The sequence below is a fragment of the Jatropha curcas genome, chromosome 5 (genome assembly GCF_041381405.1).
Source record: "Jatropha curcas cultivar XTBG-Jc1 chromosome 5, XTBG_Jcur_1.0, whole genome shotgun sequence".
NCBI classification, from domain to species: Eukaryota; Viridiplantae; Streptophyta; class Magnoliopsida; order Malpighiales; family Euphorbiaceae; genus Jatropha; species Jatropha curcas.
This window is the reverse complement of record NC_143155.1, coordinates 21,173,113-21,296,420: the sequence shown is the minus strand read 5'-3', so window position 1 is coordinate 21,296,420 and position 123,308 is coordinate 21,173,113. Positions and strand designations below refer to the sequence as shown.

At 31.7% G+C, this 123,308-nt stretch overlaps 13 protein-coding genes and 4 long non-coding RNA genes across 21 annotated transcripts; 6 read left to right on the top strand and 11 right to left on the bottom strand.

Annotated features, from left to right (window-relative positions):
• Nucleotides 1-7,436: 7,436 nt before the first annotated feature.
• On the bottom strand, nucleotides 7,437-10,961 carry LOC149496381 (uncharacterized). Its single transcript, XR_016320778.1, has 4 exons — nucleotides 10,854-10,961; nucleotides 8,001-8,043; nucleotides 7,761-7,887; nucleotides 7,437-7,665 (listed from the first exon to the last, which is right to left on the bottom strand). It is a non-coding gene; the product is annotated as an uncharacterized LOC149496381 (long non-coding RNA).
• Nucleotides 10,962-14,726: 3,765 nt separating this feature from the next.
• On the top strand, nucleotides 14,727-15,600 carry LOC105636700 (major pollen allergen Aln g 1). The gene is made up of 2 exons (XM_012220036.4): nucleotides 14,727-14,966; nucleotides 15,052-15,600. Exons 1-2 carry the CDS (start codon nucleotides 14,783-14,785, stop codon nucleotides 15,348-15,350), a joined length of 483 nt encoding a protein of 160 aa, XP_012075426.1. The 5' UTR covers nucleotides 14,727-14,782; the 3' UTR covers nucleotides 15,351-15,600.
• Nucleotides 15,601-23,379: 7,779 nt separating this feature from the next.
• Nucleotides 23,380-24,215, bottom strand: LOC105636699 (major allergen Mal d 1). Its single transcript, XM_012220035.4, has 2 exons — nucleotides 23,956-24,215; nucleotides 23,380-23,866 (listed from the first exon to the last, which is right to left on the bottom strand). The coding sequence occupies exons 1-2, from the start codon at nucleotides 24,137-24,139 to the stop codon at nucleotides 23,571-23,573; spliced, it is 480 nt and encodes a 159-aa protein (XP_012075425.1). The 5' UTR covers nucleotides 24,140-24,215; the 3' UTR covers nucleotides 23,380-23,570.
• A 3,621-nt stretch (nucleotides 24,216-27,836) lies between these two features.
• Nucleotides 27,837-39,906, top strand: LOC149496380 (uncharacterized). The gene is made up of 2 exons (XR_016320999.1): nucleotides 27,837-28,211; nucleotides 39,594-39,906. It is a non-coding gene; the product is annotated as an uncharacterized LOC149496380 (long non-coding RNA).
• A 919-nt stretch (nucleotides 39,907-40,825) lies between these two features.
• On the bottom strand, nucleotides 40,826-41,822 carry LOC149496379 (major pollen allergen Aln g 1-like). The gene is made up of 2 exons (XM_089722054.1): nucleotides 41,570-41,822; nucleotides 40,826-41,330 (listed from the first exon to the last, which is right to left on the bottom strand). Exons 1-2 carry the CDS (start codon nucleotides 41,751-41,753, stop codon nucleotides 41,017-41,019), a joined length of 498 nt encoding a protein of 165 aa, XP_089578180.1. The 5' UTR covers nucleotides 41,754-41,822; the 3' UTR covers nucleotides 40,826-41,016.
• Nucleotides 41,823-46,342: 4,520 nt separating this feature from the next.
• On the bottom strand, nucleotides 46,343-47,226 carry LOC149496378 (major strawberry allergen Fra a 1.06-like). The gene is made up of 2 exons (XM_089722055.1): nucleotides 46,965-47,226; nucleotides 46,343-46,879 (listed from the first exon to the last, which is right to left on the bottom strand). The coding sequence occupies exons 1-2, from the start codon at nucleotides 47,146-47,148 to the stop codon at nucleotides 46,581-46,583; spliced, it is 483 nt and encodes a 160-aa protein (XP_089578181.1). The 5' UTR covers nucleotides 47,149-47,226; the 3' UTR covers nucleotides 46,343-46,580.
• A 9,311-nt stretch (nucleotides 47,227-56,537) lies between these two features.
• LOC110009798 (uncharacterized) lies at nucleotides 56,538-57,325 on the top strand. The gene is made up of 2 exons (XR_002284674.3): nucleotides 56,538-56,674; nucleotides 56,759-57,325. It is a non-coding gene; the product is annotated as an uncharacterized LOC110009798 (long non-coding RNA).
• A 9,991-nt stretch (nucleotides 57,326-67,316) lies between these two features.
• LOC110009797 (uncharacterized) lies at nucleotides 67,317-69,181 on the top strand. The gene is made up of 2 exons (XR_016320809.1): nucleotides 67,317-68,671; nucleotides 68,963-69,181. It is a non-coding gene; the product is annotated as an uncharacterized LOC110009797 (long non-coding RNA).
• A 3,697-nt stretch (nucleotides 69,182-72,878) lies between these two features.
• On the bottom strand, nucleotides 72,879-75,737 carry LOC105636697 (transmembrane protein, putative (Protein of unknown function, DUF599)). The gene is made up of 2 exons (XM_089721430.1): nucleotides 75,345-75,737; nucleotides 72,879-73,713 (listed from the first exon to the last, which is right to left on the bottom strand). The coding sequence occupies exons 1-2, from the start codon at nucleotides 75,504-75,506 to the stop codon at nucleotides 73,159-73,161; spliced, it is 717 nt and encodes a 238-aa protein (XP_089577556.1). The 5' UTR covers nucleotides 75,507-75,737; the 3' UTR covers nucleotides 72,879-73,158.
• A 746-nt stretch (nucleotides 75,738-76,483) lies between these two features.
• On the bottom strand, nucleotides 76,484-83,591 carry LOC105636696 (nuclear poly(A) polymerase 1). Of its 3 annotated transcripts, none has more exons than XR_016320888.1 (13): nucleotides 83,432-83,591; nucleotides 82,624-83,344; nucleotides 82,441-82,518; nucleotides 82,184-82,291; nucleotides 81,003-81,065; nucleotides 80,753-80,914; nucleotides 79,849-79,962; nucleotides 79,652-79,714; nucleotides 79,232-79,561; nucleotides 78,545-78,709; nucleotides 77,500-78,417; nucleotides 76,955-77,142; nucleotides 76,484-76,857 (listed from the first exon to the last, which is right to left on the bottom strand). XR_016320888.1 is itself a non-coding variant. In XM_089721428.1 (13 exons), the coding sequence occupies exons 2-13, from the start codon at nucleotides 82,747-82,749 to the stop codon at nucleotides 76,812-76,814; spliced, it is 2,250 nt and encodes a 749-aa protein (XP_089577554.1). In that variant the 5' UTR covers nucleotides 82,750-83,344; nucleotides 83,432-83,591; the 3' UTR covers nucleotides 76,484-76,811. The 3 variants fall into 3 exon arrangements, 2 of the variants coding, with proteins under 2 accessions (XP_089577554.1, XP_089577555.1); XM_089721428.1 differs by having other exon boundaries at nucleotides 77,066-77,142; XM_089721429.1 differs by lacking the exon at nucleotides 83,432-83,591 and having other exon boundaries at nucleotides 77,066-77,142; nucleotides 82,184-82,309; nucleotides 82,624-82,684.
• A 1,159-nt stretch (nucleotides 83,592-84,750) lies between these two features.
• On the bottom strand, nucleotides 84,751-96,396 carry LOC105636695 (2-oxoglutarate and iron-dependent oxygenase domain-containing protein CP2). 2 transcript variants are annotated; one of them, XM_089721473.1, is made up of 9 exons: nucleotides 95,811-96,396; nucleotides 91,378-91,425; nucleotides 90,083-90,259; nucleotides 89,798-89,948; nucleotides 89,314-89,400; nucleotides 87,046-87,170; nucleotides 86,103-86,221; nucleotides 85,367-85,478; nucleotides 84,751-85,113 (listed from the first exon to the last, which is right to left on the bottom strand). In XM_089721473.1, exons 1-9 carry the CDS (start codon nucleotides 96,123-96,125, stop codon nucleotides 85,051-85,053), a joined length of 1,197 nt encoding a protein of 398 aa, XP_089577599.1. In that variant the 5' UTR covers nucleotides 96,126-96,396; the 3' UTR covers nucleotides 84,751-85,050. The 2 variants fall into 2 exon arrangements, with proteins under 2 accessions (XP_089577599.1, XP_089577600.1); XM_089721474.1 differs by having other exon boundaries at nucleotides 84,751-85,099; nucleotides 95,811-96,385.
• Nucleotides 96,397-99,672: 3,276 nt separating this feature from the next.
• On the top strand, nucleotides 99,673-101,089 carry LOC105636694 (putative enoyl-CoA hydratase 1, peroxisomal). Of its 2 annotated transcripts, XM_089721472.1 has the most exons (4): nucleotides 99,677-99,806; nucleotides 99,885-100,373; nucleotides 100,449-100,731; nucleotides 100,832-101,089. In XM_089721472.1, the coding sequence occupies exons 2-4, from the start codon at nucleotides 99,964-99,966 to the stop codon at nucleotides 100,934-100,936; spliced, it is 798 nt and encodes a 265-aa protein (XP_089577598.1). In that variant the 5' UTR covers nucleotides 99,677-99,806; nucleotides 99,885-99,963; the 3' UTR covers nucleotides 100,937-101,089. The 2 variants fall into 2 exon arrangements, with proteins under 2 accessions (XP_012075418.1, XP_089577598.1); XM_012220028.4 differs by having other exon boundaries at nucleotides 99,673-100,373.
• Nucleotides 101,090-101,377: 288 nt separating this feature from the next.
• On the bottom strand, nucleotides 101,378-102,923 carry LOC105636691 (Calcineurin-like metallo-phosphoesterase superfamily protein). Its single transcript, XM_012220026.4, has one exon. The coding sequence runs from the start codon at nucleotides 102,807-102,809 to the stop codon at nucleotides 101,613-101,615; it is 1,197 nt and encodes a 398-aa protein (XP_012075416.1). The 5' UTR covers nucleotides 102,810-102,923; the 3' UTR covers nucleotides 101,378-101,612.
• Nucleotides 102,893-107,070, top strand: LOC105636693 (uncharacterized). Its single transcript, XM_037637899.2, has 4 exons — nucleotides 102,893-103,002; nucleotides 103,118-103,266; nucleotides 105,036-105,173; nucleotides 106,605-107,070. Exons 2-4 carry the CDS (start codon nucleotides 103,138-103,140, stop codon nucleotides 106,785-106,787), a joined length of 450 nt encoding a protein of 149 aa, XP_037493827.1. The 5' UTR covers nucleotides 102,893-103,002; nucleotides 103,118-103,137; the 3' UTR covers nucleotides 106,788-107,070.
• A 343-nt stretch (nucleotides 107,071-107,413) lies between these two features.
• LOC105636690 (cytochrome oxidase assembly protein) lies at nucleotides 107,414-109,208 on the bottom strand. The gene is made up of 2 exons (XM_020680314.3): nucleotides 109,050-109,208; nucleotides 107,414-107,779 (listed from the first exon to the last, which is right to left on the bottom strand). The coding sequence occupies exon 2, from the start codon at nucleotides 107,760-107,762 to the stop codon at nucleotides 107,580-107,582; it is 183 nt and encodes a 60-aa protein (XP_020535973.1). The 5' UTR covers nucleotides 107,763-107,779; nucleotides 109,050-109,208; the 3' UTR covers nucleotides 107,414-107,579.
• Nucleotides 109,209-110,925: 1,717 nt separating this feature from the next.
• Nucleotides 110,926-115,652, bottom strand: LOC105636689 (tyrosine--tRNA ligase 1, cytoplasmic). The gene is made up of 10 exons (XM_089722118.1): nucleotides 115,493-115,652; nucleotides 115,250-115,397; nucleotides 114,816-115,105; nucleotides 114,627-114,723; nucleotides 113,834-113,939; nucleotides 113,654-113,736; nucleotides 113,367-113,512; nucleotides 112,952-113,057; nucleotides 111,774-111,833; nucleotides 110,926-111,177 (listed from the first exon to the last, which is right to left on the bottom strand). Exons 1-10 carry the CDS (start codon nucleotides 115,591-115,593, stop codon nucleotides 111,157-111,159), a joined length of 1,158 nt encoding a protein of 385 aa, XP_089578244.1. The 5' UTR covers nucleotides 115,594-115,652; the 3' UTR covers nucleotides 110,926-111,156.
• A 2,484-nt stretch (nucleotides 115,653-118,136) lies between these two features.
• Nucleotides 118,137-121,533, bottom strand: LOC105636688 (NAD(P)-binding Rossmann-fold superfamily protein). Its single transcript, XM_012220023.4, has 4 exons — nucleotides 121,249-121,533; nucleotides 120,473-120,743; nucleotides 118,879-119,061; nucleotides 118,137-118,584 (listed from the first exon to the last, which is right to left on the bottom strand). The coding sequence occupies exons 1-4, from the start codon at nucleotides 121,305-121,307 to the stop codon at nucleotides 118,189-118,191; spliced, it is 909 nt and encodes a 302-aa protein (XP_012075413.1). The 5' UTR covers nucleotides 121,308-121,533; the 3' UTR covers nucleotides 118,137-118,188.
• Between the last annotated feature and the right edge of the window lie 1,775 nt (nucleotides 121,534-123,308).

Here is a 123,308-nt window from a genome sequence, read left to right as displayed (position 1 = left end):
TCAAAACATGTGCTGTCCAATTAACAGCTTCTGGCCAAAAATAATTTGGAACTTTCTTCTCTGAAAGCATACTGCGAACCATATTCATAATGGTTCGATTTTTGCGTTCAGCAACGCCGTTTTGCTGAGTCGTATAAGCAGCTGTCAATTGTCTTTTTATGCCATTATTAGCACAAAAATCATTGAATTCCTGTGATGTAAACTCTCCACCTCTGTTAGTGCGTAAAATTTTAACAAAAAAATCTGTCTCATTCTCAACATTTGCCTTGAATTTTTTAAGAACAGCAAAAGCTTCAGACTTTTCAGTTAGAAAATAGACCCTTAATTTTCTGCTGTAGTCATCAATAAAGGTGAGCAAATACCTTTTGTTGCTATTAGAAACAGGCTTGATAGGTCTGCAAATGTCGGCATGAACTAATTGCAGAACTTGTGAAGCTCTCCAAGTACTCTTTTTAGGAAATGGATCACGTTGTTGTTTCCCTACCAAGCAGTCTTTGCACAATTTCAGTGGAGCCTTCATTTGTGGCAACTCATGCACCATTGTTTTTTGTTGGAGAAGTTGCAGACCACTGAAGCTTAGGTGTCCATAACGACAATGCCAAAGCTGTACATTATCTTCTGTAATTGTGCTAAAACAGGCTGATGCTATAGGTTGAGATATAGCATTTAGAGCAAACATTCGATTTGAAGCCATTACCATGTCCATAATCAACCCCTTTTCAGGATGGTACACTTTGCAGTTATTACGCTGAAACTAGATAGAGAGACCCTTTTCTTGAAGTTGCCCAATACTGAGCAAATTATTCTTCAAATCTGGTACATAAAATACGCCTGTGATGGTCTGTGTTATCTCATGCATTAGCAGCCTGGTATTGCCTTTGCCTCTGACATTCAAGCTAGAATTGTTGCCTAGCTTCATAAAATCTTTAAATCTTTCATCAAGATCAAAGAAATACTCCTTCTTCCCGCACATGTGATTGCTGCAACCTGAGTCGAGAAACCAAGTATCTTCTTTATTGGCAATATTTGTTTCCAAATATGCCATCAACAACATCTCTTCTTGCGCCTCAACAAAATGCACCTCCTTTTCTTTTTGTGAACACTCCCATTGAAAGAGCCCAAGGTTGTGACAACGGTAGCACTCAATTGTTGATTTGTCAAAACTCTGTCTGCCTCTGCCTTGTCCACGGCCCCGACTATTACCGCGACCTCTTCCTCCAGAATGATCTCCATGTGAAACTTTCAAAGCATGCTCTTCTTCATTCTGAGAATTCATGCGTTGTTCATGCACAAGCAGACTACTTTGAAGCTCATCAATAGTTAGCATGCTTGTGTCCTTTGATTCTTCAATAGAACAAACAACATAATTAAATTTGGGAGTCATGGATCTTAGAATTTTTTCAACCACAACAGCATCTCCCTTGTCCTCACCATTTGCTTTCATTTTATTAGCAATGGTAAGAGTTCGGGCAATAAACTCATTCATAGTTTCTCCAGTCTTCATGTGAAGAATTTCAAAGTCTTTTCGAAGAGCTTGCAGCTGTGCATGCTTAACACGAGTTGTTTCGTGATATTTCTGCTTCAGAGAGTCCCATATGTCTTTTGCTGTATCCTTTTTGAGGATTTTCTCCAGGACTTACCGATCCATTGCTTGAAATAGAAAATTCTTCGCTTTCAAGTCTTTCAATTTCTGATCTTCAAAGCTTTTATTTTGTGCGTCTGTCAAAGATACTCCTTCTGCTGCTGCAGGAACTCTATCTTCTACCAAGTGCCAATACTCTTTTGAGCGTAAGAAATTTTCCATGAGCATCGCCCAATGATCATAATGCCATCAAATTTGGGTATTGCTGGTTGAACAAAAGAAGATTGAGTTGTCATATTTGAATCACAGAAAAGAAGAAAGACACTTATAGAAGACTGCTACTTCTAACCCCCTAAGGGATCTGATACCAAATGTTAAATTAAAGAAGATTAAGAAAGAAAGAGGAAAGAATTATGAGAAGAATCTGATGATGTTATTAACTTGACACAGAATAGCTATTTATATAGCTTTACAGAACTGAAATGCAGAAAATTAGTTAACAGAAACACCAAAAATCTGGAAGATGTTAACAAACAAAACAAATCAAGTATCCCAAACAAATATGGATTTATTTGACTGAAAAAAAGACTAACAAAAACTTGGACAACCAATCAGCACCAGTTATTAGCTTCCCAAAAAATACGAGGGAAACCTGGGACCCAAATTGCACCACAAGATTTTTGATATGGAAAACCAATGATCCGAAAACAACCAGAGGGCTAAGAAAACTATTCACCAACTGCATCACCATTAAATTATCACATTGAATAATAAGGTTAGAGTGCTTTGAACTCAAAGCAAGTTGCAAACCGGTGAAGAGAGCCCAAAGCTCAGCTCCCAAAACTGTAGTACATCCAATATTAATTGTAAAACCAGCAATCCAAGCTCCATAACTTTCACGGATTAGGCCTCCACCAAAAGCATTTCCATTAACGATAGGTAAGGAACCATCCGTTTTATTAGTTATAAAATTTAGGGATTGGTAAAAAAACTTATATATGGATTTGCTTTCTTTTCATATAACCACTCTATTTGTGAAGCAAATCCCAAAATATACTATTCCAGATGATTTTCTAGTTGGTCAAAGTAAGTGGGGATTTTCACATGGTTAAATATAGTGTAATGTGATAGTGAAACGGTGGTTCACATGGTTAAAGATAACGTTCAAGCTGCTGGAGGAAACAAACAACTTGTAACTACCATTAATTAATTGCATTCTAGAATTATATTAGATTTGTTCTATCACCCATATTCATAGAGAAGCAAATTTCGATGCAGATTTCTTCACAAAGGTGGCAAGTTCCTATCCTTTGGGTACCCATACTATTCAAGTTCCTCCTCCTCAGATTAATTTCTAGTTGGTTAATTCACGATATGAGTGGTGTTTCCTACTCTAAACCTACTCTAAAGCTTGTTTATTAGCTTTTAGCGTGAGTTGTATAGACACGAACACAGTACATGACACGACACAGACAACAGATATAGCAATTTTAAAAAAAAGTTGGACATGACACGCTTAGCATACACATTACACAAAATAACTATAATTTATAAATAATTTAAATAAAGAAATAATCATTTATACTAAATTATAAATATAAAATAAAAAATAATTAATTTATTATCTCAATATAATTAATTAAATTCTCAAAATTAATATCACCATTGAAAACCATAACATTTTTATCTTTTTTAGAGATAAATTGATAATTTAAAAATTTTCAACTTTTTTAAAAGAAATCAAATTATTCCCCTACGATATTCCACATTTTAATTTTCAAATGTGTCTTTATAATATCTTTAGAAGTATCCTTAAATATCTAAAATTAATAAAATAAAATGAATAATAGGATATTATTTTTAAAGTGTCTAAAATTTAAAGAGAAAAAAAATTGAAATGAAAATATGAGTAAAATTTATTATTTTATTTTATAATTAATAGAAAATATTATTAAAATCCATAAATTAAATAATTTATTTATATCATTAAAAATTATAATATATGAAATATGATAAAGTTTGGAATCATGTTACAATTATCTTGGGTGTAGACTTAGGTTTGGTCTGATCCTATATATAAATTCTGATATTTGGAAAATTTCAACTTTTTTAAAAGAAATCAAATTATTCCCCAATCATATTCCACATTTTAATTTTTAAATATCTTTACAGTATATCCAAAAGTATCCTTAAATGTCCAAATTTAATAAAATAAAATAGTAGGATTTTATTTTTTTTTAAGTGTTTAACACATGTCCGAAAATGTTTGAAAAGTGTCTATGTTCGACACGGGTATAAGAAGAGATATATTAAATATTTTAAGATGTCTATGTATCTTAGCTTTTAGCTTCTCCTTTTATATCAAAAAAAAAAAAAAAAAAAAACATTAATTTTTTTTTTGAAATTTTGTAAATGTTATCACTATTTTGAAACTAAGTTTTTTTTATTTATTTATTTTTATAAAAGGTAATGATTTAGTAGGATTTTATTTTTTTTTAAGTGTTTAACACATGTCCAAAAATGTTTGAAAAGTGTCTATATTCGACACGGGTATAAGAAGAGATATATTAAATATTTTAAGATGTCTATGTATCTTAGCTTTTAGCTTCTCCTCTTATACAAAAAAAAAAATAATAATAATATTTTTTTTTTTGAAATTTTGTAAATGTTATCACTATTTTGAAACTAAGTTTTTTTTTTTTATTATTTATTTTTATAAAAGGTAATGATTTAGTGAATGATTACAAAATAAAATATATTTTATTAAGATTCCGTAAAAGACACTAATTTTTTTTGTGAAACAGTTCAGATTTGACTTCAATATTTTTTTTTTTTTTTTTGATAGGGAAAATTAACAAGTTTTATTAATAGAAACAGGAGATTTGACTTCAAATTATTAGACATGCTCGGCAATTCTTGGTAAAGTGGCAGCAAGCAAATATGGTCTCTCACAGTCCGGACAGCCTCAAAACCTCTATGGTATGTGTAAAATGGTCTTCTCCTCCATTTACCTTCTTTAAATGTAATGATGATATTTCATTGAATAGCACTCAATATCTTTGGGATGGGTGTTATTTTAAGAGACCATATGGATCATTATGTGGCGGATTTTTCAAGTTTGAAACCGACTATCAATGTCCCAAATTAGGAGAAACTTTTATGAACAAGTCATGATTTGGTCGGTCTTTCACTTATATAAAAGATGGAAAATCTCGAATTTGAGTTATTTTTTCATAAAAATTTTCACTAATTTAGTGAGTTAAGCGGACAGCTCTTTTACTGTGTAGCACACAATCTATACACAATATTATTTTAACCCGTTGAACCTTCCAATGAATCAAAAATATAAACCCATATCCTAATCTCCCGTTCATTAATTATTGAGCTTTGTTATGTTGTATAAGCAAGGATTAAGGTTGTCTTACTTCAAACTTCAATTTTCCTTTCACTCTTTATCCATGTATTTTCTTTTTGCTTCTTTTTTTTTTTCTTTATCCACATATTTTCAGCATAGCACATCAGTTTCATATACATTCTCTTTTCGAAGATCACAATGATTTCATAGTTAGCTTGTCATTTCATATACATCCTATATATACATGCATTTCTTGCAATGTTAGCGAGGAATGTCGACTGACATAGAAACTGCTTTCATGGCTTCTGATGGCTGAGAACAAATAAAGTCCTCCGTAATTAAGTTAAAGCAAGAAAAATAGATCATTTAATTAATTAATGGAGTTAAGTTTTATAAATGTAGAAGATTGTACACCCGTTCTTTTATTGCAAGTAATTTTACTGCGGTCAAATTCTTTGCAAGTTATTTTGTATCAATGCAGAAATTATTTTGTACCTTCAGATTTCAATTATAATTATTTAATAAGAACCATCTGATTACATTATAAACAGTAATTTGTCACCGGTTAAACATGTTAATAAAAAAATTAACTTTTCAAAACTTTAGTCACAGGACAATTTGGGTGTGGATCTTTTGTCGAAATAGAATGCCCCTCACTTTTTCTTCTTTCTTTTTTTCTATTCTTTTTTTTTCATAAATGGTTTACTCTTTCCGTATAGTATGTCCAGCCCGGATCTTTTTTTGTTTTACGCCCCCTAACTCTTCCTCAACCAGGCTTGGGCACAATAGCAAAGCAAGTAAAAATATTAGTCGCATAGTAAAACTGAGCCAGAGAAAGAATTACTATTTGCTTAACTTAACTCTTATACTTACGGGACACTATATTATCCCCTTTCCTTACAGGTAGACGATTTGCATGAGATAAAGTAATCATAAAACCTTGGCCGATGTACCTTGCAACTTGCATGATTCGTTGCCCATAATTCCCAGTTACCAGGGACAGGATGGCATCGGAAGGACTAGTTCTATTCAAAGCATCTCGAAAGGATAGGAGTCAAGAATGGTTATATAGTACTGCCGGTTTTTTTTTATCCCTTCATTAACTCTTCAAAACTATAGTCACACGACAACTATATTCACACAAAAAATCTACGATAAATTCTTGGTTAGAATGTAACGGTACATGATAATTAAGTATGAATATAATCAAGAAATCACAACTCAAGACTAAAAGTCCACATGAAAAAATTATATAACGGGCCTTATTAGCCATGAACAAAGAAAAATTTCTTAGCAAAACCAAAAACCATATTTGAAAATAAAAAACCTCATTTTACAGACCGTAAAAAATTATAATTTGATAAGAATTACTAAGTGGATAGTCATTTCTATTCACCATAAATTAAAAACTAAATTCAAAACAAAAAACAATATATCATGGCACCATCTGAAATTGATAAATAAGTCTCTATCAGTCGAGAAGAGGACCAAGAAAAGGATTCAATTTACTTCATTTTTTAGTGCTTTGTTATTGGATTGATGTTTATCTGTCTCCTTTTGAAATTGCGAAAGCTATGCAAATTAGAGAAGGAACGAAGACGAAACAGGGAACGAAAACAATAGAAGACGACAACATATACAGCTCTATGGAAAAAATAAAAATAAAACTAATAAATTAAATTAAATAATTAACCGGTTAAAGAAACCTATTGCAATAGGTTTCCTTAACATGTGTAAAATGATTATAACTTCTCTATTGATACAGAAATCACGAATTCTATATAGTAGTAAAAGTCTTGAAAATCTAACTTTTGTAGAATATACGGCGTTACAATGTGCTTTTTAGGCCTTGATTTAATTTGAAGTTATTTATTTAGGCATGATTTTATTTATCAATCTTTTTAAGTTTTTAGTCTTGCAATTAATTGTATTTTAATAAAAAAGACCAAAAAATAAGATAATTATGTTACATAAAATAAATTTAATTAGTTTCAATTCTTATAAAGCCCTTAATTATGAAAGCACTACAAAAAAAACGCTATTTTGCGACCGACAAATCGGTCGCAAAATGGCAAAAATCGGTCGCTAATTTACTGTAGCGACCGATTTGCGACCGATAAGTGTCGGTCGCAAAATCACTGGTCGCAAACCAAGTTTGCGACCGATTGTGTCGTCGGTCGCAAATTAGAGACCGATAAAATCGGTCGCAAACGTGAATAAGCGGTCGCAATTTTTGGTCGCGGTTTAATTGGAAAATCAGTCGCAAATTTGGTCGCAGAAAGTCGGTCGCAATGTTTTGAAATCGGTCGCAAATTGGTCGCAAATTGTAAATTCAAAATGTTTACTTTTGGTAGCAAATCGGTCGCAAATCGGTCGCAAAAATGAAAAAAAAAATAAAAAAAAATTAAATATTGTTTTGAAACCAAAATTTTTCTGCACCTGTGAAAATTCACATAAATGCATATATATCACACACGCAATTCAAGAACAGTATAAAAATGTAATTTTTATTGTTCTGAACAAATTAAAATATGAAAATACAAATGAAAAACTAAAAAGGTCCAAAATCAAATCTATATATGCTGCTGCTCATCTGCAGGATCCGATGTCGGATCGCCGGGAGGAGTACCTGCTGGATGTGATGTAGCGCCAGGAGGGGTGACCAAGGTATCGTCTGCAGCACCGGGATCAGGATAGCCGTAATGGCCTCGTCCCATATAAAATGTTTCTGCAAAAAAAAAATGAAATATAGCGTTTAAACATTGTCGATTTGTATCTTGAATTGTAACATTGAATGATGATATAACTTAAACCAAAGAATACCTGGAACTCCTCCCAATAAAAGTCTCTTGCCTCTTGTGGTACGGCATCCCATGTGTATCCTTCTTTATGCAGCTGTAGCTTGATTATCTTCAAAATTTGTCTCGCTGCTCGAGAAGATGGATATATGCTAAAAAAAAAAAAACAGAAGTAAAATATAATTACACGAAAGCATCACAGTTATGAGTAAGTACAAAATATATATACAAAATATGCCTGCAGAAAATTTGAATAAGTACTTACTGTCCCGCTACCAAACTGAGGGTGATACGTGGATCTGATGAAACTGCAAAAGAAATACAAAGATTATAAATTTCTAGATAATTAATATATAATTAAAATGACAGTTATGACATCTGTACCTCTAGCCATCTGTACTGCAGATATCAGAACCTAGATAAAATGAATTTATACAATTATATGAATTGTAGAACATGTGGTAAATACGAGTAAACAAAGTGAATACCATTAAAATTCTTCATTAATAATATTAATTACATATACATTTATCAATTTGTAACAGTAAAATTGCTCTAAGTTTTAAGTGTCTTCAATTTCATCTGCTTCCTCCTCCTCTTCATCAGCTTCCTCTTCTTCATATTCGTAATAATTTTCAGATGGAGTGGCCTGACCCACTGGCAACTCGCGCTTCACCATGATGTATCCATTCGTAATAATTTTCCACGAACCCATTTTTGCACAAATGAAGTTTCACTGTATCAATGTCTAAGAAGGCTCGATTTCGACACTTCTTGTGATTACATGGACACCTCAACTTATTCCCATCCATAAAACTGGGATTACCAACTGCAAACTGTATAAACGCCTCCAATCCGTTCAGGAACTCTTGTCTTAATATCCCATTGACCTCGAACCTCTAGTACATCCAATCGCGATTATTTCGCATTTTCTTTACCTAATTAACAATGTGTTTATCAAGGGTAAATTATATGTAATTGCATTAGTCTGATCTAGCCTTAAAACATGCTACTAATGTAATGTTCAATTTACACTTATAACTAAGGTTATTTCTATAATAAGGGGAACTATATATAAATGTAAAAAAACTAAGTTCATTTATTCAATACAAAGGTTATATACCTACTATAATAAAGGTAAGTGTACTATTCTACATATTGAATTTATTGAAAAAAATTCGGCAGCATTTCGGCACAATACAATCAAATCTCAAATACAAAGACACTTCAATAAACACTTCTATAACATATCAACATTCTCCAAAGGCAAAATGGCCACTACTAGGCCTCCAATCCAAACTCAACATTCATTTAATAAAAACATATTTAAGAATAATAACGACAATAATATCTATAATAAAGAAAAAAATATTAATTTGGTTTGGATAAATTTTAAACTGTATCAAACCTAACCTAACTTCACCAAGAATAACCCTACATCTAGTAACTTAGGTATGACAAAATAAAATGTATACCATAGTAGTGAAAGTTTAGTTATAGCTTAAATGCGAAATTCGGTCATCGAAACAATGAAAATAGAAAATTTTATTAAAATAAAGGTATCTTTTACTACATGAGAAAAAATTCAAATTGTTATTAGTTTGGTTTATACTACTTTTAGTTGGTTAATTATACTACTTTTAGTTGGTTAATTACAATGGAAAACCTGAATTAATGGCATAGAGCCAATCATAGTAAGTGGGGTTGACAAAGAAACCAAGTTATTGGGAAACAATAGTTATTTTCCAATTGGGCTTCCATTTCTAAAAGGGTTGCAGAATTTATCATCAAACTTTGTGCATTGTTAGTGGCTTTTAAAAAATATTGGAATCCTTTTTTATAATAATAAAAGAAGGGTGAAGAAGCTCTGAAAATGGTTGGTTGACACAACCATATCTATATATATATAATATAAAAAGACTTTGGAATGTGCATATTTTGTTAATAAAATTTACTAGTTCAAGTTTGAGGCATCTGATGCATTGTTTTTCCCTTTTTATTCTCTTAATTCACATTGGGTATAAGGAGAATGTTTGTGTGCATATATATATATATATATATATATATATATATATATACATCAAAAATTATTAGCTATCAAAAAAAAAAAAAAAAAGTTTTCAATGCTTATAATCAAACATTCTTTAGATGACCTTGTAATTTACGGAGCCTCAATTAATATCCCAGTAGAAAGATGGTGGCTTTGCGATAATAAACTAAATAAAATATTGGTGGTGGTGGTAGTTATAAACTTGTAAACACGTTTTTCCCTTATTTATTTATTGTATGGAGGTTGATTTGGAACTGATCAGGGAAGAAAAATCAGAAAACAAGTTGATGAATTTTTGGATTAATCTGGCTGCCTGCTTATAATTTAGGACCTTCAAAAATAGCAAATAAGTCAAGATTCTAAATTTCCAACTAAAATTTGAAAAATTCAAGATTTCCCAACAAATCTTTCCTAATTTTCCTTCTTCTCAATTTCCATATTGTTTAGGTTTCAGCTTCCAAACTGTGCACACCTGATAATTGAGGAACTGTAAAATATTAATCATATTGGTTTTACATGATGAAACCTCTACATGTTCTATATATTTATCTATTTTTAAAGATAGTGGCTGAAGATTCATACAGAAAGATATTTTGCAGCAGAAAAATTGGCACTGACCTGATAGTTTGCAGAATTCAATTTAGATGGAGCATAAGAATTCTTGCAATCTAATTACTATAGCTAAAAGTCTGAATTTTTTGCTAGATTATTAAAATAGTTTTATCAGTTAAGTTTCTTCTTTCCTAAATTGATCTATTGAACTCATTTAATTAATTGAATATTATCAAGTTTGAAAATCAAACCCATAAAATAATCAGCTCTTAATAATTCATAAATAAATAAAAGGAAACCAAAAGCTCACATTATCAATTTCATTTACAGTAAAACAAAAAAAACTAAACTAGTATAACTATATTAATAATAATAATAATAATAACAACAACACTAACAACAACATTAACAATATTAATAATAATAACAATAATAATAAATTGAAAAATACACAAAAATCGCAAAAAAAAAAAAAAAAAAAACATTTCGAAAAAAATAAAATGCAAACCGGCTTACCTCAAATGGTGTCCAGACGATGGCGAACGGCGTAGAGGAGTGACCGGAGCGTCGGTGGCGGCGTCACAGGGGCTGGAGCGTTCTCAGGAGGGGCTGGAGCGGCGCTGCGGACGGAGGAGAGGAGAGGAGAAGGAGAAGAGAGAAAGAAGAAGAAAAGAAAAGAAGAGGGCGCGTTTAAAGCCCTAAAATTTGCGACCGACATATCGGTCGCAAACGTAATTTAAATCGGTCGCAATTTTTTAATTGTCCGACGTCGTTTTACTACGCGAGCATTTTGCGACCGATTGGCGACTAAAATAGTCGGTCGCACTTTTATCTCATTTCGGTCCCAGAATTTATCCATTTTTTTACGCGCGCATTTTTGCGACAGAAACACAGTTAGTCGCAAAGCGGTCGCCAAATCGGTCGCAAAGGAGTAGTAATTCAGTCGCAAACGGAGAGGCAAACTCGCGCGAATTTTCCGCGCTAAATTTTGCGACTGATTGGCAAACAGTCGCAAATCGGTCGCAATATTGCGACCGATTTTGGTCGGTCGCAAAAAGCGGTCGCAATTTGGCGTTTTTTTTGTAGTGCAAACGAACCCTTATAAATGATCTTTAATTGCGAATATAAATTCTCTTGAAATTATGTAATCAACATAAATTCTCTTGATTACTTTTGATTCCAATAATATTAGCCGAGTAAGCTTCTTCTTTAAATATAAGTTGTTTTAAATATTTTAAGTAGTAATGAATGGTATTTTTCCATGCCACCTTTATTTAAATTAAATATAATAACTATTTTCACAAGTTATCTTTGGTTTTGAGATAATGATCTGTTTAGCGAAATTAAATATTTTAGCTGTTTTAGTAGAATTCAACTGTTTTAGTAACTTTTCATAAAATGTTAAAAGTTAAATTTTACAGGGTTAACATTTTATAAAACGCTACCGTAACCTTTAAAAACTAATTCAAACATTATATTATTAAATATTATAAAAGAATACCATCTAATATTTTGACTAGTCAAAACGCTAAAAGGTACTTAAAATACTGTTGTCAAACATATCTAAAATATAATTTAGTCAAATTATCCTTTGTTTTTTATAATTTGAATAGAAAATTAAATACTTTCTTAACCCACATAAAATCGTCAAAAGATTTATACTTTAATTATAAAATTTTACGGTGTGCGTGAATCGATGTGACTTGCGCAAAAGAAAACAAAACAAAGAAGTTGCTATTTTTCTATAAAATGTGTTTGCCTTTTTTTAGGGGAAAACATTCAAAATACGTAGCCCAATATAAGCATGAACACGGTTCCTCCACCAGTTTTGATTTCAAAAAATATGAAATCAAAAAAAGAATTACTTTTAGACGTTTTAAAAATATCAATTTTAGTTCGTTGTCGATTTGAAATCGAATTTAGATAATCTTTTTTAACCTTTTTAGTTTTTTAGCTAAATAAGAAAATTAATAACAAATAATAGTATTAAATTAAAAAAAGATTAAAAGATTAAAAGATTAAATTAATAGTTTTCAAATTTATGCAAAAATTATAACCACACCGAAACATAAATTTAAAATTCTCCTCTCGTATTTAATTTCTATAAATTTAAATTGAAAGACAGGTAAAAAAATGATTTGTCCTTATTTTATAATAGGAGAAAAGAAATGATATGAGAAATTCAATGGAGTTTAGAGAAAAAGAATTGATATTGTGATAAAAAAGGAAGATTATTAAAGTATTTATAGTTAACATATAAATTTTTATTTATAAAAATACCCTTCAAATTTTTCGTTTCTACTGTTATAAAGGATAAAAATGTCTTTTAATTTTATTTAACAATTAACAAAAAATACCATAATATGATATTTTTGTTCCAAAATATGCACTTAAAGTAGCATTTTTTTTACCAGTTATAAAGGGGCAAGACGTCTTCTATTTAAATTAAGAATTAAAAAAAATTACAACATAAGTTTTTATTACAAAAAATACCTTTCAAATTGCCTTTTTTTTTTACTGTTATAAGGAAGAAATTTATTTTTATTTTATTTAAGAGTCAAAGATAAATTTTAAATAAATATTATTTAATTTATATGTAAAAAATATATATTATAAAGGGTAAAAGATTTAAATTAAAAATATTTAAATGAGGGGCAATTTTTTTCTCTTTTTCAACTTATAATTTATAAGTTATATTTATATTAATAAATTTTGAGATGATAGTAAAGTTGCTGCATTTAGCGATGAAAAATAAAATTAATTTAACAATTAAAAATTACATGTGAAATGTGATATTTTCTTTTCTTTTAACAGTTTTAAACCAAAACCGCCGGTTTTAAACTAAAATCACTAGGTTTAATTTTCAAATATAAAGAACCGCAACCGAATCTTAAACTATCAGTTTCGATTACGGTTTGAAACCTTGAACTACAGTTTGATTCCAGTTTTGATTGATTTGATTCCGATTCGAAATCGAACCGTGGTCATGCCTAGCCCACTAGTCGTGGCCAGATTAATATTTGTTTATTCTGAATAGATCACGAAAAGATAAATCACTTCCTATTAAATTTTGAAACGCTTCATACTTACTACTCGAACTCGAGGAGAATGTTTATTATCTCATCTCACCCTTTAATCGTAAAACTGTTTTTGTCTTATTTTTTTCGTATTATCTCCGTTTTATAATACTTGTCATATTTGAGAAAATAGCTTGTTTCGAAATACTTATTACATTTGTGCTTTTTAATAAATATATATTTTTTTATATTTATCCTTTATATGTAACCAATAACCATTACTTCGATTTAATAGTTTTCTTAAAAAATTAATATTAGATTAATGGTAATATAGTTAAATTACTCAATAATTTATTATAATTTAAATAAATTTAATAATTTTTTTAAAAGATGTGAAATTTTAAATGTAATTAATATCATAGAATACAAATAGTATATAAAAGTACCGGGGAAGATATTTCTTTTTGGGAAATAAAATTTGAGAAGTTGGCAACACCCGGTAAAGAAAAGAACAAAAGAAAAAATGAAGTTAAAATTTTTGGTCCTCTTCTTTCCTATCTTTGGAATTGAGATGCACGTCGACGCGTCACTTATTAGTGTTTCTATTAGCAGAATAAAATAAAAATATGTCACTTTAATTATTCTCAACTACACATGTATATATCTACTTTAGAAACGGGTTATTTCTTTTTTTTTTTTAAAGGATAATTGTCTGGGTAAAAACAAATTCATGAAAGATTTTTTAAAAGAAAAATGACTATTTTGGAATTGATTGGCCGAAAAAAAAAGGAATAAAGAAAAACAGTTTGTTCTATCCATACATGCAATATAGGCAACTAAAGTTATAAATAATTCGAATCAAATTCGAATTTGTCAGTTTTGAAATTCGATTCGATAGAATTTAACTTGCTTAAAAATTAATAAGCCTGAAAGTTTAGATTTCAGCAAGATGAAAACTAGACTTAAGATTTGAGTTTAACTCGATAAATTTTAAATTCGAGTTGTACTCGAAATTCTACTATTTTAAAAAAATATTATATATATATATTCAATAAAACTTGACGAGATTTCAGACTAACCATTATTAAATTTGAGCTGAGCTTGTTTGCTAAATGAACAGCCCGAATTTGAGTTTTTTTGAACTCTTTTTCAGCTGATACCGGCCTGTTTACGTGCCCAACTGAACAAGTCTAATAATTTTATTATTTTAGGATTATCTCTTTTTTTTTAAATATATTATTTTTTTAGTGAGCGGTCGTATATGCATCTAGTATCTAGATGTTTGTAAAATAATATTATTCTAACACGTCTAACAAATAGCAGAGTACCGTAGCTCAGCCTATAAATAGCAGCTTCAGCATTGAGCTTCGACATCTCATTACACACAACAAATTTCTTTCTTTTAGTTTCCAAACACCAAACATTAAGATGGCCGTTACTGTCTTTGAACGCAAGATTGCTTCTGCAATCCCTGCAGCCAAGATGTTTAAGGGTCTCGTTGTCGATGACGACAATCTTGTTGCTAAAGTCTTTCCAGGGGTCGTTAAGAGCATGGAGACTGTTCAAGGAAATGGAGGGATTGGAACTATTAAGAAGACTACACTCCACGAAGGTAATCATTTTATTAAGGAATTAGGTGTTAATTTATTAGTTCTTGAGTTGTAATTAACCAGAGTTCTTTGTTTTAATGCATGCAGGTAGCGAATTGAAGTGGTACAAACATAAAGTAGACAAATATGATCCACAGAACTATGTATACGAATACAGTATATACGAAGGAGAACCATGGATTGATGGAGTAGAGAAAATCACATTAGGAATAGAAATAGAGGGTTCAGGTGATGGAGGATCTGTTGTCCATGTTAGTTTCAAAACCTATCCAAAGGGTAATTATGCTGCGCTCCTTCAAGGACGCATTGACTCTGACAAACAAAAGATCGCAGGAATGGTTCAGGCTGTTGAACAGTACCTGTTGGCAAATGCTAATGCCTACTAATTCCATGTAATTTCCAAATTTGAAGCATGTGGGCTATGGTTTATATCTTATGCTTTTTCTGTTTCCTTTTTTTTTTTTTTTTTTTTTTCAATTTCCTGTTCAGACCAAATATAGATTATCTAGTTTTGGTCTGATAATAAAAGCTTGGATGTCGTTTTAAATGGGTGCTAGAATTGCACCATACTATTGTAATCAGATTTCAATCATATTCCTTTGAGAATTAATTATGGAAGCTTTTCGTTCTTTTCCACTGTTTCAGATTTTCCAAATTCAAAGAATTAAAGGGTTTTTTTTTTTTTTTTTTTGGGTACAAATACAGAGACTAAAAAGAAACTATCTAGAATAAAACCTAAATAAGATGCATCGGCTAAATCATGATCAAGGCCAAAAAGAAAGGAGGAGACTCATAGATCCCAATTCCCAAAGGCAAAAAGGCCGCAAAAACTTGGACAACCAATCAGCACCAGTTATTAGCTTCCCGAAAAATACAAGAGGGAAACTTGGGACCCAAATTGCACCATAAGATTTTTTATATGGAAAACCAATGATCCGAAACCAACCAGAGGGCTAAGAAAACTATTCACCAACTGCATCACCATTAAATTATCACATTGAACAATAAGGTTAGAGTGGTTTGAACTCAAAGCAATTTGCAAACCGGTGAAGAGAGCCCGAAGCTCAGCTCCCAAAACTGTAGTACATCCAATATTAATTGTAAAACCAGCAATCCAAGCTCCATAACTTTCACGGATTAGGCCTCCACCAAAAGCATTTCCATTAACGATGGGTAAGAAACCATCCGTATTATAAGTTATGAAATTTGAGGATTGGTCAAAAAACTTCTATATGGATTTGCTTTCTTTTCATATAACCACTCTATTTGTGAAGCAAATCCCAGAATATACAATTCCAGATGATTTTCTAGTTGGTCAAAGTAAGTGGGGATTTTCACATGGTTAAATATAGTGAAATGTGATAGTGAAACGGTTGTTCACATGGTTAAAGATAACGTTCAAGCTGCTAGAGGAAACAAACAACTTGTTGTCAGCAAGAAAGGATAAGAGGAAAATATGGAATTAGATTTCCCATCATTTTCCCAAATCAGTACACGTAATTAGGGAATAACTATAGGAGGAAAATAATCATCTTTTATTTCTTACCTTCTATAAACATGTACCCTAGCTATATTAACGGTGTAAAGCAACAGAATAATCAATCAATATATGATTCATTCAAAATATGCCTCAAATTATATTATTTAACATGGTATCAGAGCAGGTTCAGTGATCCTAGGATCAAACAATTTCAATTGCTCATCATCTACCAACTTACCTACAGAAATCCAGTCACCATGTCTGATGACGGCAACTCCTCGTCAGCCACCAGTGTGCCGACCCAGAAGACTCGGGCCACCATGTCCGAAGACGGCAACTTGGAGAAACAGTCTAGCATCAACAACGACGACCTGACAATTCAATTAGCAAACCTTATCAGAAATGGCCTCAGCAACCAAAACCAAAAACAAACCCTTTCAGATAATTTAATCATCAGTGTTAAATTGAATAGCCAGAATTATGCGTTATGGGCATGCATGATTAAAGTTGCAATTGGAGGAAAGTCCAAGGCCTTGTTAAGCCACCTTACTAGAATTCCAGTGCCACCGTAGATCGGCGACGAGAAATACGAAAAATGGGAACAAGATGACCTCATTGTGTTCTCATGCCTAATCCAGAATATTGAACCCCGATTAGCAAACAATCTTACCGAGTTTCCCACTGCAAGAGCACTATGGAATGCCCTTGTTACAACATATAGCAGTGGCAGGGACAAGTTACAAACCTTTGATCTTCATTCAAAGGCAAACGGGATAAAACAGAATGGAGCTCCTTTAGAAGATTTCTGGATTACCATGCAAGGAGTATAGGGCGAGATTGACAGGCGGGAGCCAAATCCAATGACGTCAGAAGCAGATATCGCCACATGTAACATCATACGCTAAGAACAAAAATTGTTGAAGTTCCTGAATGCAATTAATCATGAATATAATCAAATAAAAAGGGAAATTTTAAGACAGGAACCGTTACCCTCACCGAAAGCTGCCTACGCCACTGTTCGGAAAGAGGCAACCCATCTCAACATTCTAGGACCAGCCTCTAGCGTCTCGTCACAACAGGGCATAGGAAACGGCTTGGTCGCAACAGGGACTGAAGCCTAGGAATGGCAGCATGGGGACAGCGACGGTCAGGCTCCATCAGCAAGCCAGGCGGTTCATCATTCCGCTCAGACAAGGCGAAACTCAAGTGTACCTACTGTGGGATGAGCAAACACACAAAAGAAAATTGCTTCGAATTGTGGGATATCTCGATTGGTGGAATGATGGACATAAAAGGGACGGTCAAGCCACAAGAGGAAGAGCCGCCATCGCCGTGAGCAACCCTGAGGCTACCAGCAGCGACGGTGGTGGCCAAGCAAGCGTCGGTGAAGGAGGCAGCGTGGGAAAGGCTATAGCGGCTAGGGTTGAAGAAAGTGGTAATATGGGTTATAAGGATGAAGGAGTTGGAAATTTTCTCCTAAGTCCTTTTAATTTGGCCCAATTAATTTCTGTCCTAAAATTATTACAAATTGATCCAAAAACTATGTCTATTGCAAATATGGTCCGGAATTGTGATAAAAGTAAGAATGCATCATGGATTTTTTATTGTGCAGCCACTGACACCATGACATTCGATGCCAACGATATTAAAAAACAATCCAAACCCATGAAAACACATGTCGGAGCAGCTAATGGGGAAATAGTTCCTGTAGAGGGGGCTGGGTCTATTGACATATCACCCACACTAAAGAACTTAATTGTACCATGCTAATGACACCCACTTTCTGTATACTGTAGGACATCAGGACAGGAACGATTATTGGACGTGGCACTAAGCACCAAGGACTGTACTACATGGATGAAGTTGCCCAACACGGTACTGTGATGCTAGCATATGGAACTGTGGATCGGGAAGCTTGGCTTTGGCACCAGAGATTAGGACATCCATCCACGGGTTATTCACATCTTTTATTTCCTAAACTCTTTAAATCTAATAAAATTTTGCAGTGTGAGACTTGTGTTTTGGCAAAGAGCCATAGACAAACTTTCAGGCCAAATAATACTAGGGTAGATTTACCTTTTTCATTAGCCCATTTTGATGTGTGGGGTCCAGCACCTGTCATGGGAGGAAAAGGTTTTCGTTATTTCTTGATATTTGTGGATGATTGTACTCGCATGACGTGGGTATATTTTCTGAAAAACAAGTCAGAGGTTGTTGATAAATTTATCTTATTTTATACCATGATCCAAACCCAATTTACTAAGACAATTCAAATTTTAAGATCTGACAACGGGGGGAATTTGTCAACACTGCCATGAAACATTTTTTCCAACAAAAAGGATTAGTACATCAAACTACTTGTCCTCATACTCCTGAACAAAATGGTGTTGCCGAACGAAAAAATCGGACTCTCCTTGAAATGACTCGAGCTCTTCTGATTGAGTCTTGGGTCCCTAAAAGTTTTTGGCCTGAAGCTGTAGCTACTGCCACCTATATTCTAAACAGACTCCCAACCAAAATCCTTGACCTTCAAATTCCACTTCAAACCTTGGCCCAATTTACCAAAGTTCCTCCGACCTTAACCCTTCAACCACGCATTTTTGGTTGTTCTGTCTTTGTTCACATTCCAAAAAGTGAACGTTCTAAATTTGACCCATGTACCGAAAAATGTGTATTTGTTGGGTACAGGGTTAATCAAAAAGGGTACCGATGCTATAATCCTAAAACCAGCCGTATGTTCACCATAATGAATTGTGATTTCCTTGAAACCGAATATTTTTATATCACCCAGCTCAGTGGTCAGGGGGAGAAGGAATACATGGACACACTGAGCTGGCTTCCAGAATCAGTAGCCTCACAGGTAGATTTGGATCCACAGGAAGAGAACCCACAAGTTACAGAACAGGAAGAAAATAGAGAACAGGAAAGAAACAGTATCGTTAGGCCAACTTCAGATACTTCCATATAGTCTACGGAGCCTAGTGTCTTAGAAAATACTATTCTTAACTTGATGTCTGAGGTAAGAGAACCCGAAACCTCCGAGTCTCCTGTTGTTTCTACTAATTCCAGTGACTGTGAGACTGTAGCAGAACAAGAAGAACAATATGTAGTACCACCCAGAAGCAATAGGGTAGTTCCACCTAACAGATACTCTCCAGAAAAAGAATCTCGGAGGTCTAGATACCCAGTAGCAAATATAGCCAGGGGGAGTTTATCCAGAGAAGCCAAGGCATTTTATCTCCGCTCTGTGTGAAGAAAAAGTCCCGACCACAGTAGAACATGCCTTGACATCAGAAAAATGGACCAATGCAATGAAAGAAGAAATGAATGCTTTGATCCAGAACCACACATGGGAAAAATGTGCTTTACCGACAGGAACGAAACCAGTTAGGTGTCGATGGGTCTTCATAATAAAGCATAAGCCAGATGGTCCTATTAAAAGGTACAAGGCGCGGTTAGTAGCAAAAGGATATACTCAGACTTATGGCATTGATTACTCAGAGGCTTTTTCACCAGTAGCAAAAATTGACACTATCAGGGTGTTGTTCTCAATAGCAGCAAACAAGGGATGGCCACTTCATCAGTTTGATATGAAGAATGCTTTTTTGCATGGGGACATGAAAGAAGAGGTTTATATGGAAGCTCCACCAGGTTTCACAGAGGAATTCCAGAAAGGGGAGGTGTGTCAGTTGAAAAAATCATTGTATGGGTTAAAGCAGTCACCTAGAGCCTGGTTTGGTAGATTTACACAGGCAATGAAGGGATATGGGTTCAAACAGAGCAATTCTGATCACACTTTGTTCCTAAAGCGGAGAGGTAAACTTGTAACCTGCTTGATCATTTATGTTGACGACATGATCATTATAGGAGATGATATGGAAGAAATGACCAAGTTAAGGGAAAACTTATTCACAGAATTTGAAATGAAAGACCTCGGAAGACTAAAGTATTTTCTTGGAATTGAGGTTTTGAGATCAAAAAGGGGGATTTTTATATGTCATAAGAAATACATTCTAGATCTGTTGGCAGAAACGGGAATGATCGATTGTAAACCGGCTGACACACCAATGGTGGTAAATCATGGGCTGAAGATAGTAGAAGGAGCAGAGCTAGCAAATAAGGAGAAGTATCAAAGGTTGGTGGGGAAATTGATATATCTCTCACATACTCGTCCAGATATAGCTTATGCAGTCGGAGTGGTAAGCCAGTTTATGCATCAACCTCAGACAGACCATATGGATGTTATATGGAGGATTGTAAGGTATCTAAAAGGGACATCTGGACATGGTGTTCGATTCAAAGCGCATGGACACCTAGAAATACAGGGGTATACTGACGCTGATTGGGCAGGCAATCCAGTGGACCGAAGGTTCACATCAGGATATTTTACTTTTATGGGAGGTAACTTAGTCACATGGAGGAGCAAAAAGCAAAAAGTTGTAGTTCTATCCAGTGTAGAGGCTGAATTTCAAGGAGTGGCACGAGGCTTGACTGAAATATTATGGTTGCGAAAATTGTTAACTGAAATTGGGATCCCACCTTCTGAGGCTTGCAAGATAATATGTGATAACCAGGCAGCGATCAGTATTTCAGAAAATCTGGTATAGCATGATCGGACAAAACACGTGGAGGTTGACAGGCACTTCATAAAAGAGAAGTTAGATGCAGGTAGTGTAGAGCTAACCTTCGTAAGCTCTAAAGATCAACTGGCAGATATATTAACAAAGGCAGTGAACGGAAGAATCTTTGGTGAAGTTTTGGGCAAGTTGAGCATTGGCAATCCCACTACTCAACTTGAGGGGGAGTGTCAGCAAGAAAGGAAATAAGAGGAAAATATGGGATTAGATTTCCCATCATTTTCTCAAATCAGTACACATAATTAGGGAATAACTATAGGAGGAAAATAATCATCTTTTATTTCTTATCTTCTATAAACATATACCCTAGCTATATTAACAGTGTAAAGCAACAGAATAATCAATCAATATACGATTCATTCAAAATATGCCTCAAATTATATTGTTTAACACTTGTAACTTCCATTAATTAATTGCATTCTAGAATTATATTAGATTTGTTCTATCACCCATATTCATAGAGAAGCAAATTTCGATGCAGATTTCTTCACAAAGGTGGCAAGTTCCTATCCTTTGGGTACCCATACTAATCAAGTTCCTCCTCCTAAGATTAATTTCTAGTTGGTTAATTCATGATATGAGTGGTGTTTCCTACTCTAAAGCTTGTACGTGTTTGTATATAAAGTTGAGATTATTCCAGCTCAATAGCAATAATATCTCTGATTCTTATTTCCTCAATAAAAGTAAACTGATTATAAAGCATGCAAGAAGAGGAGGTTGAGACAATAGATCAAGGGCCAAGGTGACTTCTTGAAGGATGTGATGGCCGAAAATCTCTTTGAGGTAGCAGGGATCCACGATTCCATTATGTCACCAAATATAATGAAAATAAATTGAACAAAGTATCAAATATCAAATATTTTTAATACAATCTATAAATTATATTATATTTTTTACCGTTATTTAATATATTTATTTGTCAATAAATATAATAGCAAAACTATCATATATATTATCATTAATTAAATCTTGATATTAACAAAATTAACATATCAGCCTGTAAAACTCTATTTAATCAAATATTTAATTAATTTTAATAACAATTTAATATAAATCATTTAATTTTTATGAATATTTTAATAAGAGTAGATTAAAATATCTTAATTTATATGCCAATTAAATCAGGACATAAATTATGGAATGGATAAAATATACATTTTCTTCTGCTACTCATTCTTGTTTATATTGTGGAGATAAAAATATGCAATGGTTTGCGTTTTAATAATATTTTTTTATTAATTGTAGTTCATTGAATATCAATATTTATTTTACGTACGGGTTATAACTCAGTTGTCAATGCAGACTAGACACGTGAGAAGAACTCTTGGATTCAATCCTTGCTAAACATACCTATAAGGAGGAGCGACGATCCTTAACTATGACTAAGCCTTGAGCCGAATTAAGCCGTTCCTGGTAATGAAGTCGCGATACCGGAGGTTTACACAAAAGAAAATATCAATATTTATTTTTTCAAAAGTAATATGTTTTATGTTAATATTTACTTACCTACTTTTTATTTTATTTTTAATTATTTTTTATTTTTTCTTATGTTAAAAAAATTCAAGCTTTAAATGATTGAAATTTATTTTTGAAATTAAAATCAAAATATTAATTTTTAATATATGATTTTATATATTTCTTAACATGTCATTTTTTTAATTTTATTTCTTAGCATCTACATATATCATTTTAATCATAATCTTAATTTTTCCAGTTTAAATTCAGGAAATGATTTTATAATATTTATTTTTATTTTAATAATTTTCATAGAATACTACTCTAATATGATTAAATTTTATACATATTTATTTTTATAAGCTAAACTTTTTTTCCTAACATACTTTTACCATTTTTTCTAATTTGTTCCCTCTTTTCTTATTGTTCTCTTATTGAAGTTTTTATTTTGTCACAATTTTAAATAAATTTGCATACTTTAACTATACTTTAGTCTTTAATATTTAATTAAAAATCTAATCGCTATCATGAATAACAATGTCTAAGATATCATAATCGAGAATTGAATAGTATAGTATAGAAAGATTGTTTACCTATGCCAAATTCAAAAATGAATTCTTGATTAAATTTAGTTTATTTTATTATCAGTTATAAAAATTCTTGTTTTCTTTACACCACCATGTGACAAAATATTATATAACCGCCTTTACACACCCTTATAGTTAGATGAATATTATAAAATATCAAGTCCCTGATATAAGCTACAGCTATGGATGATGCAAAAGATAATAATTTTTCAACAAGAGTTTGATGACTATATATTTGCTCACTTACTCCTTAAAATTAATTTAATAAAACAAGTCATTTATTGCTTAGTCATATCAAGCCCTTTATTATACACAACAGTATAAGTATGGTGCAATTCAAGCACCTATCCAACATTCATACCATCGATCCAAGCTTTTTTCCGCCATGTATATATGTATGTATATATGGTCTAAAGCCGGATGTAATAGCTACTGGAAATTATGGAGTTAATAGGCATTAGGATTCGCCAACAGGGATTGCTCCAAAGTCTTGAACATTCCTATGATCTTGTCTACCTCAGCCTTAATGTGAGCATCAGAGATAGTAGCACTTCCCTTTGGATAGAATTTCATAACACCGTTGAAAACAGATCCTCCATCACCTGAAGGCTCTATTTTCACTTCCAGAGAAACTTTTTCTATTGTGTCAATCCATGGTTCTCCTTCCAGTGTCGTTATTTGGTATACATAGTTTTGATGGTCAATCGCGTCGATTCTGTTCTTCGCATAGTTAAGTCCACTGCCTGCATAGATTAAGAAAAATTATTAGTTAATTATAAATCAAGAACCTGATAGTTATAAACTTAATTAGTCTTTTTTAAGTAATGATAACCTTGTGCATATGTAATCTTTTTAACAGTTCCAGGCCCCCCGCTTCCTTGAACAGTCTCAATATTCTGAAAGACATTTGGAACAGTTGTAGGAAGAACAGCTTGGCCATCGGTAACAATCGCCTTGAACAACTTGGCTGCGGGAATTGGGGTAGAAAGCTTGCGTTCAACCACAGAAACACCCATCTTCTTGTTAGTGGTAATTTGGAAACGAAAAGGTTTAAGAAAGAAATTTGTTGTGTGAAATGAGATGTGGAAGCTCAAGGCTGAAGCTGCTATTTATAGGCTCAGCTCTGTGACAGTGCTACTAGTTTATGTGTCAAAGTAATAGTAGGGAAACTAACATAATGAGTCCCCAAGCTATACTCAAATTAACAATAAGAACCTTTATTTTTTAAAAATTAACTATGAAAACCTCTAGCTCATTATTTTAATATTAAAGAAAATAATATTATTTTTTTAAAAATAATACATAAAGATTTTTATTTTCAAAAAGTATTAATGAGGTATAATATTATAATTTTATTAACACTTTGATTCTTCCGTCGAACGGAACAATAAAAATATTAACGTTGATTATAAAAAATAATAAAAAAATGTGAAGAATAATTGTAAATTAGAATCTTATTATTGGTTAGGCTATATTTTAGAAATTAATTTTTTAATTAGTCACCAGATAAAGAGGATATTTTGGATAAAAAATCAGAAATAGAATCACAAGTTAAAAAATACATATTTAATTTCTGAAAATAAAACTTTTTATGGGTGGATTTGATTATATTTGAATAATTTTATTATTTTTTTATAATATTATAATATACACATATCTAGATACAAAATAGGTGGCATAGAAGAATGTGCCATCTCCCTTCCGAAGATAAGAAAGGAAGGGATGAAAAATTTTCCGTCGGCCTTTTTTTTATTCTATTTTATTTCCCGGTGAAGATGCTCAGCTGGTCTGTTCGCAACTTCTCGAATCTCTGTTACTTTCTTTAATTTTTTTTCTCTTTTCTTTTCAATTAAAATTTATTCTGACAAGTACCTATTGTCTTTTATAAATGTCAATTCCTATAAGGAAATTTAAGTTTGATATTTTATATTATGTGGACATTTCAATTTAAATACAGTCAAAAAATCTATTAGTCTTTGAGATTCCACATCAGCTGTTATGCAAACTAAAACGCATTTATAAAATTATTATAATTTTACAAAAAAAAGTTATATCACTAAAACGCATTTATTATTTAACCAATAAAAAAGGTAAGATACTTATATTCTTTCATTTTCTTATTATTATTTAGTATTATTTCTCAAAAAATATATATTCTTTTAAAAAAATCGGCCTAATTGGACAATTAGGCTTGCAAATCGTCTGATTGTAAGTAACATGGAAGGAAAAAAGTGCATGGGACGGTACATGCATGCAAAATTAAGAGTAAAATATATTTTAATTTCTAAATTATATCATAATTTTTTTCTCTCTTTTTGACAAATTACCATTTTATGCCGTTTTTTATTTTGCTTAAATTTACTGTCCGGCTAGTATGTTTAAGTGTCGGCGCTTTAACTTTTGATGAAATATAATTTTCCACAAAATATTTATTTTTTGCACGAGAAATTTTTGTAACGAGTTTAAATAATGCTTTCTCCATTCCATTTTATTTGCATAGTTTAGTAAAATACATATATTAATAATTTAGTCGATAAAAATTATTTTGTCCTTTTTTATCCTTAACTTATTAAAATATTAATAAAAAGTATTTATTTAATGAATAATAGTAAAAGTTATCATAGAAAAATAATTATTTATATTTCTAAATTTAGAAACCTTACAAACATATTAAGACATCCAAAAAAATAAATAATAATCGAATAAAGTGGGATGAAAGAAGAATTAGAGAAGATATAGTAATTTCTCGAAATAAAGGGAGGAAAATATAATTAAAAAAATATTTAGAGATAAAGAGTATTTTGTTTTATTTATTTATTTATTTTTTAATACAGAGGAGGAATCGATCCCTTATAAATGACCCTAGACGAAATGACTCCAACACAATCAGCATCCAAAAACTCCTTAGCTCTTGACGAAGGCTCCAAATCCGAAGGCATGGATAACGCTCCTTTAGCTAAGGAATCACATGCACATTGACATACAGTTCTTAGGGTACCATGTGACTTTATTTGTCTAGAGCATCTGCATGAAGTTACAGGCAGATGAGCCTTTATTTGTGTTTGCAAAGGCCAAACTTTATAACTTTTCCTTAAATGATAGTGACACTTGACTAATTTCTTTTTATTCCATCTTAACATCCTTTATTATACAAAGCTAAATTCATCTTTTCATAATTAATTAATAGTTAAAAAACATTAATATTTATTTTAAATGAAAGGATTAATCTTGCTTGTAAGTCATGATACATTAAATCAATACAAATTTGAGTTGTGTAACATGATAAATTCAATTAAAATCAATCAATCATAAAATTGTACAATTTTGATTTTTATTCTGATCTGAGATTTATCTCTAAATCGCGAACCAAATCACTCAAAATCAACTTTTTGTTTTCTATCATTTTTTATTGCTTTAGATAATTACAATTGTAGTCAGAATTGTTATAATTATTGTTGGGGTGATTGTTATTCATTGAGATGATCTTTGACAATTGTGGTTATTATTACCGGAAAAGATGTGGTGAACCTAAAATCTCCGCAAGGAGCTAAAGTTGATAATTCCCTAACTATTGGTGATTTGAATATTGATTTGATTTATATTTTGTTTTTGCTTTATTATTGCTTTTGAGAGACATGTGAATATTCTAGAATTCTTATCAAAACGCTAGATAATGCTCCTTCTTTTCATTTGATTTTATTTATTACTTTTATGGATAGATATTGTTGATCTTACTTATAATATTTGTTCATACATTTTACATGCTCATACATAATATATAATTGTTATATAAAACTGTTTTCATATAAAATTTTATTTTGTTTTTTACCCAATTGATTTATTGCTTCAAACCGAATATCTAATTCCCACGACCTTTTTGGTTTCAAGCTCTAGTGCACTTTTTATATTGGATAACTATTTTTAAAGTCAAATTGAGATTCTTTTTTAGCTTAAGTTTTTCCTCGATAATTAAACAAAAAAATGACGAATTGTTTCTAAAAGTAAAATCAAATTTAAATAGTCATCTCCAGTGTAATTTAATCCAAATAAACATTTCAATTTCTTTAAATTAAAATGATGCTAGAACATAATATATTTTTGAAGTGGAAAAATTCATATAACTCATGGTATGTTATATGTATTTTTGAGTATTGAAGAAAGGGATTTAAACTTGAATCTATTGTCAGATGGTAATACACCTACCACTAGGATATATTTTAGTATATCGATTACGTTATACGTATTCACAAATTCACTCGTATAAATGAATTTGATATTTAAACTGAATTTCCTGTTGATATCTTACCATCAAAATAAGGGTAGCAATTCTCCTCCTATACGCCTACATTCCTCTATTATTTTGAATAGGGTAGAACTATAGCACAGATTTAAAAATTTCTATACTGATATAAAATTATTATTCACCATTAAATTTAAAATAATTAAACATAAACCATTAAATTTAAAATTGACTGAATGACTTGTTACCTATAGGATAGTGAAACGACCCGAAAATTTAATTTCGTAGAATTTTCATTTAAAAACTAAATTTTTTTATTTCAACCAATGAAATTATACCAGCTAGTGTTTTATTATTGCTAAACTGGACCCGTAAACCAATTCAATTTTTCTAAAACCAAGCGAAAAACTAGAAAACCAAGCAAATTGAGCCAAATCATAGAATTAGACCAAATCGGTTCGAATCGAACCGGAATGGTCTAGAAGCTTTAGAATTCTCCTTTCTTTTCTTTTCTTTTTTTTTTTTCTTTTCTTTTCTTCTTCTTCCAGCAGCGTCAACCCTCCCTCCCCTTCTCCTCCTCTCGTTTTTCCGACCGCCTGAGACCAGCGCCTCCTCGCCGTCGCCTCCTCGCCGCAGCAGTTCCGGCATTCCTTTCTCTCCCTCATTTTGTTTCTGGCGAACGCAGTTATCACAGGAGACTCGATCGGGAAGTAGCGTCGCATCTCACTCGACCGGCGACTCCAGTCTCTCTCTGTCGACGAAGAAGCTTCGATCTCTCTTCTTCACTCTCTCCTTCCCGTTCTGGCTGGCGCAGCGAACCGAGAAGCTGCGATCACAGCTCGTAGTAGGTAAAGTCGCATCCAAAACCTTGGTGAGCTCTATATGATCCCTTTTCCTTCAATTATTTAACTTATTCAATAGTTTATTTGAGGAAAGGGTTGGTAGAATCATGAATGAGAAATGCTAGGTTCCTGAAACACTATTCACACGACTAAAAGTTGGGAAAATCTGATTTTTGACTATTAATTGACACTATAACTGCATTTTTCAAGGAAATGTGTAAGTTAGGGTGTTTATTGTAGATCCTATGAAAGAAATTAGAATGATTGTGATATGGTAGCAGCCAACCTAGCTGTTTGCTCAAAATTTCTGCTTTGATATGAGGCAATTGACATGATAAATTAAGTTTTTGTTGGTAAATGAGTCAACTAGTGTTTATAATATGGATTTTGATCGAGAAACCTTGATTTTCTTAGGTTGGCAGCAGCCATTTTAGTTTAATTCTTGAACTAAATCTGTGATATGAAGCAAATGAAGTTGTAAATTGAGTTCTTGATTGGAAATGGGTTAACCATCGTATAATGTGTAAGTTTAACCAAACACTTAAGGTTTCTTTGATAAAGTGGCAGCCCTTAACTAGCGGAAATCACGGATTTTTGCTTGAACCATGTTTATGTTGATGGAACGAATGTGCCCTTCATAATTTGTTATAAGTGTAAAGGTACTAATGACAAAGTTTAATGAGTACTGAGAAATTTCTGGTAAAAAGCAGCAACTATCTTCACTTATTTCTATTGATTTTTGTTTGACATGCTACAATTAAGGTTGTAAATCAAATTCTTGGGTGGAATTAGTTAGTTGGTGTGATCCATGATTTTAAGATAGAAAAACTCTAATTCTTTTTGCGAATTGACAGTAATTACCTTGAATTTTTTTTGTATTGTCTTAGAAGGATAAATATATGTAAATGAGCATACTTTCAAGATTCCATGATGATTTGATGTATAAATGCTTATTTATGATTTGAGAGACGAATAAAATGGGTTCGTTACCTGAAATTTTGCTTGGCGAGAATGATGATTCACATATTATTAAGTTGTATTCGGGATCTTAGTTATATAATGATACGGAAAAGAAAAGAAAGTGTGAATTATAGTTGGCGTATGGTTACTACAAGTATATATATATGGATTGTAACATCCTAGTGCGTTGAGTTGAGTCATTTCATAGAGGAAGGGTGAGTGGGTTTAACCAAACCCGGTTGGGGTAGCATGAGATGATAAGTGGACTTATTTGCATGGAAAGTTTAGGACTTGTTTGCCTCCAAACATATAGCTTGGGTAGTAAGTTGTAGCCTTTGTATACTTGAGGTACCAATTAGAGAGTTTACACAGCCAAATCACTTCTTCTAGAGTCAACCCGTTCTTATCAGCTCACTTTCCCATTTTCATATTCTCTTCTTACTTTCCCTCCCGTTTCCTTTCAAGTTTCATGCACGTTAAGCACTAAGTCCACTCCAAGTAAGTAGAATTCCTTGAAGCTATATGTTATCCACTCTTTAATTGAGTTATATTGGAGATGAGTTATGAGAATTCTTGTGTATAGGAGAAGAAAGTTCAAAGGTAGCAGAAAAGAGAAGTTAAAACAGAGCCCCAGCTTTGTGGCAAGACAGGTTTGATATCTCTTGTTATTTCCCATGTTCTTTGCATGAAAAAATTGTGTGGAGTGTTGCTCATGAGATGATATGTTGCTTGTTGTTGGGTGGAAGTACTGGAAATGATGTGAAAACAGGGGATGAATATATGAAACGGAAACAGAGTTTGCTGGAAATGTTACCAGCAACTTCATCTTGATTTTGAACCCATATAATGATGGAATTAGGAATTGTCATAGAAGAGTTATTTGTTCCTTTCTGTGTTAGCTTTACATGGGCTTTTGAATCATTCAATTTGAAGTTGTATATTGAGAGTTATGGCCAAAAGAACACAGACTGCACAGAATCACGTCGCGCGCTCGCGCATACTGGGAAGCAAGTCGCGCTCGCGATTTCCTATTGCGCGCTCGCGACTTGAGTCAGGTAGCTCTCTGACTCTCAAATGGCACAACTCGCGCTCGCGACTTTCACATGCGCGGTCGCGACTTTGGCCAGAAGCTCTCTGACTCTCAGAGTGCGCATCTCGCGCTCGCGAATCACACAAGCGCGCTCGCGACTTCATCTCGCGCTCGCGACTTGTGCTGCGCGGTCGCGACTTCAGCCAGAAACACACTGACTCTTAGGGTGCACAAGTCGCGCTCACGACTTTCACATACGCGGTCGCGACTTGTGCTGTGACCCTCTTTTGCCTTTCAATTGCTATGTAATCACATTTCTTTGCTCAACATGCATGCATCCAATCATTTTACAACAAAAATACAACATAAGAACATGAATTCAAACAACATGTAAGCATTTATATGGTGTGAAATCAAATCAATAGGATGAACTATGAAGTTGCAAAACCATTTATGTGCTATTGTGTTACATTGTTGATATGCTAATATGAAGCTCCATTGAGGTTGGGTAGAAACCATGTAGATAAGGCTATGTCGCGACATAGAATAGCAGATCTGCGCCCCATACAGTTTGGAACTCCGGCTACAGGCCGTTGAGTGGATATGATTAAACCGTGCGGTGCGAATCCGGTTAGGGGCACCAAAACGGACAATATTGGCATAGGCGAATCCGGTTAGGGGCCTATAGCATACAGTTTTACCCAGTTTCATACAATTTATCTTATCACTTCGGTTTCACTATAACCTTATGGAGCCATTCAGATATCTTGACATAACATTTCATGAATTATACAGGATTATAAACAGTACAAAAGATAATCAAGATATCATGAAAGTATCATAATGTGTGAGCTTATATGTGCCATATATGTTTCCATGGTTCTTTCTATATATGTATGTGTTTAAATTGTTTCTTTATTTGTTGAGATATCCACTGAGCATTATTTGCTCAGCGAGTTACCTGTTTAACTCGCAGGTTTTGAGACTGGTCCATAGAGAGTCCGCGTACAACTGCTGCAGTTCATCTGTAGAAGACTCGGTCTTCAGGGTAGAAACTCATTTTGTTTTTCTTTTTATGGCATGTACAGGGCACACAGTTGGGCCCATTTCATTTTGTAAACTTGTATCATGTTTTGTAAATTACATTATTTTTTGGAAACAGTACCAGCATGTTATTATATTCAATATACAGTATGTTTTCAGCATGTCAGACCATACAGTCATCCAGTTTGTAGCATCTCGACTCGGTTCATTCGGGTTTACGGGTGGACCGGGAAGGGGTGTTACAAATTTTGGTATCAGAGCCCTAGGTTTAATTTCCCCGGGCTTGCATGCATAAGTCAGTATATGTACATGCCATGACTACCCTGATGAAGTAAGCAGTTGTTATTATTTTAGGAGGATGTCTCAGGAAGGTAAAAGTGAGTCACACGCCTCCAGAGCAGTGGAGGGTGAGGCTCCAGCAGCACCAGGTCAAGCTAGAACAGTGGAGGGTGAGGCTTCAAGAGCACTAGGTCAAGAGGTGCTGTTAAAGCAACTTGCAGATACTTTTAGACAAATTGCAGGAGTGATGCCTCAAGCACCCGTAATAGTAGAAAGAGAGAGAAAGCCCCCACTGGAGAAGCTTAGAAAATATGGTGCAAAGGAATTCAAAGCTAGTAAAGATGATAGCCCAGAGCTTGCTGAGTATTGGTTAGATGGGACATCGAGAGTCCTAGAACAATTGCAGTGTACAGCAGAAGACAAGTTGGTTTGTGCCACTTCATTGCTGATAGAGGAGGCATATACATGGTGGACCACTGTGCAACAGAGAGTAACAGCAGATCAGCGTGCTTGGCAATTCTTCTTGGATGAATTCAAGAAGAAGTTCATTACCGAGGCTTACCTAGATGCGAGAAGAAAGGAATTCTTATACCTGCGACAGAACAGAATGTCCGTAGCCGAATACGAAAGAGAATTCACTAGACTTAGCAGGTATGGTAAGCAGATAGTGTCTACAGAGGCCGAGAGGTGTAAGAAATTTCAAGAAGGCTTGAATGATGAGATTCAGATGGGAGTGGTAGCTTCCAGATTCAGAGAATTCTCAGCCTTGGTAGAGGCAGCTCAAGAGATAGAGCGAATACAGGCCAATCAGCGTTCTAGACGCCAGCGGTCTCAGCAGAGGAGAGACCAGACTCAGAGTGCACCCAGTATATCCCAGTCAGAAAGCAAGAGATTCAGAGGTGCTAGTAGTTCAGCTGGTTCTAGACCTTCTTTTAGCCAAGGCATAGCTAGGGGTGTTCATGCACCAGCAGCATCAGTTGTGGCTAGTTCTGCCGGTGGTATTCGAGGTTCAGGCAGAGGAACTGGTAGAGGCACCGGTAGAGGTGCAGAGTCAGCCGGTTATCCGTATCCACCTTGTGAGCATTGTGGTAGACGACATGGTGGAGATTGTTGGTTGGTGACCGGTAAATGTTGGACATGCGGAGCATCAGACCATCAGAAGAAAGACTGTCCGAAGAAGGCAAGAGTTCCTACCCAGTTCATAGCAGGTAGAGGTAGAGGTGAGCCCTTTGGAGTGCAGAGACAGCAGTCAGAGACTGTGGACAGGCCTGAGACTAGGGGTCCAGCCAGGGTTTATGCTATGCGAGCCAGAGAAGAGGAGGAAGCTCCAGATGTTATAGTTGGTGAGTTTTCTTTATTTGAGCATGTAGTTTATGCTTTGATTGATCCTGGCTCATCTCATTCATACATTAGTGTGCCTACACCCTGGGTTAAAGGGTTAGCGGTTGCACATGTGGGTCAGGGTATGTTGGTTACCAATCCATTAGGAGATGTAGTAACAACTCATACAGTGATCAAAGACTGTCCAATTGTTATTCATGGAAAGGAATTTCCAGGAGATCTTATGGAGTTGCCATTTAGAGAATTTGATGTTATTTTGGGTATGGATTGGCTATCTAGACATAATGCTCTAGTTGATTGTGCAAAGAAAAGGGTGACGTTATCTACACCAGCAGGGGAAGAGATTACAGTAGTCGGGAAGCGGCGAGAGTTTTTGAGTAATGTGATATCAGCCATGGCAGCAAAGAGATTAATTCAGAAGGGTTGTGAAGCATACTTGGTATGTGCGTTACAAATAGAGAAAGAAAGGTTGAAAGTGGAAGATATACCAACAGTATGTGATTATCCAGATGTGTTTCCAGATGAGTTACTAGGGTTACCACCAAGAAGGGAAGTAGAGTTTACCATCGATGTCTATCCTGGAGCAGCACCAATATCTATTGCACCTTACAGAATGGCACCAGCAGAGTTAAAAGAGTTAAAGATTCAGCTGCAGGAGTTATTGGATAAAGGCTTTATCAGACCCAGTGTATCACCTTGGGGAGCACCGGTATTATTTGTAAAGAAGAAAGATGGATCATTCAGATTGTGCATTGACTACAGACAGTTGAATAAGCTGACAATTAAGAATAAGTATCCATTGCCTCGAATCGACGATTTGTTTGATCAGTTAAAAGGTGCAGGTATATTTTCTAAGATCGACCTCCGATCAGGATACCACCAGTTGCGGATAAAGGAAGAAGATATCTCCAAGACTGCATTCAGGACCCGATATGGTCACTTTGAATTTTTAGTAATGCCATTCGGTCTCACAAATGCACCAGCGGTTTTCATGGATCTTATGAACCGCGTGTTTCATTCATACCTGGATCAGTTTGTGGTGGTGTTTATAGATGACATTTTGGTCTACTCCAGAGACAGGGCAGAACATGATAAGCATTTACGGATTGTACTTCAGACTTTGAGAGATAAACAGCTGTATGCTAAGCTCAGTAAGTGTGAGTTTTGGCTAGAAGAAGTTTCTTTCTTAGGACATGTGGTGTCATCAGAGGGTATCAGAGTGGATCCTAAGAAGATTGAGGCTATTGTTGATTGGAGACCACCCAGAAATGTCACAGAAGTTCGAAGTTTTCTGGGTTTAGCCGGTTATTACAGACGGTTTGTAAAAGGATTCTCCATCATTGCATCACCTTTAACAAGATTATTGAAGAAAGAGGTTGTATTCCATTGGGATAATAGATGTCAGCAGAGTTTTGACACTTTGAAGAGAACGTTGACTGAAGCACCAGTGTTAACTCAGCCAGTGTCAGGTAAAGACTTTGAGATTTACAGTGATGCCTCTCATACTGGGTTAGGATGTGTGCTCATGCAAGATAAGAAAGTGGTCGCCTATGTCTCCAGACAATTGAAACCACATGAGTTGAATTATCCAACCCATGATTTAGAACTAGCAGCCATTGTTCTAGCATTCAAAGTATGGCGGCATTATCTGTATGGTGAAAAGTGCTACATTTACACAGATCATCAGAGTTTAAAGTACTTACCAACACAGAAGGACTTGAATTCAAGACAACGGAAGTGGATGCAGATTCTGGCTAATTATGATTATGTCATTAATTATCATCCGGGCAAGGCTAATGTGGTAGCGGATGCCCTTAGCCGGAAATCCTTGTATGCTTTGAGCTTAATGAGAATCAGCATGGAGTTGCAACAGCAGGGAGTTATTCTAGCACAAATGCAAGTCCAACCATCTTGGCTTCAGGAAGTTGCAGAAGCACAGAAGAAAGATGCACAAATAGCCCTATGGGTTAAACAAGTCCAGGCAGATCATGGTGGGAAATTTAGATTGGATAGCAATGGAGTTTTGTTTTATGCAGATAGAATTGTTATACCACAGACAGGGGAGGTCAGACAAAAGATTCTGCATGAAGCTCATAACAGTCCATATACAATGCATCCAGGTAGTACCAAGATGTATCAAGACTTGAAGACAGGCTATTGGTGGCCGGGCATGAAGAGAGACATCGGAGATGTTGTAACAAGATGTTTAACATGTCAACAAGTAAAAGCAGAACATCAACTGCCATCCGGGTTACTTCATCCAATAACAGTGCCAACATGGAAATGGGATCAGATCACGATGGACTTTGTTACTGGCTTACCTCAGACACAGCGGAAGCATGATGCAGTATGGGTAATTGTGGACAGATTAACCAAGTCAGCTCACTTTCTACCAGTCAAGACGGACTATTCTCTGGACAAGTTAGCAGAAATTTATGTTAGTGAGATAGTTCGACTACATGGAGTTCCATCATCCATTATCTCTGATCGTGATCCAAGGTTTACATCGAAGTTCTGGGGTAAACTTCAAGAGGCATTAGGAACGAAACTGCATTTCAGCACTGCATTTCATCCGCAGACAGATGGGCAATCAGAGAGAGTGATTCAAATCCTGGAAGACATGTTGAGATCATGTGTTATTGAATTTGAAGGCAGTTGGGACAAATATGTATCTCTCATGGAGTTTGCCTACAACAACAGCTATCAAGCGAGCATCAAGATGGCACCCTATGAAGCATTGTATGGTAGAAGATGCAGAACACCTGTATGTTGGACAGAACTTAGTGAGAAGAAGATTTTGGATCCAGATTTGGTGAGAGACACAGAAGAGAAAGTAGAAATCATCAGAAGACGGCTGAAGGAAGCAAGTGATCGACAGAAATCCTATGCGGATTTAAAGAGAAAAGACATTGAGTATTCAGTTGGGGATAAAGTATTTTTGAAGGTTTCACCATGGAAGAAGATCTTAAGGTTTGGACAAAAGGGTAAGCTTAGCCCTAGGTTCATTGGTCCATACGAGATTGTTGAATGCGTAGGACCATTAGCCTATCGCCTAGCATTACCTCCAACCTTAGATCGAATCCATAATGTATTTCATGTATCCATGTTGAGAAGATACAGATCAGACCCCTCACATGTGTTATCAGCGGAAGAGATTGATATTCAGCCGGATCTCACTTATGAAGAAGAACCAGTTCAGATCCTAGCCAGAGAAACTAAAGAATTGCGGAACAAGAAAATAGCATTGGTGAAAGTTCTTTGGAGGAATCATAAGACAGAAGAAGCAACTTGGGAATCAGAAGACACCATGTGACAACAATATCCGCATTTGTTTACAACAGGTAAACTTCGGGACGAAGTTTTTATTTAGAAGGGGAGAATTGTAACATCCTAGTGCGTTGAGTTGAGTCATTTCATAGAGGAAGGGTGAGTTGGGTTGAACCAAACCCGGTTGGGGTAGCATGAGATGATAAGTGGACTTATTTGCATGGAAAGTTTAGGACTTGTTTGCCTCCAAACATATAGCTTGGGTAGTAAGTTGTAGCCTTTGTATACTTGAGGTACCAATTAGAGAGTTTACACAGCCAAATCACTTCTTCTAGAGTCAACCCGTTCTTATCAGCTCACTTTCCCATTTTCATATTCTCTTCTTACTTTCCCTCCCGTTTCCTTTCAAGTTTCATGCACGTTAAGCACTAAGTCCACTCCAAGTAAGTAGAATTCCTTGAAGCTATATGTTATCCACTCTTTAATTGAGTTATATTGGAGATGAGTTATGAGAATTCTTGTGTATAGGAGAAGAAAGTTCAAAGGTAGCAGAAAAGAGAAGTTAAAACAGAGCCCCAGCTTTGTGGCAAGACAGGTTTGATATCTCTTGTTATTTCCCATGTTCTTTGCATGAAAAATTGTGTGGAGTGTTGCTCATGAGATGATATGTTGCTTGTTGTTGGGTGGAAGTACTGGAAATGATGTGAAAACAGGGGATGAATATATGAAACGGAAACAGAGTTTGCTGGAAATGTTACCAGCAACTTCATCTTGATTTTGAACCCATATAATGATGGAATTAGGAATTGTCATAGAAGAGTTATTTGTTCCTTTCTGTGTTAGCTTTACATGGGCTTTTGAATCATTCAATTTGAAGTTGTATATTGAGAGTTATGGCCAAAAGAACACAGACTGCACAGAATCACGTCGCGCGCTCGCGCATACTGGGAAGCAAGTCGCGCTCGCGATTTCCTATTGCGCGCTCGCGACTTGAGTCAGGTAGCTCTCTGAATCTCAAATGGCACAACTCGCGCTCGCGACTTTCACATGCGCGGTCGCGACTTTGGCCAGAAGCTCTCTGACTCTCAGAGTGCGCATCTCGCGCTCGCGAATCACACAAGCGCGCTCGCGACTTCATCTCGCACTCGCGACTTGTGCTGCGCGATCGCGACTTCAGCCAGAAACACACTGACTCTTAGGGTGCACAAGTCACGCTCGCGACTTTCACATACGCGGTCGCGACTTGTGCTGTGACCCTCTTTTGCCTTTCAATTGCTATGTAATCACATTTCTTTGCTCAACATGCATGCATCCAATCATTTTACAACAAAAATACAACATAAGAACATGGATTCAAACAACATGTAAGCATTTATATGGTGTGAAATCAAATCAATAGGATGAACTATGAAGTTGCAAAACCATTTATGTGCTATTGTGTTACATTGTTGATATGCTAATATGAAGCTCCATTGAGGTTGGGTAGAAACCATGTAGATAAGGCTATGTCGCGACATAGAATAGCAGATCTGCGCCCCATACAGTTTGGAACTCCGGCTACAGGCCGTTGAGTGGATATGATTAAACCGTGCGGTGCGAATCCGGTTAGGGGCACCAAAACGGACAATATTGGCATAGGCGAATCCGGTTAGGGGCCTATAGCATACAGTTTTACCCAGTTTCATACAGTTTATCTTATCACTTCGGTTTCACTATAACCTTATGGAGCCATTCAGATATCTTGACATAACATTTCATGAATTATACAGGATTATAAACAGTACAAAAGATAATCAAGATATCATGAAAGTATCATAATGTGTGAGCTTATATGTGCCATATATGTTTCCATGGTTCTTTCTATATATGTATGTGTTTAAATTGTTTCTTTATTTGTTGAGATATCCACTGAGCATTATTTGCTCAGCGAGTTACCTGTTTAACTCGCAGGTTTTGAGACTGGTCCATAGAGAGTCCGCGTACAACTGCTGCAGTTCATCTGTAGAAGACTCGGTCTTCAGGGTAGAAACTCATTTTGTTTTTCTTTTTATGGCATGTACAGGGCACACAGTTGGGCCCATTTCATTTTGTAAACTTGTATCATGTTTTGTAAATTACATTATTTTTTGGAAACAGTACCAGCATGTTATTATATTCAATATACAGTATGTTTTCAGCATGTCAGACCATACAGTCATCCATTTTGTAGCATCTCGACTCGGTTCATTCGGGTTTACGGGTGGACCGGGAAGGGGTGTTACATGGATACTTTAAACCAGTGGAATGTGGTGGTTAAGTAAATGTTTATTTTCATTTATTTGTTATTTTATGTATGGGCTTAACCTTAGATAGCAAATCTTGGATTGTTAATAGCTAAAGTTTTGTATTGTGATTAAATATTTATACTATTACTAGATATGGAGGAAGGGAAATTAATTTATTTGATTGCCCGATGGATGGGTTGTGTGTGTAATGGTTGATGGATATAATATTGTGATATTTGAGCAGGTAAATAGTCCAATTTTTAGGGGAGGTGCTGCCGAAATTTCGGTAGAACTTAAACTAATTTTAATTGATAACATAACAAATAAGCTTATTTAGATAATTTTTACAATTCGATACATAATAAATAAAGTGCTTTAACTACCATATCATTATCATTGTTTATTATTATTATTATTATTATTATTTATTTTATCGTTGTTGTTATTGTTAATATTATTTATTTAATTATTTAATTGCATTTGAGAATGGATGTCTAATTGTGCATTGCATTACGATGTTCAACTGATCAATATGTTTGCATCTAATTGCAATGTTTGATTAATTGTGTTGTGATAATGCTATGCTTTGTTTGTGTGGAGTTGGGATGAAGTGGGTCACCATGGGTTTGTGAGGACGGTTGGACCGTCGGCCGGGTAAATGGGAGATCGGCACCCCCGTGTGTACCTACCGTTGTGATTTGTATGATATGGAAAACCATAGGTTGGCTTCTTTATTGGGCGCACCTGATAATCTAGATTTGATCGCAGCCCGCAGGGTGGCCTTCTGTTGTGAGCGCCTGATGATCTAGATTTGATGGAGACGACCGAGTTGCCTCCTGTTGGTATGGAAAAGAAAAGAGAGAATGGAAAAACAATGAGAGGGCTGGTCAAGTGAGGATTAGACCGGTCGGCCAGTATGGGGGATCGGCTCCCTGGTGCACACGTTATAAGAGGATGGGCCATGTGGGAGGACGGCTCATCGGGGGTTTCGGTGACGCCACAGACCAATTTCCACGTGATGTGATTATATGAAGATGTTAATGATTGTGAGTGCTGGTGATTTGCCACTTGTGTGACTGGCTGCGTGAGCATATAACTAGTCGGATGACTAGATTGATATGTTTACACATTTATGTGACTGCATGTATTGTGCAATAATTATTACTCCTTAGAAAACTCACATGTTTTGTTTGATGTTTTCAGGAAGTAAGTTTTTCTTAAATCCGATTTAGGCTACGTTCCTTCGGCGCAGGGCAATAGAGACAATAGAGGAATTTTTCCTAGTTCCACAATTATTTTACTATGTAATTATGGGTATACATATATATACCCAAGAGTTAGTGACTCCGCAGCTGTAGGATTTACATATATTTAGTCGTGTATTAACATAGACAAAATAATTCTGTAAGCCTATATTAGAATGTGATATATTGTTAATTGGGCCCGAACTATGGAATACTGTAGAAGATAAACTTGGGCCGAGAAATAATAAAATATTGAAGTTTATTTTTCATAATCATATGGACTGAATGTTGAAATTTATACCGAGATAATAGATTCTAGTGTTTCAGACTTACTACGGGCCTCGGGGGCCTTAAGTTTTACCTGTGCCCTAGTGCCGGTCCGACCCACGGAATTGGGTCGTGACAGATAGGTTATCAAACAAAGATGATTTAGTTTTCTATCATTAAAATAAAAAAAAATAACTATTTAATTATGTAAATTAAAAAATACTATTTTCAACAACTAAATTTTAAAAAAGATACTATTTTCAACACCACTATAATTATATAAAACATAAAATTCAAAAATAAATAATTGTCTAATACTTCAAATTCATCTACTCAAAATAAATTATTTAAATTTTTAATAAATAATTGTAAATTTTTAGTTTCTTATTTTTTAAAATATTTATAGTGTATCATGTAATTTAAATCATATTATATATTTTTTAATATAATATTATTTAATTAAAAATTAAATTATATAACTCCAATGCTTGGCTTATAAATCAAATTACACCTCCATATATAAAAAAATATTTTAAATTAATTAATCTAATATTATTCTGTATATTAAATAATTTATTTTATATAATATAATTTAAATTTATATCAAATTACAAGTCCATGTATTGTCTATGTATTAGATAATTATTTTTATATTAAAATACTATAAAAGTTAGGAAATATCTAGATAAAAAATAGATAACAGATTGAGTAACCTATTGCAATAGATTTTTATAGACATATGTCAAATAATGAGCATTCTGTATCAATACAAAATAATTAATAATTACTATCTTTACAGTAGTAAAAACCTCTTGAATAACTACTAAAAACCAAAATTGAAGTAACTAATAAATAAATAAACCTTAAAATATTTTAATGTTGTGAACATTTTATGCCATTATTGCCCCCACTTGCACCGTAAAATATTTTAATGAAACAAGTCGTTTATTGCATAAATATACATACAAGTCGTTTGTTTAAGTCGTTTATTATAGACAATAGTATGGTGCAAGTCAAGTACCCGTTGACATACACATACATCCAAGCTTATAATATAAGACCAAACTACATATAATTGGTCACTAGATATAATAGTAAACTTCTAACTGCATGAATCAGTTTTGAACATTGAGTTCACAGGCTTCAGGATTTGCCAATATGGATTGCTCCATAGCCTTTATAATTCCTAGGGTCTTTCCTTCCTCAGCCTTAATGGTTTCATCCGGTATCTTGGCATTACCCTTCGAATATAATTTCATAACACCGCTGTAAACAGATCCTCCATCAGGCGAAGCCTCTATTTTCAGTTCATAACAAACTTTATCTAATGTCTCAGGCCATGGTTCTCCTCCCAGTGTAGTCATGTGGTATACAAAGTTCTGAGGGTCAATTTTGTCAATCCTGTCTCTTACATACTTAAGTCCGCTGCCTAAATACAACAAAAATGATTAAACTTCAGTACCAGACTAGCTGGAGTCAGTTGTATGAATTATTTATTTTCAGTATTCATTCTTATTAAATTAATATCAATGAAAAGCAAAATATAAGTTGGAAAATTTTTTAAATATTTTTAGAAAGAGAGAAAATTTGAAAGGTACTTCTGAAATCATTTGATACATGTTGAAAATTTTTCATTAGTAATTAAACCAATAATAATAAAATGGTTACCTTCTGCATATGTAATCTTCCTAATAGTTCCAGGCCCTCCATTTCCTTCAAGAATCTCAAAATTCTTAAAGACCTGTGGAAGAGTTTTAGGAAGAACAGAGTGGCCATCGGTAACGATCGCCTTAAACAACTTGGCTGCAGGGATTGGAGTAGCAAGCTTGTGTTCAAGGACTGAAACAGTCATGTTTGGTGTTTGGAAACGAAAAGCTTTAAGAAAGAATTTTTTTTGTGTAGTGAGATGTTGAAACTCAAGGCTGAAGCTGCTATTTAATAGGCTCAGCTGTTGGACTGTACTACAGGTTTTTATATGTTAAAATAATATTTTATTATGTACAAATATCTAAATACAAATATCTAGATAAAAAATTGGGTAACATGTATATTTTTTGTATTTTAAATATATTATTTCAAAAAAAAAAGATTCATATAGCCAAGAATATGACATCTGCAATCAGAAGATAAGAAAGGCAAGGACCAAAAATTTGCGCTTTTTTTTTTTGAAGGGAAAAATTTTGCTCATTTGGTCTGTTGCCAATATATCTATTACTCTTTTAATTTTGTTTTTCTTTTTTTTCAATTAAAATTTATTATGATGAGTAGCTGCCTTATTTTTTTTATAAATGTCATTTGTTATAAGCGAATTCATAATGTGACTTTTATAATGATTAGTCTTTTTTATGACATGGCTTGCACGTTAACTATATTCGTTATATATTTATATTCTTTTAATTTATTATATATATATATATATATATATATATAATAATAATAATAATAATAATAATAATAAAGCATAACAAATATAATTGCTTAATTTATTTGGTTTTTGTCGTACTTGCTACTTATAATTTTACTTTTTATGTACTTAAAACTATGTACAAGCTACTTGTTGTACATACTTATACAAGCTACTTGTATATTTATTCTATTCTCCCCAAAGAAACGTTTTAGGATATATTTTAATTAGTTTGATTCATAGGCGGGGTGATGTAGAAGGGTAAATAATTCATTCTCAAGATTTACCTAATGTTGATAGTATTAGACTCTATAGAGACTACAAGTCCATCCATAAAGCAAACCAATCAACATGGACCTTTTTGAAAAAATTGTTACAATTTTAATTTTTTTTTCCTGCTCAATTGGTGTCCTTCTAAATGGAAAGGATAACAAATACATATTTTATGGTGAAATTACCAAAACACTATTCTTGGAACAATTTAGTATATTATAAAAATTTTAGAAAAAAAAAAACCTAAATTTGCATCATTAAGTAATTGGAAATATACAGTCCAATCTAGGGGTAAAAAATATATATATTTAATCCAGAGTCATTTTATCTATAACAATGATTAATGAAGCAATTTTTAGTATATATGCAATAGAATAATTGTAATCTAAAAAAATTGAAATTCTATAATTGCAGTCTACTAACTGAATTTCTTGTTGTCACGGCTGCCGTCATATGCGGTTGCAAAAAAAAATTAAAACCTCGCCAAATTTAACAGATCCACGGTCAAGGTTGACAGTGCTTTCGCAAGTGTGCGAAATCGCTACAAGTAATACATGATGAGTAGAATATCGATCCCACGAGAATTGTATACTAAGTACCAAAATTATATTAATCTATTATTTTTTAAATGACAATTGAGGAATTTGTTTCTAGAATTTAAACTCAACAAGTAAAAATAAGAAAAAGTCAAGCAAGCAATTATTGATTAAAATAAATCAAGGAATTAAGACTACTAGGGATTTTGATTCTACTTAATTTTATCCAATTTACTTTATTAGTTAATTAATCAATTTTAATTGTTCAAATATGAGAAACAACTCTAGAATCACTAACAAGCTATCTCGATGTATTGTTAGCTATTTTAATTCCATTTAACTACCTATCTTCCAATAGCACAATTAAACATGAATTAAATCATTTAGTTTTGTAGTTTGTTTATGAATTCATAAATTAAAGTTGTTAATTCATTAAAACCCCCCATAAGTCAAACCATATAGCTTCCGCATCAAGTTGTTATTCTCATGTGATTCATTAACTTTTTCATATCAAAAATTCTTCTTCCGATAGTGATTAATGAAATAAATCAATTCAGGGGAGGAACTCTGCCTGGAAGCATTAATTTTATCAATAAATCATAACTTGAACAAGGAAAAACAAATCTAATATTGTAAATTGGAAAAGAAATTAAGTTACATCAAATCGCGCAGTATGAGAGTTTAGTTAGACATAATACTTAAATAAAACTCAATAATACTTGATAAATATTTCATACTCAATAAAAATAATGAAAGAAATAAACAAGATTAAGAATTTAGAAATAAGAACTAGTTAACAATTAGCTTTGAATGACTTCATTGAATCTTTGCACAACTCTTGAATACTTAAACTCTTGAACAAATAAAACTATATACAAGGCTAAAAGGATGAGATGGGATGATATGGGATATGAGATGGAATGCCTCTTACAATGAACTCTTCTTCCCTTTATATATACTCCTTGGGAGAGAAATCCACATAGTTTAGGGAATAAAGTCCACCTTTGTTAGGAGATAAAGTTCTCAATCAAGCCTTAAATTTCTCTCAATCATGACTTCCCGTATGCATAGATTAAAGCTTGATTTGCATTTTGAAGAAAGTATCCAAGGTGAGCTCATGAAAATGGTGGGAATTGGTTAGCAATTTTGACTTAGTTCAGCTTTTGAAGTTTAGCACGGGCGTGCTAGATCTTGGCTTTATGGAAGGATCAGCACGGGCCGTGCCCAAGGGCACGCTTGAGTGAGCTCATGTGGCACGGGCATGCTCAATGGCACGGGTAGGACGTGCTAGGCTCTAGAAGTCCACGGTGTTTGTAGCACGGGCGTGTTGTCTAGCACGGCTAGGGCGTGCTAGAGTCTGACTCTTCATTTGCTTTTTCTTATTCCTAGCACGGGCGTGCTGATGTGCACGGCCTAGGTGTGCTAAAGGCTGACTATTCTTGCTTTATTTTGTCCTTTTCTCTGCCAAAACCCTGCAAATTTTCTTAAGATCAAGCGAGTTGTGTTTCAAGAAAACTTTTGAATAAAGACATAACAAAATTAAACAAAAATTAATTTAAATAAATTAAAAATGCTAAAAATCTTAATAAAAATTTCATAAAAATTACTATAAAAATAACACTATCAAAGGTGCTTCAAATTTACCGGGAAAGATCAATTTAAAGTCAATTTTTGTGAATTACAACTAATTATAATAAATCTATAAAATTCTCATTTTATAAACTCAACTTCAAGTCACATAATCTTTTTACTCAAATCCTAAAATTGAAGCAAGATCAGATATGACCCCAAAATAACTTGTATCCTAGCTTGAGTACCATGATGAACTCCTTTCAAATCCTTTTTTTCGTTTGAACTACCTTCAAATCCAAATCAACTGTTGTTCTGAATAAAAAAGTAATCAAAAAACAAAATACATTGTAAAAGAATGTCGTCCGCTAGTGTTTCCCTCAGTCCAGCTCAAAATGTCTTTTACTGGTGTCTTGTTTTCGCCGAACAGCGGCAGGAGCACAGGCGAGGGAGAGAGGCAGTAACCTCTTCGTGCGATGCAAAGAGAGGAGAGGAGAAGAATGTTTGATTTTCTCTCTCCTCACTTATCTATTTATAGTCCAATTCCGCCTGGCTTGGCTTTGATTCAACTTGATTCTCTAGTTTACTTGACCTAGCTATGTCGTTTTATCAAGGGTATTTTGTCTTTTATTTTTTATGTCTCACTTTTGATTTTGCTTTATTTACATGACTAACAGTAATACGGGCATTTTTTGTACAGATAAACTATTTTGTTTGATGGAGTGAAAATCCAGAAATAGTAAATTAATTCTCCAAAATAGAAGAAGAAAGTAGTTAATTAGGTTAAACGTCAGTACCTCAAAATATTTTCCCTGAACAAACCACCAAAATGACATTAATTCATCTAAATAGTCTTAAAAATATATCAAATTGAATAAACGAAAGCCATAAATCTTACAAGTAGCTAGCTAGCAAGGTTTACTAATATTATTACAATACATAATCACATAATATTTTAATATTATGTATCATAATCATGAATGCGTCATCATTATCTTCAGAAAAATAATTGTTACAAAATTTAATTAATTGATAATGGTATCTTTTCAATTGACTTAATGGATAGAAACCAATTTCTTATATTTGCCGACAAATTACAAACTAACTATGAACTGATGTGATCTTCAAAAAGAGGATGTATATGAAACTAATATACCACGCTGAAAAATCATGGATAAAGGAAAAACAAAATAATATATGAAATGTTCAGCTTCTAGTGATATATTTCATTAGGTTTTTTCACTTAAATCACTTAATTTCTATTATCTAAGGTTTAGCTTTCGGTTATCTTAAATTTTTTCTAGACTATATTAATAAAATTAAATTTTATTTGCTGATAACAAGTGAAAGGAAAGTTGAATTTTGGAGTAAGACAAGCTTAGTTAGCTACATAAATATATTAATTATTTGTGGTGGTTATGGGAAATTTTCATGACGAAGATATACAATAATATATATTAACAGGGAGATTAGGATAGATTTGTATTGTTATGTGTTTGACTTTCCTTTATTAATTAACACAGAAAAATGGTAATCATATGAAAGATGGAGAATAAGCATTGACGAGGTAATTAGTACAGATGCCATTCAACAAGGACAAATTTGATGAAAGAATACACTTTCTAACCAACTATAAATTAAATGATCTGAGGTCGTAAATTTTGATAAAACAAGTCGTTTATTGTCTACATATAACAAGTATTTTACAACAACGTACAGTATGGTGCAATTCAAGCACCCATTTAAAACGACATCCAAGCTTTTATTATCAGACCAAAACTAGATAATCTATATTTGGTCTGAACAGGAAATTAAAAAAAAAAAGAAAAAAAAGAAACAGAAAAAGCATAAGATATAACCATAGCCCACATGCTTCAACTTTGGAAATTACATGGAATTAGTAGGCATTAGGATTTGCCAACAGGTACTGTTCAACAGCCTGAACCATTCCTGCGATCTTTTGTTTGTCAGAGTCAACGCGTCCCTGAAGGAGCGCAGCATTATTACCCTTTGGATAGGTTTTGCAACTAACATGGACAACAGATCCTCCATCACCTGAACCCTCTATTTCTATTCCAACTGTGACTTTCTCTATTCCATCAATCCATGGTTCTCCTTCGTATATACTGTATTCATATACAAAGTTCTGTGGGTCATATTTGTCTACTTTATGTTTGTACGACTTCAATTCGTTACCTGCATGCATTAAAACAAAGAACTCTGGTTAATTACAACTCAAGAACTAAAAAATAAACACCTAATTCCTTAATAAAATGATTACCTTCGTGGAGTGTAGTCTTCTTAATAGTTCCAATCCCTCCATTTCCTTGAACAGTCTCAACGCTCTTAACGACCCCTGGAAGGATTTTAGGAACAAGATTGTCGGCATCGGTAACGAGACCCTTAAACGCCTTGGCTGCAGGGATTGGAGAAGCAATCTTGCGTTCAAAGACAGTAACAGCCATCTTAATGTTTGGTGTTTGGAAACTAAAAGATCGAAGAAAGAAATTTGCTGTGTGTAATGAGATGTCGAAGCCCAATGCTGAAGCTGCTATTTATAGCCTGAGCTACGGGACTCTGCTACTCGTGTAGATGTGTTAGAATAATATTATTTTACAAATATCTAGATACTATATGCGTATACGATCACTTACTAAAAAAATAATATATTTACCAAACAAAGAGAGATAATCCTAAAATATTACAGATATTAAAACTGTTTAATTAGGAGTGCAAATGAGCCGAGCTCGGCTTGAAAAGAATTCAAAAAAGCTCGAACTCGAGCCTATTCATTTAGTAAACGAGCTCAAGTTTAATAATATTCAGTTCGAAAACTTATCAAGTCTTATCGAATTTATATATATATATATTATATTTTTTTTCAATGATGGTTACTTCAATTCGCTACCCGTGCATCAACACAAAATTATAGGCTGAAGCTACTATTTATAGGCTCAGCTCCGTGATAGTTATTTGAGAAAGGAAAAATTACAGTATGATCGCTGTGGTTTACAAAATACAACTCACTACAAGAAATTCAGTAATTATCGATAGAAAATTTCGTCGGTAAAATATAAAAATCCGTTGGTAATTGGGTTTACAGACGAAATACTGATGGAAAATATTCCGTCAGTAAAACCCTTGTCGGTAAAATATTACCGATCAAAAATTTATTCCATCGGTAGTTTAGTAGTAGGATATATGTATAATTCGGTTGGTAATTGATTTGTAAAATATATGGTCAGTATTCCATCGGTAAATGATCGCCAAGCCGTTGGTATTTTAAAAAGATTTTAAGAAATAAAAGTTTTTAAATTATATAATTTTGGAATTTTTTTCATTGTTTCATAAATAATAATCAAATCAATTAAATTAATTACAGTCTTTATAATTACACAATTAAATTTGATTAATAATTAAGGTAGTTTAAAAAATTAATTATAAACACAAAAATAAAGGAAGAAGAAAAAGATGAAGAAAAAAAAGAAAACAAGTAGAGAAGAGGAGAAGAAAAAAGAAGATGAAAGAGACGAAAAATAAAAATAGAGAAGGAAAAAAAAATGAAGATGAAGGGAAAAGAAAAAGAAAGTGAAGGAGGAGAAGAAAGAGAGAAAAATATAACTAGAAAAAGAAGAAGAGGAACAAAAGTATAAAAATAAGAACAACAAGGAGAAGGGAAAAAAAAAAAAAGCAAAAGGAGTAGAAGAAGAATAAAAAGGAAAAAAAAAAGAAAAGTGAACAAGAAGAAGAAGAAGAAGAAGAAGAAGAAGGAAAGAAAGAAAGAAAGAAAGACGAAGAAAAAGAAGAAGGAAAAAAAGAAGAAATAGAAATAAAATGATAGGAAAAGATGAAGCAGGGAGAAAAGGATATCAATTTATATTGTAGATTCGGCAATTAACAATGAAAATTTTGTTGCTAAATTGAAAATTTTTGTTGCTAATTTATTTATTTTGCCGCCAATTTATGGTGCAAAAAAAATCAAAATTTGTCAACGGAATTTTCGTCACTAAATTCTAAAATTCATCAATAAATTTGGCAATTTACCACCCATTTATACTACCTAAATTTTTAACTTTTTTTTCGAATTTTATCGATAATTGATTAGTAATCTTGGTAAATAGCTATGGATTAGCAACGGAATGTGTTTTGTCGCTAATTTGTGGGTAATTGGTTGGTGATCCATCGGTAAATCATTAAAGATAGGCGCGAATATTTGGCTATTTTTTTACCTATGAAATTGAAAATCTATCAGTAATTCCGCCATTAATTGGTCGCTAATCTATCGGTATAAATAAAATATTAGCACAAATATTTGGCGCTTTTAATTATCAATAGAATTTAAATCTGTCGGTAATTCATCACTAATTACCCACGAAATATGTTCCGTCGGTAATTGCCGAATTTCTTGTAGTGACTAGTTCTTCCTTGTCTTTTGTAAAATATATTAATTTATCCTTGTATTTTGCTTATGTTACACTATTAGGTCTTTTCGTCAAAATTTTACGTCTTTTCCATTAAGTCAACAAGAAACAACAGATATCAAAGTAGATATCTAAAATATTATACTAGAAAAATGATAATATTGTCCCTGTGATTTGAAAAATACAACTACTCTATCCCTATATTTTTTTTTTTTAAAAAAAAAAGGGATATTGTCGCCATTTCATAAGATACTTAATATAAAAGATGCAAAAATTGGACGAAATAAGTTTATAGTCTAATGAAGTGAATTATAAGGATATTTTAGTCTATTTCTTAAAAATAGGGACAGACTACTTGTATTTCACAAATCACTGGGATCGTAATGCAATCTTCCGTTTGAGAATTATTTGGATAGTAAATGTGTGTTCACTAGTAGAAAACTAAAGTAGTTTTTTAAAAAAGGTTTCCAAGAAAATTGTAAAACAAAATTTTGTGTTCAAATTAGTTAGTTTTCTTGAAAAACTAGAAAAAACTAGAAAAAAGTTTTTCAAAATTTAACTAATATTTAGAAAACAGTCTTAAGTTGTTATTCAAAGTTTTCCTTTATGACAAAAGACATATTTTCCAACTTTTTTTTTTTAATTCTCACTTTATTGTTAATAATAGCTAAGGTATTAATTTTAACTTTTGATTTTATTTTTTATTTTGGACTACTATCACAAAAAAATTTTGAATTTCATTACCATAATTTATATATGTATTTATTTTTATTTATGGCGAGATCTTGGATCAAATGATTATTTATTTTCAACTTTGTAATTATTTCATTTGTCAAAAACTCTATCATAAAAAAATATTAAAATTTTTCATCAAATAATTATAACTATGTGTGACAATGGTTTACACATATTTTTATACATATAATATTTATAACTAAAATATTAAATTTTTATATTGTCTTTATAAAAATTAATAAAAAATATATAAATTAATAAATTATAAATAATTATTTTAACGGATACGGTAAATAAGTAACAACAGAAAAATTAAAAATTAAAACTGTAAATAATTAAAACTGTAACAATGTACACTAAAAAAAAATAAAACTGTAACAACAGAAAAAAATGATAAAATAATAATAATTTTTAAAAATATTTCATAGATTGACCTACCGGATTTAGACAACCATGAATCGTCTATTTTTTAGAAATATCCAGATGCTAAATGTATGACGTGTGCGGTTGAGAAATTAAGTGATTAAGTGGGTGACTTATATTTTAATTTTAATTTTATCTCTTTTCAAAAAAAAAAATTATTTTATCAAAAGTGTCGATATGCGACTCGTGGATTTCTAGAATGTGACATCTCCAATCCGAAGACAAGAAAGGAAAGGACCAAAGATTTTTTCGCTTGTCTTTTCTCTGTTCTGTTTCTTTACCGGGTGAAGGTGCCCACATTGTCTGTTGCCGACTTCGCAATTCCTCAGTCTTGTTGCAACCTGTTTGGACCGACTCGTCGGATCGATTAAACTGAAAAGCAACAGACTGTTGGATTCGATTTTTAAAAAATCGAGTTTTTTCAAAAAAAAAAAACCAGGTTGAATTTTTGATAAAAACTGGAAAAAAAACCGGGTTTTTTTTTTACAAAACCCGAATTTTGATAATATGTTGTTATCCATTTTAAAAAAAAAAAAAAAAAGTGTTTGATAATTTAATAGGCATTTAGCATGGTTTGTTTGTTTAAGGAACTAAATTTAGTTTTTCGACTTGAATTGAACCATGTGATTTGAAATTAAATTTAAATTTAAATTTATGAATGTTAAATTATTGTTTCATTTTAAGTTAGAGTATTTATATATATTCTTTGTTATATAGGATGAATATTTGATGAGAATGATATATTATATATGTTAACTATTGTGAAAATAAATTTTGTTGCCCTTAAAATAAGTGTGAGTGTGAGTATATAAATGGTGACGGAGTCAGGATCTTTTCATAGGAGTGAAAATATATTTATCATTCTATACGATAAATAAAAAATAAATTTGGTTTAAAAGAGAATCTTAAAATAGTGTAATTACATGAGCAAATATATTACAAGTGGTCAAAATGAAAATAGTATAAATAACAACAAATCAATAGAGATTTTTTAGTATACATAATGACTATAGGAAAGAAATAATCTTCTAAAATTTACATATTAAAAATTACAATTAAAATAATTATTAGTATTTAAAATTTTAAATATATTATTGTAAGTTTAAAAGTCAATCAATTCAATTTCATATTATTTTCCAAAAACTATCAAAATTGAATCATTAATTATAATATCTCTTTGAATAAACTAAATATCACATGTGTTTATTCAATAAATTTAAAATTTTAAAGTTTTTTAAGTTGTTAAATTTTAATTAAATAACTAATGATAAACAATTGAAATATAAATTTATAATACTATTGTACATTTAAAATTTATGTGAATTTTATTTATTCATAGATAGAAATCAATATCAAAACTAAAATTTAAAAAAAGAATATAAAATTAAAATTAACTATATAAGTCATTCAATGGTGCGAAAAAATAATTTATAAAGATGTGAGATCTTTTATATATATATATATATATATATATATATAATAACTAAATCTATGCAAAAACTAACTAATATTGTTTTACTAGCTAAAATTATATAATAAAACTAAACTAAAAAACAAAAAATTGCATACAGTAAAATCATGTAATAAAAGTTCCGCTTGTTTCTATAAAATAGCTAGCATAAAAATATTTTTTGCAATTTTGGAGTGTTCAAGAAAATAAGTCAACAGAAAATATTTTTCTAGTCAAAGAAAAATTAAGTCATTTTTTAAGGAAAATAAATTTTCATTTTTAAGAGAGTAAAATATTTTCCGGATATTGATAAATCTTATAAATTCATATTTTTTTAATTTATTAACCATTGTAGTTATTACCACCGGTCACTATTTACTACTGCCACCACCATCGGCTACCACCACCGGCCACCGGTGGCTTTTATAATTTACATTTTGTTTTTTGCCTTCTTTTCATATTTAATAATAAAATTTTTAGATTATAAAATTTCTATTATTATTAATATTTTTTATGGTCTTATGACAAAGACTTAATACTTTTAACCAATTTTCAATATCAGAACCAAATAACGAAAAATAAATCATTTGAAAAATATTTTTCAACAAATTATTTTTCTACAAATTATTTTACGAAAATAAACAGAGCATAAATTAAAAAATGAAAAATTCGATGCAGTGAGATTAAACCCGGTCTGGTAACTTGAGTAATAAGGACCCCAAGCCCTCTGACTCCGTCAGTATATATATATATATCAAGAAATTAAAAAAATAGAAAATTTGATGCACACATTCGACCTTGATCCAGTCACGGTGCTGTTTCGATTGGTGGTTGGATTCTAACAACATCTATTCCTGTTTTATTTTTTTTGTTTTTTTCAATTAAAATTCATTATGATAAGTACCTATTTTATTTTTTTATATGAAAAAAACTACACCCAGATCCTTAACTTATATTCTAACTAATACTTTTATCCCTCTATTTTAAAAAATTACTATATATGATGTCCCTCACTTTTGCTCAAACTCACTGTCAGATCATTTCATCCAAAAAAAACTAATACTTTCGGTTCAAAAAGGAAATATATTCTATTCAAAAAGTGTGTTTAACTAACAGTAAATTGTTTACTTTTTAGATGAAATGACTTGATAGTTAATTTAAGTAAATGTTAAGGATTTTATAGTAATTTTATGAAAATTAAAGGACGAAAGTATTAATTAAAATATAAGTTAGGGATCTAGGTATAATTTTTTCCTCTTTTATTTATAAATTTCATTTATTATAATAAATAAATTCAGATTTCAGACTTTTATATGATGTGTGAGTGTTTCATTCACAGATAGTCATAAAAAAATCGGTTAATCCTTGGAGATTATACATCGGCTATGAAAAGTGTTTGTGAGTTAAGTTTTTTTTTTTTTTTTATTTTTTTTTTGAATCCATAAAAGGCGTAATAAACCGAAATAATGCTGTGAATTAACTTGCTCCATTCAAGTCTTAATGGACACATAAGGCATCCGATGATTCTCCTAGTCTCAATCGACTCCATCTATTAAATGGGGAACCGAATATTCTTACGACTGCTTAGCAGGCTTTGGACCATGGAAAAAGAAAATCATTTTGTGAAGAAAATACATGGAAAAAGGAATCTTAATTATATCCACTGATGAGAAAAGAATAAGAATCAATGAAAGCAGAAAAAGGGTGATAGATATTTATTCTGGTGGTGTTTCTTAATCAATTAAAAAGATAGAGACGAATCCATTTTTTCATATTCAAATTTATCTCAATTACAAAGAAATGCTCTACTTAAATGTCTAGAGTATACTCTTTGATGCTTTATGTTTTCTGCCACTTTTTGTTGATGTTCTGTTCATTTAAAACATTTTGAATCTAAGTCATAAATTGGTTACCATGCAAAGTGTTACTGTTATGTTAATAAGGAATCTAAAAAATTAAAAATTACTTACTTATATCGGATCTATAGCCACGCTTTTGAATCAAATTAATCACAATAAAAATTCTTTAAAAGGTATTTCGACTTTATAAGACAATAAAATTAAACTACGGTGAGAAAAAAGAGTGGCGTGCACATATATATTAATTGTTAAAAAATAAATTTAACAATATAAAATTTATTTGCACTATATAAAAAATTGGTGTGGAGCATTACGTGCCGTTAAATTAAGAATTTTAAGGAAAAAGAGTAGCTAATTTTAATTAGTACAAAAATATTCTTTTGATTTTGATTTAGATTAAAATTATAGTCCACTATATAAGGCTTAGTAAAAAAGGTTGTCCACAATTTGACATGAATTTTGCTTCACATGATAAATAATTGGGATGAAACTTTTTTTTTGGTTTATTCAATTCCTTTGTGAAATTAAATACTACCTCAATTTCATAATATTTGTCACATTTGAAAAAAATAATTTGTTTTAAAATATTTATTAAATTTGTAGTTCCAAAAAGTAATAAATCTTTTTTTTTTATGTTTATCCTTCCAATAATTATTACTTTAATTTAACAGTTTTCATAAAGAATTAGAATTAAATTAAGGGTAATATAGTTACTTTATTCAATAATTTATTATAACTTAGCAAACTTAATAGTTTTTTTAAGAGATGTGAAATTCCAAATTTGATAAATATTATGGAACAGAGATAATAATAAAATTTTGCTTGTGAAAAATGAATGCACAATTAATAAATAATTTACTATCTAGTGCTCTTACAAATAATCTCCATATTAGAATAATTTTGTTTATCTCTCTATTATAATAACATTTTTCTTTAAAAACTTCCCTTCTAAAAAAGAATTGTTCACACCCATAGGGCGTAATGGTTTATGTAATTAGAAACTAAAGATTATTGGAAAATTTTAACAAATGAATCTCTCAGCCAATTTATTAATTAAAATCATTATATATGAGCAAGGTGTAATTAGAAAGTTCTCAATAATTTAGTATTCAACATTTGTAACTGAAATGCAAATATTTGGATTTTTATTATTTTTATTCTACATATAATACTTTTAAAGATATATATATTGTGTTATCAATTTTATACATATAATTAATATTTTTACGAGTTATGGAATAAAAGAAATGTATCATATTTGCCTCAACTCGATTTATCAGTGGACTCAAATTAATGAAAATAAGTAATTTTTTAAATATTATTTTTCATTTTATTTTTTACCAATAAATACGCACAAATGCCCCTGTTTTAATAGCAAAAATTTTTTTAATAGTTTGATTTATAGATAGATCCATATACCGAGTCTAGATAAATCAATCCAAAAAGAAATACTCTATATGTTCCAAAATATAAATTGTTTAAAATTTTTACATAAAGAGTAAAAAATTAATTAATTCTCATAAATTATAACAAAATTAAGAGTAGTTTGATCAAATTATCTATTATTTCAAAAATATAAATATAATTATTACATTTAATATAAATAAAGTTAACATTAAAAAAATGTCATTTATTTTTAAAATATATTTTAAATTATTTATATTTTGAGATAAAACAATGATTCTTAAATCACTTATATTTTGGCCGGGTCCCGTGTCACGCTTCACTTGCTTGAATTCAATGAAGTAACGTCCTCTTTGGACCTCTTTCTCACACATGGTGCGATGGTCTCTTTCTCCTTTAAACTGCGATTACAAGAGCCAATTTCTTGTTAGGGCCTTTAAGTTATGCTACGAATTTCAGCCCATGGACCGTTCATCAACCCCCTTTTCTCTTTTCTTAGCCGAACCCCCTTGGCTAAACTAATAGCTACCCATACATTCCACCCCTAAATAGGTAAATATGTGAAGCTGCTCTCATTTCCGGAATTTTTTTTTTTTCAAAATATAAAAAAGAGACTTGTCTACACCCGTTTATGAGCTCACCTTCATCGAGCTAATTAAAAAAAAGAAAATTTTTAAAACTTATTTGCACTTTATTTTTTCTTCCTCATAAATAGTCAAAAAATACATTCATCAAAAAATACATTTATTTTAATAATAATATTTTTTTATTGATTTGATTAATAAATGTGCGATAACCGCGTTGGTTGGTGGTTAGTGGAAAGCTATTCAAAGTTCTAAATAACTGCTTAAGAATAAAGGATAGACTTATCTAAGCGTGGACTATAGCACATTTTAGGGGTCAATATTTGGTTCAATTAATTTGGTTCGATGAATAAATATTCAATTAAATAAAATTAAATTTTTGGTTGTCGGTTAAAGGTTCGGTTAGAAGTTAATTTAACCAAATTAATCAATTTAATCGATTCAAAACTACCTCATTTTACTTAAGTAGATAATAAAATTAAAAATTAAAAATATTTCAATTTCTATTTTGATTAAGTAGTGATTAATAATTTCAGTTAATTTTCATTTTGTTTAAAGTCGGGTAATCATAAACGTCATTAAATTGGATCGGTTAATTAAGTTTTCATTTTCTTTAACTTCAGTTTGGTTAATGGTCAAAATTAATTCGCCAAAATAATTTGATTAAATTCAGTTAAAAAATTATTTCGGTTAAGTGAAAAGAAATTTAGATTAATTTATTTGATTAAAAATATTACACAAATTAATCAAATTGGCCGGATCTTCACCCTTAGCACATTTATTAATCAAATCAATAAAAAATATATATTAATTGTTTGCTCTCAAATGTGAGTTTAAGTGGCTCCAATTGGATCGCACGGTTGTTAATTAATGGTAGCTACAAATTAATTAAAGTTGGTGGGAAATATTGTTTGCTCTGAAATCTGACTTTAAGTGGCTCCAATTTATTGCCAACATCTATCATCCACTTCTTTTCCTTTTAACCTATACTTTCCATTAACATTAATTACTTCATACACTTTCCATTTGCTTGTCCAACGTTTTTCCTTCAGCTGTATAAAGTTCTTCTATACCATCTCCATCTCCTTCTTCTTCTTCCATGTTAGGTCATGTGTGTAAGTGTACCAGTTATTAATTTTATTTTTATTTTTTGGTAATGTAAGTCTCTTCAATTTCTTTCCCTTAATATATACATATAGATGGAGATGCTTGGTAGTGCATTTTGGACAAGAATAAAGAGGAGAAGGAGCAGAAGACAATATCAGAGGCTGAAGCATAATACAAAAAAATGGAAGATTAGAGTGCAAAAGCTGAAATTAAGACCAAAAATCAGTTCCTCCATGAAGATTTTGAGAAGATTTAGAGATGGTTATGTTCAAATGATGATTAAATTAGCTGAACATTTACCTCAGTTGAACAATGGTAATAATGTCAGCTTCTCTTTTAAGAGAATTATTCAAAAATCATCTCCTTTCTCATATTCAGAAATGTCTAGTTTCTAACTATGTAATTTTTTTTTTTTTTTTTTTCTAAAAATGCATCATCTTATCAACGACCATGTATTTTGTTATCTTGTATAACTGGTTGTGATTGTGAAGGCCACATGGGCTTTGCAGGGGAGGAAATGGGCATGGGATATTCTGAATATGATAATATATGTTTAGACATCGATATGTACCTGCTCTGCTGGAGCTGGTGCTTTCTCCAAATTGTAGCCATATTGTGGACCTGCTGGAAATAAATTATCCTCCTGGCTATATTCGAAATGGGAAATGGAGACAATTTAGAAAAAATAAGCTAGGTATGGGAATCGGCTCCCTACTGAGGATGGATAATGACCCAATTGATCATATCTCCTTCTTGTTTGATTTATTTGTACTATGAGGTGCGGTTAAAATCGTTGTAGATAATTTCATCCATTGGTTCAAGCACACTAGATCTCATTTTGTCGATTGTAAAGTTGAAACAATGAGTCAGCATCTCGAGAATACCTTTTAACATAATCGCTCTCCATAAAAAAAAAGATTAGTTTCTCGTTTAACTGTTAAACGAAAGGTAGGAGGACATCATTGGTAGCAACAAAAAATAATAATAGTAATAATAACTTATCAACATTTATTGTTATTAGTTTTTTTTATAACGTGCGTTGCAAAATTGACAATGCTTATTATATTTTCATATTTTATACTCTTTTAATTTTTTATCTATATAATATTAAAGTATAAATTTTTGTTTAGATTAAAATAAATACAATTGGTTAACTTGTATTAGTTGTATTAGACTTTGTCATATAAGCTATTTGCAGTGTTATTTCTTATGCACTTGATGCTATTTTTATATAATGAAGTGGTCTCAAAATAAAGTTCAATCCAATCTCTATACCTAATTTTTTAGTATCTACTAATTTATAAATATAGATTCTTAAAACCCTGATAGGTGCTCAAAAAAAAAAAAATCAAGTTATCACTCAATCCCGAACCATTGCCCCCAATCCCAAATCAAAATCTATATATAGCTATAATAAAAAATAATCATAAAATTTTTTTTAACTGATAAGTAAAAAGAAAGAAATGAAAAGATGATCTGAACTAATAATGGTAATCATTTTTATTATAGTGATAATATTACTTACCTAATGCATTAGAGAAAGGAATATATGAACATACACACAAATTCTTAAAATCCAAAAAATGTCTCAAAATATAAATATATAGTTCTATTTTTTTTTTAAATTTCATAAATACTATTTCCTTTCAAATCAAACATATTTAGGATATAAAAGAAAAAATATCAAGAAAATTAAAAATGCTTAATTAGGAGGCCATTTATTTATTGCAAAGAAGATATAAATCTCTTACTAAATTAAAGTGACAGTGGGTATACATTAATTCAATACAAATACGAAAATAAAAAATAGCAAATTTTTATTAAGAATAAAACTCTTCTAGGAACTCAACATATAATAAGTATTAAAAAAATTACCAATTTGAATTTTAAAAATAACCTTGGAAATGCTATAATTTAATTAAATTTAATTTTGATGGAGAAAAAAAATAAAGTCAATAAATGAAAATTACAAAGCAAATCATATTAGGATCCAATATTGATCAGTTAATAAGATTATTTAAATATTTTATTTCTCTAAGTTGTAAATTTAAAATAAATAAATAAGTTAATTAAGCAATAAAAAAAATATTATATAAAAGAAACGTTATATCATCTCCAAATAAACTCAAAATTTTTCCTACAACCATATAAAAAAAGATTCTATTTTTTTCTTTTTTATTATATATATTTATTTATTTAAAAAATAATTTTTAGAATTTATATCCAATCAAATAATAAAATGTATTTTTTTTCATCTTAACTAAATGTATCCTGAGTCCACTGGTGCGGCCCAAAAAGGGATAAAGTGCTCCCAACGAGTATTTACTCTATCCATGAAAATTAAACCTTAGACCTCACTTAAGAAAGAAGAGTGTCGAACCATTCATTTAAAAGACTCATGGGTATAAAATGTAATTTTTAAATTGACTATAACTAAGAATATTTTAGAATATTCTAAATTTCATCGAGAGTGATATCAAAAATCTCATTATTCTTTTTTATATCTCCACGTGTATAAACAGCGTATAAATATAGATACGTAGACAGTAAAATAAAGTTTTTTTTTTTTTATCAAGTTCAGCAGCGTAGGTTTCTTGCCAAGTGGGGTATCACACTCCATTCATCATTGGTTGGGTAGCAACCATCACCGTAGTAGTGCAGATTTTATCTGATCCATTTAATAAATGACTGGGGGCGGATATTAAAAATGTGTATTTGGGTCGGTAATGGATAGTACATAACTCATCCTGAATAATCCAATTATATATAAATAAAAAATTTAACATAATCTAATAATGTAGTAGTTTAAATATCATCAAAGTTAAAACATTGTAGCAAATCAAATCAATCATCAGTCTAAATTATCTTTTATATTTCTTTTAATTTTTATACTTTTCTATTTATTTGATTCTTCATTCAATGTCTACATTTCTTATTTTGCTATTTCGTTTACTATTGATATTCTCCTTATGCTTATTATGCATATTTAATTATAGAATTTTGTTTTCATTTTATTGATTTCCACTATATATTTTTTTTATTAAAATCAATATATAATATCGAATAACATATATTATAAATACAGATACAAATATGTTAATGTAAATTAAATGGATGCAATAATAAAAACTTGAAAAATAAAATTTAGATTTTTTAAATGGATTTATCCGATCTAATCCATTACCCACCCTACCCGATCCATAACGGGCGGATAGGAGGGTGGATAATATACATTGCTTCATAGGGCGGGAAAGCCGAAAAGGGTAATAAAAAACTGGATTCATACCCAATCCATCGCTTCCTTATCTGAGTCCTAGATATTATAATTATTAATAGATATGGACCCAGGCTGATTTGAGTTATACTGGAATTGGGCCTGAATGGATCCCAGAGCGCACTTTGATGTGTGATGGTTTGGACTTGGTTTGTGTCATACACCTATATATAATAAGATTAAGTTTACTGCGAGCTTCAAAAGCCTTAATGATGTCAAACTCCATTTAAAACCAAATAACAAGAATACTATCAAGATCAGAGCCCCTCTGTATTTTAATTTATTAATATTACAAAGAAATTTATTTTATCAACAAGCAGTAGCGGACCCAACAAAATAATTAGGGGGCAAGATATATTTTTATTTAATTATAAAGAGCAAAGTTAAGATATATTTTTTTTAAAAAAATTTTGCATTGAAAATTTTTAATCCGGGAGAGCCACAGCTCCCCTTAAAACTCTTTGTGTCTATCTTGTCAATAAGGTATTAGTTAAAATGATACAGGACCTTAATTTCATAAAGATCAGAATACAAGTTCAAACTCTAAAATTGCATTGGATAAAAAGCGAAGTCCAAAAATTTGTATGCTTCTTTAAAAAAAAAAATTATTCCCCCCTTCCTCTTACAACACTACCTTTATACTAAGCATATTCCTATAGTTTAATGCCTCTGTAAGATTATTATTTATCATATTCAACATTTTTTTAATTTCTTCATATTTACTAAACTTCATTTGTTTTAATTGGCATGAAATAGGGTAACGTTATTTTGTAATTTTGTTAAAATTGAATCAATTCAATATATTTACAAATTCTACAGTTTGTGTACGATAAGTTTCTCATTAATGGTTGAGGTGTCACACAGCTGATCTATAAAAATTCAATTAGAAAAAAAAAATAAGACAAGAAGGCTTAAAAATTAATTTTACATTTGCCATTTTTTTGTAATTATTATTCCAAGAAGGGATAAGGTTGAGCGTAAAAAGAAAAGAGAAAATGACAAAAAAAGGAAAATAAAAAGTCACACTATCTTTTTTTTTTTTTTTTTGCACATCAATCTGACAGACAAAACATATAATAATATTGAAGATTTTTTTTTTTTTTTTTACTTTCTATTTTTTAAATGTGACAATTAGAGTAATTTATGTTAGCATTGGGATGCTATCAGAGAATCATTCAATTATAACGGCCGAGTTGTTTTATAGGGTTGCTATTGAAGTTACATGTTAAGATGTCATTTTATTTTATTTTATTCTTTTTACAAAAAGACAAATGGATAGCAAAAACTAGCCATTACACGTCAGATTAGGAATATCAAGACCAATGTTTAACAGTAGCTGAATTGGACAACAGTTGTATTAAAAATGTTAAAATTAAGGATTTTTTATCATTTGTCCAAAAATAATCAACTAAGTTTGTGAAATATAAATGAATTGTCGTGCAAAATCATAAAAAAAAAATGTCATAAAATTCTGAATTATTCTAAAATAAAAATAAAAGATCTAGTGTCAAAGCTAAGCTGGAGCTCACCAAATAAAAATATATTCAAGCTGAAAAATTCAAGCTCGGCTCGACAACTGTAGTTCGATCTTAAAATTTATCAAACTAAAATGACATTATCTTAACACAAATATAATTGATTATGGCTGATTGAGATAGCTTATGAGCTTGACTTAATAATCATAAACAAACCAAGGCAAGGTTGAGCTCAAGCTTAAAATATTTCAAATAAAAATAACATCGTTTTAATATAAAATCACTTAATTTTCACTTGTTGAGTTAGCTTGTAAACTCGAGTCAATAAGGTTGACTCACGAGTTAATGAGCTGGATTTAAATTCGACTCGTTTATTAAATTAAATGAGCTTATCTCAATAAATTTATCAGATGAGTTCAAGCAAATTTTTATTAAACCGAGCTTTCATTAGCGGTCTTTGTCCCAGCGTGATTTAAACGCTTGTTTTTATCAGATGGTATGGATTCCTGTTACTGTTAAGAACCATATCTGATCTCCCAATCCAAAAAGAGGAAATGCACAAATTTCTAAATATCCCAAAAATGGCTCTCAGAGGATCTCGTTTTTAAAATTCTTTTTTTCCTTTTAGAAGTGAAAATGAACAATAATATAATAATATTAATGGTAAAATTTGTATCTTTAAAATGTTTATATTTTATTGCTTGACATCATGGCTTACATACTCTCCCAACTAAGGATAAGAATGATTTAATTTAGATATGAGTAATGAGAAAGACGGGCATTCAATTGAAGTGAAGTGCAAATATATGGGACCAATTGGAAATTAGATTTTTTCTTCGAAAGAAGACCAATGACAATGAGAAGAGGGAGAGATGAATATGGGGTGAAGACACGTGTTGCTAGGTATCGAGACATAGAAGATGAGATAGCAACCCACCGCCCCATTTTACAGTGAATTGTTGTTGTCGACAAGTGATGGATGCTGGAATTGGGCAAGAGGAGAAAGATAAGATATGTGTTTTGAATCTTTAACTTTCTTTTCTTTCTTTCTTTCTTTCCCTGCTTCTTCGCAACTTGCATTGTATCAATTATTATATGATGTTAATCCACACCATCAATATCTCATCTCATCTCTATTCCCTCAGACTTGTGGCAAGGGAACATGTTTGATGGTCCATCTTTCTTTCCTTTTCTTTTCTTGGAAAAAGTTGGAAAATTCTATAATTCCATACTTGTACAATTTGGGTCTATGAAATTTAAAAAGAGATCTCCTTTTTTTTGTTTCCTTAACAACTGAGATGGTATTCGACAAAAAATTTTTAAATAATTTTTAGTATTTTCATTTGTTAAAATACTAAACATTATTTTTTGTAATATTCGGTAACATATGGTTTGAATTAACTTTTAAAAGTTAAAGTAACATTTTATAAAAAATTAATTCATTTAACATTTAGCTTATAGCGTTTTATGAAAAACTAACAGATAAATACTATTAAAACAGCTGACAGCTATCAAAACAGTTAGTTTCGTTAAACAGACCCTAAAAGAATTAATGTAGCTGTCATTTTAATGTTATTGTGTGACAATTAAAAATTTGAAATGCAAGTGCCATATTAATATGGACTAATGCTATAAGGAACTAAATCCTTAATAGTAAATGGAATTGATATTAGCAAGGAATAGAATAGATGAACTAGCGTCCAAATAAAAGGATCGAATCCTACCAAAATCGAACCATATGACATTACAATTACAGCTAGTATAAAGGAGTTGGTATATTCTTATCCCCTATCATGTACTTATATTTAATTCTGAGTAGATGTCAAATGCAACCCGATTAGGATAACATCATATCATAAAAAATGAAAAAACTAAAAAGGAAAAAATAATTCTTTCTACCTTGTTTTTCTAAAATCATCTAATCTTCAATTTAGTTTGAAACTGACATTGCCAACGGAATTCTCTAACTTATATTCTTTTATTCGTTTTTAATAAACTCAAATATATTTTTTTTATAATAAATTTGTTTTTCTATATTTGTTCATTATTGTTTATTTTATTTTCATATTTGGTGTTTATTTTTTATCTTCCATTTGTTTTTCATAACCAATATGTTTTTGTTTGTTTATTTTGTCACCATATTTAGTATTCTTTATCTTTCTTTTGTAAGAGTATGTCCCTTCAGATTATCCCTAAACAAAAGCATGTGATAGACTTTATTTAGTTAGAGAATTTAAATCGTGATTCATAGGTATAGATATGCTATCAATAGACAGAGCTTGTAGGACTATTCATGGATCGGCTTTCTTTAGTTTGAACATAGTAATTGAATCATACCTAAAGTGACGGTTTGAAAAAATTAAAACCAAACTATTAGTGGCGCTTTGGTTTAATTTGGTTCAGTTTGGTGGTTTAGACGGTTTGAATGGATAGAAATAATTAAACTTTCTTATTCATTTAGTTAACAAGAAAAAAAAGATTAACATGATATTAAATATGGACAATAAATTAATATAAAATATTTCATAGAATACACATGATTTGAAGCAATTATTGAAAGTTTTTAAGTTAATTTTTGTATGTTTATTTTGAATATGGTATAAAAAATATTATAAGATTCAACAAGACATTAATGGAGCCATTTAAGAACATAGAATTTAATTTTTGATTTCTTTTTACACTTATTACTAAATAATTATAAAAACTATATTATATGCAATAGCTAGATATAAAAATTATGGAAAAACTATTTTATTGTTCAAATCAAATATTGTTATTATTATATGATTATTATTATGAAGATCGAGATAATTCTTCCCCTGACTCACCAAATTGGTGAAAGCTCTTGTATTTTACTTTATTTAATTTGTGCTTTTGTATTTTAATCTTTATAGATAAATAAATTAAATATTATATAAATAAATAACTAATTTAATTATGTTAAATCAACAATCTGCTCTTTGAATTGGAATAATAGATTCAAATGGGAAATTTGAAATTATGACCAATTTTCCGGTTCCAGGGTTGAAGAAGGACCACCAATAATGTATTTTGTATTTTCTTTATTTAAGTTACATATATATAATATCACAAACATCATTTAATGTGAATTGATGGACCACTGTGGTCCAACCTCTATATAAATTGAGAGCTATGATTACTTTATATATAAATTGAAACTAATCTCGGTTCTGTAATTATAAGTGTTGCTAATAGGCATGCATGACTGTGGATCTAGAACTGTCAACTTCAGTTTTAAAATTCTCGGTTCTGTAGTTATCGATTTCAATTTTGTTTCAGTTTAAAATCTAAATTTAGATAATTTTATTTTAAACTTTTTAAAATTTTATTTTTAGATTTGTAGTTTGAACAAATGATAATAATAATAATAATAAATATTATTATTGAAAAATTATTATAAAATAAAATATCAGTTTTGACCGATTTGGATTCAATTGAATTTCAAAATCAATTTAAACCGAATTGTGACCTTGTCTGGATGCTAAAAGAGAAAAGCAGAGTTTAGAATATTACAAACATAGTTTGAGTAGAAGTGTATGGGTTAATATCAGATTTAAAATATATAAGAAGAATAAACAGCATGTAATAAGGAAGGTAAACCAACTCGTTAATTGTAAACCTAATTCATTATAAGTCTAAATTAATAAATAAAATGTTTAGGTTCAAATTTAACAGTTTGAGATATAAACCAGGTATTCTGGATTTTTTTTTTTCTTACGAGTTAGTATCTGATTTATATTTATATTATATTTGAACTTTATTAATTTAATAAAAATAATTACTAATTTGAACTTTTTAATTTAATATTTTATTTTATCCTTTCGTTTATAATTATTTAAAATTAATAAATTTCTATTAAAATTATTTTAAAAATTTTAATTAATATTTTTCATTTATATAACACATTAAAATAAAATTTACATGTTCACATTAAAAGTTTAAAAAATAGACATTATACAATATTAATATATAAAATAACTATAGCTTTAATGGACATTTTATAAAATATTAATGGACATTTTCCTTTAAGAGTTTGTTTAATGGACATTTTATACTTTAACAAGCAAACATCAACATCCATAACTAACAACTAAGTAATAGCTATCTGCTACTGGATGATATGAATAAACAAACTCTTGATAGTGAAAAATACTAAGAGGAAATTACATAGAAGATAGATATCCAGAACCAGAAAGGTCGCACTAGCTAGGTCAGTTATAAACGACATTAATATATAAAACAAGTACATTTTTAATGACCATTTTACGATTTAACACCAACTGCTATATATCAAAATGTACATAGTCACTAATTGGTCCTTGAAATATAGTCAAAGTAATATATGAAGATTTTATTTCCAAAAATTAATTAATGAGGTTCTTAAATTATAATTTATTAACACTTTGGTCCTCCCATTCAAAATAAAGAGACCAAATATTAACCGAAATAATAAAGAAATGACCAAAGTGTTAACAAAAATTATAAATTAGAGATCTCATAAGTAATTTGACTATAATTTAGAAACCAATTTCTCAGTCAATTGATCGGAATTACCAATGTGTTAACGGAATAATAAGTTAAGGACCTCATAGTTAGTTTTTAAAAATACATACAGGTCCTCATGTGTTAATTTAACATAATTCTGCAACCAATTTATTTTTTTCCCTAGTATTATTTTCCACATGTATTATTATGTTTGAGTTATCCAGATAAGTCCACTCTGAGAATATATAAATATATATATATATATATATAAGATATGAATCTTAACTGATTGGCAGAATGATCAAGATTGTTACCGTAAAATGATTCTTTTAAAGATTATAGAAATCATATTGCACATGGCTTATCCAATCAAAGCTGATATGATTTTATACTCTTAGGAGGTAGATATCAAAGTACATTTCCTGAAATTTTCAACGCTTCTACTAACTTTTGAGAATGGCACACAATTATTTTGATTATATTCTTCCATTTGAAATTAGACTGTTTTTTTATTTTTGTTCCATATATGGAAGAAAAAAAAAATAAAGAGGCAAAAACTTGTCTTTTGTTGCTTCAACTTAATTCCAATACATACTTAGAGTGTGTTGGGCAAACCTAATTATTTTGGTAGCTGTTAGCGGTTCTAATAACATTTAACTGTTAGCTGTTTTAATAACTTTTTATAAAACGCTAAAAGCTAATATTACATGCATTAATGTTTTATAAAACGGTATTTTAATATCTAAAAGTGAGTTTAAACATTATTTTACTAAACACTAAAAAAAAAATAGGGTTAGCATTCCTACTAAGCGGTTGCCGAACATAACCTCAATCTAAACTATAAGAATCGGTTACTCTTTTGGGGAAAATTAATTTTGCCAGAATAAATTAATCCTGTTTTTATATTTTCTAAGTATATAATTGTTTTTCCTATATTTTGCATCTATTACACAACTACATTCTTCTTTCATCACTTTTTTTTTTTTTTTTTACTTTTTCCATTAAAAGCAAGGACAAATTGGTCAATTTTTATAAAATACAAGGACAAAATAATAATTTTTGCAATAAAAATTTGTTTATATTGATTTAAGTAAAATGCATTTTCGTCTTTTCACATAACACTAAATGAAAAAAATATAAAAATTGACGGAAATACTTAGAAGTTCAATGGAATCAAACATTAAGAAAAAATGTATTTTTAAACATGTAGAGATAGATTAATATATATTTTGCTAAATTTCAGAGATAAAATAATAATTTTAGGGTTTTAGTGAACAGAAAAAGGGAAGTAGTTTTTAGGGTTGTTAGGAGGTGGAAAGGGGTACACTGTCCTATTAAAGTTTCATTCATCTCGTGAGAAGCGGTTACAAAAAATTAAAAAAGGAAAGTGTACTGAGTACATAATAAGGACAGGCAGTATTGTAATATATAGTACCCCTAAAAACCAGTATCTACCATCTCCCACCGTCGTTTATTTAGGGCAGAGGGTCCTTTTATTGCTATAAATAGACCTCTACTGGTAGTCTTTTATAGGTCATCCCCTCAATTCTCCCCCTATCCCTCTCTAAATTATTATCTTTCCTTTTAAGGAAGCTTCTTAGACTTTCTCTATTTATGTTTATGATATAAATATATAGGTAGTAACCATGGCTACTATAGGGTGAGAGAGTAGGCAATGGTTTGGTGATTTTGTTGACAGAAGATAGAGAGCACTGATGATGATATGCAAAATTAATCAATTAATGGGCTCTCTCTCTTTCTCTGCATTTCACTCTTCTGTGCTCTCTATGCTTCTGTCATCACCTTCAACTCTCTCTCTCATCCTTTCTTCTTCTTTCTTTCTTTCTTTCTTTCTTTCTTTCTTTCTTGCTTTTATACCTGCCTTCAATTTGCTACTGTGATTATTATTTCTTGTTATTTTCATCATGTATTTATTTGTTTATTTGGTTAGGTTTCCAACTAACAATTTCAGGGTTTTGCAGATAGCTGGTTTTGTTCTGCAAGCTTCTATTTAATTATTGTATTTATCTTTATTTGTTCAGCAAGATAATGTTTCAGCTTGTGGGAGTGATTCTTGATGATGATGATGATAAAATAAAAAGCCAAGCAAAGTATTGTGATTAGCTGGTAGATCATATTATCTTATCTTTTTTATTTTTCTTTTTATTTAATGTGTAGGAATATATATAATTCATTTGTTTTTTAATATTTCTTTATCAAATTACATTCGATCTTGGTATAAAATATAGCTCTCCAAAATAAAATCAAAGTATTTTAATTTGATTCAATTTAATTTTTCAAAGATTGTCTTATAAATAGAACTAGAACATATATACGTATTTATTTATTTATTTGTTTTGTATTTATCCTACATATATGCAACTATCCAAGCTATAAATCTTGCTTGATTAATTGGATTAATATGTATAATTTCTTTTCTTTTTTTTTTTTTTTCTCTTTTCTTCCCCAAGATGTTGAATCTGACAACATTCTGATGCTACATGCTAAGATATTAGGATTAAAGTGATTCTTAAAAGCAATAGGTACCACATGCTTTGTGGGAGAGAAGGGCCATGTCTAAATTATTGCTTTTATTTATTTATTTATTTATTTTTTTCATTAAAGCAATTTGTGTAAATAAAGCTGGACAAAAGCATAAAAACAAATCATGCTTCTCTAAATTCCTTATGATGCTGATTATATGGATCCGGAAATAGCTGCATCTTATAAGGTAGATTCAAGAAATTAAGGTGATATGTTCATTCTAACTATTAATTAATCTCTATAATGAGTTATTGTGTTGTTTAGTATATATTATTTAAAAAAAAATTTATTTTGATGTTCTTATCTTGCTATTGTCAGTTAGTCTTGAAATTCATTTATAATATTCTTATCAATTTTGGTAGAACCTGATTCATGTGTAATCAATTGCATTTATAGAATAAGAAATGTAGAATTTGGATTTTGACATATTTTTCTTTTCACTTAACTAAATTTCTTCAGAAAAAAAAGAAGTAAATATATGTGTTTATGTATATTAGATTTTCTTTGAAGGAAAGCTTCATGAAGATGGAGACATGGCAACTTCAGATGCTGCATGTGATTCCACACATCATCAAAGTCATTTAATGGATAAAAAGAAGCAACAATGAGGATGCAAGTTGAACATTTTATGATGGAGATGTACATTTTTTGTTTTCCCCTTTGAAATGTTTCAAACTAAGTTCTTTTGTTTATAAAAATGAGGATCAAGTTTAACATTTTATGCCTTCATGAAATTATTTTAGTCCATTTAATTAATTTTTTTTATTTAAAAAAATAAATGGAAGCATATTACTTACAATCTCATAATAATGACTAATGCTCCCTTTCATTAATTACAATGCTTTTGTTTTTTTTTTTTTTTATTTTGTGTTTTTAAAGTAGATAAAAGAGATAAGAGCAAGAATATTTAAAGCTATTTAAATAATTTTTTATGTTATAATTTTTAAGTGAAATAAAGAATTTATAAAAAAATATATTGATTAAGAAGTACAAAGCAGAATTTATATATAGAAAAAATTAGAATTCTAATTAAGGTTCTTGGACAAGTAGCAATAAAATGAAAAGAAGTATAATCAAAATATTTCTCATATAAAAATTTCACGAGAAATGCATTTTATTTACATGCACTACATTCCTTTATGGCTTAACAAATGAAGCGTTAAAAATATATTTTCATCAAATTAGATTGTGTTCCTAGAAATTAAAGACTATATTTTTAAAAAAATATATATATTATACTAGAACTAAAAAGCTTTACTTAATTACAAGGGCAAAATAAAAATTTTTAAAAATTTAGAGGGGCCAAATAAATAAAAATAACTTTTCAATGGAAAAATTTTTAAAAAAATCCATGGAAAAAATTGGCTTTCTCTTCCATTGCATATTATGGAAGAAAAACAATACAGAATTTGCAAAATATGTTAATAATAGGAAAAAAAATTGTTTTTGAGTCAATAATGGTGTGAGTAAATTATTATAAGAATATATATTTATTAGCCGATCAAATGTAGCTTGATTAATCTTTTCATATTTTATAAAGAATATAAGAAGCGAGAAGTCTTGAGTCTGAGTAATATTTAAAGGAGGTGAATATCCTTTAAGTAGCCCATGATATTTTTTAGGATATAAACCTTAAAATTGTATTTCGTTAATCACTCTTCTTTTTTCTGATATTTTTACATCTCATTAAGCAAATTGTATATAACTAGTCTAAATTTTAAATAAATTAATACAATATGTAGTAAGGAAACATTAACATTAATTTCTCTTTTCTTGCATTTAATTAAATATTAGTGCATATATTCAAATAGGTAGATTCAAAATAAAAGAAAGATGTTATTAGTCTATTTTTTTCAAACTTTAATTCTACATATAAAGTTCACTTGAAAGTGCAGTTTACTATTATTGATTCAATTACCGGTCAATATATTAACTGATGTTGTTTTAAATAATATAAAATTGTAGAGCAAGTGAGATTATACTCTTTTGATTTTCTATTTGTCAAGCTTGTTCCAAATGGGATAATTAAAAAATTAGAAAAAGATCAAGTCCTTATCTCTTTTATGTAAGAAAAGACATGAGAGTACATACCAAAGGGGAAAGGTTGGAGTTGGAGAGCAGAATTCCATTTCAATGGTTATTGCCTTATTGGTTCATGAATGAATGTGAAAGAATTCAAACTTTCCAAATTCTGAAGCTTAATCCAACGGTGGAAAAGCCGAATGATATAAAGGTGGGATCATCATTCACCATTCATCACGCTTCACTCTTCTTATGTGAAAATGAAATAACGAATGAAAGTGAAGTTCCTGTAGCTTGCTAGGGCCTACTGCCTAGGGCAAATTTCATTCATCAAATATCTGCTACTGTTTTATTTGGCTTTGTCTGAATTTGTTTTTAGCACTAGGAGATCCGAATCTCAATATATTATCAGGGCATGCATTATAGATTAAATTTTTATGTGATTCACTGAAATGTTGGTGGATTCATAATTTTATATTGAGCTTTTTAATAAAAAAAATTACATTCAAATTGGATTCAAGGCTGTAATTTTTGTTTTGACTATAAATTTTAAACAAGTTGAAACCACTAACCAACACTGATAATGTTGTTTTTCTAAGCTCAATAATTTATTTATTTTTCCTAATATCACATTAGCACTTTAAAAATATTTTTTCAAAAAAAAAATTATTCTTTTGTCGCAATTAGCACATTATTGTTTACTGCTTCAAAATTAGCTAATTTAACTTTGCATTCGCAGACGTGTATATATATAACTTAAATGTAAGTGCACGTAAGAGTTGAATATAAATATATATATATAAAAGTTGATTATAGGTCCAAAGTGCTATAAGTTATAACTATTGAGTGGTGATCTTAAAAAGGAAAAAGTATAAAAGGATTTTTCTGGATTGCGAAATACAATTAGTCTGTTCTTGTCTTTTTTTAAAATAGATTAAAACATTCTTATAGTTTACTTCCGTCGTACTATAAAGTCATTTTATCTAATTTTTACATTTTTTTTCCATTATGTACATTATGAAATGATGAAAATACTTTTTTTATTTTTAAAAGCAGATGGATAGACTAATTATATTTTTCAAACCATACAGGCTGTACTGTAATTTTTTTAATATAATATTTTAGTATCTCTCGTTTGACTTCTATATTTTCTTATTGACTTAACAAAAACATATGCAAAAAATGATAAAAAAAAACCTAATAGTATAATGGAAACAAAATATAAAAATAAATTGATATATTTTGAAAAAGACAAAAATAGACTCGTTATATTTATCATTTCGCAGATCACAGCCATCATAACGATCTTTTCCCTCTTAAAAATGTACAATTATGAAGAATGAGGACAATATTGTACATTTTGCGTGGTAGCCAGAAATGGACGGTTGACGAAAGACTTCATAGGAATACTCCTTAATGCTTAGTGGGCTTACCATGTGTTTTTGTGGGCCTCCACCATGTGTTTATCCTTACAAGCTAAAGCCGAACCGGCCGCAATTACTTTTTCTGCACAATGGTCCTACTCCACATATTGCTCTCCCATCAACCACATGATTACGACTGAATCAAATTCAACTAAAACAAAACTAAATAAAATCGAAATTTTTTTAAATGAAAATAAATAGTGTACAGCTGGTTTTTAATACTATCTAAGGTTTGAAACTTAATTTTTAAAATTCATAAAAATTAAACTGAAAAAAATGATTTTAATTTATTTCCATGAAAATCAAAATTCAACCGTATTTATTAAAAATCAAACTCAACCAAATAAATTCAATTTAATTGACAGTCAGTTTAATTGAGATATACTCAGCACCAGAGGTGTGCACAGAATTGCAGAAATCTGGATTCATTCCCGAAAATCATCCCGAAAAAATATCCAATATTAATAAAATAGTTCTGTTCCGAAATTAATTTTGGTATAAGACTGATTCTCCGATTAAAATTGTATTAGCCTAAATTTTATTTGATCTGGTACTAAAACTTGAGTATTCTCTGATCTTTTCTTTAAAATTTAGGTCTTTTTTTATGAATTTCAAATCATGTCCATGAAAATCACTTTTCTTTCAAAAAAAAAAAAAAAAATTTATTGGTTAGCTTAATAGCTAAATGCTTAGTACAAAAGATAAGCAGTTTGAATCCTAGCATCCTCGCTTCTTGAAAAATTTCCTATGTACCAGAAGAGAAGGAAAGGAGTTGGCTCCATTTTATGACAATTGCATGTAAGGAATGAAATAGAAATCAAGCACTTAAGACATTCTTTGTTAATTAATCAAAGGAAAGAGTTCAGGAATTGATCCAGGAGTTTTGATTTGGTATTTTGAAATTTTCTGCAAATTTATAAGATCATAAATTCGAACTCCCCGGCCCGAGCCTAATTAACACAAAAAATAATAATAATAATAATAATAATAATAATAATAATAATGGCATTCTTAGTATTGGAGAAAGAAAAAAAAGAATGCCTATAAGAATCACTCATAGCATCTCCAACATACTACTTCACTAGTAAGAACATAAGAATCGTTAGTAGCATGCATATACCGATGCATTGCATGTGTATTGAATATAAATATATACCTACAGAATTATACACAAGTTGGCTAAATTACAAGTTCACTGACAACAACACTTGTAATAACCATTCTATTCTCAATCACACTTCCAACGATTAAATTGTCGAGTCAGAATCATCAACTTTCATTTCATCTTTGAAGGAGCGAGTGTGAAGTTTCCGTGTAAAACTACTAGTTGTATCCAAGAAATAAAGAACAAATGACATTATGCAGCAACACACAAACATCGGTATAGGCCCGAAGGTCCATAGAAACAGAGGGAATGATACGTAGAAAGCTCGTAATCCGAGTGACCAAAATAAACTTCCTCGATTCAAGTTTCGAGCAGCATATTCAATGGCTTCTTTTTTGCCTACTGATGTAGGTACAGTAGCTAGGAAGCTAACATGAGCATAGTATCTAATGGACTGCACATTGCAAAGAAAGGCAACGAGAAAACACAACAGAATAGAGAAGTACTTTATTGAAGAAACAATGGAAGTCTTATTTCCATACACTAGTTTTGAAGCTGTATTGCCGGAACTCGATGTGCTGCTTACAAATACGCTGATCAATGAAGTAAGAGTTATTGCTGTTGTTGCCAAAAGTGTAGATGCCATTATATTGTTTCGAATTGTTTGAACAGCTAATACACCATTCTTTAAGGGATCCTGAAAATTACAGAAGTCAAAATGTCAACATTGATATTTGTATTGATGCTAAAGTTCTTACATAAATTTCTCAAATTGAGATCATAAGCATATGTAGATGACATTGTCATTTTCTGAAATTTCTGGCAATATTAACCTTAAACATGAGTATTATGCTGGAGTTAATATTACTTTTAATGAAAAGCAGATTCTAACAATGTCTAGGACAGAGTTAAACCCAAGTACAAAGTTCTAAAATCTTTTGACCAGTCATATATTCTGGACCATGAAAATAATGTTTGTACAAAGCCAGTTTAAAAGCATCTAATTTGCCAACACCTTTCAGCAAATAAATTGACCCTGCATCATCAAATTTCTAGAAAACTTTAAAAGAAAATGAACAAATAAATCTTAATTTGTTAATAAAGAGGTTTAGTATCAGAAAAATCATTTCATATTGCTTCATCATATAGAATTCTTAATTCACAGGTTGACAAGATCCTGCCCTCCCACCTCAACCCCCAAACCTCATAAAAGATTGAAAAATAAACAACCACAAGGACACAATCACAAAAAATATGCGTTCTTGTTGGCTGAAACAGACTTACATGATAATTAAAATACATATAGAAGATAAAATTGGAAAAATAAAAAAGAAATTTCATGCTATGGGACAAACAGTGGGAAGCAGACTGGGAAAGCTAAATGATAAAAGAAGTTCCCAGGCAACATTTGGATTGAAGAAATGTCAAAAAAAAAAAAAAACATTTGGATTGAAGATTTTAAAGTCTATGGAATTTGTCAAATCCATGGAACTAAAAACCATAGATTTGTAAAATTAATCTTGTTTGGTATAAATATTAAATCTATGAATTCCAATGGTAATTTCCATTTTTTAAAAAAAAAAAAACAAATGAAACTTTTAAGAAATCCACATCCATTAAAATGAGTGTTATGGCAAAATCTCACATCTCATGTGGGATTTTAGAAACCCTCAAAATGAGTTATTGTGATCCATGAAAGATTTTAAACAAGCTATGCATTTTACCTTCTTTTTATTATGCTAGAAAAGGGATTTGAACCAAAATGCAGAAATCGTCAAAATTCCTCATACAAGATTCCTCATACCAGACTTCAGAATCTTTTATATCATCAAGACTTTCCTATGTTCAAAACATGTAACTAGTCTTCACTACTTGACCCAACTCCTTAAGCTGAAACGCAAGCCAGACTTGAAGTATAATTCTTAAAACCCACAAGCGAGTATCATCACTATAAGGAAACAAGGTATAAACTTTCCAAAGTTTTTTCACTAGATCTGAGAAAAACTTAAACACCGCTGCCCTAAAACGAAATTAATAACAATAGTACACAGATTCAACAAACCATCTTGAAGCTTAACCCATGTCTAACTAAATCAGAACAATAAACACAAAGGGTATTCATTTTCATTTCCACTAACGTTTAATCTACGAACAAGTAGAATTTGCAATAACATGCATAAACGCTTCTCAGGGAGTCCTAAAAAGCCATAGTTCCGGTACAAAATACTTATTATTGGCAACGTAGGTATATAAATATAAAACAATTTCAAGAATCAACAATAAAAAAACAAAAAATGGGAGAAAATAAAAATAGGAACCTGAACTTACAGACATAATAGCAAGGACCCACTGATGGCGAGACTCAGCATTGATCCCAATAACAGTTCGGCTTGGAGATTTAATAATAGTAAAGAGAAGCCATATGTGGTATATACCCATCACCAACAGACCAACTGGCACTAAAACATAATCTAAATCCTCCTCCTCCATCTTCTTCTACTCTGTTTCTTTTCTTTTCTTTGCGTATTTAATCTAGCCAGAAAAACAGCAGGGGAAAACAGACAGGTGCATCACATCTGTTTAATGTTGATCCGTTATTGACTTTGTAAGAATGTAGGGGCGAACAGCTTTTGCACGGTGCTCTGTTATGTTTATGTTATTATTATTTAGTTGTTAGATATTTGTCTGTTTCAAGAAATTGTTTCATTTAAAATTATTGTCAAAATAAGTTAATTCTCAATAAGTGTTGGTTAGTTTTATATAAATTGAATCTTTATGATAAGAGCCGAGTAAGCTAATCCCTAACGGAAGTGAAAATGAAATGAAAATAGGGAAACATGTCAAAATCAAATGGAATTGCCAATCAGTTTGTTCCATCTAATCCCATTCCCATTTGCTTTCATTTTCAATTGAACAATTTTGAGACACGTGTACCGTTGAAGTAAAAGGAGCTGGTATTATTTACTGGAAATCCCACTTTTCTGGTGTTGCTTAGGCCACTGAGTTTACACTGACATCGCTTGTTGTAGCAAAAAAAAAAAAAAAAAAAAAAAGCATCAGAACTTGTAAAAAGCAACCATCACAATCTATTGAAAAAAGAATAATAATAATAATAATAATATTCTCAGAAGTGACTATTAAAAGCTAAAACAGATAGAAATATTTTGTTTTAATGGTTTAATTCATTCAACTGTGGGATCAGCAATATTTACAATTTGGATCGAAATATTAATTGAAAATTGATGGATTGATCGGAAAGAAAATTAACAAGTGATTTAATTAATAAAAATTTAGGAAATTGCCCAAAATGAATATTAATAAATGATTTAAATTAATAAAAATTAGGTTGTCATAGCCACCACCATCTAAAATGTTTAATTTTCTAATAGCAATTCTGATTACAGTTAATTTAATATAATTGCGAATAGTGAAGTGCAAAGAAAGTCAACGTAAAAGTCAACAAAATATCAGAACCAACCATGTGAAACGGAAACTTCATTCAACTGAGACTGACACGTTCATACTATTAATATTTAATAACATGAAGAATAGAAAAATGAATCCGAGGATACAATTCAAAGAGCTGTAAGATTTATCAACGTTGGATGTCAATATGTTACAAAGGGAGAGAAGATTCTCTCTTTTTTTCTTTTTCTTTTTTTTTTCTTTTTTCTTATTTTCAAAAAAAAAAAAAAAAAAAAAAAAAAGAAAAAAGAAATCTCATACATAGGAAGAACCCTAAAAAAGCCTAGCAGGCTCCCACTGGCTTTGCTCCATATGATATTTGAAATCCTTTCATGTGCTTTTGCCGCTGGCTTTTCCTAAAAAATTGAAGCTCAACCTGCAATTCACATGGAAAACAAGTATGTGGCTATATGCATTATAAAAAACATTGATAAACAAAAAGAAGGGTATACTTTTCCAATCCAAATGGATACCTGCAGTAGTTTCTTCTCAAAAACTTAAATTAAAGCAACCGTTTGGTTTGGTTTTTATTTTGTAACACAGTTTTGATTGCTCCTTTTCATGACTATTGCAATTCAAATTACCTAATAAGAGGTTTCTTTTGTGGCACAGATGCAGCAGAAGAGACCCCATTGGCCAATAGCGTCTCAAGCTCCGCAAGCTTCAAAACACAACAGAGCAAAACAATGCTGTCAATTAGGCAAAACAATGCTGTCAACTATAAAGCACATTAATGCATTACTGAAATAAACAGTACATGCAAATATAGAACTATACTTGCAACACCCAATTCTTTTGTCAACCAGAAACAAAACATTCACAAATCTCAAAGGTAGAATCTTAAATTCCTACCTTTTCTTAAAACACAAACATGGAACGTGTAGCATAGTGAAGGAGATACAGCACAAAAGTAATTTCAAATTATGCAGTAAACCAAAAAAATATTAATAAAAGCAAAATCTGATAAAGGAGTCTAGTAAAGCAGCAATTTTAAACTTATGAAAAGAGCAGAAAAGACCTCGAGCTCCTCCAAACCACCATTGGTAGAGAAAGAAATGGATGAACCACTCCTATTGCCAGAAATTATTGGTACAGCTATAGGTGCATTAGCTAATTTTGCTGCAGTCATGCCTGTTGACGAAGATTCCACAGAGCCTTCTTTTGTATTGCCCACTGAATCTTTGACCTGAATTCCGCAGTCACGATCATCTTCAAGCTCATCAACTTCTTGTGATAAAGCTTGGTTAGTAACATAAGGACCAGACATTATTGTCTCAATTGCCAGCTTCTCAGCCTCCTTAGAGCATGGGGTATCCCTGGTGGCAGACAAATCTTTACTCTGCAGATTAAGATCAGCATTTTGAGCAGGAATCCCTGCTAAATTTTCCAAATCTTTAAGGCCATCTGTTTTTTCTTCCCTATTTTCCTGCATCTCATTTGCACTAAAAATAACACCTACAGCAACATTGCCAACAGAAAGGCTTCCATCATCTAAAGGAGCAGCAGTAAAGGACTTCATGTTTTTCATGGTATTTGCAACATTATCATCAATTCGTCTTTTCTTCCTTCCATCATCTGATCCATCTGAAACTCTACCTTCAGATGACTTTTCAGCTGAGCTGCGCCTACTATCCCAAGTTGCTTTTGATGGACGAGAAGGACGAACACCACCAGGAAAAACAAAGGAAGGCATGTTCTTCCGTTTCACATGGATTACTTGGATCTCCATTCCAGGCTTCCATGAAGCATATATGTTCACAGAGTGTTTAAATTCCTCAACTGCTAACCTTATATCAAAATGTTCCCCTTCATTTATGGGAACCCCTTGTTTGCGTTGCAAACCCATAAAATAAGAACAATGTAGAGGTCTAGATTTGTCCATAAATTCACCTGGGTGCGGATGGCATTGAAGCATATTGTGTGTATGCCTCTCAATCTAGGGTAGCAAAAGGAGAGCGTCAAAATACAAGTAAACAGAGTATGCATGCATATGTACATAAAACATATAGAAAATATAGAGAGTGCTGAAACTGTCCCAGCTTGTGGGTGGGGAGTAGCTTCACCTTCAATGTAAGCTGGCGAAGACGAGATTCAACCCACCCTTTCCACTGTCTTAAATCATCTTCATTGTCTGCTTTGATGTCTATCTGTAGGTAATTCCTGTATGCTTCAAAGAAGGAAAAAGGCTCAAAAAGGTTATCCCAATCAGCCAGCCTTGCCTCCATTGCCTGTAAGGATTAGAAACCATAAACTCATGAAAATGATCATGGCAACGGCGAACAAGCTGATGTGATAAGCCCAAAGAGATACAAATCACAAAGAAGATAAACCCAAGAGAACAATTAGAATAAAACCCTTTTCAACTTTCACAAATTTAAAATAAGAACTAATAGTAATAAGAGGTTAGCTCATCTACTCTCTTTTTCTACCAGTAAAGGAGAACAAAAAGAAATAAAAAAAGAAACAAAAAATTTTCTAATTGGATCAATTGGTGAAGATGCAAATAACTACCTAGTTGCTATAGATAATGAATAAAAAATTACAGAGACTGGAAATCAAGCCCCCAAAAGTAAACGGTACATCTATTGTAGAAAAAAATTATTTCAAGATAAAAATTAAAATAAAATGGGAAAGGGAAAGGAAATGGGACAGTACGAAAAAAGATGGCAATATATTTCTTGAAACTGTACCTACAAACTCACGTACTTTGAGTGGGAGAAGCAAGTTAGCCATGAATCGCAAAATCATACCTCACAAATTTCATTCCCCCTCCCAAACTCTTCTAACATTATGCGCAAAGTGCTTGAGGACACATTGTAGCTAGAATTCATGCAAGGATAAGCTGGAGTAATTATAGGCATCAAGTGAAACCTATCCTTTGGATTTCTTCTAGGATCCCAAACCTGAAGACCAAGGGTTCCTTCTTCAATGGCACAGAGCATTACTGGATTTGGCCAGCGCCACTGAGTATATACCCTGAAGAACCTAGACACTAACATATTGGGCAGTGCATTGGGATATAGCTGGCATATGCGGGCAACAAGTAATGCCCAATTTATGCCACCAAGAAAACCTGAAACCTGAACATGAGAAACAGGTGACCAATTTAACAAATATGAAAGGAAATGGTACTATAGCATGACGATCAGCATCAGAAAGTAGTATCATACATTTGAATAAACACCACGTCGCTTTGCCCAAAACCTCATGCATCGCAATGTTGTGCGGAAATTCTGCTCTAGAAGAAGTGAAAACACTATTAAGAGATAATAAAGGTGACAATCAGTCTATCTCTCTCCCTCAGAAAGAGTAACATAATCAGTCAAACTGAAAAGCAAAAAAAGCAACTTCAAAGCAATCTCAAAACCTGAATGTTTGGCACCAAACGCAAAATCTGGTCAGTAACTCTGCAACCATTAAGACTACGGACGGTTTGTTCATCTGCATTTTGTAGTATCGAGTCTTGTGAAATATCTAAATCCTGCATGAAATCAAACAATTAAATAGAGAAAATGAATTCGTATTCGTGAGAGAAGCTTATGATAAGCCTATTGCAAGTGGTAATATAAAGCCCTTGCGCTTGAACTGAAATATCTCATTAAGCATTCTCGTCAATAGCCAAGCAAAGCTCAAAGGTGAAGCGGTATCTCATAAAGCACAAACCAATCTACCAATCTTATATCCTCTCTTTCTATTCTCTGATAGATTGATAAAAAACTATGAAGGTGTCATCCCTATCTTGCCACAATCAAGGACAAAGGGCCCCCATCTTTTTCATACAAATGAAGGCAGAATGCATTTCTCCCTTTCCCATCCAGAAAAAAAGGAGCATTTGAAATCACTCAACTGCCATTTTTTTCCCGAGTTCTTAAATCATTTTTGAATAGATTAGTTTGTTTAGCTCTGTCTATAATCTTTTAAAATTCATGACTACCCTGATTTGTCTCTCTTCCACCCTCACCCACTCTCTGAGAAGCAAAGAAAGCTTTCAAAAAGGAAACAAGATAAAGATAAAAACAAATTATATAGTAATACAAACACTTGTTCTTCATAGACCCATGCATGCATGTATTGTGGAAGAACAAAACAATGAATCAAGCACGCCATCAGTCCACATAAAACGGTAGAACTAAAGAATGAAAGAATGAAAGAAAATTAAGCATATTGAATAAGATAAAGAGGAACATTTCAACGTCAAATGCAAAAAACCAGGGACCATTTTCAACATAAAAAATGCAAAATCCAGGGATGTTAGATTAACCAAAACTTACTTCAGGAATCACCCAAAGGGACAACTTTGCATAAAGAAGATCTATTGAAACACCCTTAAACTTGAATCTCATTACTGGAACATGTGCATCAGGCACAGGATGCAACTCTGTAACTTCAGGCATCTCTGATAGCATTCTATGTAGCTCACCGAAAAAGTCTTCCTGCAACCAATATTAGAGGCATTGTTAAACTCACTAAGTATTGCCACAACTGAATTCTATATCATTAACACAAAAAAGCTGATCGCACTTCTCGTGTTGCATGTCTAGGTCCCACACAAAGAGTGTCAATATCTGCACCAGGGCCATGCACCTGAAAAACCAGAAGACAAATATTTAACACAGGAACTCAATAAGAACACCAACTGTGGCAGCAAAATATATGAAAACATTAGCCTAAGTTTCCAACAGAAGCGATTAGGCATTAAATCCATTTCTTTCATAAGAGTTTTGAATGGATACATAGATAGACAGCATTTCCTGGGTTATAACAAAAATTATATAATTTAACTAAAAATATAACTCAAACAAACAGTTGTCCCATTCTTGCTCCCTTATGGATGTTCATATGCATGGTGATGACCACTCGCCCACCACTACTACTCACAATTACCATATAATATTGAAAAGTGAGTAATTAGAGTTTTATATTATACATTTGGTAAGATCATAAATGCTAAATTAGCTACAGAAAATGAACAGAGATTCCACAGAGGCAAAGCAACTAAAGGTCAACTAAAGCTACAGAAAATGCTAAAGTAGGAAGTTATGGCAGTCAATTTAGCACACATACTAGATGAAAAAATAAGTGAAAAAGGCAAAGTAACTAAAGGTCATGATCTACTGGTCATCAAAGAGATTCCATAGAGGCAAAGCAAAAACAAACCTAGAGTAAACAACTAGAGGCTAACTCATAACTCTTAAAATTCTTTCTGCCACTAAATTCAGTTGCAGTTATAGTCATTCACATATCAAATGCTCCATCGCAAAATGTGAACAGTACATGAATAGCATATAGTAGTTTAAATGGTACATATATTAGAGAATGATCATCAATATCCAATCCAACTAATAACCCACAATGCATCCCTACTAAATCAATCTCTCAAATATTCTGCATAATAGTTGCCTTTGATGAATGCGGGTTTTCTAACATATGCCAAAAGGAACTTCACCTTCACATGAGATAAACGATGAAAAGCATACAAATTAACAATAAAATACAACAAAAACTTACTAACAAAAAGTTGAACCCATGCACATACATGAACAAAAGTAATAAATCAACAAGCTCATAGTGGAAAGTTGAATGACAGTTTATTTCTTCCTCTTCCTCCAATTCCCAAGCTACAAAAGCATATACATGGAAAAGGTGTACGCAGCAAGAAAACCTCTATTCTTCAGAAGGAAAAGATAAGATTAGAAGCATACCCCTAGCCGATAAGAACCAAAGGTGAAAATCTTAGCATTTGCTTCCTGCACTAGTTGCTCATTCAACCCTTTTGCACGGCTAATCACTTTCACCCAATTCTTCACAATCTGTTACATTTTATATCACTAACATGACACATACTTTAGCCAGAAGATAAAAGGCAAAAATATAAATGCAAGTCAACAAATGTTCAGAGGTGAAGAACAAAAGCCTAGATAGAAATGACATAAACAGTGACAAGAAGATAAATTTCAACCTGGTCTAGTCTCCCAAGCACTTCCTCTCTACTCACAGCCTCCTCTTGACTCTCATACAGCCCCACATTTTGCAAATACTGCACATTTTCAAATAATAATCAAATCCATCATTTACAGAGCAACTATTTCAACGAGATTAGAATAAGGGAAAAAACAAAGAGTAAACAAAACCACAAATAAACCTTTTCAAGTTCGCGAGTCTTTATTACATCATACTCTGTTGGTCCACCCAAGGAAATGGGTTCTGTAATCCCTAATCGCCGTTGCTGCTGCCCATTACTTTGAGTGCTTAATCCAGGACTCCCCATTTGCAATAGATATTACAAAATTTTATTATTCTATTTCTGTTGTTCTCTCTTTCCTTAATGTTTTTTTTTCTCTCTTCTTTTTTTTATCTTTTTTTTTTTCAAATATTTTTCTTCTGTTCAGTCTTTGTATATGGGGATGTCAAGCACAAAATTTATTCATCATAACATCTTCAATAAACATTGAAAAAAACAACGGAATAAATAAACAAAAAAAAAAAAACGAAAGAATAAAAAAATAATCGTTGATTGTACAGTACAGGGCGAAGATAGATACAATTAATTGAGACCATTACACAAACAACCCCAAAACACAGAAACGAAAATCCAAAAATCAGAGAAAGCTAAACCCTAAATTCAATTGCTGTATTATATATTATATATGTATATATAATATGATATGATACTGCGATGACAAAGTACAATAGAACTTAGAGCCTCCAAAAAGGGAAAAACCCTAACCCTAACTGAATGAGAAAACAGAGCTCAAATATAAATACGGTGGCGATTAGCGAATCGAGCCCCTCTTCATTGAAGCGAAATCTGATTCTGTTTCAGTGGAATTTCGTCGAGGATGAGAACAATTTTGGGCAAGAAGCTGAAAATCAATTGATCAAATTTAGGATCATATATGTATAGGATTAGTTAGGGTATATATACATATAGACAAAGAAAGAACCCTTACCCGATGAAGCAAAAGAGATAATGAGAGAGAGAGGGGTTAAGGTTAATTACTCTCTGTTTCTACTCTTTCAAAGCGGGTGGCAAGAGAACCATACTTCATGACCAATTGCAAGCTAACAGGAAAGGCTGGAAAGTGGAATCATTTAGCGATATATTATATTAAACAAATTATATATATTGTATAATTTTAGGGTTAACGGTTGTTTACGACGCCGTATAGGGTTGGATCCTTACGTGTTTCGAGTTGGTACTTGGCGGTTAAGGCCAGCGCCGGGACAGCAGTTACTGGTTGGTTAGTGTTACTTGAACCGTTACAGATTATAAAATGACAAATAAGACCATTGATATTTAAAAAAAAGCCAACTGACAAATTCATGCTTGAATTATAATCAAATTGACGTACGAGAACTTTTGGTTTTTATTTTAAAACGCTGAAAATTTCTGTTAATCCTTCTTTTCTCCACGCATAATTTAAATCAATAATTTTTCAAAAATTACCATAAATTTTTTAAATTATGATTTTATTAATACTTCAATTATTTCGTCCAAAACAGATCATCAAAGCCTTATCGGAAGAGAAATCAATTTCATAATCAATTGCCTAGTAAAAGAGAAGGACAAACATATTATTAAAAACATAAATTAAGAACTTCATAATTATTTTTTTAAAGTAAAAATTCTCATGTATTAATTTGATTATAGTTTAGGAACTAATTTATTTTTTCCCATTTTGAAATAACATTTTTTTTATTTGTACTCTTAAAAGGTCTTCAGTTCCATCTCTTATGTTTAACATTTTTATTTTTAATCATTATTATATATTATATTTTTATAATTGAAAATATACAATTGAATAAAATATTATATAATTAAATATAAAAAAAACTACAAACTATTCATTCTGAAATGATGCCGAACCAAATGTTTTTTCATGAATTCCATCGATCAAAACCTCGTAAATGAATGAGGAGAAATAGTGTCGATCAGTAATGAAGTAAAAAGGTTATTAACCAAAAAGTGAAAGTAGAACAAGTAATCCACTGCTTGATATGTATGAATTAGAAGATAAAAAAATCATACATTTGATTTAGCTATTTATTGAATTGTTCAGAAAATTAAATTGATTGAAAATAATATTTCCATTCACATCAAACATGAAATTTCAAATGAAATTCACACATAAGTCCATAAAAATGTATAGCACAATTTGAATGAAACCATATCATGCAATGGGCAATGAACTTAAATTAAAACCTTTTTTCTGTTTTTTTTTTTTTTTTTTTTTTTTTGGGGTGGGGGGGGGGGGGGGCCAAAACCGGCTCGAAAAACAAAAGGCTTCATTGAAGATCATGATGAATTACAAGTTACAGAATTTATTGACAATGGAAATGTGGTTTGCAGTAGCCAAATTTTCCCCAGTTACAGTGCTAACTAGAGTATTACTAACCTTTTTACAGAAATTCCAGACATGTTGCTACAAACAGAACTATCCCATTTAGCAGACAATTTATACAAGCATTGACGGAGCGTAAAAGTGAACTTCAAAAGATTGAGATTAACAGCTGTCGCACCATCAGAGTGAAATCTGGAGCTACATAATTTTACAATCATCTGGGCACGTTACAAGCTGTAGCAAGTCATGTTATTCGCCGTCTCTCCTAAGCAATTCCTGCAGACCATCAACTTTAATAAGAGTCAGTTTCAGTTGCCGAGCGGTAGCTCCCAACCAACTGGGTCATCAAAATAATATGGAGAGGGCCATGCCATCCAAAGGTAATAATGGAGATGTGGGCTACGATCGCTCAAATTAAGCAACATATCGTTGGATTAATCGTAGCCACATCTTGCCTATAGAAGCATCTAAAAATATGCTGAACTTCCACACAAGGTTTTTTACAAAAAAAATCAAAAAAAGAAAAGGAGTTAAGAAAATTACCGATTTTGTAGCAACAATAGACGCCCTTTGTCTTCCTTTTTTCTCGCGTAAGCACTCCCCACACCAACTAGAGAAATCTTTCTGATATTTCTTCATCTCTCTAAATACTGAACTGTATACAGACAATGAATGCATTTATACGGCCAATTGATTTGTGTGGTTGAAATTCAAGAAAAAAGTTCACTATATTGCTGACAGTTCCATCACACTAGGTTAAAATCATATTTCACAAAAATGAAGCCACACAATGAAATCATGCTCCAAGAGTGTAAATTCAAAATGAGAACTTCAGAGCAATTTAAGAACCACTCCTCATATGATCATGATAAATTTTCTGGAACATCTGAATTGGAAACTCCAGGAAAAAACTCTCATAATAAAAGAAACATGCAAAAAATTGAGGATACAGTAGAAGAGCTAGGTATTAATAGATTGTCAATACAATTCTTTAAGATGACTTGAAATTTATAGTAGAGAATCTTTAAAGATGATAAGGGAAAAAAATGCTCACAGGATTTGCAGGCGAAAGTAGAGTAAGTACAAGTTTGACATCAAATGGTCAAGTAACAATAAATCTTAAGAGAAAATTGACATAAGGAAATTAGTGTTATGATTGATCAATAAAAACTTGAATAGAAAATGGACCAACATTTTTTTTTTTCCCTGGAATCAAAGACACTGTAAAGTACTACAGATAAAGCAAGTGGTCAAGGAAAAAATATGAAAAAATAAGTACCTTCTACACCAAAGGAGTAGATTGATCCTATGACCAGATGTTGTGGCCCTAGCACCATGCCTGTGACGGCCACGATGAAGCACGGCTCGACCAGGGACATGAGAGTAGTCAAAGATCTCCTATTGGCACATAAATACCTTGTAAAAAAAAGGTAAATGACAAAAGAAAAAGCTATATAAATAAGATAAATGGCATGAACTACCCCTTACAAGAACCATGTTGTCTCGTAATCAATGGTAGAGAGCCTACGAATGCTGTTTTAAAAATCATAGCCATACAAAATTAAACATTCCAATAAGACGCTAATTTTAAAAAAAATAACCACTATACGTCCTCATATTAAGTGGTTGAAACAGTTTCCACAAATTTAGACATTTCCAATTTGCCATCTGATTATTGATGTTACTCAAGTATCATTTTGTGTGGAAACTTAAATGCTTTAGTTGGTTCATGGAGTAATGTAGGAACAAAGCTATTCCACAAACACAATATGGTTGAAATTTTAAAATGCAGGATGTTGTTACATGGTACACTTGCACAAATTTGTGAAACAAAAATTCTGCATTAGTGAAGGATAGTAATACACAGGCATGGAATAACTAGTCCATCCATTCTTACCCTAATCTATTACATGAACCAAACAAGCCATAGAGCATCAGAGAGAGACATTATTAAAAAAAAAAAAAAAAAAAAAAGCTAATCCGCAGTTAGACAGCCAACATCTGCAATAAGGCAATTAGACACACCACAAGTGCATATCTTCACTCTAGTTGACTAGATGATTACCTCGTACTAAAATTGACAATTAAATTACAATCCATTGACAGTGCAACCAGAAGTGTAGACCAAAAGAAAAAAAAGAATTCTTTGAAATTGACAGTGACATACTCAAGAAAACTACATCTATTGATTGAGAAATGCTCCACCTTATAGACTAACATACCTCTGACTGACTTCCAGTATTTACATGTTTATCACATCGTGTGCCCCGGAAAAACAATTCTCCACCAGAAAATTGCTTACCCAAGCAAACGTTCAAAGTTACTTCTGAGTCATCCACATGAAAGCCTACAAATGTAACATTGTTTATATTTAGACACCAATGTTCTAAAAGAAAAAGAAACTCGATAAAGGTATGTCTATTCTGTAAAAATCATATTTCAGGTGGTATATCAACATTAAAAAAAACAAAAAGAAAAAGAAAAAAAAAAAAAATTTGACAAGAATGACAAGTGTAATTGTGAAATTGAAGCCAATAATATTGAACTAATTCTTGTTTACTATTACCACCCAAGTACTTGTCCTCTATGATCTATGCAGTGCAGGTGCAGATCTTCTAAACCGATTCTCTGAGTATACATTTTAGTTATTCAAAGGGTTAATCACCAAAACAATCTCAAATTGTTGTCAGAGTGCAGTTATGGACACTTCTCTGGAAATCACCAAATCAACCTGTACTTCGAGTTCCAAGTCGTAAGTGCAGTTACATCCAAGAACCCCTTTCAGTTTTATCATTTGGATACGGCACGTTGACTGGGATGAAATGGGCTAAGTGTGCATAAAAGCTATTTAAGTGTTCCTTGAAATAAAATCCTAGGACATGTCACAAAATTAATCCTTTTCGTCTCTCTCACTTCCCTAATTTCTCTAAATCAAAAACTAAAAGGGGCAGGGGGAGAGGCATTATATTAAAAACACAAGCAAGCATTTCTCTTTCCTGATGTCTTTCCTTCCAAGAGAGAACTACATAACAGAAGTAGGTAAATTTTTGAGAGTGCCACATATAGTGCTGTTGGCAGAGTTAGTGGTTTACATATTGATCAGAAAGGAGAATGTAATTGTGGATCTTGCTAATATATTCTTGGGATTCACAGCTATGCATCCTCTTACATCCAGACTGCTTAATGCAAACTCAATATGGTAAAGGCAACAAAAAGTTGCTTTTTCTCCTTTTCAATATTTACCTTTGCAATTGGCAAAGTCTTCCTCAGCTATCGATGTTCAATTTCAAGTTCAAATTTGAAATTCCTACTATTTTTATTTAAAGGTCTTTCTGCTACTAAGAAAGAAATATTGCCCTTTTTTAATTTTATTACTCTCTCTCTTCTATCTGTGATCTGAAGAAATTAATTTTGCAATTAATGAAGTAAAATGTTTCCATGTTTTCTCTTTCTACTCTATTACCAAACTCTTTTTTTTGCGCCCCCCCCTCTTCTCTTTTAAATTTGCAATTTTCTAATTAAGATTAAAGGTATAATTCTGGGCTAAGTAAAAATTTCATTGTGTTACACCCAAATCTCTCCCAACTTCCAAGATGCATGCAATCTCCTCTCATTTAATTTTCTAAGCCAACATTGAATCACCTTTTGTCATGTCATAATCATTATCTTATCATTATTTCCCCAAGTTCGATCATATAACTCAACACCTTGATCCAAGGTAATCGAGAGAACTTTTGTTTTTGAATATCTCCTCCACTCTGAAGCAGAAAATGCTATTCCCAACGCCTGAGCAAATTCTCAGTCTTTACAAATCTTATCATCACTGAAACACTTCAGCCATAGACTCAAAATTTTTTGCTTGCATTTATTTCAAAGTATCCTTCATTTTTTACACTTTTTATCAAGACTCCCAACATGTAAACAATCTTTGAATCTTTAAATGTTGCTGGCCACTAGAAGCTCCAACACACAAGATCTTAGCAAGTTCAAGCTTATGGAGGAAAGACTAAAGAAGAAACCAAAAATTGCATATGCATTTTCCAGATATTACTTGGGTTAGACCAGAGAGAAAAGAAGAATACTATCGATGCATGTGTTATGCTGACCTGTCAAGAAACCATCCATAAACAAAGTTAATGTGCATGTAAACAATTGGAGTACATTTTACTGCCATGACTAGCACACCACAATGTTCAAGGTATGTTTAAGGTCTCAATGTCATAAGACTGTTCCACACAACTACTAGCTACACACCACAAGAATACTATTGCTCCATGTGTTATTTGACCTAATCATCCACAAACAAAACTAAGGCCCATACAAACAATTGGACATATTTACTGCAATGACTACCATGATATGACCTAGTATCAAGCCATATTTAGGGTCTCAAATGTCATAGCAGTACTGTTCTACACAACCACAAGCTACAAACCACATGAAAACATAATATACTTTTTTAGCAAAAGAATGTTACAACAAGAACTTACCCAAGTCAACATCCCTATCTTTACCATATTCAACAACAAAACCATGGTGAGAATCCAGAGTTGATCCACCAACTTCAGGAAAAAAAACTGCACCAGAGAGAATGATTTTGCATTAAGCTTTCTTTTTTCTGCAATGATTTGTTACAAAAAAATTTTTTTTATGAAACGTAGCGCTAAATATCTCCTTTTTGTTTTGCAAGAATGATGAAACAAATTATATTTTTCTCTCTTGTTAGCTATTGCAACAAAGCATCAAATTATTAATATATTTATACCTTTTCTACTTCTTCCAAGTGCAGTTAATAAATTATAACATATATACATTATTTACATACATATAGCCAATTGGAATGGAGGAAATGGATCCACGTAGTCAACTCCAATGAGTTTGGAATTAAGGTTTAGTCAGTCAAGTACACATATATACTGATATCTTCTTATATACTAATAAAACTAAATAATCTAATACAAGAAAATATATCACCTTTGGATATAGGGCGAACAAAACCATCCATAAGCTTTTCAAGCATGGTTTCGAGACCAAAGTCATCAAGGACAGCACCATATTTGTTCATTGTATTTGGACGCATGATACGGAATTTTGCATCATTGACCCATTTTTCAAAATTTTCAACCTAGAAAATCAAATTAACAAAAGAGAATATGAAGCCAAGAAAAAGTGTCTTAGATCAACATGTATGAAATTTATATATACAGCTATCTGATTCTGATGGCATATCACAGCTAGAAAAGTAGAAATAGATGGTACCTCTGACAATACTAAGTTACAAAATTGTGGCTGAAGCATTTCAAATGTAAACACACCAGGAGAGGGTTCAGACATTATACTTCTAAAACTCTCCTCGGTGTTATCACTGATTGCCTTTATAAAGGAAGGGACAAAGAAGGTTGCAGGGTGCATCACATATAATTCTCTATTTAAAGGCTGCACAAACATCAAAAGAAATATATATGTAAGGAATCCAGATTATCATTTGGCAGTAGTATAAATAAACATATGAAAACAACTACAAAGCCCAAGTAAGACAAACATAAGAAATCAAGCATCTGTAAAAATGCAAGCTCAAGAAGATCATTGTAAAAGATCATCACCATGAAAAATGTAAATCTGTTCTCTATTTATCCACCAACACCTAGCCAGACCCATATTTGTTGAGAATTTCTTTTACTACTACACAATGAAGAGATAGCACCATCAATTTTCAACTCAATCCCATATATTTGTAAGCATCTTAATAGTAGGCATTATCCAAAATACCAAGGGATAATAGTACACAATGAAGAGATAGTCACAATCAATTTTCAACCAAATCCATATATTTGTAAGCATCTTAATAGTAGGCATTATCTAAAATGCCAAGGTATAAATTTAGACCTGATGAACAAGTGGGATTGACCAGGTTTGGTCCAAAGGCCAAGGCCCAATTAGCTTGTTGCCTTTTGAGCCCTGGCCTTCACTGGAACCTAAAGGCCATTTGACTGTCCAAGCCTGCCAATTGAATCAAAATACAAAAAATTTAAAATTATAACCCCGCTCTGTTTGGGAGTAGACTTGGTCAAGCCATGCCCAAAAACAAAGTCCCATATTCGAGTCCAGCCTTTTTTTCCCATTCATTTCAGGTAGGTATCCAAGAACATGAACATGTCTAGAAAAGTTACACAAATTGTGAAACAGTTTGTCTTTTCTTACAATTGAAGGAATCAAAAGGATTCCTGTGAACAATAACTCATAACATTTTAGATGAAAAATGCAAGCTAGCAGAAGTTCCATTTTCAAGAAAAACTCATCTTTTGTTTTCCTGAGAAGGGGAGACCCATAGTAGACTGAAGTTTTACAAAAGAAGAAATTAGAAAGTAAGTATGACCAGCTTAACAGTTCATAATTGATAATTCAGTTTGCAGCCATCTAGCAGACAAGCACTACTTCAATATGGAGGGGAAAGAGATATCACATTGTGCTCAATGCAATTAAAATAGGAAAAACCGATCAAAATACATCATGTCCTCAAAACTATTAAAGCCAAATTATATCATGTCTCGTACCTGATAATTTGATATTATCTTCTGCCTGTATTCTCTATGTCTTTGAGCCTAATAAGAATCATCAAGGAAGAACATTATTTAAAATTTTCAAAAGACCATATATTTAATACCATATAGGCAGTAATTTACTTCATCTCTCCCTCTCTCCTGGGAAGAGGGGAAAAAAATAAGTGTGAAAAACTATAAACCACGTAGCAACAATATATCATCAAATATATTTGATATGTCAGAACTTTGCATCTGAGAAAATAACAGTTGGGATTCTCCCATCTAATGCATGAATCTGCTTGTTAGTGGAAGAAGGAACTGGGAATAGATGTACCAATGCAAACATATGAAACTAACTGCATGCCACTACAGCCCCATTACAATAAAGCAAGAAATAAGATTGATATATTCTGTATATATACATGCAACTTTTTCAGTGTAGAATAAAGGATACATGAATGTTAAAGACTGTCTGCTACTCTTTGGGGTTCTGAGACAATTCTTTGATGGGATACCAATGTGAAATTGGTTGTAATTCCGAGGGGATTTTAGATGTGAAGCTTTCTGCCCTTACCAATTTTACAAGCAAATTACTCTGATTCCCTTCATCAAACCCTAAAATTCATTCCCTCAGAACTCAGATTTGTACAGACATCAATGAGTTTCAAACGAAAACAAAAAGCCAAGGTACTTATGACAGCACAAGCCAGCAACCGTACCAGCCATGAACTTTTCTTTGCTAGAATGAATTTCATATAATTCCCCCAAATACACAAACTTCATAACCCATCGACTTCTGAAAATCCACATAAACAACATATTTTTGAAACAGTCCTCCATCAGTTTTATTAATACAATCAATCTCTCCTAGTTATCTGTTATGGTCCCAAATTTGGATCTAGTTATGGGTCTTTGAATTAGGGGAATCGGGTTTGAGATGGGTATCTTAGAAGGAGTTTTCTTCCTTCTATCAATGGTGACAGACTTAGAGAGAATCTGCAATCTCCTAGAGCTCATTAAGAGAGAACTCTACAATCTCTGAGTTTTAGGAACTCAAAACCTTTTCATAAAATTCTGCTTACATTTTTCCTGATATAACAGCCTTTTAAACAACTAAATGTAAAGCTAAAACTACCCACTACCCACTAATAACTACCCATTACAATAAGTTACTTGCTTAACCACCCCACTAATAGCCACTAACAAAGAAACTGATAATAACATGATAAACACTGAATAACTAAATAAAAACACCGTAAATAGCAGTAAAACTACCCTAAGTCAAGCAGCGCCATAACATTACACCCCTCCTCGAAAAGCGCTTGTCCTCAAGCGCAAAGGATGGATGACATGCAATCTTCAACTTGTGAAAATGTGATGCAAACAGAATCCTTATCACCCTCTATTATTCTGCAAATAAGGAGCTGTTTATTGTGCTTCTATAATTAATTAATATTCCTGGATCAAATGGCTCCTCTAATGTTTCCTCTATGTCATTCTCGAATTGCTTCTTCCCACTCCCTTCCCATTTAGAGGCTGCCAAATCACAAGCAAGACCCTCCAATTGTGCTAACAATTGATGTTTGATTATTTCTTTCTTTTGCGCCGCTCTATCTTCTATACACACAACTATTGAGACTTGAAACATTTGCTGGAAAACTATTCGCTCTGCGGCAGTTTTAGGATGTTCCAATTTTGCCAACTTTCCTAAATTATTACTCCTCATAGGTGGTCCAAGAACCTCCAACTCCGTGAATTTCGAAACAGTTGTAGTGCCCCCAGGAGATTCTAGTCCTGCTGAACCTATTGGACCCTTTGCTTTCGGTGCTTGACTTTGAGCACTTGAGGAAGTCAGCCCCTTCTTTATGGATTCCAAGTCAAAAGACATGGCATCCAATTTGGCATGAAGTTGTTCAACCTTCTCATTATAGGTCTGATTGGCCTGCTGCTCAGATAAGAGTAAATTGAAGAGTTTGGTAAGCTGGTCTTGAACAGATTCGCCCATAACTGTTGGCTCTGATACCAATTTGTTATGGTCCCAAATTTGGATCTAGTTATGGGTCTTTGAATTAGGGGAATCGGGTTTGAGATGGGTATCTTAGAAGGAGTTTTCTTCCTTCTATCAATGGTGACAGACTTAGAGAGAATCTGCAATCTCCTAGAGCTCATTAAGAGAGAACTCTACAATCTCTGAGTTTTAGGAACTCAAAACCTTTTCATAAAATTCTGCTTACATTTTTCCTGATATAACAGCCTTTTAAACAACTAAATGTAAAGCTAAAACTACCCACTACCCACTAATAACTACCCATTACAATAAGTTACTTGCTTAACCACCCCACTAATAGCCACTAACAAAGAAACTGATAATAACATGATAAACACTGAATAACTAAATAAAAACACCGTAAATAGCAGTAAAACTACCCTAAGTCAAGCAGCGCCATAACATTATCCTACAATTAGCTTCGCATCCAGGCAAGTGTATAAAGTTAAAGCACCACCTTGCATCCAGATTGACCAAAGAAGCCATAAAGGAGGAATCTGAATCGCAAGTTCACATGCTTCATGCGATGATACGTCAGCGTGAAATGAAGAAATAAGGATGCAATTCATTGTTGCAGCAAAAGCCAATTCAGGTTCAACTTAGTCAGTGACAGACTAAAAGATGTTATCGTAATCTAATAAAAATAAAATTAACTCACACTCTATTTGGTATAAATGAATTTGAAGTATAGAATTCACTGGAAAATTGTAAATTGATTTAATTATATTCAATTCCTTAAATTTTAGTTTTAGGATTAAAATGAACATTTCATTTACAAACATGAAAACACAAAATTCCAAATGAACTTCCATAAAATTTTATGAGATTCATTTAATACCAAAAAGGGAAATGAATCCAGTTTGAAACAATAGCAAATTATGCTTGTTCCTTAGGAATATGAGAATAATTATAAGAGAAGACACTTTGTTCATTGGGAAGGCTTATGGGGAAAAAATTAGTTAAATCATTAGAAGCATTCAAGCTTTCGAGTATTGGTCCTGGAAAAGATGAAGTTAGGACAACCACATGGAGTTTGGTCAAATGAAGCAGCATATTATAAAAAGTAAAATAGATAAAAGAGCCAAAATTCTTCATCATTATTGCAATCATGGTGTTAAGAACTCTGCAAGAAAATGAAGTGGAAGCATGTCATAGAATCTAGCTGCATTGCTCATCATGCAAATCAAAGGAAAGTTGATTTTTCTGCACATATTGTTTAATAAATGATATTATTTCTCAACTATTAACTGGTCATATTGAAAAGGGAAAGAATGCAATCAAGGCAAAATTTTTAATGCCAAATCAGCAAAAAAGTATTTTATTGAGGTTCTTTACTATTATGGTATATCAATTTGCAGAGACAAGTTTTCTCCAACTATGAAAAGTTGATATGGAACACAAGACCCTCAAAGGAAAGGCTAGTTTAAGTACAAATTACGATCTACTATGAATGCATAATTTAATGTAGGGCCACTTGAGACCATCCAAATTCTTGCCAAATAAGTACAGACAGTCTTATAATTATGTTTTTTTTTTTAAATTCTCATATTGCAAACTTCAATTCCCAAGTCTTCTTCAATTCAGTAACTAACAATATTTTGATAATTTCTAGATTTGCAGGACAGTATTTATATAAGCCGTCTATGGGGTTCAGATGGGATCCACATTAGTATTTTCAAGTCTTATTTTGTAACTCCAATCACTTTGTTCCAACCCTTGTTATCACTCCTATAAAACCCAAATTCATCCATCCATCAATGTGTTTCAGAAAATACAAGAAACAACGTTCATAAACTATTAGCTACAAACATCTTTACAAAAACTTCGTAATTTATAACCTCTGATACCTCAGTAAAGCCACCTAAAAAGTCACAACAATCCAATGTGATCATGCAATCCAAACTTGCCCGCTTACTGCTCAAAAGTCCAAAATACATGCCAACTAACTTTCTCTAAAATTATGTGATATATATTTATATATCAATGCAGATTAAGATCTTTTAATTGAAACTTGTAGTAGTCTTTCCAGCGACCAACATAAAATTTATCTCTCTCTCTCTCTCTCTCTCCTAATGCAAAATAACTAACAATGAAAGGACACTTGCTAGCTGAAATACAAAGCAGGAGTCCTAAGGACATTTTTGTCATTTCTGCTTTAACTAATAGCAGTAAAACCACCCTATCCGTTTAGAAAATCAAACGCATGTCAAAACCCAAAAACTAAAAAGGCCAAATCCGCATTACTCCTTTTTGAAGGTTGCTAAAATTCGAAATGAACCAAAAACCGAAAATTCAAGGGGAAGAAAAAAAGAAATTCAATTGACTTTAATTTATTTTCCTCCAAAATCCTCCGAAAATCTAAAACAAATTTACTAAAAGTAACAATTTTCAAACATACCCTTGTTCTCTCTCCATGAGGCAAGTACTTCAACAGAATTTCCCTCATGAACTTCACCTTATCGTCTCTACTGACACCCAGCATACTCGGCGGCAAGTACCGTTCCAACGAGCTAAACACCGATGGGCTAAAATCCAATTGCAGATCCTCGTAGCTCTCTGGCTTATGATCCTTATTAGGGTTCAGCCTAAGCCTCTGGCTAGGAGTCACCGACGCCACAACGATAGGAGTAGCCTGCTTCTCGGAGTCTCCAGCTTGCACCACACCGTTTCCGTCTCCGGTCGCCGGAGGCACATCCCGGCGATCGCCGGACATGCTAAAGGTCACAATGTTGGAAATTGAGAGGAAAGTAAAGGCTAAGAGTACGTTTAAAGCATTGTAGTATAGTAACTGGTAATAAATAAGGATAAAACGGTAAATTTGTAGGAGAAATTAGGGTTTCTTGGTGGGTTTTAGCTAGCAGATAGCTCAAAGGTGTGTTCTTGCTGAGAACGTGAAGTGAGGGGTCTGTTGTGCCCGTTTCAGTTAGGGTTTGGGAAACTGTGGTAGTTTTTGCGCGAGGGAGTTACGCATTAGACAATCGGTTCATGTTGGTAGTCGTTGATTTGGCGCGTGAGAATAACGCTGATGTTCGAATGGATAATAATGGGACCCGTATTGGTTTTAGGTTTTGGAATGGGAGTGTGTTTGGAGGATTTGATTCAGGCGCGCGTTAGTTTTTAGAATTTTGTTGTTGCTAAGTAGGACAAAATTATCAGTGTTTTCTATAAGCAAATAATTGGATAATTAAAAAAAATGTGTAGGTAATTAAAAGGATATTGATTATGGGGCGTGATAAACTTAGTTGTTTTATATGTTTTTTTTTAATTATTTTATTATCTAATTTGAATAAATTAAATTATAAATTTTTCTTTTTTTCAATAATTAATAACTTTAATAAAGTTATTGCATTAGTGTAAAAAATCTTTGATTTCTTTTTTGCTATGTATAATAATTTAAATCATAAATAAATGTTTTATTGTATTAATAATAAAACACTTTTTCAATAGTTAATAACCACATAATATATTGATGTGACATTCTATTATTTGTATTATTTTTTGATTTAATTATCTTCTAATTTAAAGAAATTCTCATTCTAAAATTTTAAAACCCTTTATTTTTTCCAAATATTATAAAAATCTTCAAGAATTTATTTCAGTTGCATATCATAAGGGATTCGAACAATTGCTAATACATTATCACATGTGTAACCTCAATATCCACGGACTTATTAGCTAAATGATAATTGGCAAATACAATACGACTAGTAGCTTCGTTTGGATTTTTCATAACCCTTTTCTGCAAAATTTTCATTTTTCAATAATTAATAACCATATAATAAATTTAGTGCATTATTCATCTAAATTTTTAGAATTATTTATTTTTAAATAATAAAACTCTTTATTCATATTTTTCAATAATTAATAATCCATAATATTGTTTAACTTAAAAAATTATTTAAATTTGTTTTTCTGCACTTTTAAAAATAGGTTTTATATTTTAGATCATTAGTATTTTCTTTTCTCATTTTGACTTAACTATTTTCTTTTCTCCTTTTGACTTAATACTTTAGATTTTAGGTGTTTAATAGTGTTCTATAATATTTTATGGGAAAATAATTATTTCATCCATTAGCTTTTATAAATTTAATTATCTCGTCATCATATTTGTGTATATTAATTATTTAGTGTCCAACATTTGTTTCTGTCTCAGTAATAGGTCGTTCCGTAAATCAGTTCATTTTTCCTTTAAAAGAGAGTAAAAAGTCAAAAATAACCTTAAGCTCCTCCTCCTGTCTCTCGCCCCTAAAGGATCCAAACTTCAATCTTATCTCCCACTCCTGTAGCAGCTTTATGAGCCAAACTCAAAAGCCATGTCGGAGTCATCGATTTCATAGCAATTTGTTTGTAAATGACTAGCATCACCAGTGCTTCATAGTGCGAGTCCTTCGAATATGACCAATTCGACGTTCGCTACCTCAAGGCTAAAGATTTCGACGAGAAATTCGCCATCTTGCTATGATAAAATAGGTGTAAAGAAAGGGCCACGGACACCAAAAGAATATATCATATTGGTTTCATACATATAAGAATATGGACTTGGAAATTAGAGTGTGATTACCGCAATTTCGCTGCCATGGAAATCAAGTCCACCTCTCCAATTGAAACATGAAGAAACTAAAGAAGAGCATGAATGAAGAATTAATTTGTTGTTAAATACTTAGGATTCATGGTTCCACAATTGCTTTCTTTTGTTGGCAGTAGTGGTTGTGACGGTGGTTGTGGTGATTGCGCTATTTAGTCTTTCTGTGGTTGGTGATGATAGATTAATGTACTATTGCCATTTTAAAATATATTTCTCTCATTTCTTTTACTTTTTACCCTATTTTAATGGAAAAAATGGATTGATTTCAAACGAATAATGAGACGATTAATTTTACAAAACCTTGGAGACAGAAATAATTATTTTCCCTATTTTTATTGAATTACTGATGAAATCCTTCAATTTATTAATCCCAACAATAACTTTATTATATTAATGATAAAACTTTTTAGTTTATTTTTTCTAAACAAACTCGAAAGCTTTTATCAAGCCAAATTTCGAGCAGCTGATGAGTTGCTTGCCTCGTTTATAGTTCTAAATCATTTGCATTGTTAGAAATTACATAAAAATAATGGAAATGTATCAAAAAAATTTTAAAAGAATAAAAATTATAATTAAAGCAAAATTGTTTAAAATAATTCCTAACATAATATAGTAACATCATATATATATATATATATATATATATATATATATATATATATATATATATATATATATATATATATATAAGATAAAAATTTGTTCGAGAAGAAATGACAAAAAATATTATATTACCTTTAATTTTGTCAAAAAATACTTATTTGTCACTAATTTTTTGAAAATAAATTAATTTTTTTATATTTTACTTCTATCACAATACTTTCCAGATATAAGAAAGTTGGATAGTTTATTTCCTGAAAAATTAAATTGATAATGCAAACAAAACATAAACATTTTATACACTTTTTGAAAAATTGTATTTTTTTTTTAGTCAACTTACCCCAATCAAACATTACCTTAGACAAAATCCAACAATAAAGAAACAATATTTATCACGTAAAGCCACCAGCAGCACTATTTTGGTTCTCCAAAGTCACTGAGTCATCCAAATTAAGTATATTATGATAAAAATATTTTTTAAACAAGTCCACCTAAATCCTTATTTTGAGCAACATGGCTACTTTCAAGCTCAGCCAAACTCTTTGCAACCAAAATAATGTTCAAAAAAATGAAAATCCAAGTACCAAGACCAGACCATCTTCTGTCCTTGTGCGTTCCATAACCCTATCATGGCCTGCCACAACTTCCATACGATTACTCCAAAAACGATCTTCCAAAACAAATAAGCTTTGATGTTATTTTGACTTAAAGATTGACTTTGATCCAATCTCGCATATCTTGATTAAAAAAATGATTATTTAGTCATCTCCTAAAAGAGATAATAATATCATTTTATATAGGGACGTGCAATTAGGCGGTTCGATAATCCAAATGGAATAATTTAGTGATAAAGAATATTTACAAATTAATTGTCATAGCTTAAATTATAAATTTGATCTTTCGCAGTGCAAACTCTATATGGATCATTAAAACGTAGCCCTCCATGTTCAATTTCTTTTTTCAAAGGTGATTTGATTTTAAACCGAACTCAACTGCAAAAATTGATAATCAAATGTAGACCTCAATGAAATGGACCTGCATTGAAATAAGTTTGAAAGTAGGATGGTCCCAAGTCTCATCTTTACAAAAATCTGTCTCAGAAGAAAGCGGAAGCAAAGAGAAAAAGCAATGGGATCATCATCATCAATCCAAAAGCGAACTCGCTGTCCATTACCAATGGACCACTTCAAACCATAAATGGTGATTAATGTAAGTACACAACACAACCTTCACTGTCAAAAATGGTGTCACAATTGTAGCTAAGACCATCTTTATCTTATCTTAAAGTTGTTTAACGACCTCCACTAAAGCCATTGATAAGGCGAGCTTCTTAAGCTTCAGTTCTTGCTCCAAAATAAACACGAAAATGGATCAATCCAGAGCCGAAAGCCTCATCCTCGTATCCCACGATCCAAAGGGCGTGGCTATCATCACAATCAACCGTCCCAAGTCCCTCAATTCATTAACCAGGTCCATGATGGTCCATTTGGCCCATGAAATCAAGGCTCTGGATATTGACGACTCGGTGCGGGTCATCATTCTAACCGGAACTGGTAGGGCGTTCTGCTCTGGCGTCGATCTGACTGCAGCGGAGGACGTCTTTAAAGGAGACGTGACGGATATGGAATCCGACCCCGTCGAGCAGATGGAGCGGTGCAAAAAGCCCATAATCGGAGCTATTAACGGGTTTGCAGTTACTGCCGGATTTAAAATTGCCGTAGCATGCGATATTCTGGTAGCTGCTAAGGGAGCCAAGTTTATAGATACTCATTCTAGGTATAATAATACATTCAAACGACATTTTAATATTGAGTTGTTGAATCCAAATTGAATAGGGGTGTTGGGTTGCAGGTTTGGGGTGTTTCCTTATTGGGGATTTTCTCAAAAGCTTCCACGGATAATAGGACCTGGAAGGGCGCGAGAGGCATCACTAACTGCCATGCCAATAACCGCGGAACAGGCTGAGAAATGGGGATTGGTTAATCATGTTGTTGAAGAGAGTGAATTGTTAAAGAAATGTCGTGAAATTGCAAAGGCTATTATAAAAAATAATCAAGAATTGGTGTTGCGATACAAAGCTGCCATTAACGATGGGTTGAAGCTGGACTCGAGTCATGCTCTTTCTTTAGAAAAGGTAGATTATTTTGTTCTTGGGATCGATGTCTTTGCTTTTTGGTGTCTCAGTGCTGCCAAATTAAATTAACTGTAAATGATGTTTGTTTGGTGGTGTTCAGGATAGGGCACACGATTACTATAATGGAATGACAAAGGAGCAGTTTAAGAAGATGCAGGAGTTCATAGCTGTTCGTCGTGCAAAGAACCCTTCTTCTAAATTATAGATTTTTTCTTTTTATTGGCAAGCAGGAATGGAAATGACCCGACAGAAGAACGTGTGACTTAGAAATATTCAGAAATAAACAGCATAATGTGTGTAGCAACTAATTTCCACGACAAATTTGCTCCATTAGTAAATAAGAACAAGATTTTACGCAGCTGCTAATCATAATAACAAAAATAAGCTGCAGAACTAAGAATGCTAGAGCAATTTTTGTACTGGCTGAATTCCGAACAAAAAAAAAAAAAATTAAGTACCAATAAATATGAATACCAGAGAGATATTTCAGCACTTCAGAGCAACAAAGTAAGCAGAATAAGCAGGCATAAAAGGACACAAGCCAACGCCTAGACTTCCATATAATATGAGAAAACAGGTGCAGATTAGGCATTTTCATTCTTTGCAAGGTAAAGGGATCAAGAAGCTCATAGTTAATCAGCAAGAATGAAAACAAGAATTTTTTGAAACTTTCATTGAATTGCTATCATCTAAATTTTGAACAGTCGAGCTTTCTAGAGTCTTTTTGAGCAAGACGTGTGCTGACAAATTTACTTTTGTCAACAATCTATCACAATCAATGGTTTTTAAGATGCCTAATCCTGCTAACAATGTTTATCCGATCCATTTATGATTAAATTCCCAGAGGGCAAAGCATCGATGAAGTTCAGATAAACAAACTCTTAAGCCTTAACTTCCACTTGCTTTGGTCCATTTTCCTGTATCAGCAATCCAAGCCCCTTCTTCCTATCATCTTCCACATAAGACTTGTACTTATTCTGATACAATGAATTGGATGTCAAAACTCGAACATCGGAATTCCCATGAATCTCCAAAACTTCAGGCAAGCCATCAATGCACCCTTTTGACATACCCACATCAATCCTTATAGCCCTATTGTTGCAAACCCCATTAATACCGGCCTTCTGAATAGTATGTCCCATAATCATCCTCTTCACCCCTGGAATTGTAGCAAGAACATGTTCTAAAGCAGAACAATCACAGTTTTGTGGCACCTCATCAGAAAACTTCCTCAACCAAACCACTGCATTTCTCCCTCTGCAATACTTAGGTGCAGATCTTTGCATTAACCCATTAATCCAATCCCTGACCTCCTTATTCATTCTCTCCAATCCATAATCCACATGCTCTGCTAATAACCCGCCATGAACAAAAACTGAATCACCCACAACCAATACAGTCAAATTCTTGGACAGAAATTTATTAGCAATAGGGCCATTAGGTCTCAATGCAGCTATTCTAGCTCTGATACCATGAAAGCACTCTTGTTTAACTCCTTTAAAACTCAAAGGAATTCCATCAAAGATATCCTTTGGTTTTTCCAATCCCACGCATAAAGCTTTCATTTTGTCACCTAAACAATACCAATAAGCCCAATTCGTAAACTCCTCTAACCCTAATTTTGTTACGTATCGAAAATCACCTTCCACATTCATAATCTCATGATTGCCGTTCATAGTAATCAAATTCCCTCCACTCTTCACCGCTTCCCTCTTCAATTTCTCCAAAAAATACAGAATTTTCAATTCCTCACCACCTCGATCAAGCACATCACCAATTTGAACCACCGTAGCAGATCCACCGGACCACCGGTCAGATCCATCAATTAAACCGGCCAGCCTCAAAGCTTGTTTAGACTTCTCCAAATCGCCATGTAGATCTCCGATTGCAACCAGACGATTGGGAGTGGGGTAGTGAGTTCTAAAATTGGAGGCTTCATTAGAAGTAGTTTGTTGATTAGGGTCAACGGGAGGCAAGAAGAGGCCGCCACTGACAGAGAAATCGACAAATGTGTCAACAAAAGAAGAAAGGAGACTTGGTATGTCTTTGCATATTGGGTTTTTTTCTGTGTTGTCCATTGCTTCTCCAACCTCAAAACAATGTCTGCGTTCTGATGATTTTTGAAATTTTGATGGTTTTTTACTTGTCAAGAAAGAAGGCTACATAGTCCAAACTCCAAAGGGATCGGAGACGAGAGCGCGCCACATCTCCCATCACATCCTTCTAAATGGGCCGGGTGTTGGATAGATACTTTTCAACCCGACCCACCTGGTGATTATTCCTTCCGCCTCTTCATATCAAACAGCCAAAAACCCCTAAAACCCTATTGAAGCTGTTATAAGGCAAACATACCCAAACAAACGCCAAACTCTCCGATTTGTTGCAGGACTTTCATCGAGCAATACAATGGATCACATAGCAGCGCTTGAACAACAAATGGTGTCGGAGAGATTGAGAAAGAAGCTTAGCGAAGTCAATACAGCTGCCCAGACACATCTCTCTCCTGTCCAAGACCACATCAATTTCACTCTTCAGGTTTGCTTTCTTTATCTGTTCTTGCTGGTTTACATTATTAAGTTCCATGTAATATAATTAATATCGTACTAGAAATGTGATGTCCTTTTTCTTGGAAATTAATATTTCTTTCTGTATTCAAAAAATTTTATTAATCCTTAAGAGCAAACAAGGAAATAGAGCCACTTCCTTCTAGGAGGCATAAAACCCTCTAAAGCTTCGAATCTGTTATATGCTTATATATGTATTAACACAGACAATTCTCCATTTATAAATTTGCTTTGCTCTGCTTCAAGTCTTGCTTGTTAATTAGTGTTCTTTAGTTTTCGTTTACATATATTCCAGTAATGGAGCTTTTCTCCTTTTCTTTTGAAGACTTTAGGCAGTGAAGGAGACATGTAGAATACTATTGATCAAACTATCTTCCACAAACTGCTAAAGATTGATGATAATTGTTTTAATGATGATCAAGAATTGGAATCTTCATTTATGAAAATGTTGTTGAGATTGAAGAATTACTCAATTGGAATTTTCCTTTTATGATTGTTGAGATTGAAAACTACTGAGTAGTAGTGATGATTGTTCTAATAATGCTCAACAATTGGAATTTTCCTTTTATGAAAAGGTTCTTGCGATTGAAGACTTACGAAGTAGTGATAATTGTTCTTATGAAAAGGTAGTTGTTGTTCTAGTAGTGATCAAGAATTGGTATTTTCCTTTCTAAAAAGGTTGTTGAGATTGAAGAGTTATTGAGTAGTATTGATGATGATCAAGTGATCGAGAGGGAAATCATATAAATATCCCACTTCCGATCCTGGTTCAGCAAGAAAACCTCAAGATTGGTGGTGAAGATGGAGATCATGATCATAATTATGATTATGAGAGTGATTTAGATAAAGAGCTTATATTTGTTGCTGATTCTTACATTATGTCTTTGCATCTCAATTTGTTTTTCTATGAATTTTGTCAAATATTAGCTAGAATGGGAAGTCCTTGAACAAGAAAAAAAGGGTGTTTATTGAGTTCTAAGAATTAGGTATTTGACTTCTGTTCAAGGATAAATATATTTTATGAGATGTAATTGATTATGCTGTATGAGTCTATTTGCTTTTTGTGACTTTCTTTTTCTGCTGTTCTTCAATTAGTCTGCTTTAATCCGATTATCGTTTTTGAGGTTGGTGTTGATTTGTAAAAAAAAAGGAAAAAGGTAATCCTAACTCATTTAATATAGCTCTTTTTGTTCGTTGATTAAGCTCGACTACAATTTAAAAGATGTACAATTAAACTTTTTCTGAGAAAAATTAATTAAAAATAAATCTACATCATTTTCTTTTCCGATTATTTCGGTTCCAACTTGAATCATCTATCATATTTTTGTAATCTGAAAACATGCACATAGTAGTTTATCTGTTGTTCATTAAACAGAATAATAAAAAAACTCTATTGTGGGGCGTGATCCCTGACAGAGGCCCTTTAAGCTCAAAAAAGAAAGAAGGGAATTAAGAACAAAGGCTCCTCTAGCAATTACTCAATCTGCAAATTTTATTCTTGCTGGTTTTATGTTCATTGGCCTTTTTTCTTACGTGGGTTTACTTTAATTTCTGATGGATGATTTTGGTCGACATTGCTTTTGACATTATTGAAATTTAACAGAGAAAATATTCATAATTTTTCTTATGTTTTTCTTTTTCCAAGTTTTTTTGCAACCAAACAAAGGTTATTTTGTTTTTGCCTATTTCTTATACTTATTAATAGAGTTGGATATTGTTTGAAACTGTGAGTTGTTGCAGAAAGCATACTTCAAATGTGCACATGAATGCTTTGATAGGACAAGAAGGCAAGAAGAGATTAGCAATTGTGTTGAACATTGCAGTGTCCCAGTTCTTAACGCTCAACAACAGTTTGAGAACGAGATGGCCAAGTTTCAAGTAAATTCATCTCCTTTTCTAACTTTTTTTAAAAAAAATTATTTTCACTGAGTTCTTTGTCATTAAATTAATGTAACACAGGAAAGGTAATTTGACATGAAATTAGCAATTCTGATTCTTGCTTGAGCTTTGCAAAAGTGAAATAAATAGAGCCTCAGGATTAACAGTTAATTCTTTTCTTATTCTTTATTTTATGAAACATGTAAGCTGGGCAAGTGCAGATGTTTTCACCTTTTTCTTGCCATATCCCGTATCATCTGTAGTTTTAAGCATATCTTAAATGACAATTAGATGAGAGCAAGGGGTTCTCAACCAATGTGCAAAATAGTAACTCCAAAAATCTACAATTTTTCTTATAAAAAGTACAGGATACTTAAATATATATAATTTAAAGGGAGATATCTTCTTCTGTCCATCTATTTCAATTTCCTGTGAACAATCCAGGAAATAGAGGAAACTGAAGAAGAACAAATTTTCTTAGCTCCTTTCATGAGAGTATTGTATTCTTCCAAGCCCATGAATCTCTTTCGACCAGTCTACCACAGTCCAAGTAATATGGGTTCTGAATGTGCCAATTCTCTGTGTACATAAGACGTCTATCCTGAAAGTAATGCAGTAAGAGGTGGGTAGGGGTTCAGCCAGGTATTTAAAAGTGGAAGTATCTATTGATCTTCTCCTATCTTTGTGGATTGCCTGTAGTGAGAATCTTTTCCAAATTCACCTGGTGCCATCTCCCATGTTTTAGAGGTCACAATGCTGCATTTCATGGTTTTGGCATCATTCTTGCAGAGTGACAGAATTTTGTGTTCTTGTCATGGACTTTGAGTTTGTATTTGTGAATCAAAACATCCAGACCTGAGAATGAGCGAATTGGTAGCATCATTCATGTTGCATAGGTGCAGCCATGGAAAGAGAAAACAAAAAATAAACTCAGATCCTCATGAAAGTACACTGAATTGGAATGCCAGGCTTATTCATTATGTGAAATATTCAAATGTCCATGCTTTCTTTTACTCTTGAGATGGAATAACTAGTAAGTGTTCCATATATTCCATGTATAGGCGTTCCTTCGTTTGCAAATCTGAACCATGAGTTGCTCTAGTGACCTTTCACATTAGGGCTGTGTTTGGACCCATGGACACAAAAAGAAAATTGAAAATCTGGGGCTTTCATGTTTGTTGCATATATAAAATTCAGGTTTTTTGAATTGTCAAATTTATGGATGGACTTGTATTGTTTTACTTTCTGCTAAAATTTGTATTGAACATAAACTGTGTGTTTATATCTTATTTCCATAGGTTTCAGAATTCCTTGTTGGGTTAGTGCTCCATTTTTATTTTATTTATTATTATTTTTTTTTTTTGGAGGAAGCCTTTTCTTCTTCCTTGTATGGGTTGTTTCAATTTTTCTTTTGTTTTAAATTGAATGCAGGAAAGGTTGAATAGATCTCTGATGGTCTGCCAAGACAAGTACGAGGCAGCTAAGCAACAAGAGATAGGATCTGATGCTGTGAATGCTCTGGAGTCATGTGTTGATCAGTCAATCCAGGATAACATCAAGGCACTACCACATCTGGTTGGAAGATTGAAAGCATCTCTCTCCATCAGAGATTAAACTAAACAAGAGTCATTACAATGTTTCTTTTTTTTTCCAGTTACTAAATTCCTGGGAAAGTGATATAGAATTGGCAGAGCATCAAGTTCTATTATGCTGTGTCTTTCGAGGCAGGAAGAGACAAAAGAGGCTAATATATTGTGTTAAATACTGCTTACCAAATTGTTAAAAACTCTGATCTCAGGCATTGCGAGAGGTTGCCTGCTGTAACAGTATTTTATTCATTTCAGCATCTCGTTTTTTTGGAAAATCTCTTAAAAATAAAAATAAAATATTTCATTAATCTGTTTACTCTCTCACATAGCGGTTGTATGCCTGAATACTGATAGGCTTGCCAAACTACTCTGTAACCGGTCAAACATTGCAGTTCAAATGTTCCACATTTATAGTGTATAGTCCATTTTTTTAATGGACAAATATGGAAGGATTAATTTACAAACTGAGGAACTAAAATTGCTAATTTAAAACATTGAAAGTGGAAATGTACAGAAACAAGCCTCAAGGGTTGTTTTGTAGTTAACCTGCTAAAACAATATGCATTATAATAGAAATGTATAATATCAATTTAGTTAGAACATTCAATGTTAATCACTTACAGAGCTGCTGTGAGAAAAATGAGAAATACATTAACAAAAAAACTTAGATTCTTTTCATTGTCAATATCAATTAAAATCAAATGGACTAAAATGTAATATTCCCAAGATAAACACAGATTGCTCAAAAGATAATATTCGTCTCAGAATACATTATTACACTTACATTATAAGATCAGCCCTTAATATCATCCTAGCCTCAAGATTCCGGCTTACTTTTCTGCTCTTCAAACTTATCTATAGCAACCTGAAGCTCATCTGTACCTCCAACAGCTCTCATAGTGTAAAAATAAACCCCTAAAACAAATGCTGACAATCCGCCTGCAACTATCAGATTCTTGGTCCTAGGTGCAAGGCTCCTATATCCAGAAACTCCAGTCATCTTTGCAGCCAATATCACTGAAAAGTTAACCAAGAAACAATTTAGGGAATTAGACTTGTTTATCCACGAGAGTTTAAAATGCCAGATTCACAATTCCTAGCAGATAAATCTACTAAATTTTTAGAAAAAGAATATGCAATCCAATCTCAAGAAAATGGATGAATACAGAAAACCATGAATTTAACAACCCATGAAATACAAAACAAAAAACTAAAAGTTCTTGAAATTCAATAGCCTGGCAAAACTTGAGATTTTTAAAGAAAGAAGCAAGTAAGTCTGGATTGATTTGGAGATTCAAATTTTGCAGTAAACCCAACCCAATTTGGAAATAATAATTTTTTGTGAAGTGCAAGGGTGTAGCCTTCTTTTCTAAACAAGTTAGTTGACCATCAAAAACATAATCCTCTATCTCTCCTCTCATCTCTTATACTCTTTGATAAACAATTCATATTACCTTCATCAATCTTAAATCTAATCCAAAGATGAAGTTCATTTTTGCCCTAAACAAGGTTATCAAAGTCACTTACTTAACTAGAATTGAAAGGTTCCCTAATTTTGGAACCTAATATTAGATCACAAAATCACAAGATTTTATAGAAAAACAAGAGTACTATACATAACAAGCATTAAGTACAAAACCCATAATCCAACCTGCAATTACTTGCAAGCATACTGATTGAGCTAAGCAAATTGTTAAACCAACATACAAAATTAGATATACAAAAACCATAATACAGAAAAAAATTAGAATAAAAAGATTACAGTGTACAAACTCTAGCAAATATAAAAGTATAATATAGTAAACAAGAACAAATCCTAAACAGCCAATGACCTCAATTGGAAACCAAAACATAAATTAGCTTGAATAAAGGATTGAGATTTTATTACCTCTAATCACATAACCAATAAATCAAAGCATGTTTAACAAATCTCAGACTAAAATTCAAAATTCACAGTTACTAAAATCTAAATTTCACATACCCAGACAAACAACTCTTAAAGATTCAAGTAAAATACAAATAAAGATAATCCATTCTCAGTTAAAATAATGATAATTTATTTTTCTTTTAATGCTACATTTGTTTTAACAAGAATTTTATAGATGCTTAACCAGAACCTATATAATTAACTTAAACCAAATCTGTCAAACAGAACAATTTAAACACAAATACGGCAAAAGGCAACAAGAAAATGAAATCAATACGTAGCTAAATGGTACAGAAAATGAAATCATACATGAAGAAATTAAAAAACTAAATATTGAAAATAAAGCGAACAGAGACGAACCAGAAATTGTGAGACTGTTAAGCTTAAGCTAGAACCCCTCCGCTGCTTTATTAACCCTTTCCTTTCGTTCTTCGTGCTATTAGTATTTGGAGCTTCATAACCTCAACTGGAGTTGATGTACAGGTTGGGCCGGGTCAATTTCAGCCTATTATTGATTTTTCTTTCTTGGGCTAGCTTAAGTTTAATAATAATAATAATAATAATAATAATAATAATAATAATAATAATATTTATAATTTTGTAAATATAAATCATGTAAATTTTAAAATATTAATAAAAAAGAGAATAGATATAGATATTTCAAATAAATATTTTATATAACATTTTGTTCAGTGAGCTTAGTAGGCGTACAATGGTCTGGTTCAAGGCGGTTTGAAGGAATTTTTATACCAAGTTTTGGTTTATGAATTTTTTTGAATTGTTTTGAGTTACAAATCCAACTGAATTAATTGTGTTGAAGTTGCAAAGTAATCTAAACTTATTAAAAACAACAAACAAAATTATATGAATTCTTAAACTTTTGATGCACTTTAGAATCCTCCTTACTCCAATTTGGTATATTAAATTGGTTACTAATATAAATTAGTCTTTTCCTCGGGTTTCGTATGCGGATGTTATATAATATTTAAAAATAAAAATTTTATTTTTATTATAATTAATAATTATTTTTAAAATTTAAATATTCAATTTATTACTAACTAATGTCCAGAAAAAGAAATAAAATAATTTTTTCTCATATTATTGAGAAAGAATCAATATATTCACATATACAAGCATAAATCAATCAAGTTTATAATTAAGCTTAGAATTTGAAATTTTTATAAATATTTTAATAGATTTTACAAAAATCTTTTTAAATATCAATTATTCAATTCATTTTGAATAAATAATCTAAAATTCAAGCATAAATATAATAAAAATTAAAATTTTTTTAATAAAATTTCATAAAAATTTGCCCGAATAAGTTGAGAAGTACTATCGTCTCTGTCCATAACTCATAAAATTATAACTTAGTTAATCATCGAAAACTGAATACACTCTGTAATTTTCTTATCATCATCACCACATTAATCAAGCGCATATTAATAAAATGCCATAAAAATAGTTTATAATGTTTGCCAATAATTCATTTATTTTCGTTAAAAGTATGATTTGATTTTCTTTAAGGTTTTATTTATATTAAAATAAATATCTATAAAAATGCTATAACAGTGAAAAAGGAAAATAAAGAAATTAAATAATAATTATTTTAAAAAAGAAAGTGAAAATTTTAAAATATTAATAATATCATTAATTTAATTAATTATTTAAAAAATGAAAATAATATTAATGATATTAAAAATAATTTTTAAAGATATAAAACTTATTTTCAGCTTAATAGATTAACTTTTTTGCCACGTAAACATCTTAATACTTTAAAATTGTGCCATATAAATTTTTGTGCCTTATTTTTTATATATTTATATAAATAACATTAATGTGTGTATATATATATATATATATATATATATATATATATATATATTATTAATGTTGATTATTTAATAACTTTAAATAAGTATATTACCTAAAAAATTTTTAATATATAATTAAATTATTTATTAACTAAATTTTATACCAACAAGCAACTCATGTTCATTTCTCACGTTATTTTAACCTAATTAGTTTATCCTTTTCTTAAAACCAGCTCCCCAGTTGTAACCTCACCAAGAAAGTTTTCATTATCACAATACTTTAGACTTGGAAAAAAAAAAAAAAAAAAAAAAAAAAAAAAAGCTTTGACTGATGAAAAGATGATCTCAGTTTCTTAATTATTTTCTATCAATTTCCTTGGTTTTCTTCTGTTTCTCCAACAGGTGCTAATCTGCAAACAAACTGGGACAGCAGAAGAGTCATTTGCTGATTTCAAATTCTAAACCAATCACTTAAACCTGGTTCTAGTACCATAGACTAACAAATAAATTAGTTGTCTAGATGAATGCAAGACACAATTCAAGTTTAATAGCTGTATAAATAATACTCGTATAAATAACAGCAGCAAAACCGGAGATAGACCCATCGCATGATGGCTCATTGTAGCTAACACAGATGATGTTCATGTTCTTGATTATCTCGTCACTCTGTATCCCTACATGATGAAAACATAAATCAATTAGATTAAGGGTTGACAGGAAGAGAAATGGGAACAAAAAAACATGGTAAAAATATTGTCCACATGCATTTCTCTCTCGCTTAATTTAAAAGCATCTTAAGCTGAAACAAGACAATATGCCTATGTTACCACAAGTTAGGATTGTCAACTGGTTTAGTTGAACTACACTATAATTTAAAAAAGTTTAACCTAAGAAAATATTGGACCACAATGCAAACATTAAAACATATAACTCTATTAGCATCTTACAAAATAGATTTGTATAATATATGCAGAGTAACAACCTTTTCAAGTTTAAAATTTCTACATTTTGGCCAAGCAGGCTGAACAGCTAAGTTCTCCTTTTCCTAAGTTTATTTCAAATTTTAACAAGGCCCGCTTGTCTTGACCTAACCCAATTTACCCAAAGATTAGCCAAATTGTAACTGGGTCTCTTTTCTTCCATCAAACTTAATCTAGTCTGAATTCACATAAATATCCACCCGGAATTTTCAAGGTAAATAAAATGAGTTACAGGCTTAACACAATTCAGTTAACAATCAGACAATAAAAGCAAAAGTAAGAACACAAACCTTAACCCGTTTCAACAGATCCTTTGCATTAGCGTCATTCTTGAAATGATCACGCACAGGCTGTGGCAAATATCAAGCATACCATCAGCTTCCAACATAAAATAAGATACACCACACAGCAAATCTCACTAAATAAAAATAAAAAAATAGAAAAGGTATTGCATGGAGTTTTGATGGGATTGAATTAAAAGCTAATTAAGGTAAATGAAAGGCATGGAATGAAATGTAAAGAGAGGTTAATTAACATTTCTCTGGGAGTTTTCAAAGAAATGGGTGTAATACCATTAACATCTTTGCATTCCATCCTTTAACCTCCATTTGGATGTTAAGAAAAATGGGTATGGATGTCAATGAATGGTTAACATTCAATCTGTAATAACTTCCTTTTGCATCCTAAAATCACCGACAAATGAGGTTAGGAGGTGTCCATTTACATCCCACCCTTTAACACTTCTCAACTTGCTTTCGCATAATGTATAAAGGTAAACATGCAAACGACACCACTGCAAATTTGACAATTTTTTGAGAATGGCACTTCTGCAATTCAAACACTTTGATGAACCTGTCCACTTAATCCCAAAAAAGAGACTTAAATTTTTAACTGCACTTTCCTTTCCCACTCTTTCCTTTAATGAAACCTTCCCTTGCCTTCCACTCAGGCCTCAACCCATCTAAACAGGTAGTAATAGTGCATAGAAACGATAAGGTGAAGGCTATGAATACACAAAAGATAAACCAAAAAGACAAATGGACGTCGCAAGAATAAAACTGAAAGAAGATGGATCCCCTTCAATAAGTTGAGAAAAGTCATATGTTAAAATCACATACACGAAGCAAACCACTTTTGAACATGTTAAGGGTTTTCACACAAATAAAGATCTTGGAAGGTTTCAGAAGTACATAATTGCAAAGAAAAGAACCACTATTCAAATACTTTTTTTCGAAAAAAGAGAAACAAGTTTAATTAAATGTTCCTAGTTTTTTCAACTGCCACAATTAGATAAACCATAGAACATCCTTCATATCTTTTCTTTCAATTTCACATATATTTTCCATTTCAATTATGACAACAAGATTGCACTGAGCCAAGTGACACACATTCTTATTCTTAAGATATTGAAGGTCGCAAATATAGGTCTAACATAATTATTTACATAATAGAGGCAGAAAAGGCTTACCTGCAGTATCTCATTTATTGCTTTAGACAAAGCAGGTTTCAGGTCACCAGGATGCAATTCACCACTTTCATAATCAGCAACAAGTTCTTCAAAGCTTTTATAGGTCCTAAATTAACAAAAGGATGTAAATGCATCAAAATGAAGCTCATTGAAAGTTTAGCAACACAATATCTATTACAATTGTCAATCCAAATGCAATAGTTCATGATGAGTAAATATTAACATATAACAGTGAGATGACTGTGATGAGCCGTAGAACCTAAAGCATATGCAATGATTAAGACAGAGAAAGGGAAGAGCTGAAGTAACTGGAAGGCAAAAGGACATTCTTTTTCTCCCCTTCTCCTAAGAATTAAATCTTGACTTTGCTAAAAGAAAAACAGGCAAAACGGAACTGGAAGGTAATACAACTTACTTTTCTCCACCATTTTCTACACTTCGCTCCACCTTAAATGCATTAAACCATGGGATAATAATGAATTTGATATATTCTAGACAAGGATTGCCTTCAACAATCTTTGGAGGACAGTATGCTTTCTTTATTTTCACATTTACTTCCGCCTATAACAGCAACAAAGAAGACTAATAAAGTAAATAATAATAAAAGACTACTGCAGTAAAATGCAATCTTTATACATAAGACAATTCCGTTCCCATCCATTTTCATGTTATTTATTCTTCCTTGTATGAACAGAAACATACCTCTTCATCTTCCATGTAAATGGCAGAAGATGGATCACTTTTTGACATCTTTTCTTGCCCTTGCTGTAAACCTGGAAGCATGTCTGCATTTACAGAAACCAGAGTCAAAAGAGTAGTCAGAGGAAAAAGAAACAAAGTAAGCTCATCAAATCAGTTTTACAAAAAAGTTTAGGAAAATACGATGAGATAAAATGATTGGCTTGTTTTTCCTCTTGATGTCATCACAGTATTCTCTTGCAAGTACATTAACTTTTCGTTGATCCATGCCCAATTGACAAATGTCAGCCTGTTGGGTGAAAAAAATTGGAACAAATGCAAGTTAGGATTTAATGGACGGCATTTAATGATGTAATAAACAAAAAAATGGCCATCAGGCTCAGCTTGGTTCGCCTTATTTCAAAATTGTAATAAACAAAAAAACTGTTGTTGACTTAAAACCAAGCTGGTTTCGCAGTTGATGCACAAAATTGAACAATTGTTTTCAGCCCAATTTGTGCAAAATTGATATCCTAAAGGGATTAGCAGTTAATAACACAAATGCAGCCCAAAGTCCACTCAAAATGTCTAAGCTGACTTTTGAGGAGATGGAATATTGCAAATTATATCACGATCAACAGGCAGCAATCTTCATGCAAAGATTATGGACTTATGTTTAACTCAGTTCAACTTGGTACAGCCCAATGCCTAGTAGTGTGTTGCTTGTGCTTTCATCTTGCTAAAGATGAAGGGTATTATTTTCTACAGATACTAATAAATTTATCAATCACCTTAGAACTAGCCACCCAAAAGGATGAGGACTCATACGACTAATCAAAAAATCAGAAACATTAAGACCTTTCAAAATCCAACTTAACTCCTACTTACAGGATATATACTATCAAAAAAGACCAACGCCTATTTAAGAGATTCATCAGAATGTTTACTGGGCCTTACAGCCGAGATCTTTACATTACAACATAATAAGCACAAATACCTTGAGAAAAAATATGTCAGCACACTGCATGCATGGATAAAGAATCTGGGCTGCCGTCAGCTCATCCTGCTCACTGCGACCCATTATTTGAACACACCTAAAAAGGATAAAAATTCATTATTTTTCATTCACTAATGATTAAGGTGATTTCATATGAAGCAAAATGTCAATCTCTATTCCAGACTTTACCTCATTATCCTGGGAAGCTTGTTCCTACGAGCTATATCCATTACAAGAGGCCAATACTCAGATGCTCTAGAGTTAATTTCCTCTGAAGACCATAAAAATTCTACTTTATCTCCTTCAAGATCCATACCAACTGCCTTCCATATCTCAATTAAATAACGTCCAACTGTTTGAATTTTCTTCAAGTCGCCTCCCATTTTGTTGTTTAGCTGAGCAAACCAATCAGCAATCCAAATCTTCACCTTGCAGCCAGCAGAAGTCAGTTTGTTCACACTGATTGTCTTCATAACTCCCTGTTTAGCAACATAAAAAACCCAAAATTGAATTTTATGAAAATAATAAAATTAGAGGAAAGAAACATTTAAAAATAAGAAGGTGACAAAACAATTTAAGCCAAAAACTAAGTTCTGATGAAATCAAGAGAGAAAGGAGCTTACCTGCGCGATGTGCATTCTTCCAGAAGGCTCGAAGCCATCATAGCAAGTAGGTTGGGGCTTCTTGGAGAGAAGATTGAGGAGCTCATCTTCTTGTATACACTCTTCTCCAACGCTTCTCACGATCCGAAACCTCTCTTCTGCACTCATCCTAACTTTCAAGAACCAAGATGACCATTATCTTCAATGCACAATAAACAACTAATTTGAACTGTATATATACATAGAGAGATAAAAGGAGCTTACTGGGAGGAAGAGGACGCAGAGACGGTATTCGAATCGGAGGAGTTGACGGAAAGAGACTGCATCTGCTCCGACGAAGAGATTTGGTCCCCTTCTGTTGACATAGTTGACAGAGAGGAAATGGAGGCGGAGAAGGAAGAAAACTGAATCAGATGGTAACTGTAAGTTTATTTAGGGAATTAAATTGGAAACTGTGGTTACTATTTAGAACAGTTGAGCCCAGCCCAACTAATAAAAGTAAATAGCCCAAACCCAAAGCAACTCTCGAAAATGGTTTGATTCACATCAAGGTCCATATAAATGGAAATGCTTAGAGTTTCACTCGGACAAAGAAATAAACAGCAGAATACATAATCACAGAAACAATCATCAAAGCTATCAATCTTGAGCTTGGCATTTTTAAGTATTGGATTTACTACAATAGATAATTACCTTATTGACTGTGAATGTGACCAAGGAGAAAAAAGAATAGACAAAGGGGATGAAGAGAGAAGTTTGAAAAAAAAAAAAATTATAATTTTTTTTCTCATAATATAATTATATTCCTTTCTATTTTAATATTGCTCAAATGGTTTATCTGATCCAAGAAGTTGCAATTATATATTGGCTGTCCTAATTTTATGGATTCAAATAAATAAATTAAAAATGGTTTTATTCTATTATGTCACTAGCCAACAAAATTACCTGACCTTTTTTCCCATTCTTGGTGCAATAATTTTGCTTTTAAGTAGAATCAAAAGCGGTGCTGTGACTTTCTAATTCTGCAGAACCGTTTGTGGGTTAGCTATATTTACAGATTCACTGCATTTGGTTGGTTTGGCCTTCCAATTGCAGTAAAAATTTGGCTTGTATTAAAAAAAAAAACTAAATCCAATCCGCGCGATTTGGTTGAGGATGTGAAATTTGAATTTTTTTAAAGATATTTATCAATTTTGCGAGTACTAAATATTTAAAAGGTACCTTTTTTGTATAGCTTGTAATATTATTTTGATCCATTTAATTAGCATCTAATGAATAAAAAAAAAAAACTAATTAAAAGTTGTATATTAATTTAATTTGATCGTAGTATACTATATATAGTTTATAAATGGCATAAACAATTATTTGGAGGATAATATAAAGGATACACGTAATGGCACGTCAACTAATTTAAAGTCTTTGAGAGTATACGTGGAAGAAAAAGTTTTGCAGGGTTGACAAAGACAAATAAGAATAATATTCATCGAAGGATAGTGAAACTTCCTTCCTATTACATGATTTATATCAAACAAGTACCTTATGAAATTTCATAGATGAGTAAGACTCGCACTTGTGTTTGAATATATATATTTTTTAATCCGCTCGGTATTCGATACAACCGGCTAATCCAGATTTGGAGACGTTACTTATAGGATTCAGTGTCTCATTTCACTGGACCAACTAGTAATTAGTCTTATATTTGATAGTTTGTTTATAATTATGATTAGTGATTACAAGTAAAGGTGTACACACTCGAACCGATTAAATTAAATCGAATAAAATCAGATGTAGTTTAGTTTTCATAGATAAAATTAAAAATTTCTTTAGTTTGGATTGATTTTCGTAAAACTCAAAAAATAAGTTTAAACCTGTAAAATAATAGTTAAAAATAATTGAATTGAACTTGTTCCATTACGTTAATTTGAGTTAAAAATTTTCGATATTATATATATATATATATATATATATATATATATATTCAAAATAAATACCAAATAATTTTATACAGGTCGTTATATTTAAAAAAATTGGATCAGATATTTACATCCATTAGACTAGTAAAATTAAAACAAATTGAATTCCTCAACCATAGCCAAGGCTTAATTCTGCAAGTGATTAATATAAAAACATATAGAAACAATTACAACAAAGAGAGGGTGGGACAGTGATCAACAGTGACACTTTATCCTCTTTTAATATTTTATTTATTGCTAAAAATTATTATAATGTTATATATTTGAAGAAGTCAAACCAATTGAACTGACCAGTTCAAAATAGTTATTCAGTTTTCAAAGTATTTTCTACTTTTCTAGTCACATGGTTCAACAATAGAATAGTATAATGCTTTTTCTTCTTCGAGACTTTCCAACATCTTGAAAAACAATGCTTAGCCTAAACTTCTGAAACTTGAAATATAGCACTTTTGTCCATATTTTATTACTATTTTTTTCTTATCACGTGGCTATCATATCAGTCCCAGTCCCACACCACCGTCTTGCATGCTTTTTTTCTTGACCTTTAATATTATTTGTCTAAAATAATAATAATTTTTTAAATAAAAAGTTAATTCAAATGTTATGTTACGAAATACTATAAAAAAATAGAATTTAATATTTTAACTAATCAAAACACTAAAAATTATTTAAGAAACTGTTGTTAAATATGGCCTAGGTAATAGTCTGGTTTGTATTTTATTTTTTATAATACTATAAGGAAAGAAAGGTCTAATGTTTAAATTCTCCTATAAAGTTTTTTATTATAATTTAGTGAATTTAGAAAAGAACTACTTTATATTGTGTTGAGCTGACTTCGTCTCCAACGAAATAAAAACAAAATAGATGGAGTAGGCTTTAGATGGGAATAAAATCAATGCTTCTAAGTATTTAATTAACATAATACTTATAAGCCATTTTCTCTAAACAAGGAATCATGTAATTCTCATAAAAAATTAATTAATTTTGTTACAATCTAGAAACAATACTGGGAGGGACAAACCCTACATAAAACCTGCCGGTGGGTACTTCTTGAGGAGGAAGCAAAGCCAACCGGGCACCAACTTCGGCGGCTGCATCGGCTGTGTGAGTGCCTTTACCTCTGGTCATAGACGTCTGAGTAAAGCCCGGGCAGAAACAATTGATACTTAAATCACAATCTTTGTATTGTCTTGCCAAAACCCTAGAATATGCATTTAGTGCTAGCTTTGATACTGCATAGTCCGTCCATGTTCGTGGCCAACCCTGACTTTCCCATGTCCCGTTCTTTACATTTTCAAGAAATAAACTTACCATTCCTTCAATTTGCTGCTCTGATAAATTTTCACTCAGTAGCATCTTTTTCATGTTAGGGTTTCTCATCTTCTGCATGGATAAATTAATTGGAAAATGAGATTATGATCAATAAATGTTTAATTATACTATAACCTTTTACATATTATTCAAAGGGTAATCTTCTAATATCATATTAATAGTCTAATAATCAAGTGTTTTGTCTTGTGGTATAAGAGACCGGCAGGACGAACCCAGAAATTTCAGGTCCTGGGTCCGGCCCTGGAGACAGAAGATCAGGATTTTGAACCAGAAAGCGTTGTCTTGTGATTGTGGTAATGGAATTTAATTTAGATAAAGATCAAAGAAAAATTATTTTTGACTCACATTGATAGAACCGAGTCTGGAGCTCATATTAAGGATTCGACTAATAGAATTTGATCGACGAAAAATTGGCAAAAGTGACTCAATCAGCAATTTAGCTCCATAGTAATTGGTTTTTATCACAGTCTCTGCATGATCTACTGTGTTGTCATGGATGCCATTGAATGATACAGCAGCATTATTCACCTGAAGATTGTCATAATATGAATTAAACACTAGATTAATTAAGCTAATTTTCTAATTAATTATCAATACTCTAAAATATATGAATATATTTTTAATAGGAAGACTTAATTTTAATAAATATAAATATATTAAGGAATAAATAAAATACATATATTAAATGTGTTCAATTACCGGAGAGAATCTCCATATTAGATGTACAGAAATTTTAAAATTTCTATCTTTCATTTCGTGTACTCTCTTTTCATCTGGCTCATTAGATTGATTTGGACATGTAATAATATTCTCTTTTGTATGTTTTAGCTTATTTAAAAACATTTTTAATTTAACAAGTGAATTATTAGTGCAAAATACCAATTTTATATTACTAATATTTTTTTATCCATTTATATATTCATAAATTATTTCTTAAATATTATGTTAAAGATAAATCATATATTACTAATAAACTATTAATTAGATGTACGAGACAAAATAGATTTGCTTCAATTAATATGTTTCAAGTATCAAATAATTACACAAAAAAAAAAAAAAAAAAAAACTTCAATTTATATATATATATATATATATATATATATATATATATATATGTTTCAAATTGGGAAATATCTTCAAATTATTAAAAGTGCCTCGTTTTGCATGTTATCATAAAATAAACAAATTAAAAATTCACATGCTTAGAATTTCTCACCAAATAACAAAACAATTATTTTCTTATACTTCGTTCTTCCGTATTTAATATTTTTCAATTTTTTTTATAATTACGGATATGTTTCTTTTATCAATTAAAATATGCAGAAATATATAAATATATATATCTACACACACTAAAACATCACTGAGTTGCATGTGAGACCGTCTCTTCTAGCACCAAACATGCAACAAAGATATAATATAGTACATAAATTAATTCTTGTCCTTATATATACAGCCGTGAACGATTTAACCATTATTTAGTAAATTATCACAATCATTATATTAAAATAAAAGTACAATTAGTTAATTTTTGCATATATATATATATATATAGTGCCACATAAAATTCAATTTTTACAACAGTGAAAAATATAAATTTAATTCTTATGAAAGTAAGAATATAAGTCGATTCTCGAAAAGCATATTTGCTGAAAGGAAAAAATTTTTTATATTTTATAGCTCAAAGAATTACACCTTTTGATTCTATTTAAAAAAAAAAAGAAAAAGAAAAATTCCCTTCTTCTGTTTGTTTTCAGTAAAATGACATTAGTATTCTTTTTATGTCAATTACCATTACTTTATTTATGGGCGTAATGCTTGGTGCAAGTAAATCTTTGGTGCGTGCACATAAAAGGAATAATGGTCAAAGTAATGACTTTTCAATTAGTTCATGTACCTTAAAAGCCTTATAATAAATGGCAAGCGTCAGGAAACTTACAAGAATATCCACGACTCCAAAATCTTTCTTAAACTGCAAAACGAAGGCTTTAATGGAAGCAGAATCCGATACATCAAGGCGATACAAGTGCACATTTAGATCATCACCGCCATGGCTTCTTCTTAGCTTCTCAATAGCCTTATATCCTTTCTCCACATCTCTAGCTGTTAAAATCACTGTAAGTCCTAACCCTGAAAATTGCTTCACTAGCGCAAACCCAATCCCTTTGTTTGCTCCGGTTACTATGGCTATAGTATCTTTTGACCACCACCTGCTCGACAAATCGTTACACCCAAAAAGGAAAATGAGAAATTTTTTTTTTCTTAGTTAATTTGGCTCTGGTTAATATTCAAAAACATAACTTGGAGCTATGAACACGGTCTCACTGCCAATGAACCAAAACTCATTTGTAAAAAAATGAGAGATACTGTAAGGTCAGATGTTCGAAATTTGAAGTCTCTATTTCTGAGACGTCTTTATCTGAATAACATCTCATCTGAGCGTGGAGATACATGTTCAAATTAAAAGGAAAAATAAAAGCAATATGAGAGTTCTTTTTTTTTTTTTTTTTGGCAAAAAGAAAAGAAGGGGGAGAAGGGGATGAAGAAAGAAGGGGAAACCCCTAAAACAAGAAAATGAGAGATATAATCACAAATGAGGGATTTTGTTTCGTAAATCTCCTAATGCCAGCTGCACATAATGTTCACAGACTGGATTGCAAACCTAATATATATATATATATATATATATATATATATGAATGTTATGATTCTTACCGGCTAGAAGAGGAGAAAGGAGGAGAAGAGAGACAAGGGTCTAGTTCTTTAACTTCCATTGTTGTTGCAGAAAGAGGTGATGTCAATGAGAGAGGAGGGTTTGTTGTTTTGGGGATGGAGATGGGGAAGTGAAATGGGAAGCAATGCAATTGGTGTGGATATATATAGAAAAGAAATGAAGTTGATAATAGAAATATTTTACTAGAATAAATAAAAACAGAAGGAACATGGGAATCAACATTTCTTAACTAATTTTAGGCCACCAGAGTGGGCTGTGTGAAACAGAAAGGATGGCAAAAGGCCCTATTCCCCCTGCCCCACTCATGTTCAAACCATGAAGCTTCTTTTTTATTTGCGTTTCAATTGGATTTTGACTCATTCACGTGGAATCCCTCGATTTCATTTTGAATTAAACTATATTTAATAAAATCGAATAACTAAATTTTGCTAAATTTGTAAACTGAACTGAATTTTAATTAAAAAAAAAAAATCAAAGCAAATCCAATTAAACAGAAATTTTTTATTCAATTTTTTTTTTTTTTAAATTCAGTTTAGTTTGATTATTCATCTAAATGCATTCTAACGGAAGCAATCAATGAAAATAAAAGTATTAAAAACATCATAATTTAGGAATCTCATGGTTAGGTTTTGAAAACGAAAGTCTTTACACGTTGGTTTGACTACAATTCAAGGATCAACTTTTTTCCTAATTAATATTGAGTAAATAGTAAATAAGAAGTTTTAAAATAATTATTTCTAAAATTTTGATATACTAGCTATTCATCCTATTTTAAAAGTCTCAAGAAATCATTAATATTCAACATGTATCATTTTCAAGGATATATATGAAAAAATATGAAAAGAAATACTAATTTTACTAGTTATTTTTAAATTGTGTGAAAAAAAATTGGAACTATAATTTTGAAATGGATGGAATTTTTTTTTTCATTAAAGAAATATAGAAGTTTGTGCTTAGATACTCTCATTGTATGGAACTAATACTATCTATACATTAAATTAGTAATTAATATGAATTGGAAATTTACCTGGTCCATGTGGAGAAGCATTTATATTGACCCAAAGTGAAAAGTAGGAACTGTGCTTATCTACTAGTTAGTCTTAAAGACTTGACACCACCCCGATATTAAAAAAAAAAAAAAACCTAGTAATTAACTATCACGCATTATCATTTTCTTATTTATTATTATTTGATTACTATTTATTTTGAAATTGATTGATTTTATTACAGTAGGTATAAATAATTAAGTCTAACCTATTGATTGCATTATCATCGTACAAGTTATTGTAATATTTCAAGGATATGCATTTATTCTTTTAATTAAAATACATTTATATTTATTTTTGTTTTGCATATTGTTATCACATAAGGATAATGGTGGATTGAGTTTTTTAAAAAAAATTTTAATATTAAAAAGCGCATGAAAATATATATTAATTTTTTTAGTAATAATTGGGTAAAATATAAACACTTTTTGATTGTAATAAAAATGATATTAGCTAGTTCCTAAATTTTTATTAATGTAATGCATTATGTATAATGTTTTAGTTGAATTTTATAGAGTTATAATTCTTTATATATAAATAATTAATTATTAATTATATGGTGATTTATGCAGAACGAAAATTTTTATGTACATATATACTAGTATTATTATACTCAATATATAAAATATCTAATACTATAACAAATAATTCTAATAGTATTATAATTATAACATTTCTAATTATGCTTAATACTGATTACTGTTATTATTCCAGCTAGTACTATGATACTTAGAGTCTGTTTGGTTCAGCGGTTTATACTAGGTGATAGCAGTTGCTGATAACTGGTGTGGATGATAACAACTAGTTGATTATTATTCGTATTTAATAAAATATTAGTAGCGGTTGCTGTTAAAATATAAATGACTATTATAAGCATAATTATTTTTATATATTATGATATGTAATGTATATATCTTTTTTAATTTAAGGTGAAAATATTATTTTTTATTTTAATATATTACATAAATAAAAATGTTAATTAAATTATTAAAATA

Bases quoted from the DNA above. Each gene is read 5' to 3' on its own strand.
- LOC105636700 (XM_012220036.4), top strand. From the start codon at position 14,783: ATGGCCGTTACTGTCTTTGAACGCAAGATTGCTTCTGCAATCCCTGCA. The intron at 14,967-15,051 runs GTAATCATTTTA...TAATGCATGCAG, and splicing joins GAAGACTACACTCCACGAAG to GTAGCGAATTGAAGTGGTAC.
- LOC105636695 (XM_089721473.1), bottom strand. From the start codon at position 96,125: ATGTCCGGCGATCGCCGGGATGTGCCTCCGGCGACCGGAGACGGAAAC. The intron at 91,426-95,810 runs GTATGTTTGAAA...GATTCTTATTAG, and splicing joins CTCATGGAGAGAGAACAAGG to GCTCAAAGACATAGAGAATA. The intron at 86,222-87,045 runs GTATGTTAGTCT...ATGTGCCAATAG, and splicing joins ATACTGGAAGTCAGTCAGAG to GAGATCTTTGACTACTCTCA.
- LOC105636689 (XM_089722118.1), bottom strand. From the start codon at position 115,593: ATGTCAACAGAAGGGGACCAAATCTCTTCGTCGGAGCAGATGCAGTCT. The intron at 113,940-114,626 runs GTATTTGTGCTT...TTCACCCAACAG, and splicing joins CTGACATATTTTTTCTCAAG to GCTGACATTTGTCAATTGGG. The intron at 113,737-113,833 runs GTATTTTCCTAA...CTGTAAATGCAG, and splicing joins GCCAATCATTTTATCTCATC to ACATGCTTCCAGGTTTACAG.
- LOC105636690 (XM_020680314.3), bottom strand. From the start codon at position 107,762: ATGACTGGAGTTTCTGGATATAGGAGCCTTGCACCTAGGACCAAGAAT.
- LOC149496378 (XM_089722055.1), bottom strand. From the start codon at position 47,148: ATGGCTGTTACTGTCTTTGAACGCAAGATTGCTTCTCCAATCCCTGCA. The intron at 46,880-46,964 runs GTAATCATTTTA...TAATGCATGCAG, and splicing joins GAAGACTACACTCCACGAAG to GTAACGAATTGAAGTCGTAC.
- LOC105636688 (XM_012220023.4), bottom strand. From the start codon at position 121,307: ATGGAAGTTAAAGAACTAGACCCTTGTCTCTCTTCTCCTCCTTTCTCC. The intron at 120,744-121,248 runs GTAAGAATCATA...TTTGTCGAGCAG, and splicing joins CCTTTCTCCTCTTCTAGCCG to GTGGTGGTCAAAAGATACTA. The intron at 119,062-120,472 runs GTAAGTTTCCTG...GACAATCTTCAG, and splicing joins TTGGAGTCGTGGATATTCTT to GTGAATAATGCTGCTGTATC.
- LOC105636699 (XM_012220035.4), bottom strand. From the start codon at position 24,139: ATGGGTGTTTCTGTGGTTGAACGCAAGCTTTCTACCCCAATTCCCGCA. The intron at 23,867-23,955 runs GTTATCATTACT...TAATCTATGCAG, and splicing joins AAAGATTACATATGCACAAG to GCAGTGGACTTAACTATGCG.
- LOC105636696 (XM_089721428.1), bottom strand. From the start codon at position 82,749: ATGGGGAGTCCTGGATTAAGCACTCAAAGTAATGGGCAGCAGCAACGG. The intron at 77,143-77,499 runs GTCTTTTCTGCT...TGTGTTTTGAAG, and splicing joins GTGGTTTGGAGGAGCTCGAG to CTTGCGGAGCTTGAGACGCT. The intron at 76,858-77,065 runs GTAATTTGAATT...TGTGAATTGCAG, and splicing joins CAAAAGAAACCTCTTATTAG to GTTGAGCTTCAATTTTTTAG.
- LOC105636697 (XM_089721430.1), bottom strand. From the start codon at position 75,506: ATGGAGGAGGAGGATTTAGATTATGTTTTAGTGCCAGTTGGTCTGTTG. The intron at 73,714-75,344 runs GTAAGTTCAGGT...TGTAATTTTCAG, and splicing joins GGGTCCTTGCTATTATGTCT to GATCCCTTAAAGAATGGTGT.
- LOC149496379 (XM_089722054.1), bottom strand. From the start codon at position 41,753: ATGACTGTTTCAGTCCTTGAACACAAGCTTGCTACTCCAATCCCTGCA. The intron at 41,331-41,569 runs GTAACCATTTTA...TGTTGTATTTAG, and splicing joins GAAGATTACATATGCAGAAG to GCAGCGGACTTAAGTATGTA.
- LOC105636694 (XM_012220028.4), top strand. From the start codon at position 99,964: ATGGATCAATCCAGAGCCGAAAGCCTCATCCTCGTATCCCACGATCCA. The intron at 100,374-100,448 runs GTATAATAATAC...GTTGGGTTGCAG, and splicing joins TTTATAGATACTCATTCTAG to GTTTGGGGTGTTTCCTTATT. The intron at 100,732-100,831 runs GTAGATTATTTT...GGTGGTGTTCAG, and splicing joins ATGCTCTTTCTTTAGAAAAG to GATAGGGCACACGATTACTA.
- LOC105636691 (XM_012220026.4), bottom strand. From the start codon at position 102,809: ATGGACAACACAGAAAAAAACCCAATATGCAAAGACATACCAAGTCTC.
- LOC105636693 (XM_037637899.2), top strand. From the start codon at position 103,138: ATGGATCACATAGCAGCGCTTGAACAACAAATGGTGTCGGAGAGATTG. The intron at 103,267-105,035 runs GTTTGCTTTCTT...GAGTTGTTGCAG, and splicing joins ACATCAATTTCACTCTTCAG to AAAGCATACTTCAAATGTGC. The intron at 105,174-106,604 runs GTAAATTCATCT...AATTGAATGCAG, and splicing joins ACGAGATGGCCAAGTTTCAA to GAAAGGTTGAATAGATCTCT.